Below are 144179 nucleotides of genomic sequence, written 5' to 3'. Positions count from 1 at the left end.
GGTTGGCTCAGGGAGGAAGCAGAAGGCTGCTTAAATTAGCCCTCTATCAAAATACACTTTTATACCTGCCATGGGGTCTGACATATTGCTGATAGACCTTATCCTTTTGTGTCTTGAAATTCTAGAGTTGCCTGGGAAGGTCACACCTTAAATTCTTTACCCTCTGATTCCTTATAGGAGATTAAGAAAATTAGTTGAGGTTAAAGTCCTGAGAGAAAAGGCCCAAGTTCCCATTTTGGGAAAGTCATGTTCTTTTTTATTTTATATGTGTGTGTGTGTGTGTATGTGTATATATATATATATATATATATATATATATATAATTGAAGTTCGATTTGCCATATATGGTATAACACCCAGTACTCATCCCGCCAAGTGCCCCCCTCAGTGCCCGTCACCCAGTCACCCCATCCCCCCGCCTACCTCCCCTTCCACTACCCCTTGTTCGTTTCCCAGAGTTAGGAGTCTCTCATGGTTTCGCACCCTTTCTGATATTTCCCACTCATTTTCTCTCCTTTCCCCTATGATCCCTTTCACTATATTTTATATTCCCCATATGAGTGATACCAAATGATGATTAAGAGAGAGACAAACTGGTAAGAGCAGACTAAGTCCGACTTCATCTACTTGGCAGTGTAGTGTAGAATTCCCAAGAAGTCGCTGGCATTTATCCTATAGGTCATATTATCACCACCTATGGAGACCTCAGTCTAGCCCACACAGATCTCATCCTTCCTCACATAATGAATTTTGGGCCAGTAAAAAGAGCCGAAGTTTGGTTTTTAGAGGGCATCACAAGGCTTCACTCCTTTTATCCTATTGATTTTGTAATTCTGTCAATGGGATGGTATTGAATCTTGTCCCTCTGATGCATTGTGTGCCCTTGCCCAAGAAAATATGTAAGTACCTAGAATTCTGGATAGTCGTCTTCTACAGCCTTGCGTCTTTGAGATGTCTTTGGACAAATACCATCAGCATCTCTTAGAAACAGAGAATCTTAGGACTCCCCCCAGACCTGCTGAATTAAAGTCTGCATTTTACTAGGTCCCCATGTGATTAAAATGCACATTAACCTTTGAGCAAACTTATCAACAGTACTTGGAAGCTAAGGCAGCTCTGAAGACTTCTGTCTCTCCACCAAGCACCTAGCACGCATCTCAACTGGGTGGTCAGCGAACATCTGAAAGTTTTTATCACCGAAAAGAGAACTACTAGCCTTCTTTCAGTACTACTCGAAGGTGGACTGGATCGCCCATAGAAACAGAGGCTACTCAGGAATGATGGATAAGAGTCCCAGCCTGCTTGGGTGCCTGAGCGTCTCAATACGTTGAGCATCAGACTCATGGTTTCGGCTCAGGTCATGATCTCGAGCCCCCCAACCCCAAGGGCCCCGCACTTAGCATTGAGTCTGCATCACATGTGGTTGCTCTCTCTCTCAAATAAATAAATAAATAAATAAATAAATAAATAAATAAATAAATAAATATCTTTAAAAAAAAGTTCTAGCCTGTTTTCATTGAGCACTTCTTGGCATATGGCATAGCCTTCTCTGTATTTAATTTGGGGGCTACTGTGGAAGACTTGGGCCTCAAGGTCTCTCTGTCTCTAGGCTATACCTACAGTCTGTCTAAAGATACAGGGATTGTCTTTGTTAGTTGATCATTTAATACCTTGGTTATTTCACATCTAAGTCACCTTAATGTTTGAAATAATTCTGTGTTGCTTAAAGTACTGTATAATTCTAGAATTACAATATCTCAGAGTTTTTGCATGACTCTTCAGAGTATCTTAAGTACACCTCTTATTTGCTGCTGGGTTCCTACGCACCCAGCAGTTGGTGATCTTTCCTCTGTTTAGAGACTTCTAATGACACGACACAGACTTCCTTCTATGTCAGTATCTTCTAGTTTTGAACAATTCTAAGTGGTACAAATTCTTTTTCATACTGGATTAAAATTGGTTATCCATTGGTCTTTATAATTATTCAGTCATTGCAATTACTAATTCTACATCACATTTTCCTCAACTGGTTGATACAGTCTTCCTTGTTACAAGGAAAATCTGGAGCCAAGCACAGAGATATTATGGTAGGGTTCCAAAGGCCATCAAAAAAGCACATGATGGGGGATCCCTGGGTGGCGCAGCGATTTAGCGCCTGCCTTTGGCCCAGGGCCCGATCCTGGAGACCCGGGATCGAATCCCATGTCGGGCTTCTGGTGCATGGAGCCTGCTTCTCCCTCTGCCTATGTCTCTGCCTCTCTCTCTCCCTGTGTGTGTGTGTGACTATCATAAATAAATAAAAATTAAAAAAAAAACTTAAAAAAAAGCACATGATGAAATCAAGACTAGAAAGTATTTCTTTCTTTTTTTTTTTTTAAGTATTTCTTTCTAATTTACTGTTCTGTGCACTCAACTGTCTGCCAAGCCAGGCTGCTCCAAGACCAACACTATCATAATACCCAAGCAAAAACATCGGTCCCTGGGAAAGCTCATGGATCAGGGTGTGGTAAAAACCCAGAAACCATGTTCCTCCCTTCATGGGTCAAACATCTGGCACACATTCTGTGGCCAAAATCCACTGCGGGGAGCTGATCCCTTCCCATAAAGGAGATTTGACTGTCTGGCAGCTGGCAGTTTGCCTTTGTGGATGGGGTGTTCCTGGCATTCCATAAAAGTCCTTCCTTGCTCCTCACCCTTTTCTCTCCACCCCCGCACTCCACACCCTGCTGCACACACCCTCCCACTCCTACATCAATAAAACCCCTCCCTACCGTACACTGTGCATGCACACATGCCCCCACAACTTCCCCTGCAAACACACCCACCCGTCTCTCAGACACACACCCAGGCAGTGCAAGATTTCTGTCCCAGGCCCTCAGCCTCACCCCCACCTGAGCCCGTATCCACCACCCAACTTCCTCTTCGGCTCATTTCTCCTGTGTTTCCCTTTATTTTGATTTTCCTTCACCTGATCCCAGGTCACCCCACTTTGCTGCCTGGGCCTGGGAAATGCCGGTGCTGCGATCTTGCTCTGCAGCCCTGTAGTCTGGAGCCTTCGCAGGAGGGAGGGCAGCTGCATGGCCCGCCTGCCTTCTCCCCCAGCCCGGCCCACAGGGTGGAAAGCGGCAGCTGTGCACCCTGGGTCTGGAAACTACAGGGACCCTTGTTTCCCCTCTCCAGGCCCCGGCGGAGCCAGGCTGGCTCTAGAGTAGCCCCCACCACTCCTCCCTCCTTCTGGGCCAGGCTGCCCTGTCCTCCCTGCGGATGTTCTCCCTGCAGGGCACCCATGGGGCATCCCTGGCGACCTGCTCCTTCTGGCAAGTGCCTTGGGGCCAGGGGACGCCCAGACCCACAGATGACACAGAGGACGGTAAAAGATGGGAATATGACTGATTCTGTTTAACCAGAGCCTTAGACAGTTTAAATATATGTTAATCACCTGGAATCTACCTGCAGATGTAAGATTGAAAAAACTGCTGAATCAATGGAATATAGAACATAGGGATTTATAGTGTTTCCGTGATGCATAGCACCTGACAGCTCCCCTGGGATTTAGAAGGGCTCTTCCTAGGCAAATGATATGCCACGTTGCCTGGGTTTCTTATTTTTCCTTGGAGAGGGGAATTTTTCTCTAGTTTAGTTAAATAAATGTTAAGAACAATGGGGGTCCTTTATTGCTCCCATTCTAAGAACACATGAATCTTTAATAACAGCTGCTGTTTACATGAACTAAATATTAAGCATAGCCTGCCACACTGCGCCGGGTGTTAAACAAGACGGATACGGTTCTTTCCTCACTGAACATGTACCGTCTCAGGAAGGATGAGATCAGAGGGACAAATATATACATATATATAGTGATATATATATACACACACATATATATATATGAATAAATAGCCAGAAACAGCTCTGATCATTTTTTTCCCATGTTAAAAAACAAAACAAGGAAATCAGTGAATCTCTGCTTTCCAAAGAACAACGTCCTAACATAGATTTGGCCTCAGGAAGCTACTGGCGTGAGGCCTCTACCCCGCTGCATCTCTGTCCCCATTTTCCCCACCCGTGTCGCGATCTACACACGGACTCTGCCTCCCAGACACGCGTGTACCTTCCCCGCAGTCCCGAGGCCGGGACTCCTGCCATGTGTGGTGTCCCTCACAGCTGCTAGACCAGTGACTTATGCATGGTGTGGTAGCTCCGTGAGAACAGGGCCCTTCTAAGGAGGGCAGACCTAGACTGTGCAAAGCTCACTGAGTAGAGGAAAGGTAGGTCGAGTCCTCCTTGCTCATAAAGTACCTGCTTCTTCCCTATGTGAAGCTACCGCCCTTTTGAGTGTCCTTGTCCTTCGACACTGCTCCCTGTGTAGCCTCTCCTGCCCTACCACGTTAGCGTAGCTCGTGTCTCTGGGATGTGCCCACTCACACTCGCATGTCCAGGTTTCACATTTATCTCTGGCTGGATGTTACCGGAGACTAAGAGGTTGCTGTCACCACACATATCCAGACCACAAAAAGCAAGTCAGCACAAGTAGAGACTAGAATTAGACCCTCCCCCGCATACACTAGCTAATTCACATTAGTTTCAGTACATTGAAGAAATGTTGTCACCAGGGGTGTGTAAGCATATTTACATGTTTCATTAATTTCTTCCCTCCTCGGGAATAACTCCCATCTCCCATCCTGCTAATGTTTAACTGCCTTTTCTTGCTTCCTGTTTTATTAACATCAGTAAAATGTATCAGCATCAGGACTACTTTCCGTCAACAAACCTTGGAAGTTGGTGCTAGTTCTAGAAATCATTGTTTTCATCCTTATGATTCAAACAGTTTAAGAGTCTTATGGTAATAAATACAACCTGAATCAACAAGTTGTCAATAATTTGCCATGGCAATGACCTTTATAAAAAGTAAATCACATATTCCCTATAGTAATTGTGAATACAAGTCACTAAAATTCACAGATGTTCCTTAATACTCTTTTTAACCATTAATTTCAAGTTTTGCCTTTCTCCTAACCAACACTTTTTAAAAACCAGAGTCATATAAGAGAGCAATTTTAATTTAATCTCTACTTGACCATTTCATGCAAAGAGTTAGAGGTACTAACAAGCTGTGAAATGACTCATAAGACAACAATGAAAGACAAAAGATTTTGAAAGCTCCACAAACTGGATAATAAAGTCATGAAGATGAAAGCTTTAAAAAAAAGTACCTTTTTTTTTAACCTTGAGTATTACATTGCAAGGAAATTCTAAGTTTAATAGAGTAAAGCAAAAAGGGTTTTAGAAAAAAAATTAGTTTATTAGACCAGATACTTCAGAATTTGAGCTTTGAATTAAAGATAATTGAGCTCAGCTTTGCTGAGTTGGGAGTGGGGCTGGGATGGGTGGAGAGAAGGACCATTTGTTGGAGCTGGTGGGAAACGGACATTCGGACATTTGGGAGCCACTGTAATAAGAGGAAGAGCCCAGGAAGTAAATCAGTAGTTGCCTAGGGCTGGAGGGTGGAGTGGGGGATGGAGGGGAGCTTGGGAGTGCCAGCTAAGGGGTGTGGGGTTTCTTTTTGAGATAATAAAAATATTCCAAAATTGATGGGGGTTATGGATGCACATCTCTGTGAATATACTCAATGCCACTGAATTGTAACTTTACACGGTTGAATTGTGTGGTATGTGAATTATATCTTAAGCTGTTGAAAGAAAAAGAGACAGAGTCCAAAAATGTTAGGTTTTAGAATTTGCTTCATCTAATCTAACTCATTCTAATCTGACTCATTCATTCCAATTTTAAAACCATTTTTTTTCCTTTCATAAACACGTAAGTCGGAACTACTCTCAGGTAAAATCAAGCCAAGAAAAATGTAAAAGTTACTGGGGTTCATGAGTTTTCTTCTGGGGAACCAGCAGGGGCTTGAATAGCAAGCTACTGAACCTTTGAGTCAATTTCTGTTTCTCTTACAACAAGTTTAAGAAAATAGAGATTTTGTTGCAGGAATAAATGCAAAGTTCATAAAGATTGTAGAGAAACTCACACAGAGCTATAAATAGTGATGATGATAATAATAAAATAATGCCCCAAAATTCCAAAGACAAGGAAAAAAGATAAAAGTGGGAAGAAGTACACCAGGTTTGAATCCCAGCTCTGCAAGTTTCTTGCTGGATGATGTTTTGGGTAAAACACTAACCATTGTCTCCTGATCGTTCCAGCCAAAACTGAAACTATCCTACCTCCAAGGATATGTGACTATGTCTCTCTCTCCACATTCATAGAAAAAAAAAAATGTGCGCATTTCCTTTGGGAACAGATTGGTATTGCCTTCTCAGAAACCAGTTTGGAATGAAAACATTAAGAATCATAGACTGTTCACACACTCTTTTGACCTGGTAATCCTAGTTCCGGGAATTCATCCTAAGGGAATCATCTCAATAAGATGAAGAAATCATAGTCATGGAAAGATTTATCGTGACATTGTTTGTAACAGTGAAGAACTGTAAAGAATCTACATTTTCACTGATAGGAAGAGTTAAAGAATTTATTGATTATACATTCAATAAATTGTTATGCCATTTGTTGCTTTATAATTATGAAGATTACGTACTGACATAAAAAAAAAAAAAGGCTTTTGAGGGCGGCCTGGGTGGCTCAGCAGGTTAGCACCTGCCTTCAGCCCAGGGCGTGATCCTGGAGACCCGGGATTGAGTCCCACATTGGCCTCCCTGCATGGAGCCTGCTTCTCCCTCTGCCTGTGTCTCTGCCTCTCTCTCTCTCTCTCTCTCTGTTTCTCATGAATGAATGAATGAATGAATGAATGAATAAATAAATAAAATTGTATAAAAAAGCTTATGATGTAATGTTAAGTAAAAAGCAAAATACAATTGTTTTTGCTGTATTGCAAGTATGTGATGAATTTGTGACAAAGACTAATATACTCCATCTTTGTTTTCTCCTTCCTTTTTTAAGTAATAGAACCCCACCTCTAATTTTAGCCTGTCAGAGAGACACTCAGCTATGGACTGCATTTCCCAGCCTCTCTTGAATCCAGGTATCACCATATGAGTAGGTTCTTGCCAATAGAATAGAAGCAGGAAGAATGTATGCAGTTTCTCACTCTTACCCAGAAAAGTACTGGGGTGCATGTTCTCCATGCCTCATTTATTTATTTTTTTAAAGTAGACTCCACACCCAACATAGAGCCCAATGTAGAGCTCAACATGGGACTTGAACTCACAACCCTGAGAGCAACAGTCAGATGCTTAACCAACTGACCCAGGAACCCCCTCCATGGATTATTTATCCCTTCCTACTAGAAAAGAAATGGCACCCACTGAAGCAGTTGTCTTAGGACCAAACATGAAAACCATATGTTAATGGAAATATGAAATTTTTATTTTTCTAAAACTTCCTTAATATACTTTTATTATTAAAAAAATATGAGAAAGTGTTTTAGCATAGTTTTAATGCAACTAATCATCAAAATTTCACTTAAAGATTGTTTTTCTAAAAGGAAAATAGGGGGGACACCTGGGTAGTTCAGTGGTTGAGCATCTGCCTTTGGCTCAGGTCCTGATCCCAGGGTCCTGGGATCGAGTCCAGCATCAGGCTTCCTGCACAGAGCCTGCTTCTCCCTCTGCCTATGTCTCTGCTTCTCTCTTTGTGTCTCTCATGAATAAATAAATAAAATCTTTTAAAAAATAAATAAAAGGAAAATAAATCCTTTCATATTTGTGGCAATGTTTGAAGAAAATCTGGGGACAAAAAAACAACCCAGAAAATAATAGGGATACCCATATAAATGACATTTTTGCCCTAATCTGGGCAATTTATACTTTTAAACAACCAGCAATTATTAGGGACTGTGACTTGGAAGAACTGTAGTTGGGCAAGGTATGCTGTAGTGGTGGGAATAAGGATAGCAAGAATCTGTACAGGCCTGTGGCAATAGGAGACCAGCCGACTATGGGGCTGTCAGGGTGGGCCATCATCAATACAGTCCACTAAAAGGAAGAAGTAAGAGTGGGAGGAGAGGGCAGCCCAGGTGGCTCAGCAGTTTAGCGCCTGCCTTTGGCCTAGGGTGTGATCCTGGAGACCCAGGATCGAGTCCCACATCAGGCTCCATGCATGGAGCCTGCTTCTCCCTCTGCCTGTGTCTCTGCCTCTCTCTCTGTCTCTCATGAATAGATAAATAAAATCTTAAAAAAAAAGAGTGGGAGGAGAAAGGAGACAAACCAAATATGGCTCAGTTTGACCAATACCTAAATACTTTCTCTCTCTCTCTCTCTCTCTCTCTCTCTCTCTCTCTTTCTTTTTAAAAGATTGATTGATTTAAGAGAGAAAGAGCATGAGCAAGAGGGCTAGAGGGAGAGAATCTCCAGCAGACCCTGTGCTCAGTGTGGAGCAATCTCAAGAGCATGACCGGAACTGAAACTAAGAGTCAGATGCTCAACCAACTGAACTACCCTGGTGCCCCTCCTTTGTCTTTTTTAACACTACTATGCAATATAATATTTATTAACTCAAGTAAAACCCTATGGCCTCACTCCAAGAATCACCATTTTGTAAGTGTCTGCAAATGTAAGATCAAGAAAATATTGCACACCTGGAAATTCTTAATAGAGAATCAGATTGTCATAACTATGTATGATTTTAAAGAAAAAGATTTCATTTTAGGTAAAAACACGGAGCACTTAAGCAATTTTCTCAAGGTCACACAACTAATAAATGGGAGCCAGGCAGTCTACTTCAGAATCTGCATTTTTATCCCCAGCTACACTGTCTTAATCATGAATTATTAAATCCAGAAAAAATAAGTAATCAAGACTTCAAATAATGAATTTGCTAATTAGTCTTCCTTAATGCTTATGTCAGCCTTTCTTGCAGTATATATTAAATAACTACTTGACAGATGGTTTTTGTTTGAAATTAATTACATGGAAGTTACTAAAACATGTGATGGCTGTTATTTGCCTACCAAATAATCATTCTTCTCTAACTCATAAAACTCGTTTTAAGCTCGACATATTGCCAACTAGTTAAAAGATCAGTTTGCAACCATGCTTGCAGCTATGTTGGTCATGTGACTAAGGTCCTCACAATGAGACCTAAATGGAAATAGGATAGTAACTTCTGGGAAGTCTTCATAAAAGGAAAAGGGCACACTCTTCTTCTCCTACTTCGTCTTACTTTTTGCAGTGTGGATGTGCTTGTTTGTACTCCCTGAGCTGAGATTCATGCCTTAACAGTGTAAGACCAAAAGCTAAAAGCCTCCAGATCTTTGATGATGATGAAGCCATCTTGCTAGCCTTGGGCTAACTTTCTACAGAATTCTTTTTACAGGACAGAGTAATGATCTAATTGTTTAAATGACTATCTTGGAGGTCTCTAGTAAGTTACTTATAGCTAAATTTAATAATCCAAACTCCTACATAAACCTAATAATGTTAAGTAATTTCCATTCAGAATTGGGGGGGGGCAACAGAAAATCATTTAAAGACATGTTAATTTAACTACTTCTCTTACTAACTTCATAAGGAAGCAACTGAAAAAAGACTACCTAAATGACTGTCCATCCTTATATTGTATTTTTATGGCACCTGTTTAAGGCAGTACTTCCCAACCTTTTTCATGACATGGCTTTCAAAGAAAAATCATAATAATTGCACTGTACTATATGAAACGATTAGGCTAATCTTAGCCAGAGGTTACTGACCCAGGAGTCCTGCCTACCCCAAAGAAATATGAGGATCATTTTCTCGATCCTTCACTCCTAATCTGTTCACCACAGCCCAGCTTTAATGTCATTCCACAATGGACAGATTGGTTCTATTTACTATTAGATAAAATTTGAATCTGCAACCCATTCAAAAATCATTAGGGCTCCAGAAAAGTGGGTAAACCATATATTGCACTTTATTGTTGAAATAATGGATGGATTGTAAGATTAGTCAGATTACAGAAAGGGCATTTCTTATTTCACTTAGGATCTTTTACTTTTTTTTTTTTTAGAGAGACAGTGTGTGTGGGGGAGGATGAGGAGGGGGAGAGAGAGAGAGAGAACCTTAAGATTCTCAGAGAGAAACCACTGAGTGTGGAGCCTGGCATGGGGCTCTGTCACATGACCCTGAGATCATGACCTGAGCTGAAATCAATCATCACTCCTGAAATCAAGAGCCAGAGGCTTAACCGACTGAGCCATCCAGGCACTCCTTCACATAGGATTTTTAAAAAATGACTTCATTATGCACATGTCACTATTTCTTTTGCATCCAAGGGATAGTGAGTGGAAGGGTCCTTGTGAGTCCAGGAAAGAGAGGTTTCAAAGAATGAGCTGATACTATTGAAAACTTGGTTTTATCTGTGAGAGGAGAAAAGGGAATGTTTATTGATCATTTTCAATCTATCAGGAGCTTCCAAATGTGTTTTCTCATGAATTCCTTACCCTTTGTAAGGAAGACATTACAGATTTTAAAAAGTAGGAACTTAAGCAAGTAGCAGAGCTAAAATTCAAAATTCTTCCTAAGTGTCTACATGCCTGGAATTATTCTTGCAAATGAATTGTTTTTATTTAAAATATTTCGTCAATGCAGCCTCCTCACAAGTCTAAAAAACCAAATAGGGCTTACAGTGAAAATCAAATCCAGTTCTGCTCCTTCAAAGGAAACCACTTTCTTTTTTTTTTTTTTAAACATTTTTTTAAATTTTTTTATTTATGATAGTCACAGAGAGAGAGAGAGAGAGAGAGAGAGAGGCAGAGACACAGGCAGAGGGAGAAGCAGGCTCCATGCACCGGGAGCCTGACATGGGATTCGATCTGGGGTCTCCAGGATCGCACCCTGGGCCAAAGGCAGGCGCCAAACCGCTGCGCCACCCAGGGATCCCAAGGAAACCACTTTCAAACTTTTCCTTAGCTTTTAGGATGGTTGCCTCCATATCTCAAAAATAATATGACTATATCGTCATTTTTCTTTTTGAAATTGTGTGTACTTTTATCTAAATTATAAATGTAGAGAGTTTTAATAGCTAAATATCTCTTCAGAGTCTACAGGAGAAAAAAGCAGCCTCTGTCCCTTCTAACCTGCAAGATCTGGTTCTATTTCCATTCTTAAAAGCAACCACACTCAACTCTTTCAGCCATTTCATCTGGTACTTATCTCCACATTTCTACTGCTATTTCTTGATTTTTCAAAGCTTCCTATATTATCTGTGACTCTCTTCTAGGAAAGATAATGGATTTAGTCCCTTATGCTTTCCTCTAATTCTCCTAATATAGTTATATTATAATGTTTTTCTCAGATCATTGATTAGTTTTTACATGATCAAGATGATATAAGTATTATTTAAGGCTGAGGCATGTAACCTACTATGATTATATTGCTTCTTTAGGTACAAATTGGAATTCCTATAATTGATGATTACCTCATTTTATTTGTATGCTTATTTTTTTAACATACCTATCAAAAGTAATTCTTTAAGAAAACAAAAATATTAATTCACAAGGATAATATGCACTTCTATATTTTTTATTGCAGCCTTGTTTACAAAAGCAAAATTATGGAAGATAGTCCAAGTGTCCGTAAATACATGAATGGATAATGAAGATATAATATACACTTTTATTCAACATAGTACTAGAATTCCTAACCACAGCAGTCAGACAACAAAAAGAAATAAAAGGCATCCAAACTGGTAAAGAAGAAGTAAAACTTTTGCAATCTGCAAATGATATGATACTGTATGTAGAAAGCCCTAAAGACTCCAACCAAAAAACTTACCAGAACTGATAATTGAATTAATTCAGTAAAGTCATAGGATACAAAATCAATGTACGAAAATCTGTTGCATTCCTATACACTAATAATGAAGCAACAGAAAGAGAAATTTAGAAAACAATTCCATTTACAATTGCACCAAGAATAATAAAATACTCATAAATAAACTTAACCAAGGAGGTGAAAGAACTGTTATTCTGAAGACTATAAAACTTTGATGAAAAAAGTTGAAGATGACACAAAAAAATGGAGACATTCCATGATCATGGATTGGAAGAACAGATATTTTAAAAATGTTTATACTGAGCAAACCAATCTATACACATACAATGCATTCCCCATCAAAATACCAACAGTGTTTTTCGTAGAAGTAGAACAAACAATCCTAAAATTTGTATGGAACCACAAAAGACCCTATATAGCCAAAGCAATCTTGAAAAGGGAAAACAAAATGAGATATATCACAATTCTAGACTTCAAGTTATATTTCAAAGCTGTAGTAATCCAAACAGTGTGATACTAAAAAAAAAAAAAAACCAACAAAAAACAAAAAACAGTAGGGTACTGGCACAAAAATCCACACCTAGATCAATGGAACAGAATAGAAAATCCAGAAATAAAACCATAATTATATCATCAGTTAGTCTTCAACAGAGGAGGAAAGAATATGCAATGGAAACAGTCTCTTCAACACATGGTATCGGAACACTAAGCAGCAACATGCAAAAGAATGAAACTGGACCACTTTCTTATACCATACACAAAAATCAACTCAAAATGGATTAAAGACCTAACTGTGAAACCTGAAACCATAACAATCCTAGAAGGGAGCACAGGCAGTAATGTCTCTGACATGGACTGTAGCAACATTTCTCTAGATGTGTCTCCTGAGGTAAGGGAAATACAAGCAAATATAAACTATTGGGACTACATCAAAATAAAAAGCTCTGCACAGTGAAGGAACATCAACCAAACTAAAAGGCAACCTACGGAATGGGAAAAGCTATTTGCCAATAGACATATCTGATAAAGGGTTATTATCCAAAATATAGGGCAGCCCGGGTGGCTCAGTGGTTTAGTGCCGCCTTCGGCCCAGGACGTGGTCCTGGAGACCTGGGATCGAGTCCCACGTCAGCCTCCCTACAGGGAGCCTGCTTCTCCCTCTGCCTGTATATTTGGCTATATATATATATATATATATATATATATATATATATATATATAATTATATAAGAATTATATATAAGAAAAAACATATATATATATAAAGAACTTATACAACTCAACTCCCAAAAAACAAATAATACAATTAAAGAGTGGGCAGAAGAAATGAACAAACATTTCTCTAAAGAAAACATCCAGATGGCCAACAGACATGAAAGGATGCTCAACATCACTCATCATCAGGGACATGCAAATCAAAACTACAAGTTATCATCTCCTACCCATCAGAATGACTAAAATCAACAATGCAAGAATCAACAGGTTTTGGCAAGATTGTGGAGAAGAAAGAAACTCTTGTGCACTGTTGGTGGGAAGGTAAACTGGTGCAGCCACTGTGGAAAACAGTATGGAGTTTCCTCAAAAAGTTAAAAATAGAACTAGCTTACATTCCAGTAATTACTGGGTATTTACCCCCCACAAAAACACTAATTCAAAGAGACATATGCACCCCCATGTTTATAGCAGCATTATGTACAACAGCAAATTATGGAAGTAGCCCAAGGGCCCATTGATAGATGAATGGATGAAGAAGTGGTATATATATATATATATATATATATATATATATATATATATATATATATAATGGAATATTATTCAGCCATAAAGAATGAAATCTTGCCATTTATAGCAAGTGGGTGGAGCTACAGATTATTATGCTAAGTGAAATAAGTCAATCAGAGAAAAACAAATACCATATGATTTCACTCATGTGGAATTTTTTTTTTAACTCATGTGGAATTTAAGAAAGGAAAAAAAAAAAAACAGAGAGAGATAAACCAAGAAATGGGCTCTTACCTATGGAGAACAAACTGATGGTTAGCAGAGGGGAGGGGGAATGGGTGAAATAGGTGATGGGGATTAAAGAGTACCACTTATGGTGAGCAGTGATTAATGTAGAGAATTGTTGAATCACTAGATAGCACACTTGAAACTAATATAACACTGTATGTTAACTACACTGGAGTTAAAACAAAAAAACTAAAAAAAAAAGAATTACCCTATTCTCTTCCAGAAATGTAAATCTCTTAATAAATTCATATTTATAAAAGATTCTATAAATCTCTCCATTTTCTTGGAGGCCTCTGTCCTGCAGCCCTTTGTCCTCTTGCATCAATCTGAACCTGTTGCTCTTTAAGCTTCTGAAGAGGTGCTGCACCCAAATCACCTTCACAACGACCATGCGGGTTCCCTTTTCATCTCAAGTGTGATGGAGCCCCTATTTCTTAGATCACATGCCTTTATCTTTCTTGTTTTCCTCCCCTTATTTTTCTATATCAGTCCTTGTATTAGTTTCCTACAAACGATACAGAAGAGGTAAGTTTTCCGAATTCTTCTGTATCTGACAAGGTGTTCATTCTGTCCTCAAACTTTGATAGTTTGACAGGGTATTTCATTAGAGATTTTAAAAAATTATACATCATAATTCTTAAGGCATTGTTCCATTGTTTTCTTTTTTTTTCCAGTCCAACGTTTTGTTGAGAAGTCTCATGCATACTGAATCCTACTTTACAGTCATTTGTTTTTCTTTTTCTGGAAGCTTTTGGGATTCTTTATTCCCAGTGGTTGACACTTCTCAATGATGTGCTGAATACTTATGGGCACTTTCAATTTTGAGACTTATGCCTTGCCTGAGGAAATAAACCTTCTATTTCCTCCTGGGAGTAGTGTGGCTGCTGATTTTCTGTGCCTGAGGGTACAAAGTAGGTAGTTGACTTCCTTTTCACGCTTTCATCTTATCTCCTGCTTTACATGGCACAGTTCACTCCCACTCTACCAAATCTCATCACCCCAAGTCCTCGGCCTCTTTCTGGTTCTTCAAGGTGAAATATCTGGCTTATCTTCAGTATGCTCCTTTTTTCACACTTTTGATTTTGGTTTCCTCTCCCATTGGGCCATTTTATCCTTCATCATTTTCTTTCCATCAAATATCTGTTGAAATAGATATTTCATCTATTCCTGTCCTCCCTTCTGGGCTCTACATGCCTAGGGGTGGGTCATTTACCATCTTTAGCTTGAAACCAGCAATTAGAAACTTAGTGACAATCGTATCACCACTGTGGCTACAGGATGGGCAGGGAGGTGTATGTTTCTTGATTGTTTTCACCTTGCTTGCATCTTTTTGTGCAAGGAGCTTTTCATGTAAGGAATCTTGCTTTTTGTGAGGATATACAATTAAATCATAGAGAGCTGTAACTTAAAAGTCCTTATGAGCCGTGAAGAGCTCTAAAATTAAAAATGATACTAGAGAAGGTGATGAATATATGAAAAAGCAGAGGCAGTGTTGTGAAAATTTAAAGGAAAGAGTTGTTATATTCAAAATAAAAAGTTAATGGTATATATAAAGTAAAATGGGGGGCACCTGGGTCGCTCAGTGGTTGAGCATCTGCCTTTGGCTCGGGTCATGATCCCAGGGTCCTGGGATCAAGTCCCACTTCAGGCTCCCCTCAAGTAGCCTGCTTCTCCCTCTGCCTATGTTTCTGCCTCTCTCTATGTGTCTCTCATGGATAAATAAATAAAATCTTAAACATATAAATAAATAAAGTAGAATGGGGTGCCTAGGTGGCTCAGTCAGTTAAGGGTCTGCCTTCGGCTGGGGTCATGATCTCAGGGATTATTGAGCCTCTAGTCAGGCTCCCTGCTCCGTGGGGAGCCTGCTCCTCCCTCTACCCTCCCCCAGCTGTGTGCTCTATAAAATAAATAAATAAAGTCTTAAAAATAATGTACAATAAAATTGCCCCTAGGTCTTAGTAATGACAAGAGAAATTACTAGGGACAGGAAGCAATTTTCCAGTCATGAACTGAGTGCCACTATATGTCAGATATGGTGCTACACCTCAGAGAGATTAATGAAAAGGAGAAATGGTCTCAGCCTTCCTTTAAGGAGTTCACATCAATTATAATGTTGAAAAAGCCACACAACAAAAGAAAACAAACCATACCAACACAAATTCAATTGTGCACTCATTGAAACCCACTATTATATTCACTTTTCCTATTAAAGAGTGGATTTGTGATATTCCAGAATAGATTTTGTTCACGAAACGTAGTATATAATCTGAACTCTGTGGAAAGATGAAAATAGTTGTCATGAATGGAAGAAAATCCAGCATATTTCTGATTCTTCATACTATAAATACTGAGAAGATTCAGGAATGACTCTTTAATGCTGGAATTTTAAGCATAGCAACATAAAGGTGAGGATGATTTGGGGAAAGCCTTTCTGGTAGCCTTAAAAACACACATAGGTAGAGGTGCTGGGGTGGTGCAGTCAGTTGAGTGTCCGACTCTAGGTTTTGGCTCTGGTCGTGATCTCAGGGTCGTGAGATCGAGCCAGCCCTTCGTTGGGCTCTGTGCTGAGCATGGAGTCTGCTTGAGATTCTCTCCCCCCACCCCCCTGCCCTTCCTGCTCCTGCCTGGTCTCCTTTCCTCTAAAATAAATAAATCTTGAAACACACAGAGGCTGGCCTTTCTGTCTCCCCGCCCATGGCTGGCCCCACAGGGTGGGGAGTCCTTAGCACGGTTTTGACGAGTGGGCCTGCCCTTATTTCTGGTGTTGGCTTCGGAATAGTTCAAGCATATTCACAGCCAATTAATCTTGTCAGGGTGCCTATTGGTTTCAGCTATAGCTCAGACACTGTTACGGCAAATAAACATTCCAGGGAGCTATTGTTTCATTGGTACACTCGTTCACTTCAAAATATGAGTAAAATGTTTTAATTTGGACAAAAGATAAGAGCATCTGTTTCCACTGAAAAAAAGTCACAACAATCAAAGTGCATGCACATTTTGGTAGATATTTCAAAAATAGAAAATCCAATTATTGTGTATGAGGGAGTTTTTGAGAAAATAATCCAAGAATAAAAGAATTGTTTCTCAACTAGTCATTTGTGGATAGAGCTTATTAATTTAAAAAAAGAAACCCATAAGGGCCATTAGAAAAAGTATTCTTCTTCCTCACGCCCAGGCCATTATTGTGGTTTGGCGGCTGAGCAGTGGGAGTATGAAAATGTCTACCTGGATGAAGGAGAGAAGGTGAGGGGGTGGGTTTGTGGGAGAACAAAGGAGAGGGTGGTGTGGGCCCGGGTCACTGAGCACTTCTGTGGGAAGAGGCTGGGCCCCTGAGTCAGCAAGGAGTAGGAGGCCAGGTTTGTGTGGGTGATGAGGGGGCCGACTGAGAAAATCAAGCCATTTTACAAACATGAACTTTTAAGAAAATATCCATAGGATGGTGAAGAGAACACTAGGAAACAATTCATTAGCAATTCTAATTTTAAAAAGCAAAGCTTGTTGATAATGTCATCTTACAGGTAGTCATTTTCAATTTTAAAAATTATTCTTTTCTAAGAGTGTTTCCGTTTATATGTAGCTTGAGGAGTGATCTCAGAGTTACCTCCATAAACAAAAGTGGCCCAAAGCGGAGCAGAGGAACCAGTCGAAGGTTCGTGATTGAGGTGAGCTTAAATTTTCCATCTAAAATAAGGCTGAAAACCTGAGGAAGAAAGGGATGCTTTTCCTCCTTTTTTTGTTAGCTGAAAGCATTTACATTAGGTTTCTTTTAAAACTGTGCTTGGGATTTTTTAAAAAACATTTACATTAAAGTCTGAACGTGAAGCACGGATCCTGTACTATTTGGGTGAAGACGGATCCTGCAGCTCAGCCTCATGAACAGCCAAGCCTCGCTCGGGGAGGCGCTAAGCACACTCAGCCGCACACGCCTGGCAGCCCAGGGGGCTGGGGGGTGGCTGATGCGGGATAAATCAGTCAGTCAGCAGACAAGAGCGGTTGAAGGGTGGTACAGGACTGGTGTCGCCTTAGGGCCCGGGTCTCGGTCACACCTCTTGGGAGGATGAAGGGGTAGACGAAGGGGGGGGGGGCAGCTACGCCAAGTTAACTGAGCAAGAGTATAAAGCTCCCGGGGAGGGAGGCCCAAGGGGGTGGCCCCCAGGGTTCCTGGGTTTAGGGGCCCTTGCGAGCTCTTTTGTGGAACCTTCCTAAGCAATCCTGTGGTGCTGAGTGGGCTCTGATCATGAATCTGCCTACCTGCTAGGTCCATGTGCACATGTGAGGTCCCTTTTGCTGACACCCGGGGCTGGGCCTGACTGCCCCTTGCCCCGGACACTGACAAATGCTTTTACGGTTCTTTGTCTTGTTTGGGGGTGTTTGGCACAAGTCGTTTCTGCAGAGGCTGCAAAGCAGAGTGTCGGGGGGTCCTGTCCCAGCTGCGGGACACGCAGGTTCCCGGGAGCCGGCCCGGCTCGGTGGTCTCCTGCTGGGGACCCCGGCCACCTGACCGGCCACCTCACTCCTGACCAGGTACTGGCCCCGCATGGAGCAGCCTCCTGGATGCATGTGACGCCTGAGGCACGAGGACGGCCGAGTGGGACGCGCAGTGGGGGTGCCCACGGGTGCTCCGGGCCAGCATCTGGGAGAGGACAGGAGCCCCAGGCCCCTGTCATGGGAGCCTCCTGGCCAGGAAGCGGCCTGCTCAGACCAGCTTGCCTGGGAGTCCGCATCCCCTTCCTACTGGCTTTTGCCTGTGTTTTCCCTTGGAGCTAAGTCAGGGCTGCTGGGCCTGCTTCTCGCTCAGCTTCCCAAAGAGGGAAAGGACTGTTTGAATCTTTTCAGTCAGTCCACTGAATCCCAGTTCAAAGATACCTCATCTTTCTCTTTTATTTTACTGATATCTTTTATTTTTTATTTTTATTTTTTTTAATTTGTATTTATTTATGATAGTCACACACACACACACACAGAGGGAGAGAGAGAGAGAGAGAGAGAGAGAGAGAGAGAGAGAGAGAGAGAGAGAGAGAGAGGCAGAGACATAGGCAGAGGGAGAAGCAGGCTCCATGCACCGGGAGCCCTACGTGGGATTCGATCCCGGGTCTCCAGGATCGCGCCCTGGGCCAAAGGCAGGCGCTAAACCGCTGCACCACCCAGGGATCCCAATTTTACTGATATCTTTTAACAACTAGCTTTTCATGCAAAATTTTTCTATGTGTTGAGGACATCCAGTCAAGGGCAAGATGAAACAGAGGAGCAGCAATAACTATACAGTAAAATAAAATTAAGATCTTGTTTGTTTGTTTGTTTTTAATTAAGTTAATAGCCTCTGAGACTAGGGGCCACTAAAATTGAAAATCTATCTACAATATAATGAAGTAACTTAACTCATTATATTATGAGAACAGCTGTGATGTTATTTGTAATAGGGGTATTTTGACATTAAAAACATTTTTTTAATATTTAAATACCTGTATTTGATTTTTAAGAAACAGGAGCATCTGGGTAGCTCAGTCGGCTAGGTGTCTGCCTTTGGCTCAGGTCATGGTCCTGGGATCCTGGGATGGAGCCCCGAGAGTGTTCTGAGAGACATGGTGGTTCAAGGCAAAGATTATCCTCTCTTCTTCTTGAGTTTTCTCAAGAAGGGTGATTGGAGAAAGGGACAGGCTGCCAGAGAATAAACAGACTGAAGGAAGCAGAGAGAATCCAGCCCCTGGGAAAATGGTGGCAATGAGATGTGGGAACATCCCCTCCTCTTTCTGCCCAGTAACAACTTCTAATCCTCCTGGAAAAAGAATTAAAATGTTCTTAATGAGTACAGCTCTGTTCCATTTGCAATAGTAATGCAGTGTATGAATTCTCTGGATACTTGTCATAAATGATTCAGATTTCTTATTTTTTAAAAAATACTAACCACATTGTAACAAACAAATACAGTATTTCAATACTTAAAAATCACTTGGGGGGGGGGAATCCCTGGGTGGCGCAGTGGTTTGGCGCCTGCCTTTGGCCCAGGGCGCGATCCTGGAGACCCGGGATCGAATCCCGCGTCGGGCTCCCGGTGCATGGAGCCTGCTTCTCCCTCTGCCTGTGTCTCTGCCTCTCTCCCTCTCTCTGTGACTATCATAAATAAATAAAAATTAAAACAAAATCACTTGGAATATGAAAACTGATATTTGGATCCCTAATTCTACCCAGAACTCAGTCCATTAAATTTTTTTAATGAGATTTCTTTAATTTTGAGTTATGTATACTGTTAGGATACAATTTTCAAAAAGGAGAAGATGACTAACATGCAAATAGTGAGTATGTAGAAAGATTTTATTCAATATGATAAAAACGAGAGAGCAGTATGATGCTCAAGCCAGTTCTATGAGCAGTTGAGGAGGGAGGTGTATGTAGGCAGTTGAGTAAGAGAGGGGCGAGTGTGACCTGATGGTGGCCCTAGCCCGCAGCCACTGCATTCCTTACCTGCCTCTGCCTACTGCTCCCAACCCTCTAGAGCATTCCTGTCCCAGCAGCGGGAACTGCTTGACCCTCACCTGCAGGCTCCAACTAATTCAGTGTTCCTTCTGGGCTAAAGAAAAATGGCAGCAGCTCTTGTCTGAACACTCTTAGAACTCAGCAATTAAGTCACCTGACTTCTCATTTTGCTCTGAATATCCTGCCCTCTGTCCTGAGTCTGGTCCACACAATATACAGAGTTAGTAGCTGCCTTAATCTCTGTGCCTCAGCCACAAGTGGAGACTGGCTATGATTGTCACCCCCTACGGTTCAGTTCCTGCCTCCTTGTCAGCATCCTCCTCTTCAGAAACTGGTGACTGGCCCCTAAGTCCCAGAGCAGACAATTCTGCAACTTGTTTTTTTTTTTGTTTTAATTTTTAAGATTTTATTTGTTAATTTGAGATAGAGATAGAGAACACGAGAGAGAGAGAGAGAGAGAGAGAGAGAGAGCGCACAAGTGGAGGGGGAGGGGCCGAGGGAGAGGGAGGAGCAGACTCCTTGAGCAGGGTGCCTGATGTGGGGCTCCATCCCAGGACCTGGGGACCATGACTTGAGCTGAAGGCAGATGCATATTACACATACATACATACATATATATATTATATATTACACACACTCATATATATACTGTGTATATGTATCGCCATGTAAAAAGTATTTCTTAATATAGATGATGATCATAAAAGTTCAAAGCCATTCCCTAAGACACAAAATTGACTAGGTCAGCTTCTTTTTTAAAATACTTCATTGGATTCTCAGTGTTTAGCGAATAATGTTCAAATATTTAGCAAAATCTTCGCACGCCCATGATAGAGCTGCAGCCTACCTCCACTCCCTATCAAGCTTTCAAACTGGGGAACTTTAGATACTAAGAGAGCCACTGGAACAACAGTTTAGATCCTCCCCTATAGCAATAATTTTACCTGCTAGCAAGTATGGTAAATGCTCTTTTTGCATTCAAAAGCACAGACGTATTGCAAAGTAAAATTTAAAAGTTGCATGAGTTTTAAGGTAAAATATTAGGATGTAATGAAAGAATCCCTGAAGGTTGGGGACAAGGTTCTCCTGTAAATGTTGGAGAAGCATTGCCCCAAGCATCGGAAATGCCCTGGCACACTGTCCTTTCACCTTCACCATGAATCAAAGTTACTCATATCCAGCGACATGCAGGGATAGTGATGCCACCAGAGGTGCTCAATGTGCTGCAGGTCACACAAAGCAACTGCGGAAACTGATGTTAGCTAGTGGGAGAGAAGCAAACCAACGGGTCTAGAGTCCTAGGTTCAGGTGCCACTCTTATTATTATTATTATTATTACATATTATTTTTTATTTTTAAAAAATTCTTAACATATTTTTTTAAAATTGGAGTTCAATTTGCCAACATATAGCATAACACCCAGTGCTCATCCCATCAAGTGCCCCCCTCAGTGCCCGTCACCCAGTCACCCCCACCCCCCACCCACCTCCCTTTCCACCACCCCTTGTTCGTTTCCCAGAGTTAGGAGTCTCTCGTGTTCTGTCTCCCTTTCTGATATTTCCCATTCATTTTTTCTTCTTTCCCCTTCAGGTGCCATTCTGTCACTTACAGCTCTGAGGTGCTAGACATGGCTCTCAACCAGACTGTGAGAGATCCGGCTGCAGCACCTGTCCCCCACGGGTCCTCAAGAAATATGTGATTGATATGGGGCACCAGGGTGGCTCAGTCATTAAGCATTAAGCATTCGGGCTTGGTTTCAGCTCAGGGCATGATCTCATGGATCAAGAGAGTAAGCCCCACACTGGGCTCCATGCTCAGTGGGGAGTCTGCTGGAAGATTCTCTGCCTCTGCCCCTCCCCCCACTTTCTCTCTCTCTCTCTCTCTCTTTCTCTCTCTCACTCTCTTTCTCAAGTAAATAAATAAATCTTAAAAATATGTATATATGTGATTGATAGAGCTGGCTAGGCAAGTTTCACTGCCTGCCATGAGCTATGCAGGAATCTCTCCAAAGCTGAGCCCTTGGTGGAAGAGTAAACCTTTAACACATGGAGTCCTCCCTGCTAAAATCTTAAGTCATTTAAGTCCTCTAAGCTCAATTTCTTCTGAGGAGTAGGACTCATAATAACAATACCTTGCTAAGGTTATTTTGAGGATGAGATGAGATAATTTATGTGAAAACACTGTGTAAACATACCTCCTCTTATACAACAATAAGAATGATTACTTTTATTATTTTCAGCTTGTAACCTGCTTTGCACCTAAGTTTCATATGAAGTTGGTTTTCCCATTAATACCTGGAACACTGGTTTGAGGACACATAAATTTTCTCTTTAATTGTGCCATACATAGACTGAAAAATACACATCTCTAAAAGCTCTCAGAGGATTTTATAACATTGAGAAAACGTTTCCTAAACTTTGCTGAAATTATAATAAAATTATCCCAGCTAAGGAAGTTATTAGCGATTTGCCATTTCCAATTCCTGTGAAAATGTGGATTCTACTTAAATATTTTATTTTTATTTTTTTTTCTACTTAAATATTTTAAATCAATTTGGTGGATTCTAGGAAAATGACTACAGTGGCAAGGTAATTTTGAATCCACATCTCAATGTAGAAACACAGAGCTACCCAATAAAATAAAAAACCCATGGACAACATTTACACTGACACTAGTTAACAGGGCATCCACGAAGGCTTCAAAATGCATGTAAGTACGGACAAACCACCAACAGCCACAGGTCCTGAATCATATCAGCATCTGAGCAGGAAAAGCAGAGAGAAGCAGTGAAGCTTGACAGACTTTGACAGACTTGAAAAGAGGAGAAGCCCAAATTAGCAATGACTATTTCCTGGAAAATGTGGGTAGGTCTTGCCCAATCCAGCAGATAGTGAGCACACCAGGTCTGTTACAAAGACTGAAGGTATTTAAGCAGTGTAAGGAGTGTATGAACTCTCACTACACACTGACCTGTCAGAGCTTGCTTCCAAGGACAGAGTGTCACATGGAAGAGAAATGCCGAGAGTGGAATCAGGATTGAGCTAGACAGTAGAATAAAGATAGAAGGAGACCCCCCCCAAAAAAAAAAGTGTGTTGGGGAGAGGCAACAGGACCAGGAAATCTGGTAAGTCAACCCTTCCTAACTACAGGAAAATAGCAGAAGAGGGAGTTTGTGAAGGTAGAGAAGCTTACTTGAAACCACACCTCCTACTAAAAATTGTAGACCATTTTCCCATAAAAATGAGAAAACAGTATTGAGGCTAAATCCTTTGCAAAGTTATTTCTAAGAAACATAGTAGAATAATATCCCTATATCAGAAAGAGCAGAGAACAAATCAAAACTATAACTTCCTATTTTTTAAAAAGATTTATTTATTTATTTATGATAGACATAGAGAGAGAGAGAGAGACAGAGACACAGACAGAGGGAGAAGCAGGCTCCACGCTGGGAGCCCCAGGCGGGACCCGATCCCAGGACCCCAGGATTGTGCCCTGGGCCAAAGGCAGGCGCGAAACCGCTGAGCCACCCAGGGATCCCCTATAACTTCCTATTTTAAAAGAAGCTAAACTACATTAATAAAATGATATGACATGAAATGAAAACATTAATCAACATTGTTAAAACTCATAAAATTTTAAAAACTGCCACTGAGGAGGTAGACCTTAGGGGGCAAGTAGAAACTAAAAAAATAAAAAATAAAAAAAAATTCAAAAGTGACACTCAACTAGAAGGAACACAAGAACAAATGTAATTAAACAGATTACGCCTTAAGAGAAATAAAACATAAAAAGGACAAAATAAATTTAAAAGGATAAAAAAATAAAGGGACTAAATAACTTAAAAATGACAAAACAAAAGGACAAAATAAGTTTAAAAAATATTTGAGAGAAAGTAACAAATAGTGAAGACGGACAAAAGAAGATTCAAGCATAAGTAACCAGAATCTTTGAAGAAGAAATGCAAAACAAATACTAAAAACAAAAAGAGAACTTTCCTTAAATAAGAAACAGTGTGAAACTACATATTGAAAAACCACACTATGTAGCTGAGAAGACTGACCCAAAATAATCAACACCAAGACATATTTCTAGTAAAATGGATGAACTTTAAAGAAAATGAAAATATTCCATTGAGTATGCAGTCAAAGCCACCAAGTACCTTATGGGGTAAGAACATTAGATTTTCATCATGGTTGGGGCTTTTTTGACAGCTATACTTTATGCCAGAGGAAAATAAAATAACATATTTAAGAGACACAAGAAGTAAAATGTGAACTGAGCGTTTTATATCCTGCAAAACTGACTTGCAACCATAAAAGGCATGGACAACAGTTACCAACATGCAAGAACTCCAAGAATATTATTTTCATTAGCCCCTCCTGAAGAATCTAGTAGAGGATGAGTTTTAGACAAAATGATTTGAGAGACATCTATATAACGACTGGTGGTATATAGTAAAACATAGTTATCTGAAGAAATAATATTAAATGAGAGTTTAAAGAGGATAAATATGTAAAAGCTATATTCTTGCATAATGTAGACATAGTACAACTGTAAAAATTACTGAGAATGGGGAGAGCATATAAAAATATTTTAAGCTGTTCTTTGTAATTATATTACAGTCGTAATATGTGTGTTGTTATTCTGAGCCTGTCATGTGTACAATGTGGATGAGTAATTATGAGATATTCTAATTCCGTCATCTCCTGTATCCTTGGGAACCGGAATCTTGTTATGGAGGAAAAGAGATACAGATATAGTAAAAGCATAAAAAGGGCTAAGTAAAAAACTCTATGGTTCTGGATTTTAATTGGAAATATTGGCATACTAGGTATATTTATTTGTAAAATGATATCTATAAGTATAATTATCAATAGATAGATCTATTTCCTAGCTTTGCCACTGCAAAGGCCCAGAAACAATAAGCATCCCTGGAGCAATAAGCGTTAGCACCTAGATTGTGATCTTGAAATTGTAAAAGAAATCAGGACTTTTAATATGACTGATTCCATGTCTGAGCACAGGATGAACCTGGATAGCTGATATCAAATATCAAAGAAGTTATCAAAAATTAGTATCGTATGTCAAAGGGGCTCAGAAACCAACCTGAAAAGAATTCTATTGGCCAAAGATAGGACAATTAGAGCTTCAAGAAAGAAGTAATTGCCATTGATTGAAACCTTATCAAATATGTTGAAATCATCAGTTCATGATAATATTTTTAAAAGCCAAGAGTCACCCTCTTAATCATAGGAAACAAACTGAGGATCACTGGAGGGGAGAGGGGAGGGGAAGGGGTAAGTGGGTGATGGATATTAAGGAGGGCACATGGTGCAATGAACACTGGGTGTTATATAAGACTGATGAATCACTTAACTCTACCTCTGAAATAATAATATACTATATGCTAATTAATTGAATTTAAATTTAAAGAAAAATAAAGATGGAGGAAAAGGTCAGAAGCCAAGGAATAGAAGTAACCACTAGAAGCTAGAAAAAGCAAGGAAATTAGTTCTCCCCTAGAGACTACAGAGGAAGCATGGCCTTGCCAGTATTGTGGTGTCAACCTAGTGAAACCTGTTTTGGACTTCTGGGCTCCAAAAGTACAAGAGAATAAATTTCTTTTTCTTTCTTTCTTTCTTTCTTTCTTTCTTTCTTTCTTTCTTTCTTTCTTTCTTTCTTTCTTTTTTTATTTTTTTTTTAGAATTTATTTATTCATGAGAGACTGAGAGAGAGGTAGAGACACAGGCAGAGAGAGAAGCAGGCTTCATGCAGGGAGCCCGATGTGGGACTCAATCCCGGGATCCCAGGATCATGCCCTGGGCCGAAGTCAGGCACTCCACCACTGAGCCACCCAGGCGTTCCAAGAGAATAAATTTCTGATGTTTTAAGCCACTAAAGTTATCACAACTTTCAACTTGTTACAGTAAACAATATGAAATTAAAAAGGATTCTTTAAAAACAAACAAATAGGGGGTCCTGAGTGGCTCAGTCAGTTAAGCATCTGCCTTCAGCTCAGGTTGTGATCCCAAGGTCCTGGGATCGAGGCCCATGTCGGGTTCCCTGCTCAGTGGGGAGCTTGCTTCTCCCTCTCCCTCTGCCCCTCTCCCTGCTTGTGCTCTCTCAAAATAGATTAATAAAATCTTAAAAAAAAAAGTCATCTTCAGAGAAGACTAAAAAAACAATTTATTCTCTTAAAAACTAGTAAATAGAAGAACCAAATACTTATCCTATCTTTTCTTTATGAACTGTGTACCACTAAGTAATCAAGTAATAAATAAGGACAAGCATCTCCTTATGAAAGCATTCCAACCAATAAACTAAAAAAATAATGAAATTTGAATATCACCAATTTGCAACCTCCCAGTGAATTAACGGATCCAGACATCAACTGTTAATAATATCACAAAAGGAGACTCAACCAAATGTCATATACCTCTCATGAAAGAACACAACACAACCTATCATCTTACCCCAAGTGATGAAACCTGAGTTCAATGAAGCTTCTGAATCCAGCTGCCAGTTCTCAGGAAATGCCCAGGACAGAGGAATATGCCACACTGCATCATGAATATGAAAACAGCAAACCTCCCGATGGTGAAAGGATGAACCTGTAGAATGAGATTTAAAAGATACATTAAAAAAATACTTAATGGGCAGAAATATAAGGTTTGTGGATGTGCACTCCTCTTTAATTATAAAGAAACACATGGAAATAATTACTATAAAAATTAGGATGGCGAGTGCTTCGGGGGCAGATAGGTGGTTTGAAATTGGAGAAGTACATGGAGAGCTTCTGGAATAGCTGGAAAACTATTTCTTGCTTTGAGTGCTGGCTACAAGAACGTTTGCCTTATGGTAAATAACTCATTAGGGTATACATTCATTGTATATTGCTTTCTATACTTTTATTTTACAATAGATATAAGGATTAAAACAACAAAAATCGATTTAACATAAAGGATACCTGTAACAACAAAGGGAGAATTTCAACAAGATTCTCTCGTGTATTATTCAAGATTGAGGAAGTGTTAAAAAGAATCTATAATATTTCTGGGGATTATACTATTTGGCAAAGAGTAAAAAGGGGGAAAACTAGGAAAAGGCAGTGAAGAACCAGGTGAAATGGGAGAATGCAAAGGAGGAAGAGTAACCTCTTAATCCTAAAACAAATCCAAGGAATATTAGTGGGTTTAGCTTTGATAATTACTGAAACAAGTTAAGAGCTTAAATATTTAGATGGATTATTCTAAGCATCGTTGTTAGGCAAACTATCTTTAAGTGAAAAAAGGAGCGAAAAAGGAGTGCCAACCTATATGAACATGTCCTTCCAAGGACACACCTGTCCTTTGTGGTTAGGACAGACAAATTCTAACTTGCAGGATGCATTCCTGAAAAAGCAGTGAACTCCCTCCTCCTGCATTCTGTTTGCTCCGGAGTCTTAATGTTTTATCCTGCCCATCATTCCAGGTGGCCAGTGGCCTAGTTAACTGAACTCCCTCACGTTAGACCATCCAGAACAGTCACTGCTCAGTCTACTCTTTCCTTTTGTTCCTTATCTTTTGCTTTTTCTACCATTCCTACTACTGTCTCCTTACTTCTCCAGTTATAACCCAGGAAGTATTTGCTATTTAGGGAATTCATTGTTTTAGAATAAAGATGTCCCGTAAACCTGCTAAACAAGAGAATAGAAAGAAAAATACTCACTTGATATAGAAGCAACTCCCATTTTGAGTCAATGTGTAAATTTCTAAAAGAAAATACATTAATCAAAGTTTAGGATAATGAACAAAACTCATCTATCAAGTCAGCCTAAATTTCAACTGCCATTTTCAGAAGCCGCCGAAGGCTTTTGGGAGCTGTCAGAAATATCACCATAGTGATTTTTTTCTCTATCTATTGCTATTACTTCCCACCATGGAGACTGAAAATGCCAGATACTCAGTCACCCCATTTAGCCAGGGTACAGGGTAGTTCACTTCTAACAGGACCAGCAAGGGAGTCGGCTGAGAGGGTGAAGGCAGGAGCTTCTAAGAATGGCTTTACTTCCCTATTTGAGAGATGGAAGGCCCCTGCCTTGGGTTGCAGTTGTGTGGGAAACCAGTATTGGAAGCAATGGCAGCCTTTTTGTGCTATGAGAACAAGAGCTTGCAGACAAAACCCAACAAGCCAAGAGTTGGGAAGTAGAAAGCTGGAAACAGTCTGAGACCTTGATAGCATGCTTAAGCTGCTGAATTAACCTGCCTTGGGACTTACTTCCAGGCAACATAATAAATGTCTTCATTATTTAAGACATGTTTAGTTGGAAATTAGTTGGAAATATCCTAATGAATAGATACTCTGATAATACAGGTAGAGTTTTTGACCCTGTCAGTAAGGACAGGGCCTATAAATCACAGGAAAGAAATATAAATGAGTGAGGGGGAAAGTTACCAAAAAGTACTAAATAATAATATTTTTTTTCATTTAGCTTTGTAGACTTTGATATCTAATTTTAGGCATATAGACTCTAAAGACAAAATAGGGGCAGCCCCCGTGGCTTAGTGGTTTAAAGCTGCCTTCTGCCCAGGGCGTGATCCTGGAGACCCAGTATCGAGTCCCACGTCAGGCTCCCTGCAGGGAGTCTGCTTCTCTCTCTGCCTGTGTCTCTACCTCTCTCTCTTTCTTATGAATGAATAAATAAAATCTTAAAGAAAAGAACTGAGAGCAGGAAGACAAAATTCCTGTTTTAACTGAATCAAAGGGCTCCCGAATAATAGACAAATCTTTTTCGTCAATAAATGATCAACAAAGACAGTTAAGGCATTTAAACTCAAAGAACATCTGCAGTTTACAGCTTTCCATGAAAGAAAAATGGATTTTGAAATATAATTATTTCACTATAATTATTTTAATAGGAATTAATGCAGCAGGGGAAAAAGACCTAGATTATAGAGAATGGCTGATTAAAAATGCTTCCCAAGGGTGTGTTGGCCGCAATGTAAACTTTGATAGAATTTCTTTAGGAATCAGGTAATGTGGAATGATAGGATTGGATGATATCCAGGTGAAAGATCACTCTTCTCTTTGAAAACATAATAACCGGTTACTGGTTTTCTGTATCCTAGTCTCTTAAATTAACTCTTAGAAAGCTATAACTCTTCAATCTTCTTTTTTTTCAGATTAACCAAATACATCCATTTTTTTCCCCCTAGGTACTATTTTCTAGCCATTATCAACAAATCATTAATCACTTTTGAATATTTTTTCCACCAATAATACAATAGTCAAGACGGTTTGCCTCAGAATTACTGATATCGATTCCTAGGGCATACACTGCACCTACTCAGTAAGAATGTTTGGAAATGGTATTCTTACCCACACTAAAATTTGACAACCACTACTTTAAAGAATTCCACAGTCTCTATTTGAATTGAAAGATTTGAATTGAATTTGACCAATTATTTTTTATAACTTTGCTAATTTAATACAGAGCACATATTATCTTTATTATAAATTATAATTATTCTAATCCTTCCCAACATCATTCATTCATACTGAAAAGCTCTCTTTTAGTTTTGACATGAATTTTTATTACTAAAATTACTGAACCAGTATATGGCAAGTCAATTTAAAAATATTTCTTAAATGAAATATGCTAAGAAAAACATGATCCAACGAGTCAATTTCTATTTTTATTTTTTTCCTTTATGAAGAGGTCTTGAACAGCCTGCTGTTGTTTTTTTCTCTCTCCTTTTATGTAAAATTCAAAAATGGGAATTTTTAAAAAGAAGACTTTATCACATACAGCTTCTATAATCTCTATGGCATTGGCAGGTGTCATGCAATAGCAGACTAAATCTTTCTTTATGAAAAAACACAAAATAGTAGAACTTTGTTTTATTCTAATTCATTTAATTAAATGTTCTACCTACCTAGAAACCAAGTGAAAGTTCCTAAGTAATTTCTGATATGAGCTAAATTTTACATCTGATTCATAATGACTGATTATAACCCTATGACAGTTATAAAAAATTAATTAGTTATGAAGAACAAGAACTCTAGAAACAAAAATGCAGAGGCTGAAAATTGAATTACCATCTTTTTCACACCATATGGAAATAGTCGGAATTTAAAAAACTCAGGCCACTAAAATAATAATAAGCTTCCTCAAGAAGCTCTTTATTATACCTTTTTTTTCAAAAATATACCATATTATAGCAAAATGAATTATATAAAGTACACACAGTATCTTAGCTGTTACAAATTTGCTGAAAAAGCCACTTCCTGTCACGCATAAAACTTGTAAAACTCAACGTTTAGTTCTAATGATTTTGAATCACTTGGCATATATATCAAGAAGGTACATTTTGGGCTTTTCCTGGATGAACTGAGTCAGTCTCTAGAGGGTGTGTCTTGGGAATCTGCATTTACAATGCTAAATGTTTCCTTATACCCACGCTGATAGCATTCTGGCAAAAGTGCCAACTTCATCATCATCTGTGAGATCCAGATCCCCCAAGCTGCCGTGCTTCATTCCATCTTAGAGGTGGATATGGGCTGTTTCCAGAAGTCCACAGCTAAGATCTGTGGCACAACAGGGCAACTGCTCCAAGAGGCAATGAATTTTGTCCTTTTTCAATAATCCCTCCTGGTGTAGAAGCTTTGGGGCTGGTCCTATTATCCAGTGACAATTGTTTTACATTCTTCTGCGAAGTTTAGTGGTGATTCCAACTACAACTTTCTCACTTCACTGACTCACTGATTGACAAATTTTTTCTCTATTTTCTAATGGAAAGATAGAAAGCAAGCCTGCATAATATCCCAGGCAGCTTTGAACAGAAGATTCTGCTGGTGTCCTGTTTATAGGGGGGTTTGTTTTGGATTGGTTTGGTTTGGCTTGACTAATGAGTATATTTCATCTCCTAGAGGGATGCACACAAATGTTGGTGTAATTTAGGAATAATACACTGCAATGATCGTGGTTTGTTAATAGCATCTGCTTTTCATGAGAAGGAAACAATGTTCTATGATGATGTTAAAGAACCTATTATAATAGATTAAGTGTAGTGTTTTCTAAACTGTGTGTGCATGGATATTAACAGGTTTTTTTTGAGAAAAAGAATTATCAGGCTTCAATTTGGGTGCAGTATATGTGTAAATCAAATGTCTCACCCAGAATTCTTCAATCCAAGAGAGATCATGATGGAAACAACACAGCATTAGTAGGGTAAAAATTAACCTAGTATAATTTAATATATCATAGCTTTTGAGGGTCAGGAATATAGGGGCAGCTTAACTAGGTGGTTCTGGTTCAAGGTCTCTTGAGGACTACAACCAAGGCATTGGCCAGCACTACAAACATCTCAAAGTTCTGTTGGGAAATATCTGCTCATTCACTCTCCATAGTGCTGCCTCACAACATGGTACCTGGCTTCTCTAGCAAGAGTGATCCCAGAGGAAGAGAGACAGAATGCTCAAGATAGAAGCTGCAATCTTTTTATAACCTAATCTTGGAAATGACATACCATATAGGCCATATACTATTCATTAGAAGCAAGTCAGTACTTCCAGGCCACACTCCTAGAGAGGAGCTTATACAAGGGCATGAATACCAAGAAATGGAGGGGCTCTTTGGAGGAGTGTCATCCTAAACACTGCCTACTGCCAATTTCTTTATTATAGGAATTTTTAAGGACTTAATATGCTGTTTGTCATTGTGACTGTCTACAAGGGCTAATACAGTATGCTGGATTTTCCAAACTATTTGAACTTGGATTCCTTCCATCTGTCCTCATTCTGTCAATATGGGCCTTGTGTTCTAAGAACTTACTGTTTAAGATGTCCTCAGCCCACTAGTAAGTTTGTTAAAAATGCAGAATCTCAGGCCCTACTCTAGACCTACTGAATTACTGGCAGTATTACTTATTCTTGAGTCTACCTCACCTGATATTAATATAGGCACTCAACTTTCTTTTGATTGGTGGGTTTTTTTAAATGGCATATAATTTCCCATCTCTTTCTTTTTAGCCTATTTAAGTATATCCCTAAATTTAAGGTATTTTTCTAGTAAATAGCATGTAAATAAGCTTTTGCTTATTTATTCAGTCTGACAACATCTGCCCTTTTATTAGATGTTGAGGCACTTATATTTAATGTGATTATTGATATGGTTGGATTTAGACCTATTATTTTTTTTAAAAGATTTATTTATTTATTTATCATAGACAGAGAGAGAGAGAGAGAGAGAGAGAGAGAGAGAGGCAGGCAGAGAGACAGGCAGAGGGAGAAGCAGGCTCCATGCCGGGAGCATGACGTGCGACTCGATCCCGGGACTCCAGGATCGCGCCCTGAGCCAAAGGCAGGCGCTAAACCACTGAGCCACCCAGGGATCCCCTAGACCTATTATTTTTTAAGTTGTTTTATATTTGTCAATTTGTTCTTTATCCATTTCCCCCCCCCCCTTATATTTGTCTTCTTTGGGAAATTTTATTGTACTATTTTATCTCCATTGTTGCCTAACTAGTTATCGCCCTTTTTAAAATATTTTAGTGGTTGATCTAAGGTTTACAACGTATGTCTTTAGTTTATCACAGTCTAATTTCAAAGATTACTATATCACATTAGGTATGGTGAAAACTTTATGATAGTATACTTCCATTTTCTTTTCTCTCATCTTCTGTGGTACTGTCATTCATTCTAATTCTACGTATAAGCCCCATAGTGCACTGCAACTATTTTTGCTTTAGATATATCTTTTTAAGTGATTACAATAATAAAAACTTTAATATTTACTTTCACTTTTATCATTTCTAGAGCAATTTATTTCTTTGTGTAGATCCAGATTTTCATCTGCTATAATACTCTTCCTGCCTGAAGAACTTCTTTTAACACTTTTTATAGTGAAAGTCTATATGACTGGAAATGAAAAAAAAAAAAAAAGAAAAAAGCTTCATTTGCCTTCAATTTTTGAAAGATATTATAACTGGGTATAGAATTCTGGATTGACAGTATTCTTTCTTCTACTACTTAAAAAATGTCACTCCATTATCTTCTGGCTTATGCAGTTTCTAACAAGAAGTCTTCTGCAAGTTTTAGCTCTCTGCAGTGTATCATTTTTCTCTGTCTTTAAGATTTTATCTTCTGTTTTCATTAATTTTGGAAAATTCTCAGCTTTATATCTTAAAATATTTCTCCTGTCTCATTCTTCCTCTCCCCTCCTTTTGGGATTTCAACCTGTATTTATTAAACCACTTGACATTATTTCGCAGATCTTGGATATTCTGTTATTTCTTTCTTTTTTAAAATTTTTTTTCCAAGTATTTCAGCATGGATAATTTCTACTTACCTATATTCTAATTCATTGGTTTTTTTTCCTTGCCATGTCCAGTGTTCTAAGCCTGTCGAAGGAATTATTCATCTCTAATAATGTGCTTTTACTTTCTAGCATTTCCATCTCTCTGCTGAGATTTCCTGTATGTTCACACAGGTTGTCTACCTTTTCACTAGATCCTTTAACATAATAATCATAGCCCAACATCTGGGTCATTTTTCAATCTGGTTCTGTTGATTGCTTTAAACTCTTTATAATGGATTTTTTCCTTTGCTGTTTTGAATGTCCTGTAATTTTTTATTGAATGATGGATATTCCTTGTAGAAGAGTAGTAAAAACTGAGGTAAAAAATATTTATACCAAAAACAAGTATGCCTCTCTTTCTGTTGGATTAGAAATGTAGGTGATTGAATCAATCTAGGATTTGAGCTGAGTTTGAGTTTTATTGTTATTATAACAACAAATCTGTTGGTGTACCACAGGATTTTTTTATTAAAGATTATTTATTTATTAAAGAGAGAGAAAGAGAGCACACACAAACAGGAGGGAGGGGCAGAGGGAGAAGGAGAAATAGCAGGGAGCAGGGACCCAGGGCTTGATCCCAGGACCCAGATGATGACCTGAGCTGAGGGCAGATGCTTAACTAACTGAGCCACGCAGGTGGCCTGTACCACACGGGTATGGAAGCTGGAGTGCTGAGGATTTTTCTTCTTGCTGCTTAGTTTTCAGCAGTCCTTGCATGCCTGTGTTATGGAGGGACCTCTCCCCACGTTCTTTTTCCTCCTCAGTACGGAGTAGGGTTGCTTATTGCTAGTGCTTGGCTTGTGGTGCAACAGGCTTCTCCATTCTCCTGCTCAGCTTTGGTCTTAGGTTAAGTCGTGTATAGCTCAGCCTTCGAGGTGGGGGCTTTCTCAGGATTTCTTCCCCTTCCCCCGAAGCTGACAAATCCTGCCTTGTTTCTGTGGTACGTCTTCAATAAAAGAGTTTCCCAGAAGTTGCCAACTTCTACTCTGTGTTAGTTCAGTTCAAGCCCTTGAACCCCAGGGTGTCCTGCTGCTCCCCAGGGGCAGAAAGTTTGCACTTCTGTCTCTCCCCCAGAAGAGTCTTTGCCAGGGTCCTGCGGTAGTAGTGTTTTATGCTCCTTCCTCAGTATCTCTTCTCATATCAGAGGAAGGTTTGGGGAAGTCAGGGGAGGTCTCAAGGTTGTCCCCTAGTGACCGAACTACCACCTTCAAAGACTCTCCTCATCTCTGGAAAAATATTTATTGCTATCCTATAGAAAGGAATGTGGTGTTTTGACTTAGCTTCTTTACAGCTATTTACTAAAGATATGACACACAAATAGTAATTTAAATATTAATCTATTATCCTGCTGCCTGCTGTTTACCAGACGCTGCTGCAGGAAAACATTTGTCTCTCAATAATCTGTTTCTTCTAGCTATTTTTTTTCTAGCTACTTTTCATAGTGCCACCCAAAGTTAAACTCTGTCAAAATGAATGACAAAAAAAAAAGAAAAAAGAAAAAAAAAAAGAAAAAAAAAAGCTGTTGTGTGAGAGGCTAGTGCATACCTCACCCTTGGACCCAGAGCTCTGCTCTCTGGAGACTGTCCGCAGGGCCATACAAGGTAGACGTTTAATAGCAGCTTATTTGTAAAACTTATCACCTTGAACAGTTCCTTATAAGGAGATTTCTGACCTTACAGACATCTGCGGGAGCACACATGGTGCCAGGGATTTGAGGACAGTTGGTTAAACCTTACTTTGAAGCCAGGGAAAGTCTAGTTATTTAGTCCTACTCATACCTGTGGGGAAAATGAAGCCAAGTTATTTTTAGAGGATGATTTCTGTCACAAATGGCTTCTCTGAGGCACCTAAGCAGAAGACCAGAATTAGAAAAGGGGAAATGAACTTTTGTTCCAGTAAATGTTCAGTATGAAATATGAAATCACATTAACGAGTTTTCAGAGCCTGAGGAAGATGTTTTTTTAAAAAAGGCAATATAACTGACTTAAGTCTGCAACTTCTATACTAATTATCAATATTAAGGCCACTCAAGGTATTTTTCCCAGTTTTATTGAGATGTAACTGACATTTAACGTTGTGTTAGGTTTAGGTGTACAACATGACGTGTGTATATCGCAAAATGGGCATTACATCCGTCGATCCATCACCTCACATAATCATACAATTTTTTTGTGGTTTATTTTCTTGACAGCTTTCAAGTCTATGTTACGGTCTTGACCTTAGTCACCTAGTCACCGTACTGTACATCACCAGGACATGTTTGTAATTCTAAGTTTGTACTTTTTGACCTCCTTTGCCCATTTTGCCCACCTTCCCCCACTCCGTCCCCCTGGCCACCACCAATCAGCTTTCTGTATTTTTTTTTTTTAATGCAAGTTAATTTTAACATGTGTTCTACTGGTGAGGGAATGTTTTACAGCCTCTTTGTACTGAAATGTGTTCAGGAGCTGAGACACCCAAGTCCGTGTTACTTGAGCAACTGAACTGCCAGTCTGTCCTTACAACAGCAAGGAAAATGGAAAACAGGAAAAAGGTTTATTGTTAAAAGGGGGTTCCTGCGCCCAATCTCGGAGGTAAAGTTTGGGGAGTCGGGGACGCCGAGCAGCCAAAATGAAGGTGAAGATGCTGAGCCGGAACCCGGACAACTATGTCCACGAAACCAAGCTGGACTTACAACGAGTTCCAAGAAACTATGATCCTACCTTACATCCTTTTGAGGTCCCACGAGAGTACGTAAGAGCTTTAAATGCTACCAAACTGGAACAGGTATTTGAAAAACCATTTCTTGCTTCCCTGGATGGTCACCAAGATGAAGTCAATTGCTTGGCAAAGCATCCAAAGAGCCTGGCTACTGTCCTTTCTGGGGCATGTGATGGAGAGGTTAGAATTTGAAATTTGACTAAACGAAAATGTATCCGCACAATACAAGCACATGAAGGTTTTGTACGAGGAATATGTACTCAATTTTGTGGGACTTCTTTTTTTACTGTTGGTGATGACAAAACTGTGAAGCAGTGGAAAATAGATGGACCGGGCTATGGAGAAGAGGAGGAACCATTGTATACAATACTAGGAAAGACAGTGTATATAGGAATTGATCATCACTGGAAAGAAGCTGTTTTTGCCACATGCGGACAGCAAGTAGACATTTGGGATGAGCAAAGAACAAGTCCTATATGTTCAATGACCTGGGAATTCGACAGTAAAAGTAGTGTTAAATTTAATCCAATTGAGACATTTCTCTTGGGAAGTTGTGCTTCTGACAGAAATATAGTACTATATGATATGAGGCAAGCTACTCCCCTGAAAAAGTTCATCTTAGATATGAGAACAAATACAATATGTTGGAACCCTATAGAAGCTTTCATTTTTACTGCAGCAAATGAAGATTACAACTTATATACTTTTGATATGCGTGCACTGGACACTCCCGTAATGGTACATATGGATCATGTATCTGCGGTGCTTGATGTGGATTATTCTCCCACTGGGAAAGAGTTTGTGTCAGCTAGTTTTGATAAATCTATTCGTATCTTTCCTGTGGACAAAAGTAGAAGCAGGGAGGTCTATCACACAAAGAGAATGCAAGATGTTATCTGTGTGAAATGGACTTCTGACAGCAAATATATTATGTGTGGATCTGATGAAATGAACATTTGTCTATGGAAAGCTAATGCTTCTGAAAAATTGGGTGTGCTTACATCACGAGAAAAAGCAGCCAAAGATTATAACCAGAAGTTGAAGGAGAAATTTCAACATCATCCTCACATAAAACGCATTGCTCGTCACCGGCACCTACCAAAATCCATCTACAGCCAGATCCAGGAACAGCGCATCATGAAGGAAGCTCGCCGAAGAAAGGAGGTGAATCGTCTCAAACACAGCAAGCCCGGATCTGTGTCGATTGTCCCAGAGAAGAAGAAACACATAGTGGCAGTTGTGAAATAATACTTGGTATCCCTACCAATCCTGATGTCTAATCATTTGTTACCTATTGATATGCGTACTCTGCAAATAAAGTACTGCTTCTAGAATAATAACACACGGTTTAGTTACAGGTAGAGCACTATGTACCATGAGAAATGGTCCTGAAAGGTGGCCTGGTTGTTAAGACTGTCCAACATTTTAACCCTGATCTGCTTTCTTATTTCACTCAAGAATACAGTATTTGCAAACTATTTATTACCGTTAGAAATTGCAGATATACTTCCTCTTTGATCTGTTATTGTAGATATACTATACATTTGAATTTATGTTTAAGACCAAACCTCTCTTTTGTTACCTTTAATACTACTTTGGGTGACTATTGCAGTGATTCCTCCTGATGATACATAACATGTGGAAGAATTATGTCAGAACTTTCTCAATTCAATTTTCTGTGCTTTATTTTTCTTTGGCTTTTTGAGAGTTTAAAGATGATCAGTCTGCATTTATATAACTTTTATAAGAATTATAATTTATGGTTTAAGATAATAAATCATCCTTTTCTCTGCATTGTAAAAAAAAAAGGGGGGGTTCCTGCAGCACAGGCTCCCCTCCCCCGTGGAGCACCAGCTCCCACCTCCAGGAGCGCCCCTCCTCCTGGAGCACCGGGACCCTCCCTCCTCCTGGAGCGCCAGCTCCCCTCCTGGAGCACCCCCCCGCCCCCCTCCTGGAGCACATCCCCCTCCTGGAGCCCCAGGACCCCCCATCCTGGAGCGCCCCCTTCCCCTCCTCCCTTTCCCCCCACCCCAGGCCCCAAGCCCGCGGGTCCCAGGCAGCCCCAGCGCCCTCCCCGCTCCTGGAGCACCCCCCCGGGCCCCTCCTGGAGCCCCAGGACCCCCCCCTCCTGGGGCGCCCCCTTCCCCTCCCCCTGGAGCACCCTCCCCCCTCCTGGAGCGCCCCCTCCCCCTCCTTCCCCCTCTTCCCCGCCCCAGGCCCGAAGCCCGCGGGTCCCGCCGGGGTCCCGGAAGCCCCAGGCCGCGGCCGAGCAGCGCCCCTCCCCCGGCGGCCCCGCGCAGAGGCTGCCGGGACTGCGCGGCCCAGGCGTCCCCGGACGGCGAGGCCCGGAAGCCCCGAGGCGGGAGGAGCGGACTGGGCGAGCGGAGCGGGCGGAGCGCTGCCGGGAGCGCCCCCAGGCCGACGCAGAAGCCTCGCTGCCCCCCCGCGGGCCCCGCTGTTTCCGTCCCGACGGCCGAGCCGGGCCCGCGGGCGCGGAGCTGGTCCCGGGCGGGATGCGGCCGCGGCCGGGGCGGTGGTGGCTGCTGCTCTGGCTGCCGCCTCTGTCCTCGCTGCCCGCGGGCGCGGTGCGCGGAGAGGCGGCGGAGCTGTCAGGTAACGGCGGGCTCTGGCGGCGGCGCACGCAGGCGCACACGGGCCCCGGCTCCCGGCTGCGCTGCCCCGACGCCCTGAGGCCGCGGGCCCAGCTCGGCGGCGGCGGGGGGAGCGGAGCGGGGCGGGGGGGGCGGGGAGTGGGGAGGGAGGGGGAAGGGGGCGAGTGGGGGAGAACCTGGGAGCGAGCAAGGGGCGGGGCGAAGGGCGGGGCGAGGGTCCTGGGAGCGAGCAGGGGGCGGGGCGAAGGGCGGGGCGAGGAACCCGGGAGCGAGCAGGGGGCGGGGCGCCTCCTGGTCGGGTCAGGCTCCCCGGGTTCCGGTCCCCGCCCCGGAAGGCAGCCGTTGCCCACCAACCCGTCGCCGCCTCCTTGGCCGCCTCTCCGCGTGGAGTCGCCGGGTGTGCTGTAAGCCGGGCTTAGCGCCCCCTCCAGGGAGGGCAGGGCTTGTCTGAGGTTAGAGACCCGGAGCACCTGCCCCAGCTGCCAGCTTGTCGCCCGTCGCGTCGGGGATCCGTTCTCTGCCAGTTTTCATTGCACAGACGTTTGTGGAGTGCTCACTAAGGGCTGGCAGTGTTAACAGGGCTCTCGATGTGCTCTCTTAGGTGATAGCCTAGTAGCCCTGTGAGGGTAAGTACCCCCTACGTACCCATCTTATAGATGAATAAAGAGAGGTGGGCTTCGTAGTAAGAAATGTAAGCCGTCTATACATGAGATGGAAACATAAATCACAAATACGCCTGAGAAGGAGGGTTTCTGAGCATGGCAGCAGCCAGGAAAGTGTCAGTAGCCCTGAACCAACCCCCGGAACCTTGACTTCTAGACATTCATGACCTTCCCCCCCCCACACACACACACTTGTAGAAGTACCTTGGTCCAGGCACAGCATCTTTATGCACCATGGTTTTCTCATCACTAAAACAAAGTTGTTCTATCGCAGAATGGTTTACAACATAACCCAATATTTCGCATGTTTGTGTTACAACATTTAGTGTCCACTGTGACTTCTGTTTTGTTAACCAAAGGGCTAAATGCTTTTCAGAGCTACTGTTCTGCCCAAGAGATGCAGGATGTACACTGAGTTGATAAAATTCTAGCCCAGAGCCAAGAAAAATGGCAAGTTGTGCAGCTTTATGGCAACTCTTGCCATCCCGGGTACGTCTTACAGCACAGGCTGTGGAGCATCCTGGGTCCTGTGTGTGCAGGTGACACCACGTTGGAACCTCTGGACTGGACTAGGTCTGAGGAACGTTGCTGCTCTAAAAGTGGTTCTGTGAACTGAGATCGAACAGCTGGTGCTTCCTTTCACAATAGGGCCTGTCACAGAAGTCACAGAAGTCACAGAAGAAGTCACAGAAGAAGCTTGCATTAGATGATACTGTTGTAAAGTTCTCTCTCGAATGTACACACCCTTCCGTAAAATAGAGAATATCTGGAGCCAGGACGGCTTTCTGTCACCCTGTTTGGAGGAAAGTCAGAGGCAGGTGACATGGGAGAGGCAGGTAGTTGTCTGGCTGGAAGGAAGAGTTATTCATAGTGAACTGTACGGTGATAGGCCACGGCCTGTGATCATCTATGGAGAAGAAAAAACAGTCCTCAAAGTTAGAATCAGCCTGATTGTGTATCAGCATGTGCTAACTTCAGATTTATTCTCTATGCACATTCTCAGAGAAACAAAAATCAAGATTTATATTCAAGTCTGGTTTTAAAAAAAAAAAACTAGGGTTAGAACAGAGAAGTTACTTTCTAATTTTGGTGCTCCATGCTAACCCCTTTGAAAATGTCAATTAGCAAATAATACCCAGAAAAATCCTTCTTCTTCGAACTTTCAGGAGCTAAGTTTTGTTGGTTTTTGCTTTTTGTTTTTCTTGTTTTTTTCCCTTTCCCCTTTTCCAAAAGAAAAGCAGTTATAGGCCAAATGAAGAAAATAGCAGTCTAATTTAATAGGTGGCTTTTAAAATTTTATTATAGTTTCACCTGAAGTTATTTTCTTTCCATATGGGGGCCATGTAAAGGTTAAATTTTTAGAAGGAACGTTGCTGAAATATTTTTATGTTGGAGGTTGTTTAAGATCTGCTAAGATTTGAGGAGCGTTTGTGCTTTTTATTTTTAGCATATTCTATAAGTAGGTTTAAGTACTACCTGCCCTTTTCTGAAATTTTGACTGAATGTTTTTACCTTATGTATGACTAAATTCTTTAACTTAAATATATCCTTTTACATTTAGGAAAACTAATAAATGACAAAAGTGGTACAAAGTAATTTTAAATGTAATTTATTAGTGAAAGCAGGTGATAACCCATCTGTCCCTTTTTTATATAAGCTACATAGTCTTAGATTAATTGAATATTTATAAATTGAGTGCTATTTAAGTGAACTAAGGAATGTCATTGGGTAGGATAAGCCTGACTCAAGTGCTTTGGTAATGTGAATGATTGTGCTTTGTCTTAGTGGTTTGGGCACCACTATCCAGAAAGTCAGAAGGCAGGGTTATTGCAGAATCAAGCAAACCTTTTGAGGCCTACAGGGCGTTACCGTGAGGATAGGATCCTTTCATGGCTCAGAGGTGCAGCCTTGCTGGGGCAGCTTATTAGTAAGGATGGCATTCAGGGCTGGCCCTGCAGATATTCCTAAGTGCTTAGGAGGTGAGGCAGAGCTGGGATACCCCACACTTCAGATTTATGTCCGGATCCGGAATCAGGTTTGAGGAAGTGAATACCTAGGCTACGGGGCACCTTGTAGGGCAGAAACATACTCGGCCTCAAGGGAAGCTGTAGCTGTCCCTAGGCAGGAATTGTTCTCTTCTGATCAAATGAATGATTATTATTAACATTTTTCTGAATCCCTAGAAATTCCCTTTTGTTTTCTCGATTGCACTAAGAGGGAGTTTTGTTGATTATCAGTGTGATGTCTTTGGGTTTGCCTACAGCGACCTCCAAGAAGTTCCATCTTGGAGAGATGAACCAGCAAAGACTGAGGCCCCGTGAATAAGTGACACCTGCAGACATGCAGGCAGCTTCCCAGACCTCAGGGCTGGCTGGGCAGCTCCTTCAACAGCTGATGGAGTTCAGATAAGCAGTCCATCTGGCTAGGTCTTCTCTTTCCCACCCTTAGGTGGAGGTGGAGGAAGTAAATAGTGAAGTGTAAAGTGTTTCTAGAAGAAGCCTAGATAACAGTCTTGATCCTTACGGTCATTGTCTTAGGCTTGGCCTAACTAGCCGGTGGCTTCAGGTTTACAGGAACTCACGTGAAGCTAGATCTGTAGTTTCTTGTAGCTGTGAGTTTCTAGTTCCTTAGTTAGGAGTCCTCTTGGGGGTTGAATGAGGGAGTTAACACTGAGGGTAGCCAGAGCACACCATGAAACGCTAACACCTGGCCTGTTATGTCTCGTATATTGTGTGAATTTGACATCAACTTCACTTCAAAAGCCAGAGAGCACTCTGGAGAATTCCAGGTGGAATACTTTACAACGTGCCTTTAGTAGTTTCCATAGGTATCAGTAGCAGAGCAGTCTACGCATCTATACTTAATCCTGTAGGGGAGCGAAGAGAAACTCAGAGCGTGTTCCTTTCTTCTAACTGGGAGGTCCCTTATGCAGAACGCACTGATGCAAGCTTGTTGTCTCTTGCTTCTCTCTGCCCTTCTTTATCCCAGGAGGATAAAGAAGAAGATCCCTAGCCCAAGGGATCTTAAGGTTTACAGCTTTCAGCCCCAGCCCCGTAGTTAAGGTATGTGGATGATGGAGTAGAGTAAGGGGGAAATGGAGTCCACGGGTTCTGTGGTGGGATGGCAGGGACACAGGCTGGATAGGATGTCGGATTACATCAGATTGCTTCAAGGGGAGGGCTGGGGTGCGCTTCCCTTTATGGTGCTGACTAGTGCCAGGCAGCCTTTTACAAAGATTGGTCAGGCTTTCATTGCCTCAGCTGTGCATGCCCGAATAACCCACTGACCCTCCCAGATTAAACACATACACAGAAGACAGATTTTTTTTTTTAATGATAGTCACACAGAGAGAGAGAGAGAGAGGCAGAGACACAGGCAGAGGGAGAAGCAGGCTCCATGCACCGGGAGCCCGATGTGGGACTCGATCCCGGGTCTCCAGGATCGCGCCCTGGGCCAAAGGCAGGCGCCAAACCGCTGCGCCACCCAGGGATCCCAGAAGACAGATTTTTAAAGGCCGGGGGTACAGTAAAGAACATGCTGCCTCTAACTTCGTGGAGAGACAGAGTATAAGCTGATAAAAATATGAGGAAAAAATAAAGCAGAGTGAGAAGCAAGTGGGTGAAAGGGGTTGGAATGTGCCATTTTAGACAGTGGGGTCAGAGAAGGCTTTCCTAAGAAGGTGACTTTTGGGCAAACCTAAATTACCAAAAGGAGCAAGCTCTGCCAAAATCTGGGGAGCAGATTGCATGTCAAGGAATGGGCAAGTAGGAAAACTTGAGGCAGGAATGGCTCAGCATCTCGAGGACAGGAGGGTTGGTGTGGCCTGAGCAGCTGCGAGGATGAGGAGTAGAGGAGAGAGGGTCACAGTGCTAGATCGTGGAAGGGAGGGTGGATTTTTATTACAGGTGCAGTGTGAAGTCATTGGTTTTGAGCAGGTAAATGATGTGCTCTGATTGATGTTTTTAAAAGATCTTCATGCTGATTGGAGAATAGGTTGGAGGGGAATTGATATTTAGGGCAATTCCAGAAGCAGGGAAACCAGTAATCCTAGTGCAAGGAGACTGGCTTGGATGACAAAGAAGCATTTACTTCTAAATTCAGATTATTGCACTATACTTATGTTACACCATCTTGCTCTTAAGAGTTAGAAATCTCAAATGATTTAGGAGATGGTCTTAGGACCAAGTGGAAACAAACTCATTGGAAGGCAGCATTTGTTTGCAAAGCTTGGACCCGGAAAGAGGATGTTCCCTCAAACCACGAACAAGAGCAGTAGTTAGTTCTCTGTGCTTCGGCCCCGGAGCCACCCTGCAGAAAAGCCCCTGGCCTGGAGCACCGGCCATGTTGGGAGTAAACCCAAAGAACTGGCCGCCAGTGACCTTTCTTACAGTGGTTCGGGGCTGCTGGGGTCTGTGGACCTTGGCCCCGCCCTCCCTCACCTGTCCTGCTGGAATGCGCTCCCTTTCCAACACAGGTAGGAGTTCCTGTCTTTTATTGAGGCCCCGGGGTCAAGTTGTGGACCCCGCCTCCTGGTTTAGCCGGGAGGCTCTGCAGAGGCAGAACGTGGTGGGCTGCTCGCCGAAGGCCGTCCACAGCCTCCTCCCCGTCCTCCCTCTGCTCTCACTGCCTGGAGGCTCTCACCATGTTTGGTTACTCAGGTGCCCCCAGGTTCTCTTGCCTCTGACGTCATTTCCACAGCCAGCTGCCAGCCCTTTGATGTCCGGAGGGCCCTCTCCCCTGCGTATCCCTGGGCCGGGGGTAACCCAACGGCTCCCTCAGCACTGGCTCTGCATCCTCCTTTTGGTCTCGTATATGAACATGCCGTACTGGGGGATGGATTTTTAATTTTTAGTCTCCCATATTTAGCAGAGCACCTCTAGAGCCTCCTTCACGGGCCTTTTTGAGACCTGTCTCTTAGAATTTTGTATTTGCATCTTGACTCTCAAACTCTGCAAATGTGTTGGTATATTTAAAAATGTAAGCATTTCCTCCCAATGTTAAGAGTCAATTTTAAGTGATTTGATGGTGTCACATTGGAAAATACTGTATTCTCCCGTGACTTTCCTACTTTGTGTAACTTTGTGACCTTTATGCAGTCACATTGGCCATATTCTCTGCATCTTCTCAAGTGTGTCTCCACTCTCTCGGGCTCAATGCTTAGGATGCATCTAGCTTGGGCACAGACCTACATGGGCTTCTTCAGTATTATTCCCTAAATGGCTGTGACTGTTGACCAGTTATTAGTTACTCAATCCTTCCCTAACTTTGGTGCAGCAGGTTGTTCTAGCTTCATTTCAGGTTTTTCTGGAGCAGCTGACCACACTTCCCATAGAAAAGTTGGGGAGCTCCCAGGGGCTCAGGGGTTGAGCATCTGCCTTTGGCTCAGGGCATGACCCCGGGGTCCTGGGATCGAGTCCCGCATCAGACTCCTTGCATGGAGTCTGCTTCTCCCTCTGCCTGTGTCTCTGCCTCTCTGTGTCTCTCATGAATAAATAAATAAAATCTTTAAAAAAAAAGTTGGGGATGGGCATAAGGCCCAGTTTTCTGTGTGCCCATAGCATTCTCTGTGCCTGCTTCCTGTTGACAGACACAGTGATGACACCCTATCCTGGATCCAGAAGAATTTATGACTTTCATCTCAGTTCAATTTATTTTATTTTTTTCCCACAGAAAGTGGCTTATTGCTTTTAGAACAAAAGAAGATGCTTCCAGAACTTTTGTTAGTGAAAAAAAACTGTTAGAACATGAAAACTTTTCTAAAACATTTGTCAGTTGATGGAAGTAAGCACTTCAACATAGAGAACTTCCTGCTTGCAACCGTGTGGAACCAGAGCTGTGGGGTTCGATACACTAACCACTTAGAGGCAGGGCTTGTGCTCGTGGCCACTGTTCCGAGGGTCGCGTCTGACCTGCCCGGGTGCATGCAGAGGGCCCCCCCCATTCCCAGCTCTTGCTCCCACCTCACGGCCTGTAGGGGATCCCGTGCGGGAGACCCAGCTGAGTGAAGGATGGAGTGGCCTGGCTGGCACCCGGCCTCACCCAGCAGGGAGGAGTGGTAATCCTCCCCGAGCTCGGTGGCCTCGGTTGTCCCGTCCGCAGCAGAATTCCCCACTCTGGACACCCTCTCCTCCCCCAGTGATCCCCCTGGGGCCAAAGCCAACGTTTGGTGGGAGAGCAGGAGGTGAGAGGCTGCACTCCCTCACGGGCATCTTTATGGTAGACGCCTGCCCGTCTAGATGTGCGTAGGCGATTCCTGTGGGGCAGGCAAAGGCCAAGCTACGGACGTGGCAGCTCAGGCCAGGAGCGGCCCACGGAAGCCCGGCACTGTTCAAGGAGCCGGGGGGGGGGGGCACTCAAGGCCCCAGGCTGGGGGGCAGTCAGCAGGCCTGGAGTAGAGCAGGTGGGGCTCCCAGCAGCTCTAGATGCCTGAGGCCGGAAAACAAGCCTGCCAGCTTGTGGCACCAACGCTGATCCTCAAGGACTGATCTTGGCCTCCAGCCCTGACTCAGGGGAAGAGGGCGTCTTACTTTATTTTAAATTCAGAGGGAGCCACAGATAAAATGAATCCCATTACTTTACATGTTTCTTACGGTATTTACCGTCTAATAAGGCACCTCGCTCTCCTCTTCTGTGTACTGTATTGTGTTGTATATTATTTGTATGTTACATATGGATCCCAGATCATTCTCTGTCCTTCCCTCCCCGGCTCAGTATCTGAAAGCTGACATCTGTGGCCTGAGTCACCTGGGCTTCTTTGTCCTTTGGTTCCCCTTGGGTTTGGCCAGTGAGGAGCCCTGATGGGAGGGCAGGAGAGAGGTTGAAGTAGTCATATCTCCGTCCGCCATTGTATGTTTTGTCAGGGATTGCATCCATCAGACTGTCCTCCGGGTTTTAGTAGCTCCAACAAATAACACCAGGTCCTCCCTTTGCCATTTCAGGCCTAGGGATGTTGAAGACTTCTTGCTGTCGTTGAAGTCTAGGAAGTTCACGGTGTCTTAGTTGACAGTGTTGATGCCTTAACTCTGCCCACACACTCCCCGACCTCTTCAGTAAAGCCTTCCTGAGTGTCAGCAGTTACCTGCTGAGACTTTGATGCTCACCTAGAATTCTTCAATGCTCAAGTCCATACTCCTTAAATTCCGTCATAATTCCCCACACTCCGTCTTCAGTGAACAACTGAACCACTTCTATGATTTCCCTAATCTTGGTTTTGTACACACTTGCCACGCTCTAACCTTTCTTCTCTGTCTCGTGGCCTCCAACTTATCCTTCAGTGCTCCACCCACATTTCCTCTTCTCTAGGAAGCTGCCCCCAATTCTTGCCCTCTACTCCCAAGACTGAAGTACCTATTCTCTGTGTTCTTAGACTACCTTCCATGTGTCATAAGAGTATTGATGCTGGACTGTAATTTTTTGTCTGTCTATTGTAGGTTGGAAAGACTATAGGACTGTAATAACAATGTAGAAGAATCCATTGGTCAGAGAATGTAAAAATAGCATTATTCTTGTGAATTAAAAAGGAAAAAAAAAAGGGTATGATTCTGGGAAATTAAATCTTTCAGAAATATATTTTCTGTTTCATCTCTCAGTTGCAAGGTGTAAAGCCCTGAAGGAAATGGATTTTGTTAAGACTTCCAACTCAGACTGTTACTGCTACAATCGAAATTCCCAAATGGAGTGGAAATACATGTGGTCGACTGTGCAGGTAAGAGCCTATGTTTAAATCACGTCTTGAGAGCTGAGAATTAAAATGTACTATTTCAAGAATTAAAAATATCTTTTATATGACACAGAGCAGTGTATCGGTATGAAAGGTGACTTGGGAATCACATAGAATGGCCTAAGGGAAAGGAATGTATGGAAGGGAATATTAACTCTTCATACTTTCCGTGAGCCCTTCTCCAAACCACTCTAAATAAATATGATATCTAAGTGACCACGGTGTGCTCGCTGTTCAGACACAACTCAGGACAACACCCTGTCTTCTACTTACCAAAATAATTGCTATCCCAAGCCACTCACTCTCTGATCCCAGGTATGGCCAAGAGTAGTTTTTCTCAGTAGCTTAGTACTTTCCTTCATTCAGCACTTAACATATTTATTAAACACTTGCTTAGTGCCAGGAGCGTAGGCTTTTAGGATACATCAGTGAACAAAAGATCCCTGCTCCTATGTTTATACTCTTAGGGGTGTAGGAGTATAGGGAATAGGCCATAAATGTAATAGAGAGGAAAATTATAAAACTAGTAAGTGCTATGAAAAAAAAAAGAAAATGTAGAGCAAGGGAGGCAGAATGAGGGAGGTAGGGAAGTTAACAGTATAAAAAGGGTGGCCAGGGTAGTTCTTGTTGAGAAGGTGGTATTTGAGAAAGATTTTAAAGAAGTTAGTGAGTTATCAAGATAATATTACCAAGAAAGAGTAGTCTAGCCTGAGGGAAAAGATAGGACAGCATATCAGAAGGAACATGACGTTGATTTGTACTGTTGCTGGTTGTAGGCACCACTTTGGCCACCTGGTTAAGGTGGTATCTGGCAATTCACAGTTTTACCACTATGAAGTAACCATTGTACCCTTTGTAATAAATGATTTTTGAGGAGATAATTTAAAACTATGTAGAAAAAAAATAAAACTATGTAGATATCCTTTTCCTCATCAATTTTTCACTCTCTAGTTTTATCATCCATTGATGATGCTTGCATGAATCAGATATCATCATGACGTTAATCAAATGGTCATTTTCTAATTCCCTTATTCTTTCTACATTCATCAGTATTCTTCAATAGGGGAGAGTTTTTCCTTCTCCAGGTTATTTATATCCACATAGTGTTATGGATTGCCATTTCATTCAGTGGATTATAATCTATTACTTCATGGTTTATTTTGATATTCAGATTGTCCTGGATTTGACCAATAGGAGCCCCTTCAAAGTAGCTCATTTGTCCTTTTAATTTGTGCCTATCATTTGAGCATCTTCTGGCAAACAAGATGTTCCGGGCTTATTTTGTGATTTCTGAAACCCAGCTCTGGAATCATACTTTTTTTTTTTTTTTTTTTTTAAGAGATACTCAGAGTTAGGTGTGTTTATTAGTGCTGGGATACCACTGTCACATGTGTACACACATAGACATATATATACATACACATGTGTACAAATCTATTTGTGATTCTCTATCTGTTGAAAACCATGAGTTCTGATATCTTCCATACTATGGGTTCATTCTAATTTCTCTCCTTGACATATTTGTAACTTTCTTCTCTGATAGTGGGGAACTTAATTTTCATTATTCTCAGTATATTGATTTATTTGCCTAATGCTTGAATAGTAATTTGTTATTTATTTGTTAATATTTGTTTAGAGTGTTTTTTTATCTCTAGTTTAAGAGTATATAGACTACATGCTATGCTCCAAAATTACTTACAAATTACAAATTACTACCCACCCCCCTTTAACATAGTTGTATTTTTCATTTGAAATATATTTAGTTTTGTTTCCATTTCCATTTGAAATATATTTGTTTTTTTAATTTGTTTTCAGGGTTTTCCCCATCCTAATTGATTTTATTGTCATTTTTTTTTAGTGTGTATGGTATCAATATGGTTTAATGTACAGAAGTATTCTCAGAAAAGTGTCACTCCCCCTCTTTCCTCTACCTCTTCCTGCCCACCCCTTGTGAGTAGTTAGTCTTACTAGCTTCTCAATGTCTTTCCTGTGTTTCTTTTTGCAAAAGTAAACAGTGATGCATGTTTATAGACAGTAGAGGAAGTGAGTTTAGATGGAGGACCAATAGCTGAGCCTGGATCCGCCTTATATATAGGAAGGGAGAAAGGAGCCAGCAGAGGAGAGAGAGAAGGAACACAAAGTGAAGATGTCCAGGAAACTGTGGGAAGAAGGTGTTACAAGGAAAAGGGAGTGATCAGCAGTGCTAAATGCTGTTGATGGATCAAAAATGATGACTGAGAACGAATTGGCCATTTGATTTAGCAACATGTAGGCCACTGTTGACCTTGTCAGGGACAGCCTGTTGGGAATGAAACAATGATTGAAGAAGTTTAAAGAGAAAATGGGAGAAAGGGAACTTAAGACTGCAGGTATGGCAACATTTTAAAAGAATTTGATTGTAGTGGGAAACAAGGGGATAGCTAGAAGGGAAAATGGAGTCAATAGAAGGCTTTTTTCCCCCAATGGGAAAAATATCAACATGTTTGTATGCTGATAGTGTTGTAGGAAAGATGTTGAGGTTCAAAGCCAGTGACCAAGAAAGAATTCTTGAGATGTCTTTGGTGCAAAAGGTGGTTTTATTAAAGCACAAGGACAGGACCCCTGGGCAGAATGAGCTGCATGCACTGGGGTCGTGAGGAGTGGCCCATTCTATACTTTCAAGTTGGGAGGGGGTTAGGGACAGCGTAAGTCTCTAAGGAATTTTGGAAGCAAGGTTTCCAGGACCTTGAGGAGGCTACTATTGTTGGGGAAAGGTCATATGTTACTGTCTAATAAAACCTTACTCATGAGACCCTTCAGATGTATATCGGTGGGTCATATGTGAGGGGCATGATTGCCAGCCAACATGTATCTTGGGGGTTTAGAGATAAAGGAAATTTCTGAAGGAATTTTTATATGTTAAAGTAGACTTACAGGGTCCTGGGGGTCGGGCTAAGATTGCCTTTGCCTTTAGCAAAATGTTAACATTAAGGAAGCTGAGTTTCTAGAAGAATGTTACTCTGCTGCTTTCGAGGACTTCTCAATGGGCTATAGGTAGTAAGGAAATTAAATTTTTCTTTTGCCTTTTTTTCCCGTATCAATAGGAATGGTCCAGTAGAGAGGGAAGAAGAAGTATTGGTAGGATGTCCTTGAGTAGATAAAGGTGATCTGATTCAGTGCCTTTAAAATCTCCTCTAAATCTCCTGTGTGGCAGAAAGTTCCTCCCCACAGGTAGGAAACAGAGCACGTGCCTGCCGGTGCCCTCCAGTTGTTGAGTATGGGGACAGAAGCCTGTTGACATTGCCTTCTTCCATTTTCAGCCAAAAGTGCGGGTGGGGAGGAGGTGTTGGTATTGAGGAATAAAAAGCTGTTAAATATTTGTTATACAGATTGGAGGGTAGATAGGAATGTATGGTATGATCACCTGTAGCTTCAGGTCCCACTTCAGTTTCACGCTCATGGGTGTGAAGTCAGACTGCTATGCATTTATCTAGCACCATTTGGTGGTGCAAAGGCAAGAGTGGAATGGGCAGAGTTGGATTTTGCAGGTAGGTGTGACAAAGCAAGAGTGGTGTAAAGGAGTCAGGAGTACCTGCAAGAGAATGATTTATAACGATTAATCATGGAATTTCGCTGGATAAGAAGGGGCTAAGGACATCAGAGGGGTGAGGAGCAGGGAAAAATGCTTTGACCCATGGTGGGCTTAAAGACTTCCTGGGGTCAAGGTACTATAAGGGGCATGCTGGAAAGGTAGGAGTTGGTGGCCAGCCAGCAGGATGCCTGAAACAACCTGTAGAGGGGCTGTTGTTTGGTAATGATAAGGTCCAGAGTGTGGCCATGGGAGTGGTTAGCTGAGGTCAGGCAGAGAGTGTTAGGGGAGAAGCTCAAGATGCCGAGAGTCAGAGAATTGGAAGGAGTTTGGTGTATTGTGCATATTGATCCCTTGAGAGGTATGACAGGAAATAGTAGTAGAGCAATGGTGAGCCAGGAGCCAAAGTCCATGAGAAGTGAGGGTAGGTATTGGGTTATAGCACCTGATGCCTGGTTTTCTGGCTTGCCTTACTCATGGACAAGAGTCAAGAAGCCCCGTCCTGCGTGTCTCTTGGCAGCACATCCCTGAGTGCCCCTTCCATCCACTGCCCGTCCGCTGCAGTCTGCATCGGCTTCCTCCCAGGCTTGGGCGCCTCCTCCGGGAGCAGTGACTCTGAGTCCAGCTCAGACAGTGAAGGCACTATCGACGCCACTGGCAAGACTGTCTCCTCCATCTTCCAAACCAACACCTTCCTCGAGGCCCCCTAGCTCCTGTGTCGTTCAGAGCTCCTGCCCAAGAGTAGACCGGATGGTTCGTTCTGCCTCTGGGTATTACCTCCCTCAGAACTCCTTTGCCTGCTTCCTGTGCACACCATGACATTTTTAATCTTATCTAAAAGTGTGCCAGAATCTACCTGTGGCCCAACTTGTGTTTGGTTTCTTTCTAGATGTCCAAACCTGTCCTGCCGCCTCCTTCCTTACTGCTGCGGTGGGGGCCCAGGCTCAGCAGAAATTCCACTGAAAATGCCCTGGGAACACAGGCACCTGCTGGTGTGCCAAGTGTTTGGATTGTGTTGCTTCTTGTTTTCTTCTTTTTTTTTTTCTTGCCCAACAGCACAGAGAAGCAAGGGCAGTTACTGGACAGGTATCATTTAAACCTTCTATTCTAGCTGAACACACCATGTGGTTGTACTGCGTTGTGGAGCATGTCAGGGGGTGGGGGGAGGAGGGGCCCAGGTGATGAACTGGTGCGCTCCCTTGGAACTAACCAATTCTTGATGTTGTGTGATTAAGTAAAGATTATAAACTACAAAAAAAAAAAAAATCAATCACTGGATTGTCACTGTCTGCTTGGTGTCACTGTCTGCTTAGTGCTTTTTTGTGAGACCTAAGTGGGATCTGTGATTGGATTCTTCTTCGGAGGGCACGAGGAGAGAAGCCTGAATCACGTATGCTCGGCTGATCCGGAGGAAGTGCTTTTCCTCAAACACAGTAGAAAATGATAGAAATATAAACCTTGTGATAAACCAAGGAGTTTGCCACCTATTACTTTCTGTCGTCCTTTTTCACATGTCCCTTGGCCACAGCAACTTGCTAGAAGGGAGTTGAATCACCTACAACTCAGGGGAAGAAACATCCACTTTAAAAAGTCTATGCTCCAGTATGTTCGAACTAAACAGAGATCTGTAGGTCCACGGCTGGGATCCCTGGGACTGTGGGACATCTACTCAGATGTCATTCTTTAGTCAGTTATCTTGGGCTCTCTCTATTCACCTGCTCATGACTTTAAGGAACTTCAGAGACGTTTTAACTTCTGTGTTTATAGATTTGTTTGCTCTTACTTTATAGGTGAAAATTACCAGTTCAGGCCTGTTTAATATTGTATACATCACAGAAAAATATAATTGTCAGTATCCAGAAACCATTCTATCTTTAATCAAGTGTATGATTCATAATTTTTGGACACCAAAGATGTCTAATGAAATAACCATAATCATCAATCCATATGGAGAGACCATGTGCTTCTCTGTGACGCCTGTCAGGAAGATATTTATGTATACAATTAGTGTGAATCGAAATCGTAAGTCTGTTTTCATTATATTTGATTTAGCTTTTCTGGAGTGACATTTCAATAGATCGACTTGTTTCACTAACTACACTGACACAAAATCTTTGTTTGTTGTGTGCCTTTTTTACTCCAGTTGTAGATTTCCAACTCTGCTTTGTGTTTGTGGCAGGCATTTTCCTCTTCTTTTATGCAAAGACCTTGAGTCAGTAAGTATGCATTTTTTGCTTTCTTAATTTTGTGAATTAAAAAGGGGCTAGCACAGTTTTGACCCTATGCTAATAAATATTTCCACACTAGCTTATAGTTCTTGCTTTAGATTGTACAGACAGTAGGTCTGAAGATGGTGCCAGAAAGGCCTTTAAAAACCCATAGCAGTACACGTGATATGTATGTGTATATTACAGAGTGTGTTTACATGCATTATTCTGTGTCAGGTGTTAATACACATTTTTTTTATTTGATCCTCCTAACAATTACGTAAGTTCTGTATTATTGTTCTCATTTTATAGATGAGAAAACCAACATTCATCATGACATGACTAGCTCTTGCTAGGACTGAGATTTATACTCAGGTCTTCTGATGCCAGATGCTGCTCTCTCTCTTAGATTCAGGCTGCTTCCAAGATTTGTGGCTCTGGTACAGAAGGTTGAATTTTTTTTTTTTAAGATTTTATTTATTTATTCATAGAGACACACACACACACAGAGAGAGAGGCAGAGACACAGGCAGAGGGAGAAGCAGGCTCCATGCAGGGAACCCGATGTGGGACTTGATCCCAGGTCTCCAGGATCATACCCCGGGCTATAGGCAGCTCTAAACCGCTGAGCCACCGGAGCTGCCCCAGAAGGTTGAATTTACCAAGTACCTGACTCTTGCATAAACGTGTTATCCTGATATTCTGTATATTACAACTTCTCTCACGAAAAGGCACTTTTTTCCAATAACATTTTATTTCTTAAGCTTTTTATTCCTAATATTGTTTATCTTCCTTGTCGTATAATTGTGTTTAATGTAAGGCATGACCTTTAGAAACCCAATGTTAGTTACGTAGCCTGAGGAGTAAAGCTTGGACTCCCCAGGAACCAGACTGCAAGCCTGTGCCCTTCGGTTGGCAGATACCGACTTGGGGAAGGTCTTTAACTTCTCAGTGCCTTCGTTTTCTCCTCTGTGAAATTTAGACATGGATAGCCGTCTCACAGGGCCGTCGTGAATGCGTGCCCAGCTTGCAGACCAGTGCCTGCTACATGATAGGTGCTCAGTAATTTTTCTGGCATCAGATACTAAACATAGAAGGTAACGCCGACATTTTGTTTTGAGTTAGTGGCCAGCTATTTACCATAAATTGCAAGTACAGACTTCATTTTATAAGAGTATAGCATGTAATTAAAGCTACCATCTGAGTTTTTCTCCTTGGTATTCTTCCTGGCTACTGTCATCAGGTTAAGCATGGTTTTAACACTGAAAGTGCCGTGTAGCATTTAAATGGCTTTTATCTGCTTGTCTTGACAGAAGTCCTATTTTCTATTACTCTTCTGGGACCGTGCTAGGTGTTCTAATGACATTAGTCTTTGTCCTGCTGCTGGTGAAAAGGTTAATTCCCAAGGTAGGCATACTGTGTATAAATGAATGGAAGAGGGAAACCATCATCTCATAGACATGAAAAATTGATCCAAGTTAATTCACACTGATTATGGTTCCTGATTCAAACTGTATTTCTACATTGTATAAACTGACTTTAAAATGAATCTTTTTCTAGAGATTCCATTTTTATTTGTTACTGTATATATCCTCAAGTATTAAGTTTTGGTGATCCTTTTTTTGAGACCTTTTTACTTTTTGGGTAATACATTTTTCTTATGAGTGGCCAGGGACTGATCTATGCTGAGTAGAAATTTGTCTTGGTCTTAGCAGAGCTGAGGAATGTCATGATGCTGAACCGTCAAGGCCTTGAATAACTACATTGCTACATCTGGGGATTTCTTCATTATTATTTGTTCCCCAAAACACATTTAATGAAAGAATGCTCTGTACTGAGGAATAAATATTAGTTCATGATGATCATGTTGCAGATACTTGGTTAAAGCTTACAACACTGGCATATTTTGAGATAAATTTATTTTCTTTAAAGAAGTGCTTCTCCCACTTTAGTGTACATATGAGTTACCAAGAATCCTGTTGAAATGCAGATCTGACTAGGAGTCTACCGTGGGACTCAAGAGTCTGCATTCCAGCAAGCTCCCAGCTGATACTGATGCTGCTGGTTCATGGACCATAACTTTAACAAGACTCTAGAGAGTATCTTGAATTGACTTCAATGCAATTTGATGTAGAAGTTTCTAATACAAAGCGTTTATTTGTTTGCTCCTATTTTGTGAGAGTGAATGAACCAAAAACTGTGTCATTTATTTTCTTCCATACACAGTATAGCACCTTTTGGGCTCTAATGGTTGGTTGTTCGTTTGCTTCAGTTTATTTTGTGTGCCGATTCACGGAGGATCTGAAGTGGCTATGGGATGAAAACAGAATATATATATTAGGTAGGTAATTTTTTAAAAAATCCCATTATTGCTAAAGCTGAAAAATATAGCACTTTTGGTGAAACACTTGGTGGATTACGTAAGTTATGTGTGTTTCACAGTGGATCCCAGCTGGAGACGCAGAACAGCTCAGCATCCCACCATTACTAACGCAGAAGCTGAGCACTGGATCAGGGGTGCAGCCTGGTCCCGCCACTCTTAAATTATATTTTCCTTTTTTAACTAGAAAGTGACAATAAAAAGTAGGGTCTGTAGCCAGCTGTGACATATGTTGAGACTTATTCCTGACCAAAGCAACCATGATAGCATTTGCCCATCTAGGACTCTGGACTAAAAAACAGGTATATATCATTGTAATTTATTATTAAATATACCTAATTATTACAAAAGACAGCATAGTATCTTACATGGAAGGAATAAATAGCCCTGTATATGTTTTTCAACCTTACTTCTTTAGAAAAAGAAGACAGAAATGAAGGCTTTCTGATAGGTTGTTAGCTTAAGTCAAGGCTCTGTCAGGATTTTTCATAAAGCTATTCAAGTTCAAATTTTCAAATTCTTCTGCTTTTCTACAGGCTATGTCCTAATGGTGGGATTTCTCAGCTTTGCTGTTTGTTACAAACACGGGCCCCTTGTTGACGAAAGGAATGTGAATCTTCTGACGTGGACTCTGCGGCTCCTGGCGCTGCTTCTGATCTACTGTGGTGTCACTGTGCCCCAGTGCGCCTATGCGGTTATGATCCTCATCCTGTCCTCCAAGAGTCTCTGCTACCCATTGAAAGCATTCAGTTATATGAGGTGGTGCCTATCTTTTTTTGCTTTGTAAATTTGACATTTTGAGCTCTGGTTTTATTGTTTTGGGAAGTTTCTTGCACGTGTCATATTTAGTCTCATAATTAACTAGCACGTTTCATCTGGAGGTCTGCGAGAGGACGGAGAACTTGAGCATTGAATCCCATCTCCGTTTCTAGTCTTTGTTTTTCAGAGGACTTCCCTCGATTACGAGGTAATCCTAGCTCCCCCAGAATTCACTAAAATCAGTGGCGGAGTCAGTTGCAGTCTGGGTCACCTAAAATTTCTACTTTCATCCTACAGTTCCTTTCATTAGGGCCCAAGATTGCTTTAAAGACATTTGTTGTCCTTATGAGATAGAGCTAGAGAAGTGAAGGTATTATTTATGTTTAGGAGGTTTTTTTTAGGTATTTAAGCCCTTAAAAATACAGAGATGAGGCAGCCTCTGTGGTCTCAGCTTTGCTGCGGTTCTCCTTAGTCACGGAGTCTGATCACCTGTTTTTTGCGTCAGGTGCACAGAGAAGGAGATGCTCCTACCCTTGAGGTGTACTTGCTGACACATCAGCAAAAGTTGCTGTATCTCTGAAGCGTTAAGATACGCCTGCGCAGGGACAGAGAGTTCAGGAACTTTCCTGAAGAAGAAATTACTAGGCTGAATCTCTGTGAATTGAAACAACGAGGTGCATAAGTGTAGAAAGGAGTTTCCTGAGAGGGAGGAAGGCCAGGAGGCAGGGGAGGGAGGGCGCACTGGCCGGGGTAGGGGCCTTCACAGGCCTCGTCAGGGAGCCGGCAATGGCCGGGGCACAGGGGGCCGGGAGCCAGGCGCGGGCGGTCCGCCTCTCCGCCTGCTGCCCAGAGCGTCCTGGTGCGGGTGCTGGGGGCCACGCCGCGCCTCATGCCCCGAGCCGGGGTCCGTGTGGTGGGTTAGTCTGACCGGGAGCTGCTGCACTATGTCCGACTGCCCAGCGGCGCTCTGGGTTTCCCCGGGGACACTCCATGGGCCGCTCACTGCGCTCAGCTCTCCACGAGCAGCTCATTTGACCCGAGGGACGCGCCCCCGCCTCCCGTTGCTCGCTCGTGTGAGGAAGTGAGGCGCAGCGGTTCCGCCAGGCCCGCGGCTGGCCGTGCACGTGCCGGCGTCCGGGTGTGGGCGGCCTTCGGGGAGGCACAGGAAGGGGGCCCGTCCGCCGTGTGGCCCGCAGCCTCCTCGCCGCCGCCGACCCCGCGGAGGATCCACGCTCGCAACTCGCCCGGCTGTGGGGAGGCCTCAGCCGCCGGGATGCCGTCGGGCTCGTTCACAGCGCCACGTCCGCGGGGGACCTCGTGTCCTCGTGTCGGCACCGTCTTCATGAGCCTCCCCTTGGGCTTTCTTGACTGGAGCAGTTTCGGGCCGAGCCCCTCGGTCCGCAGAGGCGGCGGCGGCTCCTCCTCCCGGGGCCTCGGCCCCCGCGGCCCCCGTGCCGGGCTCCCCTGCTGGGCAGGTGCCCCAAGAGGGCGCCCCAGGGACAGGGAGCCGGGGAGCTGGGCCCAGCGAGGAGCCGGAGGCCGTGGAGACGCCGCGGCAGCCGAGCGTGGGGGAGGGGGAGAGGCGGGGCTGCTGGCCTGGGTCGGGCGGCGCCAGCCCAGCCGGACACTCACAACCCTTGCGCGTGTCGCAGGAGGCTCCGGAGGTGGCCGAGGGCGGAGCGGGCGGCCGGGCGCCTCAGCGAGGAGGAGTACGGGGAGCAGGCGGCCGCCGAGACGCGCCGCGCCCTGGAGGAGCTGCGCAGCGCCTGCCGCCAGCCCGGCTTCCCCGCCTGGCTGCTGGTCTCCCGGCTGCGGGCCCCCGGCAGGTGAGTGAGCGCCCCAGGGGCGGGGGGTGAGGCGGGGAGCGCCTGGGGCTCCGGCCACCGGCTACCACGACGGGGTGGGGGGGGGGTCAGCTGAGGCGACTGTGCCGCGCAGAGCCCTTCCGGCCGCCTGCCCTTACACAGGCGTCGGGGGGTGGCCCTCCGCTGCCCCCCCGGAGCCCTGAGACGGCGACCGAGCCCCTCCCGCTCCTACATCTCGTGTAAAGGCTCTTCTCGGGGGACAGACTCCAGCGTGGTCGGAGGATAGACCGCGAGAGAACATGCTGCCTTCCAGACCTTTCTGTGACAACATTAACTTCATTTAAAACAAAAAACTGCTTCTTAGATTCGCAGAGTTTGTTCTGGGCGGAAGCCACTTGTCGCTGGAGGAAATCCGCCTGCACGAAGAGCAATATGGCTTCGGGGGCACGTTCTTGGAGGAGCAGCTGTTTAACCCGACGACCGCGTGAAGCCGCCGCGGGCTTCCTTCTGGCCAGGGACGCAGGTCAGAGCAGGGATCCCCGACCCTGGGCAGGCCCGCCTGGGGAGCGCTGCCCAAACCCTGGACTGTGGGAACGAGTCCTCCCGGGAGGAAAACAGGACTGTAGGGGCGCGAACTTCTCCTCCTGGTAAGTTCGGCTGCGCTGCACTGTAGGCGCCAGCAAGACTGACAGAGTCGCCCCGACTGTCACCAGGACCAGGGAGGGCCCGCGGCTCCGCAGGGAGCCCGCCAACGGCTGCCTCCTCCGCACCAGAGGCCAAGTCCTGTCTCACCCCCAGGACCTGCGCCAGAAGACTGACTTGCTCTTCCTGCGCGTTACCAGTTTACGGGCTGGAAGAGACGCGGGGTGCCCCAGCCGGTGTTCTCATAAGTATCACCCGCAGGTGTCCCTAAGTGCCAGTCTGTGAAGGGACTGGGAGGCTGGCTGGCATGGGGCAGAGGTCAACGCACCCCAGGGCTGCTCCCGCCGTGAGGGATGCCGCTGCTGCCCTACAGTGCATCTCCTCAGGAGAAACCGGTGCAGCGCTCTCTGACTGACTGATCAGAGAACCTCTCTCATGAGATTAATGCTCCGTGGAACAGTTTGCGAAGTGCTAGTGATGGTGGAATTGAGGTTTGAGGAGATTATAAAATCTTGTCCAAAACTACGAAACCATTTAGAGGCCGCGCTGGGACTCCGGGCCTAATGGTTCCGACAACTCAGGGTTAGAAAGAGACCTTCAAAGGTGAGCGGAGAGGCCATCTCCCTACCACCTGGGTCTGGGTCTCACAGTATTACTGACTATTTTTTATTTTTTAATGGACAAATAGCTATTTTGATACCTATGACAGAGAAGCATTTCCTAAGATTGTATTTTCAACCTTGAAAAAATTTTTATAGACTTAAATAAAAATTAGAAATGAGAATTATTTTCTGTGGTTTTTTGGTATGTTGAAATTGAAGACATTTAACTTTTTGTGACATTTTGAGTTGACTAGTCCATTTTAAAAATTTAGTTTATATATATTTTTAACAGTTTCCTACAAAACAGATCTGTGATCTTTCTTCAGAGGACAGATCTTTTTTTCTTGATTCTCCAGAGTGAAATGAAACACTCTGAACTTTGACCCAGGGGAAAGGAGGCCAAAACCGAAGAGCTGAGAAAAGATGTGAACATGGCAAAACATTCCTAGGGTTAAGATCTGCTAAACTGAATCACTTTAAGAATCAAATACAGGCTTTTTTTTTTTTTTTCTCTCTTTCTGTGATGGGTTCTTAAAGGATAGAGGCCTAGAGAATGAAGACTCTTTTTTTACTAGAAGAGGGACACATAGGAGGTGCTTTCCTGAGCCAAGTTCAGTAGCACGTTTCTAAATTGAGTAAGCATGGTTCCCATTTGGAACTTTCTAGGCTGATTTTCAAATGATATTTCTCTTTGAAACAGTTTTCAGTGTTCTTAAAGATTTTATTTATTTATTAATGGGGGAGAGAGAGAGAGAGAGAGGCAGAGACACAGGTGGAGGGAGAAGCAGGCTCCACGCAGGGAGCCCGACATGGGACTCGATCCCGGGACTCCAGGATCACGGCCTGGGCCACAGGCAGGTGCCAAACCGCTGAGCCACCCAGGGATCCCCAGTTTATCAGTGTTTTACAGGTTTCTCTTTTTGCCAGACACCTTTTAATATTAGGAGCTTTGCAATTTTTGTAAAATCTAAATTCAGTCTGTGCTTTCACATAAGCTGATTTCAAATATCAAGGAATCTTCCACTCAAATTTATGTTGATTATGATGTTAATGTTTTGTAAGTATAAATGGTTCCAACATCATTTTTGTTATAGTTTAATCTGATTTTTTTAGAATTAAGTTTATTCCTGACATAAATGTATCAGATGTGTTGCTGCTTGTGCTCACTACATTCACCTCCCAGAAGGCAGTTTTTGACAGAATGTGTCAGCTGGAGTTCCCAGGGCCCATCCCAGCCAGGCCTCCGCGGCCTTCACCTGTCATTCCAGGTTGAAGAGGTGCTGACTACAGAAGGAAGCACCTCCTCGGGGGTCAAGCTAGGTGTGACCATCACAATGAAAAAAGCTAAAGAAGGGAAAAGAACAAGAGTCTTTTGGGGTACTGTTGTTTATGTTTATTTTTAGAGGAAATCATGGATTTGTGAGTTTCTGTGGTGTGATGACTGTGAGAAGCTAAACAATTACAAGCATTACTTGTGATACATTTGGTGTATTTCTGTCGTGTTCTTTTGATTTGGGCCTTATTACAGTGCTGATCACAGTTCTAATCCCCATGGAACCGTACGTAGATGGCTCCCATAGGAGATTCGTTTTTCTCTCCTTCCTTTCTCTCTTTTTCTTTCCCTTCCCCACCCTCCTCCCTCCTTTATTTAAAGGCCTTTAAACTGTTTAAGTGACCATTCAGTAAAATGGTTCTGCCTTTCACAGGTGGTTGAAAGTTGGCCTCGTGCTCATACCACCATAGGTGCGCAATTACGGAGCATAACTGAACCCTTTGCGTTATTGCTTATGCAAGGTGCCTCATGAAAGCTTATTGTGTTAGCAAGTTGGGACTGTTTGACACCAAAATGTGTGGGTGACATTTAGTGTAGGTAGTCGTGCTTAAACAATTGTATCATTCAAATGTTATTTTTTAAAGGTTTTAAAACACATTTTACGTATCACAAAAAATGCTTTGTGAATTGGTCATACAATTTGCTAAGGGCTGAATTAGAGGGGAGTGTCCATCTGATGTTTAGGACAATATTTGAATTTAAGACCTTTTTTTTTTTAATCTAGAAATTTAAGAGATTTCAGATTTTAAGAGGCTTGGAATAGATGATGGATTATACCAATATATTTAATATGTGGGTGTTATATGTTATCTGCAGTTCTGTCAAGAAAAGAAAAAGCATTATCCTGTATGTGATTATTTCCCAGTTAGTGAGGTAGAATTTGAGAGAAAAGAGAAAAAAATCAGTTTTTGTCCAGCTGTTATGCATAAATAACATAATAGATGTATGATTTTAAAGCCTGCAGTAAGACAGAGGTGTTTATAGGTGACCCCAAGAGTAAGCTGCCTTCTGAGTCACCCACTGGTGATAATGACATTGAGGACTTAACCATGCGGGTGTGGATCTTGACCTTATTTGATTCAGAACCCTGATTTTTGTCCTTGCGCATAGGAAGACCTACCTCACATCAGCCAATTCATAGAGTCTATTTAGGGATTCACAGCTAAAAATAAAACCGGCAGGATTAAAAACGCTTGAATTAAAAAAAAAAAAAAACGCTTGAATTGATAAAACCAGCAGATTCTCTCCCAGAAGACCCCTTTGAAGGGTTCAAATGGTGGTAAGAAGGTTGCTTGAGCAGAAAGAGAACAAAGGGAGTTTGTTGTATAATTCCCATGCGTAATGTCACCAGACCAAAATCTAATGCAACCACCTCCGTGGGGCCACCGTTGCTAATATCATGAGAGATTCAATCTGTTGTTAAAGACCACCCTTCCTTTAGGCAGGCCCTGCCAGCTTTACCTTTCTGTGATGGTTGTTTTTGTAATTTTTCTGTCGTTGACTGGCATCTCCACCCCCTTCTACTGGGCATGTTCTTCATTCAGATATGTTGTTAAAATCTGCGGTATTTTTCTGGCCGAGGAGTCTAATTACGTTCTTCGGGTCCCTATGCTTATTTTTGCTATGACCCCTGAATGTGATACCTTACTAGGTCACCAGAGAGTGTGGTTGAGTGTATATTTACTAGGATAGATCTTGGAAGACACATTCAGTGGGGTAGCTGCTCTTTGTCTCTTGTTTAAATTATTTGGAGGGATCTTTTTTAGATTTGGTCCATTTTCCAACAAGGCAGTAATCAAAGCAGAAAGGGGAGGAGTACCAGCATTTATTGGCCATCTATCAAGTGCCATATAGACCCTTTCTATGCCTCTTCATTTGGACTTCTTATCACTCTAATCTCTTTAGCGTGGTTTCCATTTTTCAAATGAGGACAGACTCGGAAAAGTTGCTAAAGTGAATCAGAATGTGAGCCTGTGCGGGGCCGTATGCTCTTGGTGTCGCCTGTACAGCCGTCTTTAAAAAACAAAGTCAAGTAAGTGGCTCTGTGGTTAATCAGTTGAAGAGATGACTGTGTCTGATGTTTGGTTCATGCCAGTTCTGGGGCAACAGACCAGTTCCCCTGCCTTCCATCAACCACAGACAGGACTTTTGTACCCTAAAAATGAATGAGAATTAAGTTGAGTAGCACTGGTCCACATGTTATTTTTTGAGACTTCCATTGCTCTCTTAGCGAACCAAAAGTTCCTAACCTTTTCAAAATACAAGTTTACAAAGAGAAGATCCTCAGCTGACTATCTGGCAAAGAGTAGGGGATGTAACTTGTTAAATGATCATAAAATTCTTGCTTACATTTTTTTTGACACCCTTTAGAAGAAAAATATTGAAACTGTGGAACAAATGTCTTATAAGCTCTCCTGTCTGGTTTTTACACACTATAGAATTACCTTTGTTACTTGTCATTTTTCTCAGCTCTTCAATTTATATTTTGCTTAATTTTGTCAGTTAACTTGTACCTACACGCAACTTGATGATTATAGTGCATATGGGAGCTGAATGCTTGGTGGTGTAGGCAACCCTTTTAACATAGCACTGTAGTGTGGGAGATCCAGACTTGGGGCTCCAGAGCCTGCACTTCGCCCCCGTCGCTGTGAGGTCCTGGGTGTCCATCTAAAAATCTCCCTGGAGCCACAGCGGGGCAGGCGGTCCTGCGTTAGCCGCCCGAAGCGGGGAGAGTTGAGTGAGAGGCAGGCGCCCCCGGACGGGCTCACCGTGTTTCCGGTTACTCTCAGGCACAGTTTGCCCTGGCATTGGGTCACTTCCTTTCTGATTTCCTTTCTCTCACCCCTTTATTCTGCCCCAGGTTCTCTCCACCCGCTTGGTGGTTTGGAATTCCTGAGCCAGCCATTCCTAGAGCTTTGCTGGGATGGCACAGGAGTGTTTGGGGCTTCAGAAATCGCGTTGTCTTGTCCCCATGCACCAGAGGATGGGAGACCTTCTGGAAGGGAAATCACCTTTACTTCCCTAGTCAGCTGTCATGGCATACCTCACCTTCACAGAATAGGAGGATTGATTCTAGGATCCAGCCTCTCGCCCTGAGATGAGGAAACTGAGGCCCAGACGGCTCCCCAAAGTAATCTCTCTGTAACTACACTGTCCAGTTTGGTAGCCGTCCGTGAGCCTCATGTGGCTGTTTGAATACAGTGAGAGATCCAGCTTCTTTGGCTGCGCTCGTCAGGGTACAAGTGCTTACTGGCCCCCGTGGCCAGCGGCTCCCACCCCAGACCACGCAGCTCTGCTGAAGCCAGAGCGATTGCTCCTGGGTGCCGGTGGCACGGCTGTCTGCCGGTCCTTGCCCTTGTGTGACACGGGCCTTCAGGGTCCCTGCCCACCTCCCAGGCGGTCTCCATAGGGTTGCCAGACCACACAGAGCCTCTCCGGAGTGCAAGGGGTCCGACCCTCCTGACTAACAAAGTTCCAGGAGTGGGGAGGTGCTGCAGTGCTAGGCATCTGGGAGTATCTAGAAATCCTGCTGGGACTAGAACCACACACGTGCATGTCAGGCACACGTGTAGGCCTGGCTGCTTAGAGCCTGTTCCAGCACAACAGAAGCATGCAGTGGCCTACGCGTCCCGGGGAAGGTGCCGGTGGACCTGAGCCTTGGCATCAAGCAGGTTTGAAGTTGCATCATTTGTATCCTGGCTTTGTGCTCGTGGTCCTGTGAGGGGGTCTGCTAGCTGCAGACTCTATCCTAGGAGGGGAGCTACTCCCATATATGGGGTGGGGGAGGTGAGCTGTACTTACCACGCTGGGTTGTTAGGGGACAAGAGGTAATCTCTGTTCACAGCCATCACTCAGGAACTGCGGATGTGGCCGTCCTTTTCCAAGGACTGCTTAGCTCCAGGTTGCTTAGAGGAGCGCTGCTTAAATAATGGTCCCAGGAGCACCAGCCCCCCACCCCCGCCCCGTCCTGGGTAAGTGCCCACCCGGAGCTGCCTAGCCGACCACTTTGTGCCCACAGCAAGAGTAGTGAGCCAGGAAGGCAGCATCCTCTTCCTGTGAGTTAGCCTGGGCTGTTCGTGAGGTTTGTGAGCTAGTGGATCTACGTGTATTACGATCATGGTCTACTTAATAGTCTACTTAAGGCTTTGGGCAATAGTTTAAGAATTGGCAGCTAACCTCTTTGGATCCAGATAAGCTCAGCGCTCAGCTAATTCACCCTTTCTACAACAGAAAGAGTGTGAAGGAAGACATCAGCCCAGGCTTTGTGACAACTCTGGGGAGTCTTCCAGGGAGACTTCCAGGAAGTTGCAAGTGGGGTTATGAAATTCTCAAAATTTAATTTGCACCCACTTTAATATTTTCTAAGGGGTGCCTGGCTGGCTCAGTCAGTAGAGCGCATGACTCTTGCTCTCAGGCCCTGAGTTCAAGCCCCGTGTTGAGCATGAAGCCTACTTAAAAAGCAGATAAATAAATAGAAAATAAAACAGTAAGATGCCGGTGGGTGCTTTAGCGACAGTAGGAAGTCAAGAAGTCCACGAACCCATGAAGGTGTCTGCCCTAAAAGGCTACAAAGTCCTGCATTACTGAATCAGCTCTCAAAGTGAATGTTCCATGACAAAGGCCTGTTGAATTTGGCCTCCATCATTACAGAGTAAAGGGCTTTTGTTTGGTCACATCTTTATCATTTAAGAAATTTTTAAAAATGATATTTATTTTTATTTCAACATGTCAACTGTGCATTTCCAAAACAGCAGGCTTTTCAAAGGAATAAATCAGAACTGTAAACACAAGACACAGTATAAGTTTTTGACTTCCTAAAGTCAGTTTCACAAACCCACATACTGTACATTCACAGGTGAGGTTCAGCCTGTCGTCCATTTCTTTATTTCTCTAATTACATAAGCATAATAAATCATCTGATTTTAAAGGTCACTTAAAATGAGTCATGATAATTTACAGTACAGTACGTTTCAGTTCAAGTGCAAAAATAAACTATTTGCTTAATTCTATTCCTTTCCATTATTTTATTTTTAAGCGTGTTTTGTGGCAAAGCTAGACATCCAAATATAGAATCTCTCCTCCCGGATGCAGTATTGGGCAGAAGGATGGTGTCGTGGAGAAGCCTTCAGTCCACAACTCATCCTAATAAGGTGAGTTGCTTGTTTTTCACTCTGCTCACCTCCTTCCTCTCTCTCCTGTGCTCACTCACAGTTCCTACACACACCATCGTGGACCTTCACTCAGTGAAAGCAGCATTCCCTTTTCTACACCCCCCCCCCCCCCCCCGGCTTCCTCCTATTCTCAGCTTTTCATTTTCAGCAGCAGGCTTGACCCATGAGTCACCGAGCCACTGTCCTGGCCGTAGCTGTACTATTTACAGTAGCACACCCCTATCTGATCCCCGGTGTCTGACGGGATCTTCGTGGAAAAGAATATGCTGAGATTTGTTTCTTTAGTCATTGGAAAATATAGTTACTTCTTATTCTGGTCTTTTCCATTCCTGGCCTCCTATTCACCAACTTTTCCCCTCACCAAAAACAAAAATTTACCCATTGTGTAAATCTTAAAAATTGTATCCCTCTCCCAGGCACTTAAATCTTATACTGTTATTTGTAAATAGTACTGCTTAATTCGAGAAACCCTTAGGAATCCAGTGATTTTTAAAAAATTCCATCAGCTACTTAGAGCCCAAATCACTATAAAACTGTTAAATAGTGATAGAGGCTATTTACAGTATCACTATATTTAGTAAACTCTTGTCTGTCAAGCCATAGGATACTGAGTTGGTTGGTTGATTTGAATTATTCCCTCCTCTGGTCTTAAAGCCCATTTAAAACAAAAGGCATTTTAAAGCTCAGCTTAGTTTGCAGTAGTCAATAACGGCTTTTGCTGCTCAGAGGATTGACTATTTTCATTATATACCATATACATATAAAAATATATTTGCTAGAGATATGCCAAGTTTCTGATGAAACTTTTTCTTTTTTTTTTTTTTTTTAACAAAAGCTTATAAGCTAGTAACTTTTATCTGGCTACTTTTCTTAAATATGTAATTTTTTTAAATAGTTCCCTTCAAGAGAAACAAAATTATAGATCTATTTTATTTCTTCCCAGTTTGCATTAAGAACCAAATAATTAGAATAAATAATCAGAAGAGGGAAATTGCATCAGCATTCACCTTGAAACACTTTTTTTCCCTCCACTTACTTAGTGTAACTGCTGCTCCCAACCCTACTGCATTGGCAAAGAAGTCCTGTGGTCCCTAACCTAACCAATTGCAGAACTGGAAGTCCTCCCCAAACTCCCATTTCCCCTCTGTGCTTCCCAGGGGGATTATGGAAGTTTACCTGTTTCTGCCAACATGTACTGTAGCTCCTGTGTGTGTATGTGTGTTTCCATGTTGATGAGTCCAGGTATTTAGAAGCGTGTATAATGCTATGCTTCTCAAGGTGAGGCAGGTCTTAGGTTCAGGGAGCCTCTCCCTGTGTCCTGGCAGAGGGGCCGGTTCCATGCAGGGTGTGAGATGAGTGGGAGCCCTCAGTGTCCCCCAGCGGCGGGCTGAGCCTGCTGGTCCTCCCACTTCTCCACACGCTGGTCCACACTGGAGTGGGTGGGGCTGCTCTGCGTCTGAGGTGCTGCTGCTGGAGGGGATGGCTGGTTTCTAGATGGGTCAGACTGAGTCTCACGTGGGACAGGCCGGGCTCCACCAGCTAGAGAATCACCCCGATTCTCATTGGTCCCCTGGAAGGACAAAAGGGAAGATGTTCTGTAGTTAGTGCTACTAGCAAAGAAACCCAACACGTTTTATATGCCTTCAAGTAAGATCTAAGAAACATGGGGAGATCACTCTGAAGTAACTTCAGGGAACAAATAATAGAAGAATAAAGATAGAATGTCTTACCTTTTATCTCCTTTCCTATGTGCAACTGCCAAAGCCGCATGAAAAACACAAACACTATAAGCAGACACATCTTGTGGGTAAAGGAACAACTCTACCAAGATGCTGGTGACTACTCGGAAAACAATCTACATCAGCAAATATGTGTACTGAGCCTCCACCATCGTGACAGGTCACAGAGCAAGCAGCATGAAATGAAACTCGGGTCATTTCCTGAGACCACAGGATCCAAGAGCAGGAAGCAGCCTCAGGGACAAGGCCAGGAAAAGACTGTCCTGGAATTACGAGTCCTGATGAATATTTGGGATTTGAAGTAATTTGAAGTACATACTAAAAGTTAAGACCGAACAGCTGCATAAAAAGGGGGAATGGAAATAAGTTCTTAGGGTCACCAACTGTAAGTAGCTGCGAGTTCCGCATACTCCAGCACATCACCCCCATCAAGTCTGTGAAATGCCACGGGGGCACATTCCATGATACATTCTTGATTGATACAAATCAAGAAACATGTTTTTTTTTTTTTTTTTAGAATGAATTTTCCTCTTATATATATCACTTCAAAAAGCTGACCACCAAAGAAAAAGTTTTATTTCTGTGACTGATTCTAAAATGTAAAGAAATCTTAATATAATGACCTTTTTTTTTTTTTTTTAGAGATTTTATTTATTCATGAGAGACAGAGAGGCAGAGACACAGGCAGAGGGAGAAGCAGGCTCCCTGCGGGGAGCCCGACGTGGGACTCGATCCCAGGACCCCGTGGTCCCAGGACCTTGGGGTCATGGCCTGGGCTGAAGGCAGAGGCTCAACCACCGAGCCACCCGGGCTGCCCAATGTAATGACTTCTTATTCATAAGAATAACTAAGCCATACCAGCCAGTGTTTATTAGTCCTGCCATGCCAGCCAAAGAAATGTAATGTGACATAAGCCTAATAGGAGGAGTACCCAAAGTAATGAAAACACTGCTATTCGAGCAGAAATCTCATCCTTTTTTCTGCTTCACCTCTCTTATATGCTCTTCCCACCCCAAGATGCTCCTTTTTGACTGAGCAGGGACATTCATGTGAGTTTATAATCTTGATAAATGAGTAAGATCATGCATGGGCCACGATGCATTGTGAGATTGGGTGAAGAATCAGATTTGGTTTAAATTATAGAAATATTACATGTTTACAGTCATGATAAATTTAATTAAGGTAGCTCAAATTTTCTAAAAAGGAAATTATCCAGTTACTCCTTATTTTTGTCTTTCTTATGTGTCCTTTGAAGCTACTCTAGATAAGACCTGATGTGTGTGACTCACTGAGTATAAGGATGTGATTAATATAAACAGGGAAGTAGACTCATTACTTTAACCCAACTATTCATAGAAGTCACACTTGATCATTTCCAAAGACCATATATAGCTCTAGTTAACAATTACCCACACTATTTTATCGACCCAAGAGAGACCACATCTCTAGGGACAAAAAACAAAACCAAACACACTTTTTATTTCTCATGTGAGTCCACCAGCAAAACAACCCATTTCCCATCAGACTCCTACTTTGGCTCAGTGTACTAATGTATCAGATATTTACTGAAGTCTCATTATATCTATAATGTCCCCACCAGCTTTTTTGAATTACGGAGATTAATAAATAATGGTCTCCCGTGGCAAGAACCATATATCCTCACTGGAACTGGTATCTGTCAACACTGAAATTTCAAAGAAATATACAATTTCTTGGATTTATTTTCTTTCTTTCAAGAAACATCTTCTCTAAGAAGCCTTCCTGAACTCCTTAAGGCAGAATTTTCCCTCTGCAGAACTGTGTAATACACCTCTATAATGCACTGTCCCAGAATACTGAAATTGTCCGCCTGTCTCTTTTGCCCACTAGACCTTCCCTAAATCTTGCTGAGTGAATCACACAGCTGAGCCCACTTACGGGAGCGAATTTACCTGCAAAGGCTGTATCTCAGGAGCTCGGTTGTCTCTCGTCAGCTGCATCATCTCTTTAATTTGGTAGAGTGCATAGACAAAGGTCACCCAGGGAGAGGAACTGACCCCCCAGGCTGGCTTGTTCACATCCTCCTGTTCTTCCTGGTGCTTGGTTTTCTTGGGTGGAAGTCTGGGCTCAATGCGTGGCAGGACATCCTCTGTCTGTTGCTGTACCAAGTCAATGGTTGCTATGGGAACAGGACTAGAGGGAACAGGAATCCTTTCTGCCAACATTGTCTTGTCTGGAGAGAAAATCACGTTTAAATCATTTTTCAGTTTTCTACATATTTGAACAAACAAAAATAAGCAGACAATCCTGTAAGACCATTCTATGTACTTGGCAACATCAGTAACTAGCTGTGTATTGAGGGCTGCTTGGTGCAAGGACTGAACGATCGATGTGATGTTGATCTTCCAGGACCTCTTTATGTCTATACATAAACTTACATTTATTTACGAAATGTATTTTTTCATTAAACTTAGATATCACTTAATCTGGGGACATGGCTTATAGTGAATGTGGCCTTACGTCCATTTATAGGGCTGAGTTTTTAAAGATAAGCATCAAAACAGTAATAGTTGATTTTATTGGTCTTTTACTGAAGGCAAGGACCAACACTGTGTCATCCACTTAGGATTTAAAAAAAAGTGAGAAAAATCAGCATTGGTCCTCCTTTCTGTGTAACTTGTTAGCATTAAAATCTGCCTCTGGGATTTTCTGTAACAAATTAGTTTTTCCCTAACAGAAGCACTTAAGCTACTTAAGGCAAATGCTGCTTAAAGAACAGAACATCAAAGATGATGAGCCTTGTTCTGGGACATAAGAGCTAAGCAAGAATATTTCCATTCTGCTGGTTGGTTTTCTTCATTAAAAAAAGTTGATTCAACTTGTATATTCTATTTGATAGAACCTCCTTTCTATGTAACAATTTTAATGAAGGCCATGCCTGGGTAAGGAAAACTTCAAAATTAAGTTTTTTTAAGACACTTTTTTCAAAGGAATGTAAAAGCATAACAGTACCACTCTCTATTGTAAAATTACTGTATAACTTTATATGTATTTGATTCAAATTTGAAATCCCTTAGAATATCAGAAGAATTTAAAACCGGTTACTTCCTGTATTACCTCGTACTATAGAACAAAACAAAACCAAGAACTTTAAGCTACTTAAAATGGCCAGTACTGGTTTCAGCACAGCTTCTCTTAGCAGTGGTGCACAGAAGTTCATGGACAGACCACGGGGAAAATGCAGCCAGGCAGCTGGGCTGTGTGCTGTTACTACCTCCGGGCTTCTGAGGGGTGTGTGTAGAATTCTCCATGGCTTCAATCTTTAGAACCAGTAAGAAATAATGGACAGGTTTACCTTCTTCTTCATCTGGCACTGCCAGCCACTGGATCAGGGCAAAAAGCAGGAGGATCACCAGGCAGGCCATGCCGATCCCCCGAAAAGTCGCAGCAGCCCCTGTGAGAACAACAACCAGAGCACTGAATAGAGTAATTCCAGGAAGTGCAGATGGCCTCCATCCCAAATTGTCAAAGTGCTGAAGTGCAGGGAAGGCAGCAGAGCTTGGGATAAACCATAGAACAATGAATAGCCAGTGGCTTCATATGGTGGAAAAACACAGGCCTGCTACATGCCAGGAGCCCCCGATGCTGGGGTTGGGTTGGTCATTCATCAAAGTTCAAAACTACATTTACAAATGATTATCTCTGAGCCTCTTACCATAAAGGTCCGTGGTGCTCTCTTCTTCCTAAAGCCCATTTCTTCCTGAACCCCCAGTAGGGTTCAGCAGCCCTACTGTACAGGAATTGGAATGGCAGAGACCGGGGGCAGGGTAGTCTCCTCGCCCCAAACCCTGGATCTCCAACGAGGGAGATCCGACACCGACACTGCAGACAGGTGGTGTCAACAGAGACGTGGGGACGTTACCAAAGGCGGCAAATCACTAGAGTTTTCTGGAATAACAATAATGAATTCTCTTTCCTCTAGCGTCATTATCAGCAGGTTTGGGGCGCCTTGCTTCAAACCAAAAGTACATGTGCTTACTCTTGTTTGGCTCCTTTGAGGGACCGGAGTAGCATCCCACTAGGCTGTCAGCGTGCACAGGGACAGGCCGGCTCTAATAATCCTGATGACTTAAGCACACTGCTTTACAACTACGGCTACCATCGTGTGAGAAAGGTAACCTGGACACTGGAGTTTAGCTCCTGGCAATCCAGTAGTAACCTGTTAACGGAGGTGTTGCTGAAAAATCTTAATTTTCAACAAAGAAGGAGGAGAAGAGGAGAAAGCTGTTCTTACCAAAATAATTGACTAATACGCCTCCGATCATGGCACCACAACCTCTCCCCAAGCCCAGGTGCAGGCCCTGCAGGATGCCCTGAGCAGAGGTCCTCAGCTCAGGGGGAACTGCCGCACTGAGGTAAGAAATGCATGCAGCCCAGATGGCTGCGTGCGTCACTCCTGGAGAGGAAGAAGAGTGGGGGTGTCTGATGAGCGTTCCTTAGGTTACTCTTTTTTGGAATGCAAGATATTTAATCACACACACACACACACACACGCATACCTAATAAAGACATACGCTTGATTTCTAGAAAAATATGCATAACATAAAATTTACCATCTTAACGATTTTTAAGTGCATAGTTCAGTAGCATTAGGTACATTCAGAGTGACACTACAACCATCCATCTCCAGAATTTTATCCTCTCAAACTGAAACTCCTACTCATTAAGCAATAACTCCACTTAGGCCCTGGAAGCCACCATTCTACTTTCTCTGAATTTGATTCCTCTGGGTCCCTCATATAAGCGGAATTGGAACTTGTCCTTTTGGGTCGGGTTTATTCACTTAGTATAATGTCTTCAGAGTTCATCCAAGTTGTAGCATGTACCAGAATTTCCCTCCTTTGGAATATTCTCTTGCACGGAGATAACATTTTTCATTCATCTTTTGATGGACATTTCCATTGTGTCCACCTTCTGGCTATTGTGAATACTGCTGCTGTGTATATGTGGTGCTCCAGCATCTGCTGGGTCCCCTGCTGTCAGTTCTTTGGTGTGTACACGTAGAGGTGGAATTACTGGGTTAGATACTAAGAGCCGTCCAACACTTTGGGAACTGCCTGTTTTCCACAGTAGTTGTACCATTTTACATTCCCATGAGAGATGCACAAGAGTTAGGTCCATTTTCTCCACAACAGTGACCAGCACTTGTCACTATATTTTTTTATAATAGCACTCCTAAAGGGTATAAAGTGGTATCTCATGGTTTTGATCTGCATTCTCTAGTGGCTAGTGATGAGGAGCATTTTTTTCTTTGTTTACTGGCTACTTGTATATCATCTTTGGAGACATGTTTACTTAAGTCCTTTGTCCATTTTTGGTTCTTTGGAGGTTTTTGCTGTTGAGTTGTAGGAGTTCTTTATAATTTTGGATTTTAACCCCTTATTGGACACCTATTTTGACTTAAGGTTATTTCTAATTTTTCCCATTATAATTAGCACCATGATTAACATTTCTAGAGATACAGCTTTTTACATATCTGAGATTATTTATTTGGCAATAATTCTACAAATATGCTTACTGACTCCAAGGATGCCTTTTTAGTATATAGTTCTAATTTGTTTTCCAAAAGCGAATAGAGACTATTTACAGTGCCTCAATATCCATTTCGTTATATTTTCACCATTTGTTGGGAGGGAAGGAAGGATAAAAATAACAGATTAAAAATACTTTTGTTTTGGCAAACTGCATTGTCTGATTTTAAATCTTTATTAGAGTACTGCCTTAAAAGTAATAAAAAGATATTGTCACAATAGGTTTTATAACTGGAAGGGGTATAGAAATCATGTAGTTCTGCCTAGATTAACTCATGAGCTTTCTCCCTGAAAAATAATATCATTTGGAGAGAACAGCATCAGAAACTCCTAACTTATGTTTGGAAAAATAAAAAGATTAATATTCATTTAAGATTTAATCTGACATTAGTCTGCTTCTGACCAAAATGGAATACTGGACTAATTTGCCACCCTTCTGAAACAATAAAAAACTGGACACAATATATAAAACATCTTGTTCCCAAGATGCTGAACATCAATAGTAAGGACAGTGATCTCTGACTGATGGGAAACAAATGAGCCGCACCTTGCTGCCTGATTAGAGGTTTGGTTTTTTAAGGTTTTACTTATTTATTCATGAGAGAGACAGAGAGGCAGAGACACAGGCAGAGGGAGAAGCAGGCTCCCTGCAGGGAGCCCAATGTGGGACTTGATCCCAGTCCCCAGGATCATGCCCTCAGCCCAAGGCAGACGCTCAACCACTGAGCCACCTGCGCTGCCCACCCCCCCACCAGTAGGGTTGAAAGCTGCGGGGCCTAGAGGGGGAGCCACTGAGTTGAGGAGACCCAGGCAGCTGGAGTTCCAGGGGCGAGTACCAGAGAGGAGAGAGCTTTACAGAGAGAAGCCGCAGGGATCTGCAGGTGGTCGCCCTTACGGGGTACCCGCATGTCGCGGCAGAACCACGGGTACAGTCTCCACGACCAGGGAAAGCAGCATCCAAAAGCATCACAGAGAACAGTACTCTGATACTCCAATCCCATACAGGGCCTCGACACTACCTGCTTCCGCCAAACTGGAAAACTCCCGATTCCTGGGATTGGGAGAGTCCTCCCAGGGGTCTTGTGTTTGTATTATGAAAGAATTAGTCTGAAAGCCGCCCTGGGCGCTTCAAAACTCCAAAGGATCGTACTGTTTCCATGTAACTTCTCTGTATCCTGGTACAAAGCACAGGAATATTTGTAGAAAGAACTGAACTGTCCAGCACTCAACACAGTAAAATGCACAACGTCTAGCATAGGGTTCAGTTACCAGGGATGAGCTAGAGGGTCCAATAATGAATCAACAGTGTTCCACTGCACACCTTAGATTATAGGCCCTATAGTTGAATAAAAATTTTTATGAGGTTTATATAGGTTTTGGTAATCATTTCAAGTAGGTTATTTTTTACCTAGAAAAATGGACTAGATTAGAAGTAGTATGTACACTTAATTTCCACAGAAGTTAAAGTATTTGCTTTATCTGAGCAAACTGCAATACCTTAGATGTGCCAGCTTTCTCAGAGCTGAGTAATTCCTGGGTAGTCGCTCTTTTTTAAAGATTTATTTATTTGAGAGCGAGCGAGCACAGTGGCACCTGAGCAGGGAGAAGGGCAGAGGGAGGCGGCGAGAATCCCAGGCCCGCTGCCCGCTGAGTGTGGATGCACCGGGGCTCGACCCCAGGACCCCGAGATGGCGGCCTGGGGAAACTAGGAGGTGGCCACTCAACCGACGGCGCCACCCAGCGGCCCCGTGATCTGCATTGGTGAGTGGCGACACAGTAGTTAGTACACGATGGAAATGTCAGGTGTTCCCCTTTATGTCATTAAAGATGCTGCTGACTCCATTTCTTTTCAGATCTGTATATTTCTTCATTAGCAACACTAAGGGGAAAAATCAAATGTTCTAAGAAATAAGATGAATATATTCAAAGTGAAATCCAACATAGGTGTGGAAATCATTTCTTAAAGATGAATCATTAAGGGGCGCCTGGGGGGCCAAGAGGTTGAGAGTCTGCCTTGGGCCCAGGGCGCAACCCCAGGGTCCCGGGATCGAGTCCCACATTGGCCTCCCCGCAGGGAGCCTGCTTCTCCCTCTGCCTGTGTCTCTGCCTCTCTTTCTCTCTGTGTCTCTCATGAATAAATAAATAAAATCCTTAAAAAAAAAGATGAATCATCAAAGATCTGAGACTGCACCAAATGACTGTAAACTAACTTTAAAAGTGAAGCCAAATCCAGCGATATATCTTTGTGTGAGCAATCAACTGCTGGATTTACAAGTAGACAAAGGGAGGCCTATGTATTTATGTGATCAAAACTATAACAAATATATTTTTATTATAATTCCAGGTCAAATAGAATTGTAGCGGTAAACAGGATTCCTTTTTTTTTCTCTCAAAATTCTAAGGGTTTTCTAAAACCTTGAGTTCCAAGATAAAGCATTTTTCAGCAGAATGACTGAAGTCAGATTCTTTTTTTTTTTTTTCTAATTTATTTACTTGACAGAGAGAGCACCAGCAGGAGGAGAAGTAGGGGCAGAGGGGAAGCAGATGTGGGACTGATCCCAGGACCCCGAGATCACTACCTGAGCCGAAGGCAGACACTCGACCAACTGAACCATCCAGGTGTCTCTAAGTCGGGTATCTTATTAAAGATTCTAAACTATTCTTATAATTTGAGGGCTAGTAGGATGTGGCAGTTGGACTAGATGCTCTACAGTTAGATCTCTAGAATTTCCTTATTCATTTTTGGGACTAATTAGATAATTGGGAACTACATTGCTTAAAGCAACTCAGAGTGTTAACTGAAGGAAAATATAGTAAAGCATTTAGTAAAAAGTTTTCTTTGGTACCAGTAGCAAAAGGATGAAAGTCCCTCCGCTTGTATGCTCCAATATCTTCCAGAGCAGGTAAAGAATTAAAAATCAGTTTCTCTGAGATACCTTATTTCAAAATTTGTAAATACAAGAATCCATACACTTCCTAGAAAAGAAACTAGCAAAACTGAAAAATTCACAAGATAGGATTGGGTTGGTTAATATCACCTTTGTATATAAAACACAATTGTGGAGTTGTGGTTCCTATCCTTGAGGTAATATGGAAACTTCTAGTAATCATTTTAGTTACCTGAAACTCTTCCAGTGTTTTTACTACAGTTGTGTTCTGGTCCTCTAATTTTAAAATAATAAAAAAGCAATCTAGAAACCTAAAAGCTCTCCACCGTTTTTTCATACTTGTAAGACAAAAAAGTCTTAACAACTGTGCTACCTGAAACAACTTTTCTGTAAGATTTTCTGTAAGATTCCCCTCAAAATAAGCACGATGATGAAATAAGCAAATGGATTCCATGGCACGGGCAAAAGTGTTTTCACACGAGGGCTACAACTTTTTAAACCTTTTAGTACGAGCTAACTAGGTTGGTGGATCAGACAGTCTAAGACCAAAAAGATGCTCCCTCCTGGCTGATAATAGTAACAAGGTACTTGAACTGACTGTCGTTGCAATATGTGTTAACCCTTCCTTGGCTACTTGTCAGGAAAATACCGATATTTGTGAGTGGCTCCTCAACACCCTATGTTAACTGACCATGAGTGACTCTCAGAGACCGCACAGGTCACAGAAACTTCGCTTCTCGGTCTTTCCTTACCCTTACGGGGGCCCTCAAGATTACCTACAAGGCCTAACGGAGACACGGAGAGAGTTTCACAGCACCTGCAGCCAAGACCTTACTGTTCGGGAACACACTACATATGAATAACCATGAACCATTAGAAATAATTATGACTAACATTTAATTTTTTCATCAATAATATTATAGCGATTTACCAGGAATTGTGCTGTTTTATGTAGCTTATCTCATTTATTCCTCCCAGTAATAAGTACTATTTTTTCCCTTCCTTTTCCAGAAAAGGAAACTAGGCGCAGAGAGATTAAAGTGCCTTGTCCAAAGTCACATAGACAACAGGGTAGTAGAACAGGGTCTGAAGCTAAGATATGGAAGTTCAGGACTTCAGGGCTTAAGTACTATCCTATACAGCCTCCTACCAACTATTAAAAAGTATTATGTAGTAATTATAACTATCTACTTTGAGAGTTTTTTTGATAAACATGCCCAACAGTCTATCAATTTAAAAAACTACATTCGAGGCACCTGGCTGGCTCAGTCAGTTAAGAAGCCGATTCTTGGTGTCAGCTCACGTCACGATTTCAGGGTCATGAGATCAAACCCCATGTTGGGCTCTGCACTGAGCATGCAGCCTGCTTGGGATTTCCTTTTTTCTTCTCCCTCTGCCCCTCCCTGCGCACACTCTCTTAAAAAAAAAAAAAGGATATTCTTACTACCTACTTCCCCTCCTTTTCTAAAAAACACATATTATAAACCCCAAATAACTCTTCACCTTATACTTACCTTATAACAATAGTATATTTAATATCGGTCTCTGATCCTGTAACATTAATTTCAAGGTTGTTCAGCCTTGGCCCGGAAGAATGCTCTATTGCAAAAATACGTATGCAGGGATGAGCAAGAAAAAAAAAATCCTTTCTTCCCCAATAGACAGCTGCTCTTTGTAAAATGCTGCTTGGTTTGAGGAAATCACATCATAGCGGCTGGGAGGGATAAGAACTCTGACAATGTACTGGTTTTTTGTTTTGTTTTTCTTGCTCTGCCACTGACTTAAGCTCACTAAACAAAATGTAAGTATCCTCATGGCACTGGCACACCAAATCAGTGGTGACCAACCTTTTGCACTGATGAACCAAAGCATAGATTTCAGTTACTTCGGGGTACCTCTCAAATGCTGGGATTAAAAAAAAAAAAAAGAAAAGAAAAAGCTTCTGAAAGATCAATCTAGTGAAAAGATACTGTTCTTTCTCAAAACAAAACCAAAAAACTCCACTGGGCTCACAATGAAAGGAGTCTGTATTGGTTAAGGTAATGATAGCTATTGTAACAGATGAGCCTTGGAATCCTAGTGGTCTCCTATATTACACGCGGTTTTTTTCGCTTGCTCATATAAAGTCCGGTGGGCGTGGGCCAGGAGGAGTAGCAGCTGTGCTCCATTTAGTCACTCAGGGATCCAGGCTGCGGCAGAGACTGCCGTCCTCGACAGCTGGTTACCTTGGGTGCCAACATCCAGCTGGCAGAGGCGGGAAGAGATGAAAGATGTTACGATCTGGGTCTATTTTATTTTTTTTCTTTAAGATTAATTAATTATTTATTCATGATAGACATGGGTGGGGGAGGCAGAGAGACACAGGCAGAGGGAGAAGCAGGCTCCATGCCAGGAGCCCGACGTGGGACTCGATCCCGGGACTCCAGGATCACGCCCTGGGCCAAAGGCAGGCGCTAAACTGCTGAGCCACCCAGGGATCCCCATGGTCTGGGTCTAGAAGTAACACATAATTCCTGCTCACATTCCACTGAAAAGAATTAGCCAGATGGTCACACATAACTGCAGAGGAGGCTGGGAAAGAGAGTCCAACTATGTGTCCATGAAGAAAAGGAAACATCACATGAACTGCAAGCCCAGTGTCTCTGCCCAAGTCAGGGCCGCCAGCAGCAATGTGCCTTCCAGTGACAGCAAAGAACGCTACGAAGAACAGCGGACCTAGCGGCACCTGCACGAAGCATCTGTGTTGCATGAAAGAGACTTTAAGACATGCATTTATTGTTAAAACCCCAGTACTCCCGTATGCACCTTCCTGCATTCATTCAATAGGACTTGATGAGCACCTAGGACTGGGTGCCAGTGCCCGTGCTGTTTGAGGACGTGGTCCTGTACAAAACCCATCCTAAACCACCATGGAGTTTATAGTCCAGTGAGTGAAAAGGGCCAGGATCTCACTGAAAGAGACCGAGCTCCTTGAGGACACACACCCAGCAGCACCCTGACACACACCAGCAGCTGGGCAAAGGAATGCTGATAAAACTAAGCAGGGAATGAATGGTGTGCGTGCTGGGGGAGAGGAAGAAAGCATCCGGGGACAAAACGTGCCCGCCCTGCCCTGCATAAGGTGGAGAAAAGTGAACAGAGGAAATGAAACTTCTGTAAGTTTCCATAAGTTTCACTTTACAAGTAAAATGAAAAAAAAAAAAAAGATAAAGTTGCTTAAGAAAAAAAAAAAAACAAAAACCCAAAGCAAAATGTAACTGATACAGCAATGTTTTACAGGCCCTTGTGAATTTTCCACACTGGCACCATGCCCTCACATACCTTAAAAGAAATCTCAGGAGACTACCGTCCAAACTGTGTCTAATGTGGACACCTGCCCACAGGGTGTGCTACGTGCTCAGTGTCCCCGTATCAAGCCACACGTGAACTGCTAGTTGTATCAGAGACAGTAAAATTTCACTTCCCAAAGAGGAACTTTTAAGAACAGTGTGCGCTTAGTTATTTGATGGCCAGGTTTTAATGCATTACTGCAATTTAATCTTGTAGAGCAGAATTTCTTAAAGTACATTTCCCTTGGTCTTTTTATTTATAATTTTTAATTTTATTTTCATTGTTTTATTATCTAACATTTATGGAAGGCTAACCGTGTCCCAGCTAATACGCTAAATACTTTGCATGGATTAGTTTATTTAATACTCCTATCAGGCTGTTCTACAGTGTAAGAAACTGGGGCCTTTGAGGTTTTGGGGCAAGATGCTAGTGCCCCAAAGTATTAAGTATCTTGCCCTAAAACACCTAGATTGTAGGTGGCAGAGCTGGAATATAAGACAATCTAATTCAAGCCTAAGCACTTAATAGTTTGTAGATTATTGCATATTTTGGTAGATTATCTTAAATAATTTATAGAATGAAGTGGGAACATAGGTGAATGATTAAAAACACATTGATGTTTTACAGATGTGGAGTGGAGAAAGGATGACATCTTGGGGAAAAAGTTATATTGAAAGTTCAGCTTTTAAATTTAGTTTTCAATTTTTTTTGCATATTAATTTTTGAAATAAAATTTTCTGTATTATTCAAAACCTTTAAAATTTAGAAAATACAATTACAGTACAGTTTGCAGGAGACTATAAAACAAGCAATTATAGTGTATTTTCCTATGTGCATGTTTCTTTGGAGAATTCAAAAAGCATAAGCATGGTCTCTGCATTTAAGAGTTAAAACTAAGGAAGTAAAAGTAGTATTTGTAAAATAATTGGATAGCAATTAAGTGCTAAATGGTAAAACATAGTCCATAAATCTGAGAACAGTTCGGAAAAGAGCCAAGTGTGAGATGCAATTGCCAGAACAGGATTCTTGAAGCAGAGGCATTTAAAGTGAATTTTACATGGACAAAATCCTGCACATTTTCAAGAAAAGGTTATATAAGAACTTTAGTAACTGTAAACAAACCATGCAAACCATGGGAGTGACAAAGAACAAAATGGCTCTATTAAAAATTCATAAGACTATTCTGATTAAAACATGATTCTAACAGTAGCACCAGTGACTTTTATACGCCAGTTTATCAACCGCAATGTTAAACCTGGAGCATATCTATCCTGCACAATCACATGGCCAACTACTTGTGTTTCGTTAAGCCAGACAGAAAATTGCCAATATGGATGCTAACGGATTGGAATCACATCTCGGATTTCCACTGGCAGATAAGGACTGCGTGGTAACCCTTTCATGATGCCTATATGACCTTCCAGAACATACGAGGAGGGGAAACATGGTTCTTACCGGCTGAATAGGTATGCTAAGTAAGAGCAAAGCTTCATATACACCAGTTCAAGTCCTCCTACTGCTGACCCTGGAAAACCCCCTTTCATCAAAATCTTAACCCAGCTCCCACTCATTGAGCATCCTGCAGAGAAAGACTTGACACAGACCTCATTTTCAGCCTTCACTGCTTGAATCATTCATTTAGGTACCTCAAAAAGATCTCTTTAGTTACAGCAGCCCCAGGTTGGCCCTAAATCTCCTTGAATGAATTTATTTTTTAAAAAGATTTTATTTATTCATGAGAGACACAGAGAGAGAGAGAGAGGCAGAGACACAGGCAGAGGGAGAAGCAGGCTCCATGCGGGGAGCCTGTTGTGGGACTCGATCCCAGGACCCCGGGGTCACCCCCTGGGCCGGAGGCACTCAACCGCTGAGCCCCCCGGGCTGCCCCTTACATGCATTTTAATAGCAAGAATAATTTTGGTCATATTTGTCTCAACGTTTGTAAGGCTTCACAACCAACACCTGCATAGGGAGGAGCATAACAAATCTGGGTTTGATTCGTTATATGTAGTGAAGTACGGATACCCGATTATAACCATGAATGTTTAAATGCTTCTTATACAAAAGTAATAGAGAAAATTCCTATGGGTTTTTGAAAACGAGATCTTGAGAAATAAATATAAACCCTCACACCTCCTCTACTGCACGCAGCAATACTTCTAGGGACTTAGACTCCCTGTCTCTCTCTAAAATAAACTGCTGGCTCTCGCGGGCAGGTGTGTCTGCTGCTGCCCCGCACGGTGCCGGCGGCTACCTGGAGGACGTGCCTGCTGCCCATCGCGGCTTGACTGCTAAAGAGCCGAGCCTGCGAGAACACCGGCCACTCGACGGGAGAAGGACCCTGGGAAAGAAACACCGCCTCGGTTCCCAGCAGTAGGCAGCAGCTTCCCCTCGATGCCCCAGGGGGTACCGCGGAGCCGCCTCAGCAGAGGCCCAGGCAGGAGGAAACAGGCTCCATCGGCCTCCTTCGCTCGGCGTCGCCACCGCGGCCGGAGGCCAGGAGGTGAGTGCAGAGGCGCGCAGCTCGGAGGAGTGAGGGCCAAGGACTCCTCCTGTTACAGGCGGGCGGGGGCCAGAGGGGTGAGGTGGTGTCTCCCCCTCTGTGTCCATGAGGGGACACTAGTTCTCGGGGTGTACGAGGTCTCCAGAAGAGCGGCTTGTGAGGCCCCGGTGGAACAAAGGGTGCAGGTGCCAGGCGTCGCAGGGGCCCGAAGGCCGCCTTCCCAGCCTCCCCCCTTCCCCCGGGCTGGGGGCTTGGTGATGGTCCTAAGGGCTCCCACCGAGGGTCTGGGGAGGGTCGGTCAGACAGTGGGCTCTGGTAGCGTGGCCTGTCCTCAGGTCTCTGTCCTTCCACGGCCTCAGGAGAGCTGCCTGACGTCCCAAGGCTTTAAGGTCGTGCAGACGACACGTGTCAGGGGGAGCATCCGGACGGGCCAGGCCTCCCCGGTCAGAAGCCGCCCCGGGGTGCGGGGCTGACCCCATGGGGCTGCACCACCCTCTTCTGGGCGGTGCGTGTGGGGCAGCAAGGGCCAGGACTTCACTTCTGTTATGCCCGAAGCTGGGGACCTGGGGAGCACTTGTCCTCCAGGCTCAGCCGGGGCTCTCGGGGGTCGGGCCCGGCGACGCAGGCGCTACACCCCCGGGCCCTCCTGGTCTCGGGCCAGGAACTTGACCTCCACTGGCACAGGTGAAAAGAGGCCACCGGGGTACAGGCCGCAGCCCCCCGGGAGGCCAAATTCCTGCGTGGATGGCACACGGCCAGCCCCCGGCCGCAGCCACCGTCCCCCCCCCCCCCCGTGGCAGCCCCCACTCCCGGCCCCCAGCACCTGGCCTTGCTCTGCGCCACAGCGGGTCCTTCAGCACGCAGCCCGGACGTGAGCTCCCTGGGGAACCTCGGCAGCACCTCCCGTCCCACCCCACTCCTGCCAGGGAGCTGCTTCTCTGCACCTGGCACATTTCTCTGACTCTAACACACTAGTAATTTTGTGGTTACACATCCAGCTTCCAGGACACACGGTGGGGCCTTGGGGCCTAAGTTAATATATTATTTTTTATTACATTTTATTGCATTTAGGATAGTCCCAGCCTACTGCCTGACTCTTGTAGCTATTTATCTCGAATAAAATAATAGGAAAAAATTTTTTTGATTCATAACAGCATTTATTTGTTTCCTCTTATAAAATGTGTTGTTCCTTTAACCATTTCATTTAAAAAGCTCTCTTTTGCTCTCTTAAGTCATATATGTCCTCTTCCATGGAATTTGTATTAAATTAAGAGAAGAAAAAGATGTATGTATATATTATTACAATATCTTTTCTTTTCTGTGGCCATACAGTTAGTGGGTTTGTTTTTTAACATAGACTCTGCACACTCTGGCACCAATAAATAAAGCAGTTAAGTAAGGCAAGGATCCTGCCTCATAAAATAGGACCAGAGATGGGAAATCCTAAGAACTGTGTTGCATTCACCTTATTATCACATCATTCTTTCCTATAGTCCTTATTTAGTGCTTTGTTACTCTTAAATGGCACAGTGCTGAAGTATGCGCTCTACCTCAGGGCTCTTCCAGAGTTCTAATAATTATAAACCATAACTTATTATAAGACTAAATTTCCATTTTCTATTATAAACAGAAATCTCCTTTCACCAATTATACCATGGCATCAGGCCTGGTAAAATACCTTTATTTAGAGTATGTATATATTTAAATTTCAGAATTATAATCTGAATATAAATTGTATCTCCTCTCAAAAAGGATAGTTTTCTTCCATTGCTACAACGGGATTTGATGAATGGGCTGCATTGTGTATATTTTGTTTAGATTTATGATAATGAGTCATCTTAGATGTCATGATGAGAAATTATGTTGATTGTGCTGTACTTGTATCCTCAGGTTTAGGGAAAATGAAAATGGCGTCTGTAAAGCTAATGAAATTCTGTATCATCACAGACTGCTCAGTACAATTAATGATTAAGGATCCTGGGCCATCCCAGAAGACCTCAACTCTGATAATCTTGTCCTGAACCTTAATTTTAATCATCCTGCCAACCACCAAATGGTTCAGCCAAGCAGTTAACAAAGGTCCTCAGTATATAGTCTAGATTGTATGTATGAGCTAATATGGCAATGAGCTTTGTACAGAAATCCAGCTTTTTTTTGCCCTCAAGCCACGTGGCAAGAGCCTCCTAGAAATTTCTTTTCAAAGTTATCTGTTGAAGGGAAAACAGTCCAGTGAAGCAAAGAAAAGAACTCTGGTTAGGATATGTGAACCTATTTGAAAGGTTCATGGGAAAAGAATACCTTGACTGTAAAGCTTTAGTTGTAAATCACTAGATGTGATAAAAGAAGCTGAAGGAACAAAATAATTTTGACAACCTTTTGTTGATGAATACAGTTAACCTACAAACACCAAAATCTTTAAAAAATAAATCCTTTTATACTTAAAACTACCTTCGGATGTACATACTTAACAATTGTACATAAAGTCTATTCCAGAGTTCCTTTCTCTCTGTTTAATCACTGGGGTGTGGGACAAGTCCAGCTTTGTTTGACTCAACAAACACAGAGTACTCAGAGTAACCAAAGAACCAATCCCCCTGATATCACTTCTTCCTTAACAACCACTTCAAAATCATATAAAACAGTAGGTCTGCCCTTCCTTTCAGAGTCAGATGCTCAAGGTCACTAAGCTTTTATGTAGTCATAGCTCAGTCAGGTAGAAAAAATAATTATAATTCCAGCTGTTAACTTACCTTGAAGAACTTCCATGGGGAGAACAGTCCAGGCATTTTCCAGGTAGGAAATATAAATATAGCGAGCTGTATTGCAGGCCAGACCAATGTAAAGAACTCTTTAAACAAAAAACAAAAAACAAAGGGAAATAAGTTGAGGCCCTGTAGGAGACATAAAACATGCAAGTACTACGTACATTTCCCCTGCCCAAACCATCCATCATCCAGCAGCGTTTAAACGTAGGAGTCAGGAAGCTAAAGAACAACTAAATTTAACCATGAACTCTTAGAAATAAGAAAACTGCTTCTAACATATCTGCCCTCAGTCTTTTCAGAATACTTAATATAAAAGTGAACATCACCCTTCCTGAAATTTAATTAGTAGCACAGCCAATGCTTTTTAAAGATAGTCTGGGCACACTGCCATCTGTAATGACATTAGTGGCCTCCTTCCAGGTGGCTGTAGGGTAAATATGCCTGGGATTATAGCTGCTTCACGAGGATGGGGGCAGGACAGGATAAAAATGAGAATGTGAATATGAATGTGGTCTCACATGCAGTCCCCAAAACAGCAAGGAGTTTTACAAGGAGACTCTCAAGGTCGTTGAAAACTATCATCCAATGATGAATAATAAACTATTTGGAAATCAAATACTTGTTCCTATCAGTTCAACTGATACATCTTCACTATTTAAAAATAAATCTATGATATAATCCTATGCTTACCAAACTAATAAATATACATCAGCATCACTTCCCCCCCTCACAAGCACCACCACCAAGATTATGAGAAAAAGTAAAGGCCTTTAGGGGTGCATCCAAGCATAGGGTTACATTCTCGTTCTGAACCGGACAATCTGGTTTAGAAGCAAATGGTGCCTGCTGCTTTGTACAAGACACAGCCTGATGGTACGGAGTTCCCTTTCTAGTTTGTTTTCCATTTTCTGTTAATTTTCCTAATCTTAATGCTTTTCTTTGTTTCAAAATTCAAATGGATGAAAACTTGAAGGTAAAAGAAATAAGCCAATATGACAGTGGTAATTTCCTAATCTTGCTCAACTATATTTTTATATTAAAATCATTCCAGTAGGGGATCCCTGAGTGGCTCAGAGGTTTGGCGTCTGCCTTAGGCTCAGGGCGCGATCCTGGAGACCCGGGATCGAATCCCATGTCGGGCTCCCGGTGCATGGAGCCTGCTTCTCCCTCTGCCTGTGTCTCTATCTGTCTCTCTGGGTCTCTCACAAATAAATAAAATCTTAAAAAATAAAATAAAATAAAATAAAATAAAATAAAATAAAATAAAATAAAATAAAATAAAAATAAAATAAAATAAAATAAATAAAATAAAATAAAATAAATAAAATAAAATAAAATAAAATAAATCATTCCAGTAAACATTGTTCTCTTTTCCCAACATTGAATCAAGGAAAGGAAAGCTCTGAGGCATCCAACTTGTATTAACTGCAAATATGGAACAGAAGAATGGGAGAAAAACAAAAAAGGGTTGAGGGGCAGAGATGAGATAGGAAATGTATATTAAAAGGGATTTAGGGGAACTTCAGTATTAAAAAAGTCTGGGTTATAGTATTCTCTGGATGTTATATTCTTTGTACTTTCATGTTTTAAGGAAAAAAGTCTATGTTTCAATCCTGTTTGATAAAAAGTTTCCTTTTATTTTTTAAAATTTTTTTTTTTATTTACCATAGTCACACACACAGAGAAGGGGGGGGTGGGCAGAGACACAGGCAGAGGGAGAAGCAGGCTCCACGCACCGGGAGCCCGACGTGGGATTCGATCCCGGGTCTCCAGGATCGTGCCCTGAGCCTAAGGCAGGCGCTAAACCACTGCACCACCCAGGGATCCCAATAAAAAGTTTCCTGAACAGACTTACTACAGATCCATCAACCGGGGTGGGGTCCCTCTGCTAGGAAACAACAGCAAAGACCAAAACAAAAACCCACAGGGAATTACAGTGCAAGATACACTGCACAAACATACAAGTTCCACAAACCTAGGTCTTCTTAGGCTCTAACCTAGCTCTGTTGAGGACCTTGACACAGCCTAACCCACGGGTCAGTAAACTGCTCCTGTAAAGTTTCGGATCTGCAGGTCTCTTGCAGCTACCCACCCTTGCCACCATAGTGCAGAAGCACCCGCAGATAGTACGCACGTGAATGAGCAGGGATGGCTGTGTTCCAGTACAATTTGAATTATGAACAGTGAAATTTAAATTTCACAGACAGCTGACCTCTGAACAATGCAGAGGTTAGGGGTGCTCATGCCCCCCTGCACAGTAGAAAATCCACATGTAACTTCTGACTCCCCCAAAACTTAACTATAGAAAGTCTACTATTGACTAGAAGCCTTGCCAATAACATAAACAGTTAACACATATTTTATACGTTATATTATTATATATTACATTATTAAAATAAGCTACAGAAAAAAATTAAGAAAAACAAAAGGAAAATATATTTGCCGTACTGTATGGAAAAACATCTATTAGTGGAGCCTCACAGTTGAAACCCACGTTGTTCAAGGGTCAACTGTAATCTTTATGCATCACAAAATATTATTATTCCTTTTTTTTTCAACCACTTAAGAGTACAGAAACCGTCCTTAGTTCTGGGCCATACAAAAACAGGTAGTGGGGCAGATCTGGCCCAAGGGCTGCAGCGTGCTGACCCCTGACACGCTCATTAGTTCTTGTTGACTTTGGCTACACGTCAGATCCACTTAGGTAACCATTAAAAACAACAGCCGTCCAGGCCTTGCAGACGGCAGTCCAGGTCTCTGGTGGGAACCCAGGCATCGCGCTTGGGACACTTCCCAGTGTATTCTGATCCGGAGCCGGTGTGAAGAGCCATTGCTCTAGCTCAGTCCAGGCAGCTCCCAGGCCCACTTTCCCATAATCCTACTCTCCAAAAATTTTGGTAAAACACCTTCCTTGTGTTCATATTGCACGTCCTGAACCTTTTGAGACCCCTCTCCGTCGCCATGGCCACCGTCACTGCACGCAGGCCCAGGCCCAAAAGCCCGGTCAGCACAGTCTAGGGAGAGGCTGTGCTGAGCCTTCAGACCTCGCCCCGTGGAACTCGGTGCCTGCGCGCAGCTGCTGGGGCCCTTCAGGCTCACGGTGCCCCCGAAGCCAAGCGCTGTCAGCTGGGTGCCCTTCCCTTCCGTCCCACGTCTCGAACCTCATGGCTCACGGCCTTCAGGGCCACACGGGGCCCTAGAGAACAGGCAGACCAGGAGCTGTGCAAGGCGCGTCACTTCACGGCCTGTGCCCCGGCCCCTCCTACGGGCAGGGACAGTGACACCTGCGCCCGGCGCGGATCCAGCGGTGACTCGGGCGCGGCGCCCCACGAAGCACCGAGGCGGCAGGATGCAGGCATATCGGTGCCCAGTGCCCTCCGCGGCTGACGTGCTGGGGCGGGCGGTGCCGCGGGCCTGACCCCAAGGAGGGCGACCCCGCGACCACCGGAGGTGAGCCCAGGAGGAGGGTCGCGGAGGAGCCACCCGCCCACGCCTTGGCCCCAGGCTGGAGGCTTCCACAACCGGCGGGGACCTACGTCCTGGACGCCCAGCCGGTGACCTCGCGCCCGGCAGCACGCCTGGGGCAGGGACACGCCGACGCGGCCTCTCCCCGGCCTCTCCCCCCGCGTGCACAGCCGGGTCCGCGCACTGGACAGCGGCGCGCTCGGGTCCCGGATGTTCCGCGCACGGGGCTCCGAGCGCTTCCCTGGGAGACATGGAGGCCCGCTGGGCGCCCAGGCCCGCGAGGCTCGGACGCCGTCGGCCTCGGGCACCACCCGCCGCCTCACGACCCACGGACCCGGCAACACACCGAGGCCGCCGCGGGACGGGGCCGCATCCACTGCGGCGGGCGGCGCTCAGGCCTGGGCCCGCAGCGCTCCTCAGGCCAGGAAGCCACCGCCGCAGGAAAAGAGGGTGCTGCAGACGGCGGGGGCGGCGGGGCAGAGGGGGTGGAGGAGGGAGAGGGGGCGGAGGGCCGGCGGCAACGGGCGGCCTCCTCAGCCGGCGCTCCCAGCCGCCCCTCAGGAGCCCTCGCGGCCCTCAGGAGCCCTCACGTCCCTCAGGAGCCCTCGCAGTCCTCATGCCCTTAACAAGCTCTCGCACCCCTCACGAGCCCTGGTGGCCCTCGCGGCCCTCAGGAGACCTCGTGGCCAAGCCTGGGGCGGGGCTCTCCACGGGCCGCGTATCCTCGGCTCCTCCTGGGTGTTTGCCTCGCGGCCGCAGGCACCCATCAGGAAGAGACGCAGCAGGAGGCACAGCCGCCGACGCACACCCACGGCCCCTGTGGCCCCGAACGTCGGCAACGCGGCAGTGGCCGTCCAGCCGCCTCGGGGCCTGCCCACCTGCGGGGAGGGAGGGAGGCCGCGAGGGTCCCGCCTTGAGGGCCACCCGCCTCCACCTCCTCGGGCCCACATGCGGGCACGAAGGCCGCGGCCCGGCCTTGGCAGAGGTCAGCGCACCCAGAGGGCACAGGGTGACGCGACCTGAGGGGACTACGGCAGGCGCGGGAAGACGGCCGCCCTGCTGCGGGCATGGGGAGCCCGCTTCCGCCTGGGGACGCCCCACACTGTCCCCGTGGGCGCCCGGCCGGTCCCAGCGGCCGCGGTGCCCCCCCTCCCCCCCCCCGTTCCATGGGCCTACCAACATCCGTTGCTTCCCGAGCTTTGGATGTCAGCCCAAGGCCAAGCGACACGGCAGGTGGCGGGTCCACATGGTGCTGCCGCCGCCGCCGAATGAGGGGAGCATCTCCTGCCGGCCATGGGGCGGCCTCCGCCCATTTCCTGATCGTTACCGACGGTGTGGTGTCAGGCCTGAGAGCTCTTCATGTTTGGACACGGACCCTTCACTGGGCACGTCGTTTACCAGCATCTGCTCCCGGGCCCCACGTTGTCTCCTAGTTTTGTGGGTTGCTTCCTTGGCTGTGCAGCTAATGTATTTCTGATAATCATGTAACAATAAAGATTTAAAAGGTAAAAGAGAAACCGTCAAATTAGACACAAGAAAGACAACTATAAAAAATCCGGGTTAAAGTAATACAAAAAACCAGAAGAATTCAGCTCTCAGGCTGTTTTGAAAGTATCTTGAAGTTCCTGTTCCACATTAAAGAAGCCAAAACTGACCGAGAGCACAGAGTATGCATTTGGTTTAACCGCAATCAGTAAGGATGTTTTCAAAGAAAAGAGTCTGACCCTATATCAAAAACTTAGCAAAATGCTTTTCTATTTTTGTCTTATAATATTTAGATTTCATCATCAGCCGACCGCAAACTCCTTGACGCCACCATCTAAAGCAAGCTAGAAATCCCTACAGACTGGTAAGCAGAGCATTCTAACGTTTATGTCAGAGAAGGAGAGTCATATAAGTGTGTGTGCACTTACGTATGAACAGAGTATCTCTGGAAAGACACACTGAATGTCATGACGCTGATGGTCTGTCTCTAGGGAGGAGGACTGGGAAACTGTCCCAGGGCTGGGAGACGGATGCAATCGGAGATCTTTAGTACTTCTTGCATATTTTCCCATGCGTCTATCTACTCTCTCACAGAATGAATAGAACTCAGGCACTGTGCCTCATGTAGCGATAAATAAACAGTAAATGATGTATGATGTTTGACCAATAGTTCTCCAACCTGAAGGGTCCATTATCTGGATCTCTATTTTGGCTTAAAAACAATATGACATCCTGGCTAGTAATCAGTATCATTTCTATCTTTTGAATTCAAAAGACTCAATTGTGCAATCAGGAAAGAGTAAACCATACAGACACATCAACAGTTAAGAAAAGCACATAAAATAATCAGCTTTGCCCTTACTGTATTCTTCTGGACAAAGGAAATGGCAGTCTGTAGAGAGAGCCTTATGAAAAGTGCTTATTTGCGGCAAGGACCACTTGGGGTTCATCACAAAGTGTATGTAACACAATGGGAGCCTTGGAATCAACACTTCTTTTTTTAAAAAATTTTTTTTATTTACTTAGTCACAGAGAGAGAGAGAGAGAGGGAGAGAGAGAGAGAGAGAGAGAGAGAGAGAGAGAGGCAGAGACACAGGCAGAGGGAGAAGCAGGCTCCATGCACCGGGAGCCCGACGTGGGATTCGATCCCGGGTCTCCAGGATCGCGCCCCGGGCCAAAGGCAGGAGCCAAACCGCTGCGCCACCCAGGGATCCCGGAATCAACACTCTAGCACATCTTTCTTGCAGCCTGTCTGGCCCAGTGCTCTGCTCTCTGTCCTCCAGCTACGCATGCTCCATGCCGCGGGTGAGGTCAGCTGCCTGTCACGTTGGCTGGTTCTGATCCCCAGTGTTTGGCATATGCTGCATGCCCATAAACGTTCACTTCCTAGAGGGAAACTACGGATACTCTACATAGAACCTCACTCAACTAATACTGAACACACTGCGCTAAGTGCCAGGGGTATGATGGTGAACAAGAAGGAACTACGCACATGTTATGCTTATAATTTTATGTGTGTGTACATAAGAGATGGGTATGTGAAAGAATAAGCTGACCCACGAAAAGGACTTAGAACTAGATGGTTAAAAAAATGGGTGCCTGGGGATCTCTGGGTGGTTCAGTGGTTTAGTGCCTGCTTTTGGCTCGGGGTGTGATCCTGGAGACCGGGGATCGAGTCCCACGTCAGGCTCCCCACATGGAGCCTGCTTCTCCCTCTGCCTGTGTCTCTGCCTCTCTCTCTTTCTCTATGTGTATGTTATAAATGAATAAATAAAATCCTAAAAAAAATGGTTGCCCATATTTGGCGCCCTTTGTGATTAATGTTAATAGGCTATGGTTGAAGATACATATTAAGTCATTTATGACCAAGCAGTAGTTCAATGAAGAGCTGCCTGTGGTTTATTTGGGACATCCTGCAACATCATGCAATGTATCTTCAACACATACACACAAGCAGGTAACAGGCTTCTTGGGTCCCCACAGGCCTATCCCACTAGGGGACTAAGGGTTAGCACACATGCCACATGCTCAAAGAGCCAACGGCACTCACGCACCCACCCAGCCCAGGCAGAGGACCACCAAGAGAGACACCGCGTCACTAAGCTTCTGTCACTATGCAAGTGTAGCTGCCCACTGACCCACCCTGTACAATAGAGCGTAAGAACCATATCGTATGTCAGAAGAGCTAAAGGAGGAAGAAGACTTCATTTACCTACATTTTGTGCAGCTATCGATACTTCCATTTTTTCTGTTAGAAAAAGAAAAGGTGAAAGTGAAGTCTGAGCCTCCGTTGGTCTTAAGTCATTCTTTACCTTGTTGCCTCTAAATATTTCCTATAATAATCCTATCATTTCCTGACAAGAATCACTGGCATTTGGTACAGGAATGAATTTGAAAAAGGCCTCAAGAGTTTTAGTTGACTTACGCTACGTTTGAGGGATTTAAGCAAGTTCATCAAACGCAGGCTCAAGGAGTATCCCGGCTGAAGCCAAAGGGGACAACAGTCTCCCAGGTGTCGACTCGCCAGGCCACAGCAGAGGGGAACAAGCGGACGACGGTTGACAAAGGAGCCAGAATCAGGAGGGCAAAGAACAGGAGGGCGTCCGGGAGAAGACGCTCTGTGGAGACTCGGTGAGCGCCCGGGAGGTGACGCGGTAAGAGGAGGACGCTCGAGTGCGTAAGACCCTGTCCTGCTGCGGAGGATGGGGCTGCGTTCCCGGTGTCCCATGTCCGAGCCGAGGTGGTGTTAGGAGGCAGGCAGGGGCAGAGGAGGGACCCCCAGGACGCTGACCCGCGGGCGGCAGGGCCCGGAGCTGAAGGACCGGCTGCAGGCCGCATCCCCCGAGCCCCAGTCAAAGGACATGGACGGCCGTTGACTTGTGGGTCAGACAACACAGTCCCTGCTCTGCCCCAGCACCTGGGGACCGCCCTCAGAGGCGACCCGCGGTCTCAGCTACCCTGGTGGTGAGCGAGCTCCACGTCGTCCGAAGCAGCCAAACAGGGCTGAGGGACCATCTGCCAAGGATGGGGGGACGTGGCGCGGGGGCCCAGCGGGGCCGGCTGGCTCGTGATGGGGCTCCTCTGAGACCCTTACCCAGCGGGGCCGCCGCCTTCCTCCCGTGTCCTCACGTGTTCCCCTCTGCGTGTGTGCTCCCGGCCTCTCCTCCCCACGGCTGTGGGTCACGCCAGAGCGGGCCGCCAGATCACCTCGGGTCAACTGACTGCCGCGGGAAGGCTGTCTCCAAACGCAGCCACGCGGAGACACCGCCACGTAGGAATTCCCAAGGGACACATCGCAGGCCCCAAACCACCTCCAAGGCCACCAACAGCTCCAACCGACCCGAGGTCCCAAGTGCCGGCAGGCGTTCTCCCCGAGCCCTGCCCCGTCCCGGCGGGGCTGGGGTCTGCGCTTCCTGGAAGGGCTGTGGGCCCCCTGCCAGCCTGATCCTGTCCGCTCTCCCAGGGAGGTTTCCCAGGGGATCGCCATTCGCTTTTCCAGGGGCTGCGGTGGAGGCCGGGTCGTGCCCAGCGGCCAGGGAGCCGTCTGTCGGGCGGCGGCGCTGCGGGGCACGGCGGCCCGACGCGGAATCCGGGCACACACGTGCTGGAGGTGGACGCTTCTCAGGAACAGTCACAGCCACGCCAGCTCTACCTCAGGGATTCTGAAACCACTGGGCAGGGCAGCCGAGTGTGTCGCCAGGTCTGTGTGAGCCGGGACAGGAAGATGGCCAGGGCCAAGGGCTCCCCTTGCGGCTCCCCAAGTCCCCTCTGCAGGCCCCACCCGCTACCAATCCCCACCTTACTGACCAAGACACTGGGCCAGGCCACAGCAGGGGACGCATGGCCGGGCCGTCTGCGTAAGTGGCTTTGTGCCCATTTCTGGCTTCTCAGCAAAAACCACGTGGAGGTGGAGTCGGGGGGGGGGGGTTGTGGTGGTGAGGAGGGAGCACAGGGCGAACCCGCCGCAGCACCAGTCCCCCATAGGCGTCAGGCCTCAGCGAAGCCACGGCATCTGGTCCGACCCCCCACACAGACAAGGCCACCGAGGACAGCGAGGCAGGACGGGGCCGCCGGGCCGGCCGGCCAGCACGAGGCCACCACGGGCCTGCCCATGCCTGGTGGCTCCCTTACTAGACAGCGACACCGTGCTGTGCTGCTACGGGAGGTCACACCTGGACCGCGGCCCGCCGAGCAGCAACAGGGCCTGGCGTGGCCAAGCGGGCGGGATGTGCGCTCACGCTGGCTCTAGGCGCACGCTGTTACCTGGCGGAGCACTGGGAGGAACAGCGTTGGGCAAGCAGCAAGGCGAGCACCGGTCAGCGGCTGCCCAAGATCTCGGAACACAAAAGAAAGTTCACTGAGAAGCCAAACTCCCGTTATGAGATCAAATGGGCCAAAAGCCTGTTTCTGCTGAGGGAGCCCGAGAGCGGAGGTGTCCGTGCTGAGGTGGGACACAGGGTGAGCCAGGACGTCGGCCCCAGGCAGGCAGACTGCAGGCCAACTCACCGGAACCTGACCACCTGGATTCGGCCAAGGAACAGGAACTAGGGGGTACGCCCCCCAACAGGTGCATGAGGGGAAAGCGAATATGGGGGCTGCGAGGGGCGTCCACCTGGGGTCACCACGACCACAGCATGCGCTATGCCCACCAATGCCGCGGGTCTCTAGACAGGCCTGGCAGGTCCCTGAGATGCACTCAGCCCACCGGGGGACCGACAGGAGCCCTGATCCTCGCCATTCCTTGGTCCCCGAAATAGCTCCACAGAAGTCACAGGATGAGTCGGCTACCCTGGCAGCACTGGTTCTGAGTCATCACCCTCTCTTTCTTGAACTTTCACTGGCTTTCAGACTTAACTCAATGGAATCCAACTCACAATGCTAAACACTTTCTCTGAAGAGAAAATTAGGTTATGGGTTTTTCAAGAAAGGGAAAATAGTGCAAAAGCAATTACAGTAAACTCCTGCCCCACACTTGTTAATACATCTTTATGACTACAAATTTTGTTCTATTCTTTTTTAAAATATGGAACTCTAACTGAATATTACATTTTGTTCAAACCCACTCCTGTCTCCCTCTCCGGGACACTAAGGAAGAAGGAGTATCAACCTCAGTGGCCTTGAGATCTCTGCTTGCTATAGGCCCCTCACCACACCGAACCCCCCTTACTAATTTCTATAATGTTCTCCAATTCTTTAGCATTTTCCCCACTTAGTATCTCATTTATTCCTGCCAATAATCTTTTGAAATAGAAAGAGCAAGAGTTATCGTGAATCCTACTCTACAGCTGAACAGTCAAGGCCCTGAAAGGTTAGCCAAGTTGCCAGGAACACAAAGGAAACCAATCACAGAACCAAGACTCCACTTGAGGTCTTCTATCAAATCCCACAGCTTTCCCACGGTCAGCAGAGCTCCTCCACCCTGGAGGAGATCATAAGGCTTTTTTTTTTTTTTTCTGATCATAAGGCTTTGAGGCAAACTGAGGGAAATTTAAAAGGTGCTCTTTTTCACACACACACACACACACACACACACACACAAATTAATGATCATTCTACCTTAAAAATCTTCTTTCACAAAAAATTGCTGTGATCCTACTCTAATCTCCTACCTGTATTTGAAACATATTAGATTTCTACCAAAATCTCGCTGATAGAAGTAAGAGTAATATTAATAACTTAGTAGTTAAATGCCAGGGTATTAGTAATTAAGAGTAACTCGATTAAGAATAATGAAGTAATAATGAAACCCGTCTTCAGCTACTCTGGCGGACATGAACATTATTATCTGAATCACCGAAGAGTACGAGATCTACAGCCAGAGAGACCCTGGCTCCGTCTCCACACCACCACTCTGAAGGGCAGATCTTGGGCGAATCACAGCAAATTGGTTCCTTCCGAGGCTAGCGTGGTATTCTCCTCCCCACCACGTCCATGCTACCAGGAATGCTATACACGCAAAAAGTAAGTGTCGTGGCCTGACTCATTCTCACGCTCATCCCAATGTCAAGCCGCAGGTGCCTCCTAATCTCCTCGGACTCTTAGAACCTTTGCGAGTATCTCTACTCACCTAAGACTCTTCTTGTTCTGTTAGGGTACATGTCCCCGTTGCCTGAGGTGACCCTAACAAAATACTACAAGATGGGTAGTTTAAACAACAGAAATGTATTTCCTAACAGCTCTGGAAGCTGGAAGACTGAGAACAGGATGCCAGCACTATCAGATTCTGCTGAGGACCGTCCTCCTGTTTGCGGAAGGCCCATGCTCTCACCGTGTCTGGCCCTGGCTGAGGGAAAGAGCCAGAGCACGCTTCCTGGTGTCCCCCAAGGGCACTAATCCCATCATGAAGGCCCCACCCTCATGATTTCATGTAACCTTAGTTTCCTTGTGACGGCCCCATCCCCAAATACCAGCATCCGGGGGGTCAGGGCTCCAATACATGGATTTCAGGGGGATACAATCTAGTCCATAGCAACTGGCTCCTCTATTCTTAGTACCCATGCTCTCTGACACAATTAGGAACCTATCCTGGGGCTCTGGGAGCCCTGGCGGCAGGTGCTCCACCCCAGGCCCCCAGGGAGTCAACATGGTCTTTCCCCCAGTGGAGGATATCCAGCTCTCATCGAGTCACTGTAAAATGAACACAACAAAACTTGTTTTGTAGGGAGGCTGTAACAGTATTTGTGAAAACTCTAAGTTGTAAAGCCTAAAATAGTATTATTTCCCTTTATTTTTATTACTGATCTAGAAATTAAAAATGGAAAACACTGATTTTCTGATTTAGCCTAATTAGGAAACAGAATAAAATGGTTCCCTTTAAAAACTGAGAATCTTCTCCATGGAATAAGTATCCTCCACCTATCGGTAACATTCCTGAGGGAAGGCAATAAAAAATAATCCTACACGCAGGCATGTGTATTAAAAAAATAATTGATTTGTGTGCTGGTCTTGGTTTGCTTTCCTAGTTTACACTGCACTTATCAAATAAACCCTGGGTGCAGAAAATCACACCTAAGCCGTGAGGTTATTTTGAGCGTCACATTGTCTCCAAGCACTGTGTTTCTCCAGTCCTACAGAAATGCAGGGGCCACTATCCCATAAGGGTGAACGGAGGCTCACTAGGATGAAGGCCGTGAGTTATGAGTGAATAACATCGAGGGAACATTCGAGATACGTTTATCAGGACTTTGTGTTCTGACGTCAGGATATAGCTTTCATCCCCATCTTAGAAGCGCTGAACTGGTGTCTTTTCAACAGGTCACACTGATAGTAACATGCTCCTAGTTTGGGGTAGATGAGTTTCCAAAATGGATTTACCAGCTGATGGGAAGGGAGGGATGGAGAGGAGGAAGTTGGTTACAGAAAACTTCAAGTCACGGGATGGAGCTAGCTGTCCTACGTACACGTTAATGTTTCCCAAAAGACGTCTCCAGCCACATCCTCTCTTCCAAGATTTAGACTTATAAATACAACTTCCTAATGGGCATCGCCACTGCCTCCTAAGATTTCTGTAAGTTCCATCCTCCATATCCTCTCCCCCCTCCCTTGTTTGCTTCCTTGGTGAGCAGCACCACCACTATCTGGTATCCAGTTCATAAGATAACTTTCCCCTTGCTCCATTCATCCCAACTCCCACCCAAAAGGACTCTCACTTTTATTTCCTTTACTCTTTTTCCATTCCCAATGTCTTAGGTGCCTAAGTTAACATTTCTGTAGCACCCAATATTTTTGTTTTACGGTCTTCCTGCCATGTGAGCCCCATGAGAGAGGTGCCATGCTTACCTTGTCCAACACTGTATTCTAGAATGGAACCTGATCTTTAATAAAAGGTTTCCCTTAAAAAAAATTGAGTGAGCATAATATGTAATTGTGATAAAATATTTAATTGTGAATTAACTCTATGATACAGACATCATCAGAGGTACCAGTTTTTGCCACTTATATTCAGTGTTTTATAGTACTCTCATCTTCCTACTTCTTGAAAGCAGCTAATCTGGAGAAATAAGAATTTCATTGGGAGTAAAAACCAATTTGAGAGTGTGAGGCACTTGAGACAGGTGAAACAGGTGTACCAGACACAGGTCACTCAGAACAGAAAAAAGGAAGACTAAGAGGTGAGACTGGGTTGCTTAGAGGGACACACTAAACCTGTGCCCATGAGTCCACAGACTAGCTACGATCAAAACTAATTACATAAAGAAAGAAGCTGAGAGGGATCCCTGGGTGGCGCAGTGGTTTGGCGCCTGCCTTTGGCCCAGGGCGCGATCCTGGAGACCCGGGATCGAATCCCACATCGGGCTCCCGGTGCATGGAGCCTGCTTCTCCCTCTGCCTGTGTCTCTGCCTCTCTCTCTCTCTCTCTGTGACTATCATAAATAAATAAAAATTAAAAAAAAAAAAAAGAAGCTGAGATCCTGAGCTCTGGAGTCTGAGTAGTTGAGTAGGGATCCCCCCTCTGCTGTTTACCGGCTGTGTCACCACGGGCAACCGGTCGCCTCTGAGCCCTTCTCTCCAAGGCAGACCCCAAATGCCACCCTCAGGGGGCCGCTACAAGTGCTGACTGAGGACCTGCAGCGACCGCGTGCAGCACATGCCCTTATGTGGCTCTTTCCCATAAGAAGCCCTCAAGTGACAGCACACCAGCCACTGCTATTTTCTACACCTTTCTGTAATTGTACTTTTGGTTAAGGTTGGAGATTTTTAATTTTTGATTTTCAATTTTTTATTTTCTGTCTATCCCCTAGATTGTATGGCTATTCTGAAATTTTCAAGTTGCTAAAACAAACAAACACAAAAAAACAACCAAACAACGCATGAACTCTTGGTTTGGACGGTGGAAGGCATTCAGTCAACGAAGGTAGCGTGTGAACTGCCGGCTGATGACTCAGGAAGAAAACAGCTCAAAACTTCTCTGTAACTCAGAGAATGAGTACAGCGGACCCCTTCAAAAGCAGAGCAAGGTAAGTAATGACGACAGATCCATCACCCACATAGGCAGTTTTTTAAAAAATCAATAGAAGCAGAAATCTGCTCGGGTCACCCCTTGCTCAAACTGTGCGATGACTCCCACTTTTCTCAGGCGGGTAACTTGCTGGGTCTTCTGGGGCCCCCGGGGCCCTGCAGCACCGCGCACACCTTGCTGACCTATTGAGCCTCGCCCCTGCCCAGGCTGTTCGTACTTGTGGTCTTCTCTGGGCCCCAGGTCTCACTGGGCAGCTCCTACTCAGGACTGCTTGGCTGTCCCTTCCGCAGAGGCACCTCCCAGCCCACCGGGCTGGAGCAGTCACATCCTGCTCACGCTGAATCCGCTGCCTGCACTGTTTTGCCATATGTCACTTACCATCACTGGAAAAAACAGGGTCTCTTTACTGCTTATTGTCCACCCCAGCACTATGGTGGTCCCGTGAGGAGCCACCCACCCGATATAGCCCAGGGTCTAGAAAAGTGCCCGTTCTCCAGTGGGTACTTAGTAACTATCGCTGAGGGGGTCAGTTAATAAGGGCAGTAATAAAACTAGCTATTGCTTATGGTTGAGCACTTAGTATTGCTAACCATTATCTCACTGCACCTTAGTAACCATGCGACGAAGCCCAATTACTGACCCTCTTTTGTAAATGAGGAACCTAAAAGGCTTAACAAAGCTACCTGCTGACTCATCTAAGGCCAGACATACAGTAAGTGTGGGATTTGAACCTAGATCAGATATGCACACACGTACACGTGTACACACACACACACAAACACACACGTGCGCGCACGCTCCTCATAGGTAGACTGGCAAAAAGAAGAATAAAAGGAAGCAGGATAGCTCCCAGCCTACCCGACAATTTTTCCACCAAGGCTTAAGAAGACGAGTGAGATCAAGGCCAAACCAATTTGCTCCAACTCTTTCTCATTCTAAAGGGAAGGAAGTGTCTGGCCCACAGGCCACAGACACAGCCAAGGACGGACGCCAACAATCCATCCCTGAGCACTCCCCACGGGACCTGACACACAGGGGCAAGGTTCAAGGCCCCGAACCTAGGCAAACAGAACACTTGGTCTTTTTGATGATGTCTGAGCTTCAATCCATGAATTATCTTTTCCAGGAAAAGTTTAGTAAGTTGCTGTTTGCTTACAGATTACTATTCAGAGATGCTGTTGTTTAGTAGAGAAAAGGTAAAGAAAAGATGCTAAATACATCAGAAATCAGAACGGAGTGGTACTCTTTGGAAAGGCTCTGGGGAGGTATGCTATGGAGCAAACCTCTAAGAAAGTCTCTCTGCTTTGCCGCTCTCCAAAGTATCCTACCCGATTATGGAATTGCAGTCTGCCAAATATTTCCATGGATATGTAGAAATATAATTAGCCAGATTACTTAGGTTTTTGACTTGGACCAAAAAAGGCAGTAAATTGACAATGCATGATTCAAGATAATTAAACAGCTGGTACAAATGCCCATAATTAGACTCACTGCGTGGAATAAACTTTATAATCTTTGGGCTTATGATCACTTGGCTTTTGGTACCTTGATTTCTTTTTTTACGTGTAAAGGAATATGATTATTATATTTCTAGTAATAATATAATTACTATATTTCTTTATATTTAATGTTGGGCACTTTGGTATGAATTCCCAATAAGATATTATAAATTTGCACCCGATCTGATTTTGAAGAAACTGGAGACCATGAATGCAAAGTAGCTTTTCAGTCATTTATGCTATTTAGGGGATAATACAGGGGCAATGTACCTATCGAGGTTACAAATTCTCAATGTTTGATATATCTGGATACAATATATCTCTAAAATATATTCAGACACACACACACTTCTTCTACATGAGGATAATTATATTAGTCACTACAAGTAGACAAGCTTTCAGCTATTTTCCAAGAGAAAATCCCCCCCAAAAATTCTGCAGAGAATACATATATCCAGCACCGAGAATGGAAAATTATGAATACTTTTCCATATTTCCTTAAAGAAATAAAATGCTAGAGATAAAGGGGGGGTTCTCCTTGCCCTCTTTATCCCACATCCCAGTCCCTTCCTTCCTACATCCCGTCCAGAGAATGAGGGCTCATGGGAATTTGGAATGTTTTCCTCTCCAAATGTAAACATCTTTCTGTACCTATAAATGTAACCATGAAAATGTCATAATTTAAAATGCACCATTAAAATGTGCATAAATGTACCAAAGTATGTCTCATTCTGAAACTTTCTTATCCATTCAACATTTTTGAGAGCTTCCCACGCTGACATGTTGGTCGAGGCCATTCCTTTTCACTTCTGTGTAATCTCCTATCTTGTGACTGTATCAAACATACTCCTTCTCCAACTGACTGATAGGTAGATCATCCCCTCCGTCCATGTAAGAAAGCTGCATAAGCAAGTAAGCATCCACGTGCATGTCTTTCTGCAGGTGTGTGGGCTTTTCAGAGAGCTGTATACCTGACAGTGCGTTCTTCACGCATGGGGAACGTCTACCTCGAGCACACCGGCTCCAAGTGCCTTCTAGGTAACCACCCTATGGGAGCTGACCTCCCTCTTGCAGGTGCACACCTGGCCTCCTGCAGCTTGGCCTGTGAGACGGCATAGGGGACTGCCTGCCACCACAAGTCACAGTTCCACGGATGCAGTCCTGTTCTATCTGAATCATCAAGTGTCTCAGCCAACTCAGCCCCAAAGGTAAAAGAGAACCAAATATGCCACCAATAAGTAAAAGCCCTGGATTCACTGATACTACCTTGCAATGTGGCCCTTTGTTCTGAACTATGAGTGGCTCAATTACCTGTAAGGCTGTTAACAAGTCGGCTGGCCGGCAGCTGTAAGATGGTAACATATTTCTTTACAGAGTTGTTCTTTTCAAGGGACTATATAAAAGCCAAAGTACTCCCTTTTAACTCTTGATCATAAAGTCTTCTACTTCTGAGAATTTACAGCTTACAGTTTTTTAATAATGAACATCTATACTTGCTTGAAATAGCTCTAAAAGGCTTTTCCCATAAAAATGGGTATTGGTGTTTTTGAAGGTAAAGTAGGAAAATGAATAGAATTTTAATTTATCACATATAAATAATGACAGCTATGATTATAACCATTCTGTATGCCAGCTACTTACAGTTCTGAAAAATGGCACTGAGGGATATATAAATTATGCGGTCATCCTAAAACGGGGGAGAAAAACTCAATTTGACCAAGATGTTTTATTTTTTTTTTTAAGATTTTATTTACTTATTCCTGAGAGACACAGAGAGAGAGAGAGAGGCAGAGACACAGGCAGAGGGAGAAGCAGGCTCCACGCAGGGAGCCCGACGTGGAACTCGATCCCAGGACTCCGGGATTATGGCCTGAGCCAAAGCCAGATGCTCAACCGCTGAGCCACTCAGGTGTCCCAAGACCAAGATGTTTTAGAGAAGAATGTTAGATTTGAAAATCACACACATTTTTACTTTGCAGCCTTAATGATCTTGACACTCACCACATCGTATTAAGTCCCTGGTTTCGATCATGATCAATGGCTCCTGCAGTTACAAGCAGCATAATAGGTCTGAAGATGCACAAAGCAGTAATAATTTTATCAACTCCTAACATACGCCATTCACTGTGCCAAGCAGTTGCCCTATCTTACCTCGTTAGTCTCTATCAAGAAACCTCAAAAACAGAGTGGAAGGCACTAGCAGGACCCTGTTCACAGAGGACGGACCGGAGAGGCCACACCTCTGCAGCCATCAGGGCCACACAGGCCAGTGGCCAAGCCAGGCCCCACAGCAGCCCCGGGCCGCCCTGGCGGGTCAGGACCCCGGAGCCCCCCTGGAGAGCACCGGCCCCCCTCCTCGGCTTCGCTTCCTCCCCCATGTGCCCCCTCTAGGTCTGTCTCCCCCCCTTCGGCCACAGTTTGGGGCTCAGGGACTCATCGCCTCCCAAAGCAAGACACAGAAAGGTGACAGCAGAAGCCCCGCCACACGTCCCGCCACACGTCCCCCCCACGAAACATTCTTAGACCTGAAAGTAATTACTTTAAGCAACAAAGCGTGGACCACCAGTCAGATAGGAAATGCAGAGCGAACTCCTGGGGACCACGGAACCATGCTCCTCAGCGCGTTTCTCTTCTTGGACCACAAAGTGTCCTTGTTGCTCCTTCCCCAGGTCAGTCTGGCCCCAAATCCCCGCCTGTCATGTTCTCCAGCTGCTAGACATCTAGACGCCCCAATTTCAAACTAAATAAACCCAATACTGAATTCACATCATGTCCCCCTCCCCCACATCCCTAGCACCCTCCTGAACTCCCTATTGCTTTGAGGGGAACCACTGCACCCAGCTGGAAACACGGGGATCCCTAGCTCATTGCCCACATCCAAGCCATCCTCAGCTTCACTTCCGGATCCATCCCTTCCCTCAACTGCTGTTGGTGCTGCTGTAGCTCAGGCCTGTATTACTTCCCCCGGGGTCACTCCCCCATCACCTCCCCCTGGATCACCCACCCCCATCATCTCCCCCGAATCACCACCCCCTGGATCACTGCCCCCCATCACCACCCTCCCCCCGGAACACTGCCCCCCCCCATCACCACCTCTCCCTGGATCACCACCCCCTATCACCTCTCCCTGGATCACCTCCCCCCATCACCTCTCCCCAGTATCACCGCCCCCCCATCTGCCGCTCCTGGTATCACCTCTCCCCAGATCACGACTCCCTTGGACTATTTTCGGAACCTCCTGAGGGGGGTTTCCTGCATCAGAGTCACCCACTGCGTTGCCCTCCCTGCTGGGAACCGTGTGAAGGCTCCCTCCTGCCTCCAGGATGAAGTTCATGTTCCGAATGCCAGCAGCCACCTGCCTTCCACCAGGCCCCGTAGTGCTGGTCCCGGTAGCCCCGTAACCTGGCGTTCTCTAAGCCTAAATAACTGGCCCCCTAAACTGAACAGATGTGCCGGCTGCTGAGCTCTATTTATTTGTTTTCAGGGAGAGAGCGCACTGGTGTAGGGGACAGGGAGCAGCAGAGGGAGAGGCACAGACTGAGCTTATTGTTAATGCTGGCTCCGTTAGAGAATTTATTACAGAATTTCAAATTTACTGTGAAAATTCTTTTATTATGGCAAAAGTCATTTTTTAAAAAGACTTTATTTATGTATTCCCGAGAGACACAGAGAGAGAGGCGGAGACACAGGCAGAGGGAGAAGAGGCTCCCTGCGGGAAGCCTGATGAGGGACTTGATCCCGGGACCCCGGGGTCACGGCCTGAGCCGAAGGCAGATGCTCCACCACTGAGCCCCCGGGAGTCCCTGTAAAAGTCATTTTTTAAAAAGAACTACTACTCCTTGGGGCGCTGGGTGGCTCAACCACTTAGGCAGCTCAGGGCTGTTTTGGGCTCGGGGCTGCACGAGGGCCCACGTGGGCCGAGCTGGGCGCGAAGCCTGCTCAGGGCCTGTGTCTCCCCTGCACCCAGCCCTGAGGGTGATACTAGGAGAGGGGACCTGCCTCAGCTCCCCAGGGTCTCTGCACTTTGATCAAGCCCTCCACAGGGGGCCGAGGCCGCACAGACAGCCCCTGCACCCAGCACCCCGCCTGACCAAGGTGCCAGCAAGGTGTCGAGGTGGGAGGGGGTCCCCCCCGAAGGCACCAGGGCCACAGGCCCCTCCCAGGGACACCTGCACAGTGAGCTACGGGGAGGGCGGAAAAGGCCGGTCTCCCCGGGCAGCTGGTGGCGGCTCCACAGGCAGGAGGCCCGGAGGCCGAGCGCGGCCCGAGGGCTGGGTCTTGTGGATGCGGCTGCCGCGAGGCCCAGCAGGAGCGGAAGGACCAGGCGAGTGAACAAGGTTTCTGGAAGGTTTCTGGAAGGCCTGCCGGGCAGGCTCCAATGCCCCTTCCCCCTGAGGCCCTCCCGGGCCACCCCGCAGCAGAGTGAGTTCGTTCCTTCCTTCTATTTTTAAAAAAGATTTCATTTACTTATTCACGAGAGACACAGAGAGAGATACAGAGAGGCCGAGACCCAGGCGGAGGGAGAAGCAGACTCCCTGCACAGACCGCGGGGTCACGCCCTGGGTGCAGGGCAGGCGCTCACCCCGGGGCCCAGCGCGCTCCGCGCTCCTTCCTTCCACGGTGCTGACTGCTGCTCCTCCAGTGCAATCGACATGTCCCACCCCCACACCCCCGCGTCCTCCACTGCAGCCGGTGTCTTGTTCCCATTCTCGGCCTTCCCTCACCCGGAAAACCTATTTTCCTCCCCTTGCTGCCCAGCATCACGCATTCCCCCCTGTCCCGAGCCGACCGCTAGCTCTCGGTGACCCTCAGCCAGCCCTCTGGGGGAACCCATGGCGCACAGCGCTCCTCTCACCCTGCTGGCAGCACCCGCCTGGCAAAGCTGGCCCTGAGCGCAAGAAGCTTATGGCAGAGTCAAAGTCGATGGAGTTGATTTTTGTGTCCCTTAAAATATAAATAAATTTCAAGCGACATACGTGATGGCCTAATATTGGACAGTAATGATTTACAAATTTATAAATGATTAATTGTAATGCATTTTGATCACAACCCACTTCACGGCTGTTAAAACATCCAGCAGGATAAACATACCCTTAAGATACATTTACATTTCTACTTAAAGAAGTCTAGTCATCAGAATCTCTGGGTGGCTCAGCGGTTAAGCGCCGCCTTCAACCCAGAGCGTGATCCTGGAGACCCAGGATCAAATCCATGCAGGGAGCCTGCTTCCCCCTCTGCCTGTGTCTCTGCCTCTCTCTCTCGAATAAATAAATAAAATCTTTAAAATAAAAAAAAGTCTAGTCATCATCTCTAGATAAATTAGCCTAGAAATATACTTGCTGTAAATTCCGAAGTCTTGCAATTTCACATCAAAAAAAATTTATCTTTCTTAGTGGAAATATTAAGCATTATCCAGTTGCCTAAGAAAGCTACTTTCTAGAGACGGACAAAATCCAAGATCAAAACCAAAGATCATTTACTCTGTGTGTGGGTGATTAGACTTATAGTTCATTCCCTGAAAAACGGGGCATCAACTGTGTAACTATTAAAATACTAAGTACTTGGGGCCCCTGGGTGGCTCAGGGGTTTAGCACTGCCTTCAGTCCAGGGCATGACCCCGGGGCCCTGGGATCGAGTCCCACGTCGGGCTCCCTGCATGGAGCCTGCTTCTCCCTCTGCCTGTGTCTCTGCCTCTCTCTCTGTGTGTCTCATGAATAAATAAATAAAATCTTAAAAATAAATAAAAAATAAAATAAAATACTAAGTACTTCAAAATTGGACATGCTATTTAAAAAAGCTTTTCTGGTATAAATTTTTCTCCATTATGAATTTATATTTAAAAAGTTATGGAAAATCCACTTCTGACTACATTAGGATATTTACAATCTTTATGGTAGTGCTGACTCCTGAAAACAAACTCCCAGTAACACAGTCACAGAATATCAAAAAAACATGGACGTGGACATAAGAGCCAGACAGATCCCTCCTTACGATCCTATAAGAAAAACATAAAAGACTATCACATGGAAAGAGAATTTCTCTTTGTGAGCTATTTAATGTATGATGGACATCCAATGAGAGGTTCGCGATGCCATCAGTGCACTCAGACCCCCAAATCTCAACCACCACCACCTGACCGGGTTCCCCAAAATCTCACCAAAAGAAATATACCTGTTCTGCTTGAATAGTGGGCATCATCACACACCAGCTCTTAGAATCTTTTAAAAGTAGTTAAGATAATACATTTAATGGACAGAATTAAAATCCAAAAGAGATAAATGGCCACAAACCAATGGAATCCCAGTAGACTCTTGGGACAGCAATGTGACCACAAGAGTCTTTTTCTTCCATCACATCATTAAATAAGGAAAGGAAGACGTTTTCTGTACATAAAACTGGAAAGTTCGGGGATCCCTGGGTGGCGCAGAGGTTTGGCACCTGCCTTTGGCTCAGGGCGCGATCCTGGAGACCCGGGATCAAATCCCATATCGGGCTCCCGGTGCATGGAGCCTGCTTCTCCCTCTGCCTATGTCTCTGCCTCTCTCTCTCTGTGACTATCATAAATAAATTTAAAAACAAAACTGGAAAGTTAAGGTGAGCTATAGGGTTTTTAAGATTTTATTTATTTGAGAGAGAGAGTGAGCAGCGAGCAAGCAGCGAGCGAGCGACCACCTGGGGGGGGGGAGGGGGAAGGGCAGAGGGAGAAGCAGACCTCCCACTGAGCAGGGAGCCCAAAGCAGGTGTGGCGGCTGGAGAGCAGGACCTAAGATCATGACCGGAGCCCACGGCAGACCCCCAGCCAACGTACGCTTCATGTATTTGCCAAAATCAGTAGTAAAACTGCTAGGATTTTTCATGAAAATATATACCTCAGACAAAAGGCAAAGACAGAATAGAAACTTCTTTCTTAGCATGTGAGGAGAACATAACAATTTCTTTGAAAATAGAACGCATGCTTGTGGGCCCTGGGGGGCTCAGCGGTTTAGGCGTGACCCCGGGGTCCCGGGATTGTGTCCCGCATCGGGCTCCCTGCAGTGAGCCTGCTTCTCCCTCTGCCTGTGTCTCCGCCTCTCCCTCTGTGTCTCTCATGAATAAATAAATAAAATCTTTAAAAAACAAAAGAAAGTAGAACGCATGCTCAGCCTCTGTATAGAGTCAACAGTCCATTAATGCCAATGACTAAGGCAGGACACCTAGAACTCGGCTCACTTAGAGGCCCTAACTGCCTTTCTGGGAATAAGTGACTGAATTCAAAGATGCTTGGTTGAGGGCAGAAGGCATGCATACACTCCAGCTGAAGAGAAGTGTCTAAATGCAGCCAGGTCGACCCTCAACGCCAGAGAATGCAAACTTGACCTGAACAAAGTGACAGGACATCCCAAGTCCTGGATATCACAAGACACTTTTCAAACTGGTCCCACTGAATGTGCCTCGGGGACCTTGTGGGTCTGGGAACCATGTACACAATGCTTCACTTTGTTTAGTGACAACAAAGGGGTCACAGATTTGAGAAACCAAAGCAGTCTCCCAAAGCAAAACCAACCAAACAAGACAAAATATTAATATTCGTTTGGAGGACAGAGTGATTCTAGGTTGAGCTTCAAAATTATATCAAATTATTCACGTTACTAGTTAATTAAAATCTTCAGTTATTAAGGAAAAGGAAAGGAAAAAAGGATCGCTGTCTCTTAAATCTCGTCAGTGTCTATCTCTCCTTCTGACTTTCTCAGAGATTCAACGAGTACCACACACAGATGTGCACGGTTGCTTCCTTTCAGCTTCAGCAAGTTCACAGTTTAGGGAGGGGTACGCCACACGTGTCTCTGAGGTCAAAGCGCTGACGTGCAGCTGCCTCTACATTTTAGAGGCAATGATGGGGCAGGAAGCAGTATAAAAAGCAAGGACAGGGCAGCCTGGGGGTGTCAGCGGTTGAGCGTCTGTCTTCAGCCCAGGCCGTGACCCCGGGGTCCGGGGATCAAGTCCCACATCAGGGTCCCCGCAGGGAGCCTGCTTCTCCCTCTGCCTGGGTCTCTGCCTCTCTCTCTCTCTCTCTCTGTCTCTCACGAATAAATAAATAAAATCTTAAAAAACACATCATGTATGAATCTCCTCCACGTGGTGTCACAGATTAGCCATTACGGGGGTCACAGCTTCGTTAAATAGAACGGGCACCTCCACGGACCATATACTCACGCTCCTCTTATGTCAACAAGCGGCTGAGAATAACCGAAGGCTGAAAGACCCTAATCCACTTTCTGCACCTAGACTCTCCTTCACAAATGCCTGGGAGCAGCAGACAGACAGACGTGCGTTGTTTGCCTTAGATAACCCAAGTAGGCTCCCTCCTTCCTTCAGTTTCTATTTTGAGGCGGAGGAGCAGCAGAAGGCCCTTCCGGGGCGGCTCCAAACACCACCCCCGCCTCCTTGGGTGCGCCCAGAGGAGCTAGAAAGTACAACAGGATGAGGCCCACCCGCTGAAGGCAGCAGTCGTAATCGCGTTCTTACCTGATGTGGCCGATCAACTCAATGAGCTTGTGGCTAAAAAAATAGGCTGTGAGCTCAGACACATGACTGAGGACCGAACAGACCCCAAAGAGGGTCGTGGTTCCATTCAAGTCTTCCAGATGCCAGTAGAGAAAGGTGAACACGAAGCCGTATCCAAAGCCCATAAACCAGGCCACGAACAGCACGGAGCCGTACTGCACGCTGCAAAGCAGCCGGATCAGGTCCCAGAAGCTGAAGGCCTGCGGGTGGCCCGGTGCGCCTGGCGCCTCCTCGGAGGACTCTGTGGAGCTATTCCCCTCCACTTGCGGGATCTCCACCTCTTTCCCTTTACTCTCATTGTTTTTGAAATGATTGTAGCGGAACCGGAACTGAGTGGCAACAATCAAAGCCAGGGTCATGAGAACTCCAAAGACGATGAAGACGACCTGGTAGTTGCGGTACTCGGGCGGCTTACAGCCCCTTCCGTCGATGAGCACCTCTAGGTGAGTGTAGTCGATACCGATGCCCACCGACAGCATCGCCAGGCCCCAGCCCAAGGAGCCCCACATGCGCTGCAGTCCGTAGCGGTCTCTGTGTTTCCCCAGATACTGAAGGGTTACAGTGTCCACGATGGTGACGGAAGAGGCACTGAAAAACTCTCCTATTATGACGACCACCAAGATCACCAAAAATATAGCCTCCACCTCTTGCTGATCATAAACAAGAGTGACTTGATCAGAAGGTAAAGACTTGGTGGTGACGACAGCAGTGGTTGTCTCTCTGGTTACGTCTCCTGGGAGGGTGGGGGCCACCGGGCTTGGACTCGAGGTAAAGTCCCTACCATGGCCAGTAATCTCATCCGTCTGGGGTGGCAGAGTGGGCGCACTGGTGTTGTTTGGAGCTGTCGAAAAGATGACAGCGTCTGTGACATTGGGCCCCAGCTCTAACATCGCTGGCCAGGTGGACAGGAGCAGGCTCCTCCTGTCACGTGCTCGTGCTGATGTGGTGATGGAAGAGTTGGTCGGTGGGAGAGTTAGCAGGTGACTTGAGTTAGTGGGACGAGGTGTTGGGGGGATCTTTGGTACACATCTCAAGGTAGCAGGTTTGACAAATCCGATGCCCAGGTTGAACAAAACCCAACACAAAAGAGAAAAGAGGAGGACGATTTTGCCTTTTTTAAAGCGATCTGCGACGACACCCCAAAAGGGGGCACTGCAGAATTCAATGAAGTATCGGATACCTACTAGCAATCCACTCTGGCTGGGGGACATTCCCAGCTGTTTATAGTACACAGGCAGCAGCGGGTAAAGAGAGCCATAGGCAGAGTAAAAGAAAAAATAGAAGACCTTGGATATCAGAAGATCATTGTTTATTTTGACACAGTGTTTCTCTATCCAGTCTATCTCCTCCTCAGGAATAGCAGCTGTTTCCGTGGAGGTGGGTGTTGCATTGGAAGGTGGCTCCGGTTCCCTGGAAACACCATTAAAGGGATCGGCGAGCACGTACTTTCTCTTCTGCTCCTCCTCATCATCAGTTAAGATGGCGACTTTATCATCTGACGCCATGGCTCCCCACCACCATCAGAAAGTCTGTGACCTTCGGAATCTTGACTGTTGGCCTGGAAAGTAAAATTTAAAAGATGGCTTAGTATGAAAATAACATTTAAGCCCAGAGCTCCATCTTGCAAGAAGCTAAGGAGTCTCAAACTGTGGCTCAAAATAGTAATTGTGAGAGAGACTTCTCCCACTTATCACTCGCAGCCACACAATACTAAAAACAGAAAAACAGCTTTCAAAGAATCAAATACTCTTTGTGGCCACCGACTGACTAATTACATGTTCTAATGGCAGGTTTATAGCTCAGGTTCACTCTCAAATCTTTTCATTGATTCCTGGTGAAAATGTACAAACGAAAGAGATTATGTCTAAACCAAATATAGAGAACTGAAAATAAACAGTATTTACAGTTTCTTGGTTTTACTTTTCAAACAAATCCACTGCACGTTTGAAGTGTAGAACTTCTAAAAAATAAAGGTCAGCTAAAACCATTCAGTTTCTATAGAAGCAAGCTTTTAACCACGACCACAAATGTGATGAAAGAGGGAGTCGGCTGCACATTTGCAGTTGGAGTTGGTCACTCTAGCCGTTACAAGGATGTCCTGGTGAGGAAATGGCCTCTGTGTTGTTTATACTCCAAACGTGTGCTTTTATGGATTGAAGTTTAACAAAGCATCAGGAAGAAAGGACCAGATACCATTCACTGAGTGCTTACTCTGTGCCAGGCTCAACGATTCTTAATGTGTTAAGCTCATATTTATGACAATCCCTACTATCTCCTCTATGTTACAGAAGAGAAAAATGAGGCCCGGTGAGCTTCAACAACTCAGAAGGGGCAGAGTGAAGGTCCAAACCCAGAGATCGTGGCTTTGAGCTGCATACTCTAATGCACCACAACACACCGCCAAATGCTACACCCTTGACGATAAAATGCTATTAAGCCCTTTTATAAGGGTGTCTCTTCTGAAAGATAAGCAATAAATGGCATAAATTTATAGGAACTGTGCCATATTCCATCAGAATTCCCCTTTCTTCCATTATACAGATAATTAAAGAGTCCAAAGGTCTTAGGTCAAGATTCATCAAGCTGCCATCAACATATTCTGATGGAGGAGGTACACACATTAAATACCTAGTAATTCCTCTCACCTTGTATACCAAGGAGGAAGAACCTCACTTGCTATCCCTTGGAATAGATCTTGCTCTCCCTTTTCTCAAAACAAAGACTAACTTGCTGAACTTCTTCCAGAATCAGGCCTGCAAACATTTTAAAAAGAACTGCTAGGCAGTCACTGGAAACACAACGTAATGAGACCCGTGTAATCTCAACTGCTCTGTTACCCCCCCACAGCCAGGTGTCAACAATTAGCTGTAAGTTTTAAAAATGTTCCTGTGTTTCTTATTTTTAGGTTTAAGCATTCTTTTTTTATTTGAGGTAAAATTCACCCAACAAAAAAGTAACCATTTGAAGTAAACAATTCAGTGGAATTTAGTGCATTCACAATGTTGTGCAACCCCCAACTCTACCTCGTTCCCAAGTCGTGTTTTCCTCAGAGTGAAAGGAAAACTTGTTTTCCACACAAAACTTCAGGGAAAAGCAAAATCCAATCTTTTGCTGTCCAGCTGATTTTTCTATACTTATCATTAGCACCTTCACCTATCCAAGTCGGCAGCCCCAATTCCATCTCACCACCTGAAGAGAACAAGAATTCTCCTTTGGACTTATTATTTATTTATTTACTTTCTTTCTTTCTCTCCTTTTTAAAGATTTATCTATTTATTTGACCAAGAGCAATCGAGAGAGAGCACAAGCAGGGGGGAAGGGCAGGCAGGGGGAGGAGAAGCAGGCTCCCTGAGGAGCAGGGAACCTGCCATGCGGGGCTCGAACCCAGGATCCCAGGGATCATGACCTGAGCTGAAGGCAGATGCTTAACCGACTGAGCCACTCAGGTGCCCCCTTTGGACTTATTTTCTAAATTAATCTCATTTCTGAACTCAAATATCTGTTGCTTTTAAAGCGTATAAACGTTGCATGACACTTCTGGATGAAGATGGCAGATTGAGTAATCTGAGTACATCTGACCTCCATTCTTAAATCCCACCAACGTGACAACACACACAGACAACACACATTTTTAAAGTCATAATCCAAGCTAGGAGAACTAAAGGGCCCATAAATGGAGCAATCAGATTATATTCTGGAGGCCAGAATAAAATGAGACAATTGGAAAATAACTTAGTAGAGCTGAGAAAACTGAAAACTTGGATGACAGTGGGGAAAGCCAGTAATAATACAATTGATTACTCAGAATCCTTCAGAGGCTCACGAGTTGGCCATATTCGGTTGGGGTGTGTGTGTGTGTGTGTGTGTGTGTGTGTGTGTGTGTGTGTGTGTGTGTGTGTGTGTAGGCAGGGCAGGGAGGCTGCTGCTAACACAGTTGACTGAAGTCTCAGCTCCAACTAAGGACACTCAATTCCCTTCTGCATTCCACAAAGCTAACCAGACAACTAGAGGGTTTTTTTTCCTCTGGAGAGAATAACACAGAGGCTCTGCTGTCAGACAGAAACAGCCGGAGTTGAGGGTAGGGGTACCGTACTGAAAATAGGGCATTAAGTGAACATATACATCCTGATTCCAACCCTTAACCCCTCCCCTAACCCCCATCCCACTTCCCTCACAAGGTTTACAGAAGCTGACAAGGCTTCCATCCTCCAGGCAGGAAACTGAGTTCTGCTCTGAGGATCCTGATACTGAAGCCTTCCCAACTAAATACTCCCCAAATCACTCTATGTGGAAGTTCAGTCATCCAGCCTTGCCAGTAAATATGAGCAGAACTGTGAGACATATGAGGGAAGTACCGGACATGAAAGACAGACCCAAAACAAACAAACAAAAATCAACATGGAGAAAACAGAAGCTATTTCCAGAATATATTATTTTCAGAAACAAGAAATGCAACTATGAAACAAAAATAAGATAATACATATTTTTCAAGAAGGAGGAGGATGAGAAGGTATAAAACGAATGGTTGAATGAAAAAGTTATAGAAATTTTTCGTGGAAAAAAGCATAAAGGATAAAGTAAGGGATGATATAAAATAAAAATTTAAGGCAACTACTTATAAAAAAAGACAATGACAACAATAAATAGACCCTTTACTTCACATCATAAAAATCAACTCCAGATGGATTGTAAACATAAAAAAATAATCTTGAAGATCTTAGGATAGAAGACGACTTATTAAATAGGATATAAAAGTGCTAAGCATTAAGGGAGAAAAAATAAATTGGACTACATTAAAATTAAAAACTTTTTATAAAAAGGCAACATTAAAGATAGATATGTCAAGCCCAAGAGTAAAATAAGGTATTCTGGTGAGGATGCATATTATATATAACAGACAAAAGAGTATATCCAGATATATAGAGAATTCTTAAAAATCTATAGAGAGATGTCAGGTAGTCTAACAGGAAAAATGAGTAAAAAACTTCAACAGTCACTTCACAAAAGAGCTTATGCAAATGCCAAATAAATATGTAAAAAGATGCTCAACTTGATTAAAGTGAGCAGTAAAAGCAAATTAAAACAATGCAATAATACAACATATTCCCAAAACGGCTAAAATAAATAGGATAGATAATACCAAGTGCTGGTGAGGATGCAGAGTGACTGGAATGCTCAGAGACTGCAGATAGGACTGTAAATTGATACACTACTTTGATAACCGTTTGGGACTAGCTACCAAACCTGAATATATACCCGATGACAACTCCTAGATATATACTAATGTATTCACCAAAAGGACATCTACAAAAATGTTCACAGAATAATTTTAATAGCTCAAAACTTTTGGGAACAACCTATTTATAGCAGAATACATAGACATGTTATATTCAGATAATGAAATACTGTACAGCAGTAAAAATAAATCATAATTTCATGCAATGACATGGATGAGTATCACAAACATAATATGGACTGAGAAAAGCAAGGAGCAGAAGAGCACATGCCAGTGATTCCCTCTATATTGACTCACAAAAGTAAGCAAAACTAACTTATGGTATTGAAAGTCAGGGTAGATTTTTGCTTCCAAAGAGATCAAGTAGACACACTTTTCCCTAGTGCTCCTGCAAAGGACAACTAAAAGTCTTGGACGTCATATATAAGGCAAATGCAGAAGGCTCTGCAAGGTAGACAGAAGACTGCAGACTAGCTAGGGACCTTGGTACCCAAAGAACATGGGGATAAATGGGGCTAAAGAACTTGGAAATATCCATGAGTGCAGACCAAAACAACCCCAAGCAAATAAACAAACAAACAAAAACCCCAAAAGCCCACAAAGTCCTCTCTGGCTAAAGGATGCAGAAAAATGCAGCCCAGAAAAACAGAAAACTTTAGGTAATAATAATAACTGCTCTCCTTCAGCCAAATACCACAGAATGGGGTCTAGGGTTGGGGGGTAATGTGTCCTGACTCCCACCCCTACCAGCAATGGCTACAGGGGGAGCCTAGACTTCCATACTCAGAGGCTATTAACAGGGCACCCAAACCCCTAAGCTGAGGTGGTATCGGAGAACACCGAGCAGGGAGCTAGGGCCTTCATCACTGCTAGGTGATAATGAGGCCTTATCTCCAAGACATCATTAGTGGAGAACACAGGGGGATTCTCGACTTCCATCCCCACCTGTTAGTAATAAGACATCTCTACCTTTCCACCTGGGGTGGTGTCAGAAGAGGCCTAGTAGAGACTCAGGACTTTTACTACCACCCAGTAGTAACAAGGTTACTCCCCCCATCCCCACTGTGGTATCAGTGGAAGCCACACAGGGAGCAGTAATGAGGCACTCATTCCTTCCAGCCGGGGAGGTATCAATGGATACCTAGTGGTGAGCCAGAACACCCATCTCTACCTCACAGTGATAAGGAGCTCCTTCATCCTCAGGTGTCAAGAGGGGCGGAGTGTCATAATGAGGCAGTTATCTCCAATTCCCCTGCAACAGCACGTCAGAAAAATCCAGCTAGATCAAAAGGCTTAAATGCAACCCAGAGTTTCACAATATCCCAAATGCCCAAATTTCAATGAAAATAATGCATACCAAGAGCCAGTGAGACTTCAAAAAATGCTTCAACAAGCAATTACAAACATGTTTAAAAAAATGAAAAGAAAGAAAGAAGAAAGTTGTAGAATAGAAACAGAAAATCCCAGCAAGGGATATAATGTATAAAAAGAAACAAAATGGAAATTTTACAACTGGAAAAGACAATGGCCAAAATATAAAAAAACTCAATGGATGGACTCTACAGCAAAATGGAGGAGATGGGGGAAATGAGCAAACTGAAAGATAGAATATAGAAATTATGCAACTGAATAACAGGGAGAAAACAGACTGGGAAAAAAAAATGAACAGAGCCTCAAGGACCTGTGGGACTATAACAAAAGACTGAAGATTCATGTTATCAGAGTCCTGAAAGGAGAAGAAAAGGGCAGGGCTGAAGTACTCAAAGAAGTAAAAGCTGAAAATTTCTCAAATTGGCAAAAGATCTACAGATTCAAGAAGGTGAATGCACTCCAAACAAGAGAAATCCACACCAAGACACATCATGGATACACGTGTCAAACTTGGAAACCAAAAACAAAAAAATCTTGAGAGCAGTGAAACAGGAGTCACAACCAATATGGGAAAAGAATTCAAATGATAGCAGATTTCTCATCAGAAACCATGTACACCAGAAGAAAGTGGTATAAAAATTGTCAACCCAGGGACGCCGGGGTGGCTCAGGGGTTAAAGTGTCTGCCTTTGGCCCAGGGCGTGATCCTGGAGACCCGGGATCAAGTCCCACGTCTGGCTTCGGCATGAAGCCTGCTTCTCCCTCTGCCTGTGTCTCTGCTTCTATCTCTCTGTGTCTCTCATGAATAGATAGATATAATCTTAAAAAAAAAAAAAGAATTATCAACCCAAAATCTTATATCCATAAGAAAGACAGTCCAAACAACAGAAAACCAGAAAACTACAGAACAATATCCCTTATAAACACAGACATAAAAATCCTTAACAAAATATTAGAAAAGAAAATTTAGCAATATATAAAAAGAACTGTACACTTTGACCAAGTGAGATCTATTCCAAGGATACAAGGCTAGTACAATACTTGAAGATCCACCATATTAACAAGCTAAAGAAACAAAGTAGAATCCTATTAATCAGTGCAGAAAAAAGATTTTGACAAAATTAAACACTCATTCATGAAAAGTCTCAGAAGAATAGAAACTTCTTTAATTGGATAAAGATCTACAAAAACCTACAGATAACATTATACTTAGAAGTGAAAGACTAAATGCTTTTTTTCTAAAATAAGAAACAAGGCAAGATCATCTGGTCTTATCACTCTTATGCAAGACTATTGAAAGCTCTAGCCATTTCGATAAAAGAAAATGAAAGGTACATAGCTCAAAAAGAAATAAACGGTCTCTATTGGATTGTGTAGGAAATCTCAAGAAATCTACAAAATCTCTTGGAAAGAAGAAATATTTAAATATAAATTAATGCAAAGGACTATATGCTGAAAACTACAACATGCTGAGGAAAGAAATAAAAATCTAAGTAAGTGGACAGACAGGGCACCTGGTTGGCTCAGTCAAATAAGGATCTGACACTTCATCTTAGCTCAGGTCTTGATCATGTATAGCAATGGCTAAAGTAGAAATCGTAAAAAATAAAATAAATAAAATAAAATAATAAAATAAAATATAAAATAATATAAAATATAAAATAAAATAAATTAAAAAAAATAAAATAAAAATCATGACAACACCAAATTCTGACAAGGATAGGAAGAACCTAGTTCACTCATACATTGTTAGTGGGGATATAAAATGGTACAGCCACTCTGGAAAGCACTTTGGCAGTTTCTTAATCTAAATATGTGACTACTCTATGACCCAGCACTCATACTTTTGGGCATTTATCTCAAAGAAATGATAAAAACTTCACACAAAAACCAAGACACAAATATTTACAGCAGCTTCATTTGTGACACCCCCTAACTGGCAATAAAGCAGATATCGTTCAGTGGACAGATGGCTCTACAGCCGTGGCACATCCATACTACGGGATATTATGCAGCAATAAAAGACCACAAACTAGAGGTACATAGGATAACCTGGGTAGATCTCCAGAGAACAAAAGTAAAGAGTGGGGAAAAAAGCCAATCTTAAAAGATTACATACTGTAGGATTCCATTCACATGTCATTCTTGGGGTGACAAAATTACTGAAATGGAGGCCGCATAGGGATTGCCAGGTGTTCCATAGGGAACAGAGGATGAAAGTGGTGGTAGCCCCAGAAGACAGACATGAAACATTCTGGTGGTGGCAAAACGTTCCGCACCTTGGCCATATCCATGTCAGTATCCTGGTTACGCTGTTGTACTAGAGTTTTACAAGATGCTACCGCTGGGGAAAAATGAGCACAGGATACTTGGGCTATAGGTGTTATTTCTTTTAACTGTATGTGACTCTACAGTTCTCTCAAAACAAAAAGCTAAATTTTTGGAATAGTAGTTCCCTTTGGAGCAGATAGTGACTAGATGGGGGTTTCTAGAGTGCTGAGAATTTTATGGTTTTTTGATCTGGGTCTTTATCGTATGGATGTGTTCAATGTATAAAAAGGTCACTGATTTACATTACTTTTTTCAAAAAAAAAAAAGACCTTAAGAACTTAAACTATGAAGAAGAATAAAAGAAAAGAGATGAAAGTAGGAGAGTAGGAGAGAAAGGACAAGGCAAATACAGGATCATCCAGAAAGGTGTCTAAAAAACTGGAAATCTAAGAAGAGAAAACAGAAAATTAAGAAAAGGAAAATTTTTTGATCCAAAAATATTTCTCAGAACTGAAAGCTATGAATTGTGTGACTGCAATGACCCACTGAGTGTCCAATGCAGAGAATAAAACAGACCCAAGCCATCATTAAGATTTCGGAACACAAGGACCAACGGATGACCCTACAAAGTCTCAGAGAATAAAATGCATCACATAATAAGGATTGGGAACCAGAGATGCCTCCACACTTCTCAACAATGACAGCAGAAGCTATAACCCGTCAAATCATTATTCAAGTTTATAGGTGAAATAAAGACACTTTACACACGGGATTTCTCAAAAAATATACCTCTTGTTTCTCAGGCTGTGTGCCACCAACACGGGACTAAATCAAGGGAGAGGAAGACACGGGATACAGGACATAAAAGACCCGGCGTGGGCGAGAGGCAAAGGGGCACGAGCTTGCTGGTGGCCAGAGATCCCGAGTGCCAGCGTGCCCCTGACACACAGGACAGCGGGGGTCCGGGGCCGGCCCGAAGGCTCCCGGGGCCCGCAGCACAAGGACACTGCAGGGTAGCAGCGCATCTGAGTGTGTTCGGGCACTGGTGAAGTCAGGGATGAGTTAGTGGTGAGGACAGCGGAAGTGGAGCAAGAACATCACAAGAAAACCGAAAGTGGCATAGGGAAAGGGAACTAGCCACGGTCTACTAGGTGACTCAGCTGTGACCACAGTCTTACCCCGCAAGTAGTGAGGCCAGGGCTCCCCCAGCTGTTGCGTCACAAGCGGGGAAGGTCCGAGAAGACGGCTGAACCGGGGCGGGGGGGGGGGGGGGGGGGGCTGGGGCAGGAAAGGAGCAAGTAATGGGCACACTTAGAAACCAGGAGTTAGGAACGCAAGCATTTGATCTAAAACTACACCAGCTGCGAATATCCCAACAGCAGCGGGAAGGCAGGGGAAGCGAGCGGCGGGTACAGTCTTGTGGTTCTCCTTTTAAGCAAGCCTCATAAACTTGTTCATGCTTCTAAAGAACTTTGTACATGCCTGTCTCTGCTTTAAAAAAAATAAAAATCAAAACTAAAAAATATGCAGTCATATGAACTTTATAAAAGACAATAATTAAAAAAATAATTAAAAATAATTAAAAGCAGCTATCAGTATTCCTCTATCACAGACTAAAAATAATTTTCAGAATTGTACAGAACGAGCTCTACGAATTTCACTCAGATGGCATTTAAATACCTTCCATAGATCAATGCCGAGTCTTTAATAAGTAGGTCATAGAAGGACACGGTCCTTTTCAAAGGGCCTAAGTCTCTGGCTTGTCCAAGTGACAATGAGAACTGATGCCTAAAGGCTAATTCAAAGCTGCAAAACACCGTACGTTAGGACGTTGAGTTAGGCCTTGAGTCACTCTCTCCCAGACCATTCACTCCCCACCATCTTATTCAAATGATTTTTGATTATCATATGGTCATGCAAGGTTTCCCTTGTCCCATGAGTCCAGATGTCAAGTAGTTCTCGAAGTATCAACAAATGCAAAGTAGTCAAGGGAAGGTTCCTCTCCTGTAACATTCGGTACCTTGGTATGAATGTCACATCCAGTAACTTCTGTAAGAATCCCAATTCTCAAAATACAAACAAAAACTTTTAGTTTCCATTCAGGACATTAATGTTTAGACTTAATATTTTCAGGTTATATTTAGATTTTGAGGGAAAAGAAAAACTAAACAGTCACATTTAATACAGCGACAAAATACAATTTAACTATAATTATCTGTGTAATCATAGGATCAGGGACAAAAAGAAGCAAATAAACCAAAACCACCTCTGTATTTTAATAAAATTTAAATATGCCCCAAAAGTAGGGCATGCTTCGGCTGACTTCGATCACATTTAATCTGCCATAAGGATTCACAGAACAAGTATAAAGAGCAGTAAAAGGGGCGCCTGGGTGGCTCAGCGGGTGAGTGTCTACCTTGGGCTCAGGCTGTGACCCCAGGGTCCCGGGATCCAGTCCCGCATAGGGCTCCCTGCAGGAAGCCTACTTCTCCCTCTGCCTGTGTCTCTGCCCCCCTCTCTCTGTGTCTCTTGAATAAATAAAACCTCTCAAAAAAGAAGCAGTAAAAATATTTATATGCTGGATGAAGTACTTAATCTGTTTACAAACCGAGGAGAGATTTGGTTTATTTAGGAGTCTAACAACAGGAGCCCATTAAGCTAATGCTTTGTTTAAACCTCTGAGCCTTTTTTTAAAAAAAAAATTTTAAAGAAACTTTTAAAAGGAGAGAAGACAGTTCAAGTCATGCACAGAATTAAATTTATGAAATTCTCTGAGAAATCTCTCCTGTAGGTTTGCAGTTAATCCTACTTGGATAAAAAGGGGTTTTGTTTACTAGACAAGAGATTTTTCTCACCCAGCCCTCTCTAATGACAGTAATCAACACCACACTGTGAAAATATAACACAACCTCTTAAAACCTGGAAGACATCGTACCAGTACTTACACCGAGTCATTCAACTGGCAGGTATTCCTGCATTATTGATGACAGGTGATGAAATCATTCTTGTTAAAATTGATAGCTATCTTCATTATGCATTTAAATAGAAACTGCTCAAACGCACATGGAGGTAACCACGAATATATGAGTATGGAAATGGATTCAGCTTTTCAAGGAAGGAAAAAACCCGTAAACCTGAATATATCATTTGGAATAATAATTGCCAAAGGTCAGATTTACAGACACTATCACGTAGCAGCAACATAACTATCAGCGATGGAGGGAACCAGTCCCTGGATAACACAGAAAGGACGGTCCTCCTGGCGCCATTTCCATCATAACTCAGTAATGCCCCGAGACCAGTACTGAAGCTGCAAAAGGGGAAAATCCACTTTTTGAACCCTCAGAGCTCCTTTATAGCTGAACCAAACCGTGAAAAAGTCACAACTGGTTCTAGTCCTGCCAGCCCAGCCTGACCCTCCAACGTCCAGCCTGAGCTCTCCAGACACTCACTGCTTCCCACGGCTGAGGCCAACAGCATCGACCTGGACTGAAACTCCTCCCAGAACCTGCCATCCCTTGGTGGACCTTTCCCAGCTCATAGCAAAACCAGTTTGCCGGGTGACAAACAAACTGATCCAAACAGTGGCTAATACATACCTTGTGGCTGGCCATCCTGACAACATATCTGTATTTTCAAATCATTATCACGGTTACTACTAACCACCGTACAACAACACTTAAGTAATCGCTGCTATAGGCTGAAGACGTATTAACTTGTGTAACCATCACCACAGCTCTCTGGAGGAAGATTACTTTCCCAACTTTACGATGAGGAAAATGAGCCACGGAGAAGGTAGATGATTAGCTCAAGGTCACTAGGGAGTCAACTGCAGAGCTGGGATTCAGATCCAGACAGTGTGGGCTCTTCACAGGTGCTAAGTCTCATAAACGCATCGTGGAGCTACGAGGCAGGGATGTTCAAAACGTGGTCGTGGGCCTCAAAGACTTGCTCTGTGGTGGACAGGGTGAGCCCAAAACACTAGGAAGATTTATTTTTTATTTTTATTTTTTTTTCACTAGGAAGATTTAAATGACAAGTTCCAAGAACGACGGAGCAGAGGCTCCATGGCACTGCGTAATTAACAGGGAATGTTAGACAATGGGGTGCTTCTGAAGCCCAGAGCCCCGACTTCAGATAGAGGGGGTCAAGAGAACGAGAGGCTTAACTTGAACCCTGGAAGATGTGTAGGATTTGCTTTGGGCGAAAACGAACGGGTAAACGATTCCAGGATAGGGGAAAATAAGAGACCACAGGAGATCCGTAAAATGTCAATCCTGGGGCTGAGGACACGACGCTAGGGCACAGCGACAGATCACAGAGGGCCCTACGGATGGGGCGAAGGGTGGCAGGACAGAAAACAATACGTTAGAGACTTGTATTGAAAACTAAAGATGGGGCAGCCCGGGGGGCTCACACCGCCTTCGGCCCAGGGTGTGACCCCGGGGTCCCGGAATTGAGTCCACGTCGGGCTCCCTGCAGGGAGCCTGCTTCTCCCTCTGCGTCTCTCATGAATAAATAAATAGAATCTTTAAAAAAGAAAACTAAAGATGATCTTTAACCCAACAAATATAAGTTTAGCACCAGGCACTGGACGGGATGTTTGGTGGGCGGTGATTCCGATGGCGAGGGAAGGCCCAGTCCCTGCCAATCCAGGGTAGCAAGGGAGAGGGGTAAGCCTGGCCGCCGCACAGTGTGCGACATGCTGACACAGGAGCAAGCACAGCTGACATGGCCCGGGGCGGGGGGGGGGGGGGGGGAATTAAGAAGTCTTTGAGGGAGAGAGAGTAGCCGCAAGAAGAGGAGCAGGTGAGGGCCTGATGGAGAAGAGCGGCTCCACTGCGGAGGCGTAGTTGAGGGGGGCCGGAGGCCGGCGGGGGCAGGAGCCACTTCTGTCTCCTCATCGACAAGCTGAGGAACGCCGCTGCCCACTAGGTAGCTGCGGGGCTGACAAGCCGAGGCTCGCGAACTCCTAGCGCAGCGCCTGATCCACAGTGCAACTCCGTATTAGTTATTCTGGGCGCAACGGGGAGCCATGGAGGAGGAGACTACGGCCACATTTGTACTTTGTGAAGATCATCGAAGCTTCAGTGTGGAAAACAGAACGGCAATATTTTGCTACTGCAACCCCTGAGATTTCCTAACGTCCGATCTTTTATTTTAGTGTACTGGCCTTAACACTAATTATAAACACGAATATCCTGTGATAGAATTTTGTTTTTTAAGATTTATTTATTTAGGAGAGAGACAGAGACGGAGAAGCAGCAGGCTCCCCGCTGAGCAGGAGCCTGACTCAACTTGGAGCTGGATGGCGGGACCCTGAGACCAAGAGCGAAGTCAAAGCAGCAGCTTAACCTACTGAGCCACCCCGCTGCCCCTACAATGACCTTACGTAGTACTTACTCTAGGAACTGCAGCTAATGCAATCTTTTAGGACACCCGAGAAGAGAATAAACTTAGCATATCTTTCTGACTCGACTGCTCTCACACCGGAGCTGTGCTGACACTTGCCAAAGGGCAAGTCTCAATAAAGACTGACAAGCGCCTGGCGGTGGTCTATATACATATACGTACGTATATGTACCTATATATCACTTTACTAAAGTGTAACGTGACGGAGATTAATTTTAGGAAGTGCAGAGAGAAGCTCCAGTTGCTCTCCTGGCTTTAACAAATCAGTGCCTCTTTGAGCTTCCTCTTTATTCATATTGTGAAACGGGGCGCAGAACACAAACCCAAGTCAACTAACTCAGAGGGATCGGATCCTAAGGCTCAAATGAAATAATGCATGACAAAGCATTTTTCTTTTCCGGTTCTTAAAGACTTATTTTATTTTAGAGAGAGCAAGAGCGAGACTGACTTTATGTTTATATTCATTTCCACATCCTCAGCCTGTTTTACTGGGCAGGGGAGGGGCGTGGGGTTGGGGAGGAAGCCCCCTCCCTAGAGGTTGCACTGCGGCCCAGGGGCTGGAGGGGTGACCAGGCTTCTCCGGGTCTCTCCGGCCCCCATAGGAACATTCTAGTTATGTATGTAACATATTCAACGCGAAGGAGAGGGGCTGAAATCCTAACCGGGCCCCCTTCCCACCGCCGGAGCGTGTGAAGGGAACAAGGCCCTGTGGCCGCCGCAGGGTGCAGCTGTGGGGAGGAAATGGTCCCTGAAGGTGGCTCTAGTCAGAAGGGCCACGGGGATTTTCACTTTCACTTTGTGGAAGACACAACTAAATATAATTTAGAGCCTGTCGCTGAGGTCACTGGACCCTATCAGGCATCACGGGAGCAAACTCCCCATCGTTGGTTTTAGGCCGCGGGCTGGGTGCCGGGCCAGGGGCTCGTTCTGGGAACTCGAAGCAGGCCCCAGAGCCACGCTCCCTTCTTCGGCTTTGCGCAACTTCCCGCTTCACACAAGCCCGGGGCAAGGGACGGACACGGTTCAAGTCACAGCACGAGCAGGCCTTTCGAGCCCCAAGCGGGTCCCCCGAGGGCAGCACCCAAGGGAGGCGGGGGCAGCCCCGGGAGAGGCCCGAGCCCAGCAGCTCCCCAAGCACGGTGACCAGCACAGGGCTGGGGATGGAGCAGGCAGCTGGCCGGGACCAGGCACCTCGGCATCCCCGGGGGCCGGGTCAGGGTGCCCCAGGCCCCAGCGCCTCAGCATGCTCCTCTCCAAGCGCCAGCGCGCGCGCGTTCACTGGCTCACTCACAGGTTTTAAGTAACGTCTATGCCGCCGCCATGGGGCTCGAGCTCACAACCCGCGGCCAGGAGCCTCCTGCACCTGCCCACTGGCCTCTACATCAGAGGAAACCCTTCCTGCGGTCTGGCCTGCGGCACAACTGCCCCAGAGGCCCCTCCTGAACCCCCCGCAGCCCGGCGCGGACCCCCAGTCACGGCTTCCTCTGGGGCCACACGTGCAGGCGGGAGCCCCGAGGCTCCAGGTGTTTGAGAGCAGGAAGCAGATGACTCTCGCAGTTGCCTTCTACTCATTGTCAAATGTCACTGTGACCCTTCCCGGCTTTCCATCACGCGTCTCCTCCCAGACGGGGACCCTAACAGCGCCACTGCTTTGCCCCTGAAAGCCTGGAAAACCCATGAACGTTGACCCGGCGTCCTGAGAACCCCTGCAGGTAACAGAACAGGCCCTGCCGGAGAGGCCCTCCTGGGCAGGACGGCCTGGGGACCCTGGACACAGGCCACAGCGGCCAGGGACCCGTGAGTCCTCCCGCAACTCCTGAGAACGGGCTGTCACCTGATCATTCGCTGTTCCAATGAAGACAAACGCAGGCTTTGTTTCTTTGCTGAGAAGCCAACACAGAAAATCTTAGACTTAACTTTCCCAACCGTGAGACGAAAGATTTTTAAACGGTTCATACCGAAAGAAGTTATTTGCTTAATGTTTTAGAGAAAGCCTTTCCTCAATAAATTTTTGTTTCCTATATCTGAGAAGCAATTCATATAGAAGATACGTTAATTAAAAAAAATTAAATTACAATTCTATTCAAATGCTTTTTGGTTTATCATTGAACCTTGTTATGTGAATCTGTTTCATACAGAGACACTTTCAAGTCTTTTCAGAAAAGGACTCAGGTAAATATATTAGTATAGGACAATGGATTCAAGATCTAAAAACACTAGGAACACAGGACAAGCAGACTGTGCAAAATAGGAATTATAAGGAGAAATAAAAACACAACTCTAGGTTATTAGTAATAAAACACTAGGTCAGAGGGATCCCTGGGTGGCTCAGCGGTTGAGCGTCTGCCTTCAGCCTAGGGCATAATCCTGGGGTCCCAGGATTGAGTCTCATGGAGCCTGCTTCTCCCTCTGCCCGTGTCTCTGCCTCTCTCTCTCTCTCTCTCATGAATATATAAATAAAATCTTTAAAAAAATAAAACACTAGGTTTGTGCACGTGCGCGCGCACACACACGGGTACTTGATCGAAGCCTGGTCAGTAGGAGACTGCTGCTACTACTTGCCGTTCTGACACTGTTAAGACACTGAGGACATGAAGAGAGTCAAAGAAATTACAGTCTATCCATTAGACAAGGCATTTTAAACAGAAATTTATAGGTGCTCAGATACATCTTTCATGAATTTATAATTTTTTAAAAGATTTACTTATTAATGAAAGACACAAAGAAGCACAGACACAGGCAGAGGGAGAAGCAGGCTCCATGCAGGGAGCCCGATGCGGAACTCGATCCCGAGACCGCGGATCATGCCCTGAGCCAGGGGCAGGTGCTCAACCGCTGAGCCATCCAGGTGTCCTGAATTTATAATTTAGATCAAAATACAAACCTCAACATTTAAAGTACATTTTTCTGCAGACATGCAGCTACGATCTATGATTTTTACTTACATCCCCTAAAAGCTATCATCTAAAACAATAATTTATAACCTCAGCACATTCCAGTATATGTAATCTAAAACAGCTTCTCATACAGTTAGAACTCTGCTAACTTGAGAGTTAACATGAGCTACCAGTTTCTTTCAGAAAAGACTGACTACCCAGCCCATTCAAGTGAAAATACACACATGCCCTACCAATACCTTTGGAAATGAAAATATTCAGCCCTGCTAAAGATGGAATGGTAGGCAAGGTTTCTCTCATTCACTGAGAGAAGTAGAGCTTTTCTAGAATGCAAAGATTCAAGTGCAGGGATATTCATTTCAGGAGTTTTCATAATCATCAGAACTGCAGCACAGGATACAATCAGCAATAGGAGAAGCTACAGATGTTGTGGTACAGCCCTATGAGAGCAAAACAGAACTTAAAAGAACTGAGTTAATATAGAATATGGAGAAATGCTCATGATCTCTGCATTATTTTAAGCTAGAAAAAGCAGGACGCAAACCCCTATATATCCTAAGAGTTTATACTTACGATAATGCCTACTTCATGTGAAATATGTTTTAGAAAGACTTGAAAAAAATATCATGTTAGTAGCCTATCTCTGAAAAGTTAGGAGTTACTTTAATTTCTTATACTTTACTGGATTTTCCTCCAGTGAGCATTTATCACTTTAAAAAATGCATATAAAAGAGGCATTATTTTAAAAACAAAGCATTTGGGTTACAATCAGGACACTCCTTGATCCTGGAGTTCCTGAAAAGCCACAGGAGTTGCTATATTGAAAGGGCTGATCCCATTTACTTGTAGAGACAACTGAAAAGTCTAAGAATTTTAGACATTTTTAAAAGATTTTCTATCTTCATGATGGCAAGAATGTGGAAAAAGAGGAACCCCTGTGCACTGCTGATGGAATGTAAATTGGTGCAGACACTATGAAAAACACAATGGAGACTCCTCAAAAAATTAAAAATGGAACCACCACAGGATCCAGTTTGCTGGGTGTTTACCCAAAGAAGATGAAAACACAAACTGGAAAACGTGTATGTCTCTCAGTTTATTCCAGTATTAGCTACACTAGCCACGCTGTGGAAGCAACCCATGCATCCACCCACGGATGAGTGGATAAAGAAGAGGCGGTATATACACATACAATGGAATATTAGCCATAAAAAAACAATGAAATCTTGCCGTTTGCAACAATATGGATGGACCCACATGGTCTGAGGCTAAATGAAACAAGTCAAACAGACAAATACCATATGATTTCACTTATGGAATCTGAAAAACAAAGGGAAGGAACAAACAAAAAATATAATCAGACTCATAAATACAGTGAACTGTTGCCAGCTGGGAGGGACATTGAGAGAATCGACAAAACAGATAGAGGGGATTGAGAGGTAGAAACTGCCAGGTAATATGGGGATGGAAAGCACAGCACAGGGAATAGTCAGTACCACGGCACCAACTCCGTAAGGCGACGCGTGGTAACTAACGCTGCGGAAGCATGCCAGGACTACGGCCTCCTCAAGCCGCTGCGTCAGGCCTACAACTAACTTAACATTACACTTCTGCTATATTAATAAAAAATGTTAAAAAAAGATGTCACACCTTCAAAATATAGAGAACCTGTTCATATAGTAAATAAAATTAAAGTGCACTTCATTTTTACTCTCTGAAAGTATGGCCACAAAATCTTTTATTCAAACTCCCTCATAAAGGTGAACTCGGGTCTCACTTGCTCGTTGACACAGCTCCACAGAAACTACTTCCCAATGGAAGGAAGAAGGGGCTGCCCAGAGGCTGGAAAGCTTCCCGTGGGAGCAGGCCAGGGCTACTCCGGCCACAGGTGTGCGCGGCCACCTCGTGCCACCGTCGTCAGCGGGGCTGCGAGCGTTGAGGGGCCCTGCTCACCTCCGGCCCGAGTGAGTGCCACCGTCACCCTGTCCCCAGGCATGCCCGGCCCAGCTTGGTCCCCGTGCTCGGGGCTGGCCACCTGTCCGTCCTGCTCCTGCGGCACCCGGGCAAGGCCCAGACAAGGCCCAGGGAGGGCAGGGCCGCGGTGCCCGCCCTCCCGCCCCACCCCTGGCACGGTTGGGCCACACAGCAAGCCTGCTGGGACAGCTTCGGTCCCCCTTCCAGCTTTCCTGTTGCCCCCCCGAAGCCAGGCCAGTCCCTCAGCCGCTGACTCACCAGGGCCAGGCTCCACTTGGCCCCCACCCCGCTTGGGCCTCGGATCAAACACCTCCTCTGAGTCATTCAAAGGTGCACCTGCCTGTCTTCTACTTGCCAACCCTGAATTGTTTGTCCCTTCTCAAACACACGCAGGAACACAGGTCCACAAAGGTGTCCGGGCCATCCTCTATCCATCCTCTTTGGTACCTTTCTCAGAGCCCGGATCTCAACCCGATGGCCCCATCCTGTCCCATCCCAGCACCCCCAGCCTCCATAAAACATGGCGGGGCTGCCAGGGCCTGAGGCACCTATGCAAGCCTCAGACCCCCTTTCAACAGTCCTCCCCACATCCTGCCCGGCACGCGGGACCCAGGCAGGAGGAGGCTACTTTTAATCCAAAACTCTGGGAAGGTTTCGTGGGTGCTGAGACAGGGGGTGTGGGTGTGCATGGGAGCTGCACATACCCACAAGCTAGCATGACAGCTGCAATATCTACAGCAAACACATATCGATAGATAGGATCAAGGTTCAGGTGTTTCACCTATAGATTTTGGTTTGCTTTGCTTTTCTCTTTTGGGCTCTGCACCAATAAATCATCGTCTTAACAAACGACCCTGACAGTTTCCAAAAGCTTCCTGGCCAACTAAACTAAGCCAGTGCCATTTGACAATAGAGTAGAGAAGTGTCTTCTAGATATAAAGAAGAAAAACCAGCTAGGGAGTAAATGTTACTGGGGGCTAAAGTACCACATTATGTGCCGTTCGGGATTTAGGGCAACAAATCAGGCTGACACAGACCCTTAAAAAACAAGTCCAAACCTAACTTCATAAAGAAAAAAGTAAAAGCACCCTCTTATCATCGCATCGCCCTTCCTTCAGGTAGGCAATGTGAATGGTTTGGGGACAATGTGGTGTATGCGTGCCTGCATAAAATACACAGATATAAATTTCTTTTTCAATTTCCTTTTTTTAATGTACTGTATCTTGATTTTTCCCTAGCCAATGTACCAAAGTGACTAACAGAGATATTTACATTTATTGCATATCTCCCTTTCTTTACGCTCAGTTGCTAAATCAAGATTTACGGAGTATAGAAAGAAGTAAAACCAAAAAAAAACCCATCAGCCTAATACTAAATATGTCCTTGGTTATTTTCATTTTTCTTACACTTGCCTTCAACCTAAAAATGGTGAGAACAAATGGGTAAATATACATGCATTAATATGCACCCGACATAAATCTATAGATTACCTTACATAGATAAATGTTAACATATCTAATATACATACACTGAAATATAGCTAATTTTCAAAGTCAAAAAGCAAAAGAGGCCACCTGTGTAAGTGGTGAGGCCCATGGACCCTGAATGAGGAGGAACATCATGTGGGAATTTCCTAGGCTTTGGAGCCAGAGACATGGGGTCAAATCTAACTCCCCTTCTCACTGAGATTATGTGGTTTGTGTAACTCTTTTAAGTCTTCTCAGCTTCCCTTTCATCATCCACGATGCTGGGGGAAAGACTTCTATCACAGAGACTTAGAAATTAAGTGTGGAAGACGGTGTTTTGAACACAGTAAGCACTCAAAAAAATGCCTTATTACTATCAACACTCCAGACAGACTTAGTGACCCAACACCTCATACCACCAAACGTGCAGAACTGGCTTGTGTCTTTGTGTTTTAGTTTGCCTTATCTGTATAGAAACTGAAAAGACCTTAGGAATAAATTATTGTAAACACGCTTGTTAGCTTTAATGCATTATTGAAATTGGATCCTCTGTGCTACTCCCCCAGCGTCTTGCAGTGGCCTCAGCAGCAATGTTCCAGCCTCCTCCTAAGCAATCCTAAATTTTACTTCCTTCCAGCTTGCGATAAACACAAGACATCTGGCTATCTCAATGACTGGAGGTATCCTGCATGTCTGCTAATGGCCAGCTGCTCAAAAGCCAATCTTACCAATGACTAGGGCTCCGTCCTCTCCCTTACTTAGCAAGGCCGTCAGTGATGCACACGTTTAGCTGGCTAGCTCCCAGTGTCTTGGGGGAAGGATGCTCTGCAGACACCAGCAATCTGCTAAATACACAGCTGTGGTTGGTCAACTGTAATCTATGTTGACATCAGATTTCCACAAAATCCGGAACTTCTTGAACAATTAAGGAGAACGGTGGCCGCTCTCCCATCCATCCATCTCTTTTTACATGTGAGAAAACTGAGGCCCAAGGTGTGACAAGCCCAAGGACACACGACTCTTTGGACACCAACTGTCATTACAACTCAACTCTTGAACATTTTTTTCGCCAAAACCATTAGGCAAGGCTTTACCTGTTCCAGGAGGTCTGTAAGGTGTTGATTAAATATTTCTAGATAAAAAGGAAAAGCCCGTGGTTGTGAACGCGTGTGGGAGAGGTAGGCTGCGCCGTGTGCCTGCCTTAAGGGTAATCAATCCACCTGCCTGTCTGCGTGGGGAGAGATAAACGAGGGGGTAAGTTGCATTTGAAAATGTTCGCCTTCCTCCGGAAAACTACAGGGGGCTGGGGGCTATACGGGGCCCAGAAAGGCCGGTGACCCCCGTTAGTACTTCAAGAGCTCAGGGACGCGTCAGACCGCGTTAGGCTTTGGTGGAGCAGCGCGACGCCCGCAGGCCTGGGGGAGGGCCGGGGAGACCTCCTATGTGTTCACCTGGGGACTCACGCTGCCGGTCGCGCTGCCGGTCGCGCTGCCGCCGCCGGGCCGCCCGGAGGTCCTCGCTCCTCGCCCCCTGCGGATGTTTAGGGCCCGCGCGCCGGGCGGCCTGGGCGAACAAGGGCCTGGACCTCGGCGCACGGGGCACAGCCCGCCCCCCGCCGCTGCCCCCGCCCGGCGACCGCTCCCTCCGGCCGTGCCTTTGTTTCCCTCCCGCAATTACGTGTACGGAAGTGCCGCCCGAGCCGGGCGCCCGGGGTGCCAGCTGCAGCCTCCCCGGCGCCCCGAGAAGAGGACGAGCAACTCGGAGGCCGCTGGGGTGGGGGGAGCGGGGACGCGCACACCTGCCCACGCAGGGACCCGCGCTGCCGATCCCCGCCAAACGCAGGTGCGCGCCGCCGAGGCTCCTACCCAGCCTGCCTGCAGGTGCGCGCCGCCGCGGCCTCCTCCCCCCAGCCCGCAGGTGCGCGCCGCCGAGGCCCCCTCCCCGCCCGCAGGTGCGCGCCGCCGCGGCCTCCTCCCCACCCGCGGATGCAGTCCGCCGAGATGCCCTCCCCGCTCGCAGGTGCAGGCCGCGGAGGCCTCCTCCCCGCCCGCAGGTGCGCGCCGCCGAGCCCCCCTCCCCCGCCCGCAGATACGCGCCGCCGATCCCCCTCCCCCCGCCCGCAGGTGCGCGCCGCCGAGCCCCTTCCCCCGCCCGCAGGTGCGCGCCGCCGCAGGGAGCACCCCGCCCGCCGAGGCCCCCTCCCCGCGCGGCCCGGCTCACCTGCTGCGGGCGGCGCCGGCGCTCAGCTGCGCGGGGTGCGGGGCGCCTTCTGCCCCTGGCGCGGGGCAGCGCGCATCATCTCGGGCTCGGCGCGGCTGCGGCGGGCAGGGCGGTGCCGACTGGGCAACCCGCGGCGGCCGTCTCCCCTCTGTCTACGCGGCCCGGTGCCTCTGCCGCCCGCCGCCGGCTGCGCCCGTGTCGGGACCGAGCGCCGAGGATCCGCCGCCAGGTACAGCGCTCCGCCTCCTGCGGCGGCGGATGCGTCGGGGCCTCTCCTCCCGGCCTCCCGCCCGCCCCGGGGCCCCCGGGGCCTGCCCCACGGGGACGCGCGGAGGAGCGGAAAGCGCCCGGCGCCCTCCCCAAGCTGGCGGCGCGGGCCCGGCTCCCGGGGAGGGAGGCGCGTGGGGGGGCGCCCGCTCGCGGGTCGTCTGCGTCCCCCGCCCCCGTCACCCCGCCCGGCGCGGTACCTCGGGGCCGCCTGCGCAGACGCGGCCGACCGTGCTCACCGGCTGCAGCGGCGGAGGGTAGCTGCGGGGGGGGGGGGGGGGGCGCCGAGGCCGGAGCAGCCTCGCATGTGGGAAGGTGCTGGCGAGTGTGCGCGTGAGCGCGGGTGGCGCCCCCGGAGCGCAATGGGCGTCATCCTTCTGGTCAGACGCGAAGCGGGGGCGGGGTGTGGCTGCTGCAAGGTGGCCTTCCCTCGGTGCAGCAACGACTCACAGGGACATTCCCGCGCGGATGAGACGCCAAGGCCCGCTTGCCGTCAGCGTAGTCCTCGAGGTGCAGGTGCCACCCCATCTGACAACGGACAGAACCGAGGCTGCGACTTGCTGTGGCCTATCCACGATTATTAATGAAAGGGAGACAAGTCTTTATCTCCAGGACTAAGGTCCTAACCACGAAATCCTACTGACAATTCCACAGGCCCTGGAAGCGTTAGGATTTGACACCCCTCTTTAGGAAGAATGAAACAAAATCACAAAGTCCCTGTAGCCCTCCGAAGCCCAGGAAGGGCCCAGAATCTTACGTTACCTTAGCCTCACGGTAAGTCCAGCTGCAATACTTTTGTACAAAATCAAGACAAAGGCAGCGAATGCTAAAACGTCAAACGAAAGTGATGGGGATCCCTGGGTGGCGCAGCGCCCTGCCTTTGGCCCAGGGCGCGATCCTGGAGACCAGGGATCAAATCCCACGTCGGGCTCCCAGTGCATGGAGCCTGCTTCTCCCTCTGCCTGTGTCTCTGCCTCTCTCTCTCTCTGTATGACTATCGTAAATAAAAAAAAAAAAAAGTGATGAAGGTGGGTTGTCAGAGAATGAGGTTTTGGTCTAGTGTGGCTTCCTGCTGCATTACTGGAACTGACCGCTCGCAAACTACCCAATGGGTGGCTATCTTACTAGAATCCTCATTCTTTCCTGTCCAACTATTAAAGAAGCAACCTAAAAAAAAGAAGAAAGTGAACAGATTGTAGACCTAATATGGCTTAAGCTCCCTCCTGCATATGGAAAGAGGGGAAGGGAGCGGGAGAAACTAGATGCTGCTCCTGCATCGCCCTACTCCTGAGTGTGGTGCTCAGCTTCCAAGCAGACGGCCAGGCAGGCTCTCCCGGGGGTCACTGCACAGAAAGATGCACAAACAAAATTAAGATGTTGAAATCACTTGCTTTTTGAATCATTTTACAACACAGGGTAAGAAGCCAGGGAAAAGTGAAATAAGTCAATCAGAGAAGTACAAATATTATATGGTCTTATTCATTTGGGGAAATATAAGAATTAGTGAAAGGGAATAAAGGGAAAGGAGAGAAAATGAGTGAAAATATCAGGGTGACAAAACATGAGACACACCTAACTGTGAAACGAACAAGGGGTAGTGGAAAGGGAGGTGGGCGGGGGGGTTGGGGTGACTGGGTGATAGGCACTTGGCCGGATGAGCACTGGGTGTTATGCTATATGTTGGCAAATTGAACTCCAATTAAAAAAAATTAAAAAAAAAGCCAGGGGGAAAAGTGAGGGTAGATGAACACAGGATAGGGTGCAAACATTCAGGTGCTCTGTTGTTTCTGTTCTAAAAACAAGGATTACCCAGCCTTTACTTTTTCCTTTTCTTCCTTTCCTTCTTCATCTGTACTGTCTTTTAGTCTAAAGGTATCAAGATTTTTTCAAAATCAGGTCCTTAGCAAACTACCTCCCACTGGCTAAGTCTAAAGATGTGGAAGTTTTGTAAATAAAGTTTTTCAAAAACAAGAAAAAAAGGATAAGGTACAAGTAGGTGGTCTATGTTATGAAATATGAATACAACCTGTGCCCCACCCCACCCCCGGCTCTTCTTGATTCAGCCTTCCTTGGGTCGTTGGGCTGGGTGCAAGGACCGGAGCCCAGGTGGGATGGGGAGGGGCCCTGACAGACCGTGCCCGGTGCCAGGGCCAAGGAATGCTTTCTCAACGGAGCCCAGGCAGGAGATGCGTGGAGCCCAGGTCCAGCTCACCCGTTACCCTGCTGAGGAGCTTGGGTGCGGTGGGCATTTCTCAGGCAAAGAACGACTGGAAGCTTCGTAGGTGTCACCCGTGAGTAGCCATTGTAACTGAATGGGTTCATGATTCTCATGGGCTTCGCGAACATTTACGCACCAAGAATATTTGGTGCACACTCAGACTTCTCAGCCCTTCCTGTGCGCTTGGCTCCAGTGCGCACTATCACTGTAGGTCGCAGACTATTCGCTTCTACTTTAACTTCCTATTTCCTCCTTATACTGCTTGTTTCTCTTATTTCCCTTGGCAGAACGTGTCGTTCTTAAACGACCCAACAAAGACGTCGCGGTATGTAACGACGGTGGTCGCAGCAGCAGCTGACACTTCACGGGACTTACCTGTGCCAGGGCCTTTCACATATTCTCGCAACAGCCCCGTACCAGTGGGTGCTGTTACTCTCCCATTCGACGGATGCGAACACGGCTGCGTGTGAAAGGTAAGCAGCTTGCAGGGTCACCTCGCTCAGCGGCAGCAGGATCCGCGTTCAGACCAAGGGAGCGTGGCGTCAGGACCGCCCGTGGACCAGCCCCTTCCATATTCCCATATGGGGGCTTAGGGATTTTACTTTTTATAAAAAAATTTATTTATTCGTGAGACACAAACAGAGAGGCAGAGACCCAGGCAGAGGGAGGAGCAGGCTCCTACGGGGAACCCGACGCGGAACTCGATCCCGGGACCCCGGGTCACGCCCTGGGCCGAAGGGAGCCCCCTTGAAAGTCTCTCTTCCTCTGACTTGTGACGTTCGAGCCTGGGGTCTTCGTGGCTCCTCTGGCCTCTGTAGGCTTCCCTTGGCCTCGGTCCGCGGCCTTGCTTGCTTCTAGCAGCTTCTCTGCTCTCTGCCCTCCTCCTCGGCCGTCGTAGGTCGCCTCCCTCGGGCCGCTTCCCTTCAGGGCCGTTGGGGTCCGTGGCCAGCTGTCCAGCACGCTGTCCCCGGCCCGGAGCACGCGGACCTGCGGCAGCTCTGCCCCCCTCGGTCGGCTCCTCCCCCTCTCCCACTCCCCTTCCCCATTCCGTCGCCCCCTCCCCCACCCGGTCGCTGGCGGCCCGCTGAGCACACAAGGCCCTCCGGAGGCCCGGCTCAGCCTCTCCGCTGAGAGCCCTTCCGGCCGCGCGTCCCGGGACGCAGGCCCCTGGAGTCCGGCTTTGGCTTTCGGGGTGCAGAGTCCGTCGGGGGCCGCCCTCGGCCGCGGCCTCTTCGCTCCCCGTGACGCCGCCGCCTCAGGGCCGCCTTCCCTGTGGTACCCAGAGGCCTCCCCGCGGCCGCTCGCTGCCGCCCAAACCCGGGCGCCCCTGGGTGCGCTGCTGGCAGCCTGCACCCGCCGCCCCCGGGCCACCACAGCCACTCACAGTTCCGCAGCGCCTCAGGCCCCCACGCCGCTCCTCCCCGGAGGGCCCGGGAGCCGGCGGTCGCGTCTCTCGGCGGGCCCCACGTCCACGCGACGCATTCACCCGCGCACGCGCACCGCGCGCACACCGCGCGCACACCGCGCACTCTGCACGCGCACTCTGCACGCACACCCTGCACACACCACGCACACCGTACTCACACCGCACAGATTCCGCGCACGCGCACACCACGCACACCTCACGCACACTGCGCGCACACCACGCACACACTCCGTGCGCACACACACCGCGCACACAGTGCACTATTCTGCTACTATGAAAGTGCAAGCGAACAGGTGCGGGGCGCCCCAGCAGCCCGAGTCTTCCCCGTGACGCGTCCCAGAGCCTGACGGGGAACTGGCCTAGGTGAGAAGGGGGGGCAAACCCCAAGCTCCTGAGTCGGTGACCTCATATGGGGGATGGAAAGGGCGCGAGGGCGGCGATAGAGGTTTGTTGAATGAATAGTTGACAGTAAACGGCTGAGCTCCGGAGTAACTGGGAGCCGGTTCCCTAGAGCCCCGTCCTCCACCCCCTCCTCCACCCCCTCTTCCCTGGGCGTTGCCCTCATGGAGAAAGTGCCACTTTGACCATATTCAAAAGACCGTTTAATTGTAAACAGGAGGACAGAAGGCAAACTTACAGAAATCCTTTATTCTGGTATCTCTTTGCTCGCTTCTCCGCAGTTTTCCGGGGGGACGAGCATATCAACTAATAATAATAATACTGTGGTCTCCTTTCCAATATTCATTATCTATCTTTCAAAATATGGTTACGTTGACAAGACAATGATAAATATTCGTGATGATCGATAGTCGTTCCCTTGTGTTATCACTTTTTTTTTCCCCCTTGAGTGCCCCTCTTGCTTCGCCACTGAATAAGACTAGCTGGTGTTTTGAGGGAGATAATTCACTAGGTTACTAAAATACCACTCTAGACATTTAGCAAGTGTAAACAACTTTTGATGTAATAAGGGTTTAAAAAATTAAGAATAAGTGTTTTAGTGTGATTTTCTTCATGTATTTTCCTAAAATGTTTTCTTGTCCATTCGCAGTCCAGTCCCACATCATCATCATCATTATCTGTTTATTGGATAACAGTAAGTTGGCGTGTAGTGTAGTTAACCCCCAGATATATAAGGAAGAATAAAATCAGGTCCCTTCCATCAAAAGGCTTGTGACCTGCTAAGAGAGACAGGGCTATAAATAGATGGATAATAGAAGGTAGCATATGCTATGAGCCACACACAGATTAACTTTTCAGAAATATCACTTCCATCATGTTCCTCCCCTATTTAGAAAAATTCATGGGATATCTAGGTGGCTCAGTGGTTGAGCGGCTTCTTTGCCTCAGGTCATGACCCCAGGGCCCCAGGATGGAGTCCCGCATCGAGGTCCCCGCAGGGAGCCTGCTTCTCCCTCTGCCTGTGTCTCTGCCTCTCTCTCTGGGTCTCTCGTGAATAAATAAATAAAATCCGTTTAAAAATTCATTAGATTTTTATGGCTTAATGCCTAAAATTCCAAAGTTTTCACCACTTTCAAACACTAAGTCTTGCCAATTTTATCTCCTCGGCACTTCTGTAAGATGACGCATCCTACCCTCCTCTACACACGCTGCCCTAAGGTCTTCATGAGAAGGTGTCCAAAAGGGCCTCCCCATCTGCAAGGAGATCCCAGAGAGAGCCAATACAGACCAAGGCACTTACTATGGATCACAGATATGTAATTTTTAAAAATATACTTCTTCACCTTTAACACTTTTTCTTAGAGTATGATATATAGAACAGTAGAGAAATCATAAGGGGCAAAATTCAATAAATTATAATAAATTTGATAAAACCTGTGTAATCACCACAACAGCAAGATGTTGAATATTACCAATCCCCCAGAAGGTTCCCTTATGACCCTTACGAGTTACGCCTCCTCCCTTCTCCCAAAAGATAAGCATCATTCTGCTTTGTAAGCTCGCAGATTAGTTTTGCCTGTTTTTAAGCTATATATACAAGGAATCAAAAGGATATAGTCTTTTATACTTGATTTCCTTTGCTCAAAAGTACAAGCTGTGTAGAGTTATTTCATTTCCAACATACAAAGAAATGACATTATTTTTTTTATTCTTCTGTTGGGCATTTGGACTATTTACATTCCTGGACAATTACCAGTAATGATGCTATGAACATTCCTGTACTTGTCTTTTGGTTCACATATATATGAGTTTCTATCGTATGTACCTAGGATTATGATTGCTAGATCATAGAATTATGTAAGTTTTCACCTTTATTAGTTAGTATCAAATTCCCAGGGGGGTTGCAAGTATTGATACTCCTTTCTCGTTTCATATAATATCCTTGCCCTGACTTGGTATTTACAGTCTTCTCTTTTTTTAAAAAAATCTTTTATTTTGAATAAATTATTACAGAGAAGTTGCAGAAATGGAACAGAGAGCTCCCTCACCCAGCTTCCTTCAGTATTACATCCTACACAGCCATAGTATAGTACGATGATCAAAACAAAGACCTCGACATTGCTAAACCCTGATGCAGATCCTGCGTGGATCTTGCCAGTCTTTCCACCAACATCCTTCTCCTGTTGCAGGGTCTAATGCAGGCTTTCACATAAAGCTCGCATCTCCCTGGTCTCGTCCTATCTGTGACTGTGCCTCAGTCTTCCTGTCCTTTACTTTACGTGGCTACTAGGCCTAGGGTACTAGTCCTGGTAGTTTATAGGATAACTCGTAGTTAGAGAGAGACCACATCTTTGGGGGAAGAATGTCACTGAGGTATGAAGGGCACTTCTCAGATCATATCAGGAGCACACACGTGCTATGTCCCATTACCTGTGATGTTGACCTGGATCCCTTGAGAAAGGTGAAATCTACTAGATTCCTCCACTGTCAAGTCATGATCTTTCCCTTTCTGATGAACAATATGTGGAAGGAGACACTGATGCTTTGTGCAAATTTGCCATTTCCTTTTAAACTTTTATTCATTACTTTTAGCCTCATCGGTTCTTACTGGCAGCTACTATTACTGTGATATTCTAATGGAGATTTTGTATTGTCCTTATTAATTATACATTATTAACTGGAATTCTTTTGTAGAGAAAACTTTTCTCCACTTATTTCTTTTTTTTTCTCTACTTATTTCTTAATCATTTATTTATATCAGTATTAAATCTTTGATTTAAAATGCAATCTCTTTCTCTCTCTGAAATAAATAAATAAATCTTAAAAAAAAAGTAGGGTACCTGGGTGGCTCAGTTGATTAAGCGTCTGACTTTTGATTTCAGATCAGGTCATGATCTTAGGGTCCTGAAATTGAGCCCCGAGTTGGGCTCCACACTGGGTGTGGAGCCTGCTTAGAATTCTCTTTCTGCCCCTCCCTGTCCTTGCTCTTTCTCAAATAAAGTCTTTAAAAAAAATAAAATTCAATATTTTCATTATTTTCTTTCTTAAATTGTTCTATATTTAGCCATTGGGCATTCTTTTTAGGTTGGCTTCCATGCCTTTATTTTTCAGGGCAGAATTTGAGTATAATTTATTATTTTTAGCAGAATTTTAAGTATATAACCAGGATAATTTTGCCATGAACTTTGCCAAAATATTTTCTAAAATCACTCCTCATGTTAATTGCTTCACAGACTCTTTTTAAAATTGTGGTGATACATAACATAAAATTTACCATTGTAACCATTTTAAGTGTCTAGTTCAGTAGCATTAGGTATGTCCACATTGTTATGCAACCATCATCATCATCATCCATCTTTATAACTACTTCGTCTTCCCAAACTGAAACTACATACACATTAAATAATAATTCCCACCTTCTCCTCCCGCCACGCGCTGGAAACCAGCATTCTGCATTCCCTGTGAGTCTAACGATTCTAGATATCCCATATAAGTGAAATGTAGTATTTGGCTTTTTATGTATGGCTTGGTTCACTTAGAATGATGTTCTCAGGGTTCATCCACGTTGTGGTGTGTGTCAATATTTCTTTCCTTTATAAGATTGACTACTATTCCATTGTAGGTGTATATACCACACTGTGTTTATTTCTGTGCCTATTTATTTATTTTTAGGAGCTTTGGCATCACAAGAAGCTCTAGGCCGTCTTACATGTTCCAACACTGGAATCAAATCTTTCTCCTAAGAGCTATGGTTCTTTTCATTGGAAGATGGTATTTAGGAAGCAGCTGATTGTGTTCATTATAACTGGGATATCACTGCTTCTAGGCTCTTCTAGTGGACAGAGTAGGAAATATATGTATGTTTACTAACCCATTTATCCATACATATCTGTATTTATTACTGAACCTACCTAACTGCTATATAATATAAAAACAAAACAGCACATGAGTTCATGCTGATATTCTCAACTCCAATCCAGCATTATAGGGTTTCTTCTGGCATTTCCCCTTTGCTTATTTATAGCTTTTCTCTACCAGTGAGAAACTTGGCTTGCTTTATAAGATATTTACGTATTTGTTCAAAGTCATGATGCAGGACAAGTAGTTTAAGTAGTTTTACTAATACCCAAGGGAATTAAGTTTACTAACAAGTACAGTGTTTTGGAAGCTTTTTGTTTAGCCTTGCAATATACAGTCAAAACACTGTTTTCCAAAGATCCTTGGGTCAGCTCCTCTCCTTTCTCACCTAAACCTTCAGCGTGGTCACCCATGTGTAACGCAATTAGATCAATTTGTAATGCGACTAGAATCACTTGCCAACATTTTGCATTTTATCTTGAGTTGCCTTCCCTTGTACAATAGAATTCACGGATTTCAGTGTATTTTTCAGTGGGTTTTTAGAAGATGCATAGAGTCACGTACCTATCAGCTCAGTAACATAAAGAGCAGTTCCATCACCTTAAAAGTTCCCTTGTGCTGTGTCACTTTGTAGTTAACCCCCCAATTACTGCCAGCCATTCATCATAGCAGAGTCTATAGTTTTCCTTTTCCAGAATGTCATATAGAGGGACTCATACAAAATGTAGCCTTTCAGGTCTGACTTTTTTCACTTAGCAATATGTGTTTAAGATCCACTGATATTATATGAATCAATTGCTTGTTCTTATTGTTGAGTAGTATTTAATTGTAGAGGCATAGCACAATTTTTTACCCACTCACTGATTAAACAGTGTCTGGCCAGTTCCAGTTATTGGTTATTATTAATAAAACTTCTATAAATATTTGTGTACAAATTTCATGTCAAGAAAAGTTTTCAATTCAACCATTCATCTATTGGGGGACACTTTCTTTTGCCCATTTTTATTGGGTTGTTTGTATTCCTACTGAGTTTTGAGAGTTCCTTATATATTCTGGATAGAAGTCTCTACTAGATATGTGATTTGCAAGTGTTACTCCAAGTCTATAGCTTGTCTTTTCATTCTCCTAACAGTGCCTTTTGCAGGACAAAGTTTTTAATTTTTATAAAATTCAACTTATCAACTTTTTAATTTTATATATTATACTTTTGGTGTCACATCTAAAAGGTCTTTGCCAAATCAATAAAATTAAACGTTGGTTCTTTGAAAAGATCAATGAAGTTGATAAACTTCGAATCAGATTGAACAGGAAATAAAAAGAGAACATACAAGTTACCAGTACAAAAAAAGAGAGGATATCATTAGCAGTCCTATTAAAAGGATAATAATATTATGAACAATTTTATGCTAATAAATTTGTCAACTTAGATGAAGTACACAAATTTCTTCAAAGACAAAGCAACTTAAACAAGAAATAGATAATATAAATAGGCATATATCTATTAAAGAAATTGAATTTGTACTTTAAGATTTTTCCACAAGAGGAATTCTAGGCCTTGACCGTTTCACTGGTTAAGTCCTATCAAACATTTAACTAAGAAATATTACCACTTCTATACAATTACTTCCAGAACCAAAGAGAAGAGAACTATTCCCATCTCAATTTATGAGGCCAGTATTACCTTGATCCCAAAACCAGACAAAAATATTTTTTTTTTTACAAATTAAATTCTTTTTTTTTTAATTTTTATTTATTTATGATAGTCACAGAGAGAGAGAGAGAGAGAGAGGCAGAGACACAGGCAGAGGGAGAAGCAGGCTCCATGCACCGGAAGCCCGATGTGGGATTCGATCCCGGGTCTCCAGGATCGCGCCCTGGGCCAAAGGCAGGCGCCAAACCGCTGCGCCACCCAGGGATCCCCAGACAAAAATATTATAAGAAAATAAAACTACAAGCCAATATCCCTAACATACAAGCAGGCTCCACGCAGGAAGCCTGATGTGGGACTCGATCCCAGGACCCCGGGGTCATGCCCTGGGCCGCAGGCAGAGGCTCAACCACTGGGCCCCCCGGGGTACCCCTAAAGTTACTGTTTATGTTTATAATAAGCTCTCACTCATAAGGCTGATCTGGGCATGTCAAGGAACCAGGGGAGTGCCCCCAGTTATCCTCATCCTCCACGTACTTGCTGAAGCTTTCTTCCGAAACTGCTGGAACTAACCAGGTCGAGGTGCCTGGGCCGGGCTGTCAGCTCAGCCGACCCTGGGTTTGGCTCAGGGCATGATCTCAGGTCCTGGGACAGAGCCCTGCGTCGGGCTCCCTGCTCAATGTCCACATGTGTGTGCTTAGATGCCCGCTCCCTCTGCCCCTCACCCCGCTCTCGCTCTCTCTCAAATAAATAAATCTCTTTTTTTTTTAAGAACTAAAAACAGGTTTATGTAATATGATAATGTACAAAATTAATATACAGGATCCGGTATATCCTAAGTTATCATGTAGAAAACAAACACTGTAGGATGGGAAAAAAAATGATACCAGTCAGAACAAGAAAATTCTCACTTCTTGGTCACTTCTGAACATTTTCTACTTCTGTATTCTTCTCAAAGTATTATCTTAGGAATCAACTGGAATGTATTTATGACCATGAAGCCTTTCCCAAGAGGGTATCGCTGTGGTATCCAGTATGTCATCATCTCCTCTTGATTCAGTGGAATGCCTTGGTCTCTGTTTTATTCAACAGATCAATTGAAAACCATGTTCTTCCTAACACAGGCCACAGCCGGATCCATCCTACCATTGGGTGGTCTAGGCATTTACTAGTGAGTTAATTTATGTAAAATGATCCTTCATATTGGATATTTTTCTATATGATGATGGACTCATATAATTCAGGAGAGCTGTGTAGGTAAAACATACGTTTGTAATTGTGGATTTAAATTAAAAGACAACAAGAAGGAAATACATATTTGCGTGCTCACTAACTAGTACAAGTAGAATTTCAAACTTCTGTATGGTATTTTAGAATAGATGTCAAAACAAAAGTATGAAACAAACTCTTCTTGATTATTTAAAGTCAAATAGTAATTTTTTTGTTTCTGTTGATTTTTTCTTTTCTTTATTCAAATCCCATTTAGTTAACAAGCAGTATAATACTTGTTTCAGATGTGCAAATAGTGATTAAACACTTCCATACATCACCCAGTGCTCATCACAAGTGCCCTCCTTAATCCCCATCACCTAATTAACCTATCCCCCCTCCGACCTCCCCCCTGGTAACCATCAGTTTGTTTTCTATAGCTAAGAGTCTGTCTCTTGGGGTGCCTGGATGGCTCCCTTGGTTGAGCAGTTGGCTGAGCATCTGACTCTTGGTTTTGGCCCAGGTCATGATCTCAGGGTCTTGAGATCCAGCCCAGGGTGGGGGTGGGGTGTCACTCCCCACTCAGTGGGGAGTCTGCTTCCCCTCTCCCTCTGCCCCTCCCCTCACTTGTGCACACTCGCACTCTCTTTCTCTCTCTCTCTCTCTATATATATATATGTATCTATATATATATATCTGTATCTCTCTATATATCTATATCCCTATATATATCTATATTGACATCTCTATATATATCTGTATCTATATATATCTGTATCTATATATATATTTATCTGTATCTCTCTATATATATATATCGGTACTATATATCTATTTGTATCTATATATATCTGTATCTCTATATCTGTATTTATCTCTCTCTATATATATATAATAAATAAAATCTTTAAGAAAAAGACTTTCTTGGTTTGCCTCTCTCGGTCTCTTGTTTCTTAAATCTCACAAATGAGTGAAATCATATGGTATTTGTCTTTCTCTGGCTTATTTTGCTTAGCATAATACTATCTAGCTCTATCCATGTCAGTGCAAACGGCAAGACTTTTTATGACTAATAGTCCATTATATATTATATATATTGGACTATTATATATATTAATTATATATATATTGATTAATTATTCAGTTAATATTTATTAGGTGCTCAAAGTCCTGACACAGTCCTTCATGAAGTCATACAGAGCACACACAAAAACAACAGGCCATGATATTAGGGAGCTTGAAGTCTTAGCAGAGAAAGAAATATACTTAAAGCATACTTTAGGAATATATGTTATTTCAGGGAAAGTACTGTGTCTACTCAAGTGATCTCCCTTAAAATATTTTTTTCCATAATACCATGTGTATTACTTCTTGGAGATTCTTAACATTCTCGTCAAAGACTTTTGGACATATTCATTCATTTGACCACTATTTACTACTGAGTGCCCACCTTGTACCTCACACCGTTCTGGGTACTGGGAACACAGTCATATATCTAAAAGTCCCTGCTCTCATCAAGCTGACATCCCAGAGGGTATATATAACCTATAGCCCAAACGTTACTGGGTGTTTTTTTTTTTTTTTAAGATTTTATTTATTTGAGAGAGAGTGAGAGAGAGCAAGGAGAAGTATAAGGAGAGGGACAAGCAGACTCGTGCTGAGTGCAGAGCCCGATGTGGGACTCAGTCCCACCACCCCGAGATCATGACCCCACCTGAGCCACCTGGGTGCCCCCAAAATGTTACCTGTTTCTTAAAGAAATGTATCAACTTTATTTCACTCTTTTCCCTAGTTATAAAAGAGATTCTTG

The 144179-nt window shown here is 44.7% G+C and overlaps 3 protein-coding genes, 1 non-coding gene and 1 pseudogene across 9 annotated transcripts; 3 read left to right on the top strand and 2 right to left on the bottom strand.

The window, feature by feature from the left end:
* Positions 1-35106: 35106 nt before the first annotated feature.
* On the top strand, positions 35107-38094 carry LOC129522988 (DDB1- and CUL4-associated factor 13-like; annotated as a pseudogene).
* A 437-nt stretch (positions 38095-38531) lies between these two features.
* On the top strand, positions 38532-59430 carry NEMP2 (nuclear envelope integral membrane protein 2). 2 transcript variants are annotated; one of them, XM_055345377.1, is made up of 9 exons: positions 38532-38904; positions 47155-47270; positions 52644-52875; positions 52997-53069; positions 54374-54467; positions 55287-55401; positions 55977-56199; positions 57852-58025; positions 58369-59430. In XM_055345377.1, exons 1-9 carry the CDS (start codon positions 38805-38807, stop codon positions 58490-58492), a joined length of 1251 nt encoding a protein of 416 aa, XP_055201352.1. In that variant the 5' UTR covers positions 38532-38804; the 3' UTR covers positions 58493-59430. The 2 variants fall into 2 exon arrangements, with proteins under 2 accessions (XP_055201352.1, XP_055201353.1); XM_055345378.1 differs by lacking the exon at positions 38532-38904 and adding an exon at positions 39194-39529.
* Positions 45986-46085, bottom strand: LOC129523100 (small Cajal body-specific RNA 20). Its single transcript, XR_008667060.1, has one exon. It is a non-coding gene; the product is annotated as a small Cajal body-specific RNA 20 (non-coding RNA).
* A 5610-nt stretch (positions 59431-65040) lies between the features above and the next one.
* Positions 65041-131834, bottom strand: MFSD6 (major facilitator superfamily domain containing 6). 5 transcript variants are annotated; one of them, XM_055345247.1, is made up of 7 exons: positions 131812-131834; positions 108460-110056; positions 84533-84630; positions 71765-71926; positions 70826-70924; positions 69423-69703; positions 65041-67322 (listed from the first exon to the last, which is right to left on the bottom strand). In XM_055345247.1, the coding sequence occupies exons 2-7, from the start codon at positions 110001-110003 to the stop codon at positions 67119-67121; spliced, it is 2388 nt and encodes a 795-aa protein (XP_055201222.1). In that variant the 5' UTR covers positions 110004-110056; positions 131812-131834; the 3' UTR covers positions 65041-67118. The 5 variants fall into 5 exon arrangements, with proteins under 5 accessions (XP_055201222.1, XP_055201221.1, XP_055201223.1 ...); XM_055345246.1 differs by lacking the exon at positions 131812-131834 and adding an exon at positions 130576-130650; XM_055345248.1 differs by lacking the exon at positions 131812-131834 and adding an exon at positions 129853-129875.
* LOC129523065 (basic proline-rich protein-like) lies at positions 124097-131872 on the top strand. Its single transcript, XM_055345705.1, has 3 exons — positions 124097-124312; positions 127478-127747; positions 130472-131872. The coding sequence occupies exons 1-3, from the start codon at positions 124097-124099 to the stop codon at positions 131870-131872; spliced, it is 1887 nt and encodes a 628-aa protein (XP_055201680.1).
* Positions 131873-144179: the final 12307 nt, after the last annotated feature.

Source organism: Nyctereutes procyonoides, unplaced genomic scaffold, assembly GCF_905146905.1.
Source record: "Nyctereutes procyonoides isolate TBG_1078 unplaced genomic scaffold, NYPRO_anot_genome, whole genome shotgun sequence".
Taxonomy (NCBI): Eukaryota; Metazoa; Chordata; class Mammalia; order Carnivora; family Canidae; genus Nyctereutes; species Nyctereutes procyonoides.
The sequence above is the reverse complement of the archived record's forward strand: the minus strand, read 5'-3'. Positions and strand labels throughout refer to the sequence as shown.

Excerpts from the sequence above, each read along its gene's own strand:
- NEMP2 (XM_055345377.1), top strand. The coding sequence starts at position 38,805 with ATGCGGCCGCGGCCGGGGCGGTGGTGGCTGCTGCTCTGGCTGCCGCCT. Across the intron at positions 47,271-52,643 it reads ACATGTGGTCGACTGTGCAG|GTGAAAATTACCAGTTCAGG; the intron begins GTAAGAGCCTAT and ends CTTACTTTATAG. Across the intron at positions 55,402-55,976 it reads AAACAGAATATATATATTAG|GCTATGTCCTAATGGTGGGA; the intron begins GTAGGTAATTTT and ends GCTTTTCTACAG.
- MFSD6 (XM_055345247.1), bottom strand. The coding sequence starts at position 110,003 with ATGGCGTCAGATGATAAAGTCGCCATCTTAACTGATGATGAGGAGGAG. Across the intron at positions 70,925-71,764 it reads CGTATTAGTCAATTATTTTG|GGGCTGCTGCGACTTTTCGG; the intron begins GTAAGAACAGCT and ends TTGTTCTCACAG. Across the intron at positions 67,323-69,422 it reads CTGAGATACAGCCTTTGCAG|GGGACCAATGAGAATCGGGG; the intron begins GTAAATTCGCTC and ends TTGTCCTTCCAG.
- LOC129523065 (XM_055345705.1), top strand. The coding sequence starts at position 124,097 with ATGCCGCCGCCATGGGGCTCGAGCTCACAACCCGCGGCCAGGAGCCTC. Across the intron at positions 124,313-127,477 it reads GGAGCCCCGAGGCTCCAGGT|CTCCACAGAAACTACTTCCC; the intron begins GTTTGAGAGCAG and ends TCGTTGACACAG. Across the intron at positions 127,748-130,471 it reads CCTGCTCCTGCGGCACCCGG|TACTTCAAGAGCTCAGGGAC; the intron begins GCAAGGCCCAGA and ends GACCCCCGTTAG.